The sequence below is a fragment of the Benincasa hispida genome, chromosome 1, assembly GCF_009727055.1.
Source record: "Benincasa hispida cultivar B227 chromosome 1, ASM972705v1, whole genome shotgun sequence".
Taxonomy (NCBI): Eukaryota; Viridiplantae; Streptophyta; class Magnoliopsida; order Cucurbitales; family Cucurbitaceae; genus Benincasa; species Benincasa hispida.
Window position 1 is genome coordinate 23,742,467 of NC_052349.1, and position 140,000 is coordinate 23,882,466.

At 38.2% G+C, this 140,000-nt stretch overlaps 1 protein-coding gene across 13 annotated transcripts; it reads right to left on the minus strand.

The window, feature by feature from the left end:
* Positions 1-37,866: 37,866 nt before the first annotated feature.
* LOC120090216 lies at positions 37,867-97,662 on the minus strand. 13 transcript variants are annotated; one of them, XR_005485455.1, is made up of 20 exons: positions 97,098-97,662; positions 88,862-89,261; positions 88,651-88,725; positions 88,488-88,550; positions 71,458-71,670; positions 58,333-58,992; positions 57,377-58,132; positions 55,687-55,971; positions 55,422-55,577; positions 51,628-52,040; positions 50,295-50,742; positions 49,884-50,162; positions 47,339-48,104; positions 47,145-47,203; positions 45,506-46,015; positions 42,096-42,134; positions 40,687-40,912; positions 38,999-39,172; positions 38,249-38,354; positions 37,867-38,159 (listed from the first exon to the last, which is right to left on the minus strand). XR_005485455.1 is itself a non-coding variant. In XM_039047809.1 (19 exons), exons 1-18 carry the CDS (start codon positions 97,469-97,471, stop codon positions 40,727-40,729), a joined length of 5,604 nt encoding a protein of 1,867 aa, XP_038903737.1. In that variant the 5' UTR covers positions 97,472-97,662; the 3' UTR covers positions 37,867-39,172; positions 40,687-40,726. The 13 variants fall into 13 exon arrangements, 5 of the variants coding, with proteins under 5 accessions (XP_038903737.1, XP_038903732.1, XP_038903717.1 ...); XR_005485456.1 differs by having other exon boundaries at positions 38,249-38,365; XR_005485472.1 differs by lacking the exon at positions 38,999-39,172.
* Positions 97,663-140,000: the final 42,338 nt, after the last annotated feature.

Below are 140,000 nucleotides of genomic sequence, written 5' to 3' on the forward strand. Positions count from 1 at the left end.
TTAACTAGTGTTTAGTAAGAATTTACTAGAGGTATGTGAGAATGTTTCAATGGAAACATATATTACATCATGCAACGCATGAAGATCATAAAAATAAGAAGATAAGAACATTACAAAAATTGACAAGGAAGATATAGAAAACAGGCACGGGCAAAGTGGAGTGAAATCTAATCTGATTGTATTGACTATTAACAAGTATCATAATAAATTATCAAATGACGCATTACAAATTTTCTATGCCTGTACAAGAGTCAAATGAATTTTTGATTACTTTACAAAATATAAAAAATTGAATACAATTAAAGTAATGGTGCATAAAAAATTCGCTATGGAAAGAAGTGTAAATAATTAATGTTGAGGAGCAGAGAGATTTGGCGGATTTTTAGGTGGCCGGAGGCGCGTCATCAAAATTTAAGTGTTTGCCAGGAGATGTTAGAGACATCACTTGGACTATGAAGATATGTAGTACGAAAGTTAAAGGTACTTTTGATTACGCTCCGCAATCATTTCTCTGGTGCATATGGACTTTATAAATGTTGCGTTGGCATGCTGATGTAGCCGCCTCTCTTTGATGTGGCGGCAACTGCCGTTGAAATCTCATCAATTGCGCTCCATTACTACCTCAATCATTGGTTGAAAGGGTGGTGTTGTTTGAGAGAGAAGTTTTTTTGTTTTTGGGAGAAGAAGAATCTCATTCTGCATAACTAGCAGCCATGGCAGTGAATGGTGGTTGTTGTGCCTGCGATGTCTCGCCAGCATTGTTTTGGGGTTGGCAAAGGTTCTTCACCCAAATCGTGTGGGTCATCAACTTGCGTGGTGAATTGGTAGGTTGCGATGATGATGCTAATGGTGAAGATGGCTGCTGGGTAAACTGGAGAGTTGAGGACCAAGAAGAGGTTTTTGTAAATCTCGTGAAGGAGAAGAGGGTTGCGCTTGGTGGGCTCGGTAGCCTTGAGAGGCCGGATGACTAAGGAAGAGGGTCCTCATGGGGCGATTTTGGCGTTGGTAAATCCTCTGAACCTTCTCTCTTTCCTTATCCTCTCTTCGTCTCTTTGTCTGGGTTCCAGCAGGTGGACTTCAATCGATACACTCTTTGCTGGCAGCTCAGGGCACTATAGAACTTGAGGAGCATCCTCAAGATTTTTATGTTTGATGAGGCCGTGGACTTCATAGAATGGGCTCCTCATCAACATCCTACACCATAGACAGACATAGACTTAAAACGATCCACGGAAATTACTGCCCCCGTATTGCCCCACCAATGCTTTTATCTGCCCAGATCAACTGCCCACGTCGATAGGAGCCCCCACGGGCGGTATGTAGTACACGGCTGCCGATCCCTTGATACAGTCTGTCGTGCGTCGTTGGATTCAGCTGCTTCTTCGACCAAATAAACCTAGAGCCTTCCCTCCGGTAGCAAGGACTTGGCATCTAAGGTACGGATTCCTTTGGGCGAGCCAACCACTTCATTGCCCGGTTGCGTCAATAATCTTTTCAACGGCATTCCTCCACTCGGTCTTCTTGTGGATTCATCAATAATTTTGTTCCTGGTGGCATCAGGTTGTCCTTCATTTGATAAATTTCATTGAGTCCCTTGGCTGGCAAGCTTATACTGTCTCTCCCTTTAAAGGAATTACCGCATTCCCTTTTTCATGTAGGCAACCCGCCGGTAAAAGCTTCGTACTACCTGAGCACTATGATGGGATGGGCACCGGGAGAATGTGTTCCCCCATGGCTCCAGCAATTATGCTTTGTGATGGCGTGTAGGTTAAGTGGAGGTCGGTGGCAGGGTAAAAGCCATCTCGATCAACATATCATCGTTTTCTCCTTTTTCTTTTGATGATCGCTTTTCTTGGACGCCGCGAGTTCGCTGCTTTCTGCTTACATCCTTACCTTTTGCAACGTAAGGTAGGCTTGCTTGTCGTTTCTTTCTTTTCCGCTCTCTGTGTTTGCTCTCTTTTCTCGCCTCGACGAGCTCTTCTGCCCTTGCTCTTATATTAAGCGCTTCTTTATTGGTTTCGGCTTCCTCCTTCTTTCTCTTTCAAAAACAATCTGTCCTTTTCTTCCTTCTTCTTTCTCTCTTTTCCTTTTCTTCTCTTTCTTCTCTCGTAAATCTTTCATCCAAATTGCTCAAGGCTCAGTAACAGGCTCTGTTCCTCCTCGTGCTTCCGGATCTCTTCAAGTCTGGGCAAAGCTCATGTTGCGTCGCATTTTCTTTCAAACTCCATCTTCTCTTCTATCCCCTCTGCATGATGAGCTTTGCCCCTCTCCATCTATTCTTTTGCTTCGCCTCCTCTTGTTTCTTTTTCTTTCCTTTTCTTTCCAATTGCCAAAATAATCTTGGGGTCAATTGTGGACCCCTGCGGGCATTCTCCCTGCGACACCGCATTAGGGGGTTCCTTGCTTTCTTTCTCCTTCTTCCGTCGCAACTATTTGCTTTTGCTTCAGGTTGCGTTTCGGTTCCATCAATGCGCCGTTTCCCTCTATTCCTCCCTTACGGAGGTTGATTCTCCACAGGGTTCGCAGCCTTCTGTTTCGTTTTCTTCTTCTTCTCTTCAGCGCCTCTTCTCACGTCGGCCAATCTTCTCTCCTCTTTCTCCTTCTTCTTCCTCTCCTTCTTGGCCTCTTCATCTTTCATCATCATTCCTTTTGATCTTTATTTCTTTCTTTCCTTGTTGATGGTGTGAATATCTTCGCCTCTCCAGCCTTCTTTCCCTTCTTCTTTCTTCTTCTTATCTTTCTTCTTGGCCTCTTTCTGGCCGCGCATCCCCCGCAAACCTCCGCCATCGCAATGTCTGGGGTCACTTAATGCAACCTCCGCTTCCTTTTGGCCTCTCGACTGCGATCTCTTCTCTTTCTCTTCTTGGAGGTTGCTCACAAATTTCTACGATGACATGTGACCTTCTGAGTTTTGTTTTCCCCGTTGGTTTTCCCACTTGTCGGTCTTTTCTTCCCCCCTCCTCTCGCCCGGGACCAGAACATCATTCTCCTTTTTTCTTCTTCAACCACACTTCTTCACCACCACACCATCTTTCAATGGTTTTTTCAGCCACTACCGCTGCCCCTTCCTCTGATGTAGTTGGATTCGTACAACCCTGCCTCGGGCAGTCCACCTCCTTGCTCCAAGGTACTAGGATGTTTCCAAACACCTTCGTTCATCTCGTCTCTTCCTTTCGCTTTCCACTTGGAGGACGGCAGGTTGCGTAGGCATGCTTTCCAGTGCTGCCTCCTTCTCATGAACACAGAAGGGCCTACCGGCAAGGATTTTTCGTCTCTTCCAGCGAGTCTGGGGACAGTTGTGGTCTTGGGCGGCAAGCCTTTGACTAGCAGCAGGAAATGCTGCCATCTTCGCATTGGCTACTTGATTCAAGGGTGGAAGGTGAAGTGGATTGGTTTGGGGTTTGGTCAGCCATGGATACGAGCTTGAAAAGTCTTAACAAACTCGAGCTAATGGGGAGAAAGAAAGGTTTGAGATGCCAAAGACGCTTAGGGTTTCTGGTTTGCCAAAGTTGATTAAAGGGTTCAATGAGGAGGAGTTCGTATTTATAGGTTGGGGCCATGGTGGGGCCCAGAGCAATCTCATGGCGACCTTTTCTCGAGCAGCTCAACAAGCGCGTCGTTTCACTTCCCCTCATTTATGGAAATTTCAGAAGTGTCCTTTCGTCTGGCTAAGTCATTAATTACTTGGGGACGAATCATTGGACTTTTTTCCAGAAGTTTCCAAAGCAAGTTTTTTCTTTAATATTTTATTTGAATGGACGTATGATCAAGAATAATGCATTGTTGCTCTCCAACGCAATGTCTTTGCAGAGGATGGGCAAACAACGCATATGTCCCCACAACACACCCCTTTAACTGATGCATTTCTGGAGGATAACTCTCAACATAGTGTCATTTTAGGCTGAAGGTACGGGAAAGGACAAATCGTGAGCGAACACACCCTTTAATCAATTCAGTTGAGTTAGTGAACGCAAGCATTCCTAATGTTTGGGTTTGGGGATGCTCCTTTGTTGGTTTCTTGCTTTTTCTTGTTGGTAATTGTTTTATTATTTTTATTTTACATTTTCATCAGCGCAAGCGATGTGTTCTTGTGGCCAATAGTTCTCCTTCTATTTACTCAATTCATTCCCATTTAAAGCACAATGCATTGATTACAACAAAAAAAAGTCAGAGAATTAAGACGAGAACAAAATTAAATGCAGAGAAGTTGAATGGAGAAATAATAAATTCATAGAGTTCAAAATGAATTTAAATGAATGAATTTTAAGACAGAATTCAAAATTTAAAACGACAGAAATTTAATAAACATTAAACTCTTATTGAGATATGGGACCGAAAATTGCATTGTTTGGGTGACCACAATCCACATCTTCGCAGGCGGTCAGGATTGCCTGGTACTCATGTTCTTAAGGCATTGCTCCTTTCCCTGAGTCTCGGGCTTCGGAATTGCTAGGCACTTTCTAGTGTTCGACTTCTTAGCTCAGAGGCCAACTTGGCTCCACTTGATCTCCAGATTCCTTATAGAGACGCTTGTGCTTGATCATTGCATCATTTTCATCCACTATACTGCTTTTAGCAGCGTCTTCTAGGACCCTCACAGTTGTTAGACGATGATGGTTGCTAGTTCTGCGATCTTTTGATTGCCCTTGATTGTGGTGAAAAAGGGGATTCCCTCTACTGCTTTCTTGATGGTTCCACTGGGCACCCCAAGGTGGATTGCGCTCCCAACGGAATTAGGATGGTCTCCAGCCCAGAATTATAATTGTTTCTGAAAGGGTTGTTCTTTAAATAACACACACTTGCTGAAGATTCCAATGGACACCCATTAGCTCCATTGAGCCCCTGCACAATTGACGCAGCTGATTGCGGCCACTTGAGCGGTTGTAGTGGGTTGCGCTGATTATGGGGCAATGGCTCATTTGTTTAATTTCCATTCATTGGAGAGTCGAGATCAACCATGGCCATCTGGGGCAACGTGGTCATTTGTCTCCGTAGGACAAATGGCTGTTTCATTTTTCCTTTCTATTGGTGCCTCGGCCTTCATATACATCGTCGATCCAGGTCATCCATATTTACGAGATGCGATCCGCGGTGACTTTTGGCCTCCGTGTATTTCTTATCCATTAAAACTCCTGTCGCGCGAGCATCAGCACAGCCTGCGTTTGCTCTATTTTCAGACCATTTGTAAATGTTTCCATTTCAAGACGCAATCAGGAATCCTGATATGCGGGCAGTTTTTTTCACAGTCTCCTGAATCGCACCCAGGTGGTGCTTCAGGGTTTCATTCTCCTTCTTGTTCAAATTATAACATATCCTTTCGCTGCCTTTGGTGTTGACAACGAGTGGAAGAACTTTCTTCATGAAACCCCTCCATTCAATTGCTCCCATTTGAGTGATCTCATTTGGCTCTTAGGAGTAAGCCCACTCTTAGCCTCATCCCTCAAAGGTGTTAAGGGAACCATATACAATCTTATATTTTTGGGGTATGCCAAGTTAAGGAAAAATTTTCCGCAACTCTTGACAAATTCTGTTAGCATGTAGCATGTGGGTCTTCACCTTGAGACCCCCGAACTGCCCAACATTTTGAATTATCCTGCAACATGATCGGCTTAATCTAAAAGCGCACGTTCTCTTCCACAGATGGCCTCAGATTGCAGGCGAAAAATTCATACAGACAAGTTGCCGGCATAATTACGCTCGGATGTTATGGTCAGCCGCCAGGAAAACAGGTTCCTGAGTCGGTCGAACATCCCCTTGGTTTGCCAACTGACACCGCATATATTTGTTGTGTCCGCCATGTGGCTCCTTTTTTCACGAATTCTCGGTTCTGACGCTACCTTGGTGGAAAGTTTGCTCGATTCTCAGGGTCAGCTACTTTTCTGGTTCAGCCACCAAGACTCATAAACCATCAGGCTGCTCTCCACGTTGAAAGCCAGTACAATGAGATCTGCCTTGCAAAATTACAACAAACACACTCAAGATAAATCGTTAACCAAGGCTCCTCGGCACGCGCGCCATAATACTTGTTAGTTTGGCTTTTTGAGATAGGTAATGGATGTATGATGTTTCTACGCTTATGATTGATGCGATACTACTTCTGAATATGCCGTTAATTTATGGATGTTCATGTTAGTATGCCATGCGCTGTCACAAGTTTCCTTACGATGGAACCAAGTGTAATTCCACTGCAAGTTTCTCGGGTGTTGATCCGAGGTTGAACACGGGGACTGGTTTAGGTTATTATGGTACGTTCATGATATATGCGACCAGGCTTTTTCAATCTTTAAAAGTGTGTGTGTACGGATATAAATTGCAATAAAATAAGTAAAGTAGTTAAGATGCCGTATGAATAAAAAAATTACAGATAAACCTTAAGCTAGATGATACAAGATACAGACTTCATGGTTCAAAGTGCTGGGCTCAGGCTGGGGTTGTGAGAGATGTGCAAAGAGTGGGATGCAAACGGGCAAGTCTATGAATGAATGGAAAAAGAAAGACAAATAATATAAACAAACGCAAGTTCTTAATCCGTATTGCAAGCTACAAATACTTGTTTCCGACTCTTCTCTAGGCGTACACCTTTCGATGATCGAGCTGCGCCTCCCACTGTCTGTGGGTGAAACAGAGACTTAACGTAATGAAATAAGGTTTGCTTCCATGTCTGGAAGTACTACTCGCTTTAGTTAAACGGAATTCTTCTAACCCTCTCTCGATAGATCAAGGAATGGCATCTTCACTTCTGCTTTCAGAGGTGAAGATGCGTTCTAGATGCCTTAGCTAAATGCATTTTATAACTTTAAACGATAAATTAGTACTTGGTTTAATTCATATTGCTTATCAGGAATTAAGAAAAACATACATTGAAGAAAAGTGACTGCCGTAGTGAATGGAAATAGACAGAAATGGTTTAAAGGGGAAGCTGTCGAAATATTAATATTTCTAATTAAGGCGTTTTGATTTATGGTGTGTATGAATGAAGAGATAAAAGAACAGTAAGTACAACATGAAAGGATAGGCAGAAACAAACAAGTGCCAATGTCTTGCGCTGATTCGATGAAGATCCTATTTGCCAGATAGATTGGTGTTGATGGCAGGAAGAGGTTCCCTCTTAGGCTTTGCTCCACCGATGTATGGGATCTTTTGCACAGAGCTTTCAACATCGGGGTTTTTTGGCCAATTTAGCATATTGAGATTTACCTCTCGGGCCTTATCTCGTCTTCTTCCCGGATTTCATCTCTTAAGCACTCAGCTCAACTTTTCTCTCAACAATTTTGTAGCACTTACCTGGATCCTGTAGCTTATTTTTTCCTCTGAAATCAATGGGGTATTCTTATAGGTGCAGATTCTTTGACTTCGGGCTTGTGGTCCCCATCTTGATTTCGCTATATTGGTAATTTCAGATGGAGAGATATTATTCCTTCAGTTATGGCAATAATGACCATCAATTTGCACAACCGTAGTGTAACGTGTTCTACAATGCTTGTACCTGTCGTTCTTAGTGTGTCTATAGACTGCTATCTTTTTTGATGTTTTCGGATATTGGTTAGTGCGCATGCGAATGTTGTTTTTTTAACGCATGCGGTTTGAAAACACACTCTGGATCGGACTTGTCGGCATTGTGCCGGTCATTGCATAATCGTCTCTTCATTGTTGAATGACTGGTTAGCTATAATAGTATAGACAGAGATGCAATAATGATTAGTTTACTACATGGCCTTTAGCGTCATTAGGGCTCAGTTGTATTTGGAGTCTCCTGCAAACAGCGGAGTCAACAATTTACGCGGGCTTGGTCTTTCCATTCTTTATTATTAGGAGACGGTGTCTTGCCCTGTGGTGTAATTGTGCGATAATTTCCCATAATTATGAAAAAATACTAGGCTAATTTTTCATACAATCGACGCATAGTTGTTATTTTTTGGCCCGCAATATACATAGATATAGGTGGCATTAAATAACTTTGTATTTCTACAAGTTAGTCGCTTGCCGGAATATAGAGTCCTCCCAGTGGACGCAGGAATCAGTTGAAGCTCCCAGGATCGCTCATCTTTGGTGGGATATTAGATTTTGGAACTTTGCGTTAATGCCATCGTGGCAATTTTCTAGCGCCTTTCTGGATTTAGCCATGTTCCTTTAGAAGCTTGGCATAAGCAAGCACTTTTCCTCAATCGCTTCGCTGAAGGAATGTTTAACAGTGTAATTGCTTTAACATAGGATAGGGAAGCTGTGTTTGGTACTGACCTCCTTCATTTTATTATCTTCTTGGTATGTCTCTGTAGTGAATATGGTGGATGATGGAACTGTTCCTACGGAGAATTACCTGTTTTCATTCTGGAACTATGAGTTGACGCAAACCTCAAAAGTGTTCTACTTGCTTCATATATATCTTTTATCTTCATTCATTGTGTTGCCCACAATCTCCAAGAGTTCTAAACTGCGATGAAAGGTTTTGAATCTGTTGCCTCAGCTATCGTGATATTGTTGCTTCCCCTCCACCCAAGTCTGTCTATCACTACCTCATAAGCCAAATGTCAACAACCTGATCATTTGCTCTGACCTGACCTCTGAGGTGGTGGAATCTGGACTTAGAACTCCTGGACAGTCCGCGTCGCCTCCCTAACCCCCCCCCCCCGGGCGACTCCCCCAATCTCACGGCCTCATCACAGTCAACCAATTGCCGGTCATACTTTGAAGCTTCAATTCTGACAATTCATATGAGCATTTGTCCAATTCAAGAGTTGTGCAGATTGCGCCGCTATGCAACTGGCTTGAGTAGACTCATCTCATTTTTTCACTAATAATCTATTGCTGTCAATAGGACATTTATGGGAAGAAAAATGCGTGTGGTGTTGGTGAGCTACCAGCTCGCTTTTGGTTGCTGCCGTTGACCGTTGGCATATGGTTACAAAGACCCTTGGTGGACCTTTACTTGCTGCCTACCTGATTGAAGTAATTTGTGTGGAATGGTCTTCCAAGCAAAGTTTTGATGGTGGTTCTTTACTCTCCGAGGTGTCGTGTGTGCCATTGGTTATAGAGAGTATAGTTCTTTTAATTCAAATAATCACCAGAATATGAGAAAAGAAGGTTTGTGGAAATCCTCCTCTCACTACTACACTCGCAATACTATCGCGTATCGCATAGTACCTTCTATGATTTAAGACTTAATTGCTCAGATTAAATTGACGCTAAGCCTCCGTGTTTGGGCTGTGTGGTCTGATACGTCTATCCTTAGAACGAGAATAATTCATCAAATTGATGTGGTCATATTGTGTTTTGCCATTGACCACAATAGCTATCGTTAGTTAGAATCGAGAATCTTGGATCTATTCTCTGGTCTTCCTCTCCATGATACGTGCTCATCTGATTACTTGAGATGATGTCGAGTACACTCCTGTTCATATCATGCTGCTCAATTCATAAAGTGCTGTCTCAAGAAATGCCATATATTGTTGCCGTAATATCTAAGTCGGTCTGCTCTCAGATCTATTTCGTGAAAGTCAGGATTCAAATCGCGATCAGTAGAAAGAATTTTTCATTGTGATAAAGTTTCCAGTGGGTCTCTAGGGGCAGGAGCATTCCTTCTGAAAAAGTAGGCCATTCAATTTGCGAAGCTATATTCTGCTGGATTTACCAACTATTTAATTCCTACTTACTCCGACAGGGCGTCATACGTTAGATTCATTGTATAGTGCGTATTTACGTCCAGGTTATTCTCATTCAGTTGCAAAAAGTCATTGGAGTACAATAAGCTAATTCGGTATACCCTCTGTTTATGCAATTGGCCTTTGTAGGGTGTGGGAGAAAGTTGGCCCTAACTTTTACACAAGTTTCTATATCATTACATTCCGATGGGCTGCACCCTTTTACTCCACCTTGGCTGTCCCAAGGAAATGTATGCTTTATTACATCTCCTTTAGTATGGTATTACGTCCAGATTATATTCATTTAGTGTTGAGATCAGTAGGTTGCGGAATTGAAATAGCAAGCTGTCTCTTCAATCAGTTAAAGTTTCTGGCTCTACAGCTTGAAAATGGAACAATCGTAGCTTTGCCATGCGACGCTCATCCCGAGAAGAGAAGTATTCCTTGTAAAAAATAATTCGACAGAGACTCTCTCATCTACTAAGTATTTTAGCACAGATCTGCGATAATAATATATTTAAGGAACCCATAATAACTTACTGGAGATTATATGGTTCATGATTCTCTATACATTTTGGCGTTACTATGATATACATGTCAGACTGACGCAAGAGCCAATAGATCCGTGAAATGAATTGAACTAATACTCGATCTTGAACCACACATGATGATTTGATTTCACTGGTTCAGATACTACTTGTGGTAGATTTCATTGAAATTAATCATGAAAACTAAAGCCTCAATGTGATATATTATATAACAAAAACCTATAGATCAACAATAAGTCATAAACTAAAAGCTTTTCTTAGAATAATTGATCTAACCTGTTCTATTCACATATCAAAAGGGACTCTCTTGATCTCAGCAGAGAATAACAGAGGGTGCTTTGCGATGCATAGTCCATAAATGGGAGCATTTAGTATATGCGATCTCTATTGCACATATATTTGGTGATTTACCGCCATTAATGATCATTTGTATAGTTGTTCTCTGGGTGTTCTATTCAATTCACTTATGGCTTGGCTCCGCATCTCTTTCTTTAATATGGATATGTGGATTCGACTTGTGGGCACAGATTAACTCCTTGGAGTCTCTTCTAACATGTCGTCTCAATCTAAAGAGTCGATAGTTTGACAGCATAGAATTGAGTTGAGTAAACTGCACTCAACCGCAATTCACAAAAAATTATCTGATTAACAATTATTTGCTCCGATAGTCCTCAGTCGAAATTTGACTGCAAAAATAATTAGATGCGTTTTATTGTGCGAAATCATGGAACTCGCTATTGTGTTGCAGTGGATAGCGTGTAGCATCTATAGTCATTTCCCAGTGACGATAAATTGCCTAGCTGTACTTTCCTCTGGTGAAGATTACCTGTGGGTAAGTCTAAGTAAGGTCGATCACAGGACTTAGTGAAGAATAGTGCATTGATATATTCTTATGTGAATAAACATTAGCAGCGTAATCGGTAATATAAATACATAATATGTGTGGTTTTGGTATTGTGCATCCTATGAAATATAATGAATAAAATGCTCGGGCAGATTGCGCTCTGAATAGTTGGTGCCCAACTGGAGAAAATCGATTGAAAATTAGAGAGATAGAACGGGTTGAGAAGTGGTCTGGTAACCTCGTGAGGTTTGCAGTAGATTCGAATGCGTGATCTGCATATATGCAGTACTCATATGAGTACCATTCCCTCATCGTCATGAGGTGGCCCATAGCTTTTGGGTCGCTGAGAACGCATGTTGATAATATGCGATAAGTCTAGCAGGGTACTACACATAAACCTGCTTATTTATTATGGCAGAATGACACATGACATTCACACATAATATGCGACAAGAAAATAAATATCTTCCTATATCCTTATACGACTGTTTTCTCTCTTCTTGCTTTCCATACCTCCCCTCCGCGTGCTTCCTATGCTTTGTACTCTCGATATTGTTGAGATGAGTGATCTCACTAGGTCCATGTACGCGGAATGATATATCTCTTGATCTTAGATATATGGTTCTCGCATATTTTTGTGTGATATGTGACTTATGTTGGGTTTGTTTAATATGTCATATAGTATGTATCTATGAGAGTGTAATATGTGTAAATATCCAAGTAATCTGTTCGATATGAATCAATATTTATCACAATGGCTCCGATTCAGGCTTAGAGCTGATGTGGTCATCGGATGACGATACGAGGTAGAAGGTTTACTTTGTATTGCTATTTTGCTGATTCGCTAAGGCTATATGAACGGCAACTAGGGATGTGTTAGCCGAAACCCTTCTCAACCCGTCACCGCCATTATTATTCGTATTTTCGTTGCCAATTTTTTCGAACTTCTGCCGCATTTATTACTTATTTTCATTATGCAACACCAACCAACCACCTTATCTTATTTTTACCGATTTACCCAAAGTTTCATAAGAAAATTATCTGCAAACTATTCACAAGTCCCTGTTGATCGACCCTGACTTACCAGTGAAACTCAGAGAAAGTTACACTTGGATTTCGCTGGGGGGAAAACTTGAGTGACAACGCTATCCATCAACACATATCATCATATTTCCACAATAAAATAACGCATCAAGTTTATTTGGCTCGTCATTGCTGAGGACTTCGGCAAAATAATTGGTTAACGGTATTTTTGTTGAATTCTTTTGCAGTACTCTCAATCTCTGTCAAACTTACCGGACTCAGGGATTGAGAGAACATTGAAGGGAGACTAAGACTTCCAAGTAGCAACCACATCCAATTAAAGAAGAGATGGCGGAGACCCTCCCATGGAATGAAGCACAAACCAACAACCAATGTCATGGCGAATCCAATTCTATTGGCCAAAGATCGCCCAATAGGCCATTAGGGGGATTACTGCATCGCCAAACCTCTATGAATTCTCTTCGGGAATATGAGGCCTGCCTTAGAATTGGAAGTAGATTTTGAATATGGAAAAATCTGGTGATGCTACAGTGATCAGGCTTACAGGTTCAATTTCGGAGGAAGGCATGGCGGAGGATCGCATGCTCTATCTCGTAGTTTTTTATGAGATTCTTGCAATCTTTTGTGTTCTAATCTCTGCTGAGGAGGTTCAACTAAACGTTGTTCCATTTTCTCTACGTGATCAGGCAAGTGACAATGGCTTATTCGTCGAAACAGGAGAGATCACTTCTTTGGAGCAACAGTGGTGGAGAGTTTTATGAAAGAAATATTTTCCACCTTACCAAAAAATGCAAAACGGAGAGAAAGCTATTTACTAATTTGAAACAAGATATGGACGAATCGCTCAGCAATGCCTGCGGTTAAGGTTTAAAAGGTTGGTCCGGATTGTTGGATAATGGGCTACCAGGACTGCTTTCAAATGAAATTTCTACTATGGTTTGATCCTGCTTCGCAGACCGGCTGCCAATACGGCAACAGTGATTGGTCTGCTTTGACAAGACTTATGATGAGCGGAAGAATATCCAGGATTCGATCTCCAAGAATCATTGAAGACTAAATGGGAGAGAGGACCCAGAGATTAAGACTCAAAGATTCTGACGCAAATACACGGTTTGCTATTGTTCATGGCAAAACCAAATGACTCAATGATGAATTTGATTCACGGAAGACGATCAGCCAGCGGCCTCCAACACCGGAAGGTGTGGCAATCAACGAATAAGTCAAACATCGAAGGGTATGACGACTTGCGATGATGGTGTATGTGATGGTGTGTCCACAAAACCAACAATCTGTATATATTTGTAAAACAGATCCCTTTCCAAACCTAGAACCTCGGGTACGTAGAAAAACCACCCAAACTTTGCTTGGAAGAATCCACACAAAAATTTTCAATCTTAGTGGGCACAAAAGAAAGGGCCACCAGGGTTCTTTAACGCATAAGCAACGGTCACGGAGCAACCAAGCGAAGTAGCTCACAACAACCACCGCAATTTTCTTCCTACGGAATGCCTATTTGAGCATATATAGAGAAAATTGAGATGGTTGCTCAAGCCAGGCTACGATTCCATCTGCAACTTGATTTGCAAATGGCCAGTTTCGGCAAAGAGGCTCAAAAAGTAGACCGCTAAGGGCACTGCAAGTGTCAACCGAGCTTCCCGGCAACCCAGCTAGGTTCAGGTAAGGAGCAATGTATGTCTGTGACATGCCTAGTGGAAAGACTTGTGGAGGAGAAAAGGGAAGGAGCAGACAGATCAACCTTTTTTTCGCAGTTGAAACCTGAGATTGTTGGCAACACAAGAAGAAGAAAAAGAAAATGAAGCAGTAGAACCTGAAGTTGCGTCAACCTCAAGTCAATGGAAACAGGAATTGTGAAAGTTCACGTTACCACCTTTCCCTCAGAGAGCTAAGAAGAAGAAATGAAGAGGTACAGTACCAACGCTTCCTAATCTATGGTTAAAGCAATTACATGTTAACATTTCCTTTCAGGTGAAAGTCGATTGAGGAAATGCTTGTTATTGCCAAGCTTCTAAAGACAGGTAACCAAGAAAAGGAAGGCGGCTAGAAAATTTGCCACGATTGGATTAACGCAAAGTTCCAAATCTATTATCCCACAAAGATGGAGCGATCCTTGGGGAGGCTTCACTATTCCTTGCTCCATGGGAGGACTTATATTCGGCAAGGCTGATAACTTGTAGGAAATACAAGTTATTTTGGCCACCTTATCTAGATATTGCTGGCAAAAAAGTAACAACTATGCGTATGCGATTGTTATGAAAATTAGCCTAGATTTACAATAATTTATAAATGATCGCAAATTACACCACTAACACCATAAAGATGGAAGACAAGCCGAATTTTTACTCTGTTTTGCAGGAGACCAAGTCACTGCTTGCGCTAAAGGCTCATGAGGAAACTAATCAATGGCATCTGCATTAATGCGCCAGTCAATCACAATGAAGAGACGTTACTGCAATGACGGCACAATGCGACAGGTCGGATTCCGAGTTCCGAGTCTGTGTCTTCAACCGCATGTGTTAATAAAAAAACAAACATCGCATTGCGAAACCATGATCGAAGAGATGCAGCTTGAGCAACGCAAAAGCGGAAGGGCATCGAGACACGTGTAAACTAACGGTTGTGCAGAATTGATTGGTCTTATTTTGCATAACTGAAGGATAATATCTCTCCATTCTTTGAAATTACCATAGCGATCAAATGGGGAGACCACAAGGCCGAAGTCAAAAGATCTGCACCTAATAAATACCCATTGATAGAGGGAAAAATAAGCTACAGTTAGGGTAGTGCTACAAATTGTTGAGAGAAAAGGTTGGAGCTGAAGTGCTTAAGAGCATTTGAAATCGGGAAGAAGACGAGTGATTAAGGCCGAGGACGGTAAATCTTCATATCTAATTTGCCAAAAACCCGATTGAAAGCTTTCTGTGAAAAGAATCCCTATACCGGTGGAGCAAGCCTAAGAGGGAAGCTCTCCTGCCATCAACACCATCCTATCTGGCAATAGATCTTATCGAATCAGCGCCAAGAATTTGGCACTATGTTTGTTTCTGCCTATCTCTTCACTCGTTGTATCTTACTGTTCTTTATTCCTTTCATTCACACACCATAAATCAAACGCTTAATAGCAAATATTAAATATTTCGACAGCTTCCCTTTACCATTTTCTGTCTTTTCCATTCCACACGGCACGTCACTTTCTTCATGATGTTTTCTTAATTCCCTGATAAAGCAATATGGAATTAACAAGTACTTAATTTATGTAAAGTTATAAAATGCATTTTAGCTAGCATGCTGAGAACGGCATCTTCACTTCTGAAAGCAGAAGTGAGATGCCATTTCTGATCTACTCGAGAGAGGGTTAGAAGAAATTTCGTTAACTTAAAGCGAGTAGTACTTTCAGACATGGAAGCAACCTTGTGTTCATTTTACGTTTTAAGTCTCTGTTCACACAGACATGTGGGAGCGCAGCCGATCATCGAAAGGTGTACGCCTAGAGAAGAGCGGAACAGATTTGTAGACTTCAATACGATTAAGACTTGCGTTGGTTTATATATATTTTGTCTTTCTTTTTCCATTCTATCAATTAAGACTTGCCGTCATCCCTACGTCTTTGCACATCTTCTACACAACCAAGCCTGAAGGCCCAGCATCTTTTGAACATGAAGTTGTATTCTTGTATCATCTTAGCTTAGTTTTACTGTTTTATTTCATATCGCATCTTTAACTTACTTTATTATTTGCAATTTAAACCTGTACACACCACACTTTTAAAGATTGAAAAACCTGGTCGCATTATATCATGGAACGTACCATACTTTAACCTAAACCTAGTCCCCGTGTTCAACCTCGGATCACACCGAGAAACTTGCAGTGGAATTACACTTAGGTTCCATCTAAGGAAATCTGTGACAGCGCATGGCATACTTACATTGAACATCCATATTAACGCATATTCAGAAGTAGTATGGCATCATCATAAGCGTAGAACCATCAATACATCCTTACCTTCTACTTAAAAGCCAACTAACAGTTTATAGGCTGCCGTTTGCGAGGAGCTTGGGTTAACGATTTTATCTTTTGGGCCAGGTGGTGTTTTTGGTATTTTGCAAGGCATTATCTCATTTGTACTGGCTGTTCAACGTGGAGAGCAGCCTGAATTGGTTATGAGTTCTTGGTGCTGAACCAGAAATAAAGGTAGCTGACCCTGAGATCGAGCAAACTTTCACGCAAGGGTACGTCAGAACCGAATTACGGTGAAAAAAGGCAGCAGCATGGCGGACAACAACAATAATGCGGTTGTCAGTTGCAAACCAAGGAGGGGATGTTCGACCGACTCAGGACCTGCTTTCCTGTGACGGCTGACCCATTAACAATCCCGATGCGTAATTATGCGGCAACTTGTCTGTTTATTGATTTTTCGCTGCAATCTCGAGGCCATCTGTGGAAGAGAACGTGCGCTTTTGAGATTAATGCCGTATTCATGTTTCAGACTTGATTCAAAATGTTTGGGCAGTTCGGGGGTCTGCAACGGTGAAGAACCATTTATGTCATCTAAACTAGATTTGTCAAGCATGTTGCGGGAATTTTTCCCTTACTTTGGCATTACCCAGAAAATATAAGGTTGTATATTGTTCCCTTACACTTGAGGGATGAGGCTAAGAGGGTGGGCTTACCTCACTAGAGCCAATGAAGATCACCTTCTGGGAGCAATTGGATGGAGGTGGTTCATGAAGAGCTTCTTCCCACTCGTGTCAACAAACAAGTAGGCAAGCGAAAGGATATGTTTAAATTTGAAACAGAAGGCAGAATGAACCCTGGGGAGCCACCACCTGGGGTGCGATTCAGGAGACTTTTGGTTTTGAAAAACTTGCCGCGCATATCAGTGATTCCTGATTGCGTCTGATGGAAAATTTTACAATTGGTCTGAAATAGAGCAACGCAGGCTGGTGCTGATGCCCTTCGCAGAAAAAACAGGGGGAGGGGTTTTTTTTTGCGATAAGAAATACACGGAGTGCCAAAGTCATCTCGATCGCATCTTCGGTGAAATATGGCATGACTGGATCGACGTATGTATATTGAGGCCGAGGCACCGATTAGAAGGAAAGAAACAGCCATTGTCCCTCTGAGACATGACCACGTTTGCCGCACAGATTGGCCATGGTTGATCTCGATCCTCCAATGAATTGGGAAATTAACAATTAGCCATTTGCCCCATAATCAGCGCAACCCACTTACACCGGCTCAATGGCCTGCAATCAGCTGCTGTCCAATTGTGCAGGGGCTCATGGGTGCTAATGAGGTGGTCCATGAATCTCAGCAAGTGTTGTGTTATTTAGGAACAACCCTTCAGAAACAATTATAATCTGGGCTGGAGGAGCCATCCTAACTTCGGTGTGGGGATGGCAATTCCCAACTTGGAGGGGCCAAGTGAAACATCAAGAAGGCAGTAGAGGGAATCCCCTTCACTACAATCAAGGCAATCAAGATCGCAGAACTAGCAACCATCATCGTTCTAACACCTTTTGGAGGGTCGTTTATTAGAGACGCTGCTAAAGCAGTATTAATGGATAAAAATGATGCAATGATTGCAAAGCACAAGCGTCTTCTATAGGAATCTGGGATCCAAGTGGACCATTTGGCCTCTGAGGCTAAGGAGAGTCGAACACTTTAGGATACATTGCCTAGCAATTCCGAAGCCCGAGATCTACAGGGAAGAGCAATGTCTTTAAGACATGAGCAGGCAAGCCTGGACCGCCTGCAAGATGTGGATTGTGTCATCCCAGAACAATGCAATTTTCGGATCCATATCTCACATAAGATGTTTTCATGCTTTATTCAAATTTCTTGTCGTTTTATTTGAATTCTGTCTTAAACTTCTTTTCATTTAATTCAATTTTGACTCTATGTTGATTTATTTTCCTATTCACTTTCGCGAGCGGATAGATTTTCCTGTGTGTTCTCAGTTGCAATATACTAATTTTGTCTCGTTCTTTTGATTTCTGATGACTATGGGTTTGTTTTTGTTCGTAATCAATGCAACTTGTGCTTTAATTGCGCTTGAATGATTGGAGTAATAAAGGAGAATTTTCTATTGCCACTAAAGACACATCGCTTCTTGCGCTTGCATGAAAAATTGTAAAATACAAAAAATAATAAAACAATTACCAACAAGAAAGCAAGACAACAAAGGATGCATCCGCAAAACCAATTAGGAATGCTTTCGTTTCAACTAACTCAAACTGACTTGGAGCTGAAGGGTGTGGTTGCTCACATGTGTCCCTTTGCCCCGTCCTTAGGCTAAATGCACTTTGTTTGATGGTATCCTCAGAAATGCATCAGTTAAGGGGTGTCGTTGTGGGGACATATGCGTTGTGCCCTTCCTTGCAAAGAATACAGTTTGCGTTGCGAGAGCAACAATGCATTATTCTTGATCATACTCTTCAAATAAAATTATTATAAAGAAAAAATTCGTTTGGAAATTTCGGAAAAAGTCCAATTGTATTGTATCCCAAGGTAATTATGACTTCAGCCAGACGAAAGGACACTTTTCTGATAATTCCATAAATGAGGAAGTGAAAGCGACGCGCTTGTTGAGCTGCTCGAGGAACAGAATCGCCATGAAGATTGCTCTGGGCCCCAGCCATGGCCCAACCTATAAATACGACCTTCTCTCCTTCATTGCGAAGCCCTTTATCTCACTTTGGCAAACCAGAAACCCTAAGCGTCGTGCATCTCAAACCTTTTCTTTCTCCCCAGTAGCTCTGAGTTTTTTAACCAGGACTTTTCAAGCTCGTATCCATGGCTGATTCCAAACCCACAAACCAATCCACACTTCACCTTCCACCCTTGATCAAGTGCCATGGCGAGAGGCAGCATTCCTGGCTGCTAGTTCAAAGGCTTGCCGCCCAAGACCACTGTCCCCAGACTCGCTGGAAGGGACCGAAGAAATTACCTCTTGAGTCCGGTAGGCCTTCTGTGTATATGAGAGGATCGGCAGCATGAAAGCATGGCCTGACGCCAACACCTGCCGTCTCAATGAAAAGCGAATAGGAAGGAGACGATATGATACAATCTGGAAGGATAGGTTTGGAAAACATGACCGTAAGTACCTTGACGCAGCAAGGAGGGTGGACTGCCCGTATAATGTCAGGGCAGCCCGGGTTGTAACTCCCATATATTAACGAACCGTTGGACATCAGAATACAGAGGAGGAGGCTAGCGTAGTGGCTGAAAAACCATTGAAAAGGATGGAGATTAGTTGGTGGTTGGAACGAAGTGTTTTGGTTGACACGAAGAAGAAAAATAGGTCGGTGACTCGATTCTTTTTGGGTCCCGTGGACTACAGTATGATCCCGGGCAACTGTCATCGTTAGAAACTTTGTGACAAACTCCCAAGAAGGAGGAAGAAGAAGAGATCGCAGCTCGAGGAGGGCCAAGGAAGCGGAGGTTCATTAGTTGACCCCAACATTGCGATGGCGGAGGTTGCGGGGAATGCGGGCCAGAAGAGGCCAAGAAGAATATAAGAAGAAGCAGTACACAGACACATGAAGGGAAAGAATGTGACTGGGCCCTGTTGTAGAGTAGCTCGCTGGTAGTCCTCCCTCTAGAGCCTCCAATACATCAGTAATTTCTAACACCTCACTAAGGACATATTGAAAATACAGCATAACACGTTTTTACAAGAAGGCGATGCCTCGGATGAAGTGAAGAGGATGTACAAAGAGGAGAAGTGCAAAGAGGATGCTGAGAAAGAGACGTGACTAGAGCCATAATAGATTTGGGGTCTCGCAACGTGTTCGTCCCAACGATAAGCACGAGAGCCTGAGAGAAGAAGAAGAATACGAAAACAGAAGGTTTGCGAACCCTGTGGAGAATCAACCTCCGTAAGGAGGATAGGAGTGGAAACGGCGCAGTTGATGGAACCTCGACGCAACCTGAGAAGAAAGGCAAATTAGTGCGCCGGTGTGATCTACCATGATATAGCACGCGACGACTAGACAGTGGCACGCGAACACCCCTCCCAATAGACGAGGGGGTGACACGTTACTGACTTTATTTTCTCACCATTGCACATATAGAGGCCGGACACGTCTGACATCCAGAGGCAATCCACTTCTAATATTGTTTACGACACTAAGGAGTTGCACTGGTTAGTAATTTATTGATCAGTAATCTTTGTTGTCGCATGAGTGAATGTGATCATGTCTTAGTTTAGCAGTACTTTACCTTTTATCTTTCAAAGTTCTGCTCAAACCTTCTTTTTGAAATTTTCTTCTAAGTGTTTGTCTAGTCTCTCCAAACAACGCAATGAGGACCTTGCTCATCTTTAAATTTGGGGGTGGGGAAGGTCTGAGTAGATGAGATCAAGATTATGTTGTAGTTATGAAAATGTGTCCATTTCCATAAAAAAAAAAAAAAAGAAAAAAAAAACAACACAAAAACTCCAATGTCAACGCAAGGGAAAACCTTTAAAAATATTCCCAACCTGATAAGAGTTTAGTTGTGAAAGAAGTCTGCTCGTAGTTGGATGCTTGTATGACACCCGTAGGAACAAGCCAAAACGAAGGTGGGTTTCCAGGATCAACGCAGTATAAAATATATATATAAATATAAATTCAAGAGAACTCCTCTGATCGTCATGAGTTGAAGTTGAAATTGGCACACAATCATAGTTGGATGTCCGCATTACACCCGTGGGGATAAGCCAAAATGAATAGTGTAACCATGACCAACAGTCTCTAAATAAAGAAATGACGCAAATTTTTGTTCACCGCAGATAGATACATCGAGTTGTTTTGACAAAGAAGAGATAAACATTCTATTTTGAAAACAAGAAAAAAAGCATCTTTGAGCAAAAATTTGTCATATAGAAGAATAAAGTAGGGCCTGCTAAGAATTAGCAAGAATAGAAGGAAATTGTGATGTCAAGTAATGTGCCTATGTGTAGCATTCGGAGCAACCAATCGTTGCAAAAATAGAGGATAGGAATTGAGCATGAGTGCTTTAGTAGAAGATATGCTTAAGGACAAGCATATATCTAAATTTGGGGGTATGATAACTTGTAGAAATACAAGTTATATATGCCACCTTATCTAGATATTGCGGCCAAAAGTTAGCAAATATGTGCCAATTGTATGAAAATTAGCCTAGTATTACAATAATTATAAATGATCACAATTACACCCACTAACACCATAAAGATGGAAGACAAGACGAATTTTACTCTGTTTTGCAGGAGACCAAGTCACCGCTTGCGCTAAAGGCTCATGAGAAACTAATCAACGCATCTCTGTCACAATGCGCCCATCAATCAACAATGAAGAGAAGATTACTACAATGACGGCGCAATGTGACAGTCGATCCAGAGCTGTGTTTCAACCGCATGTGGAAATAAAAACAACACCGCATGTGAACCCATGATCGAAAGATGCAGTTGAGCAACACAAAAGCAGAAGATTGAGACACGTGTACAACTAACGGTTGTGCAGAATTGACGGTCTTATTGCATAACTGAAGGAATAATATCCCTCCATCTTCGGAATTACCATAACGATCAAGTGGGGACCACAAGGCCAGAGTCAAAGATCTGCACCTATAAATACCTCATTGATTTCAGAGGAAAAAATATGCTACGGGATACGGGGTAAGTGCTGCAAAATTGTTGAGAGAAAAGGCTGAGCTGAGTGCTTAAGAGATCAAATCTGGGAAGAAGATGAGATACGGTCGAGAGGTGAATCTCATATCTAATTTTCCAAACACCCGATTGAAAGCTCTGTGCAAAGATCCCTGCTACCGGTGGAGCAAGCCTAAGAGGGAAGCTCTTCCTGCCATCAACACCATCCTATCCGGCAAGCAGATCTTCATCGAATCAGTGCCAAGACATTGGCACTTGTTTGTTTCTGTCTATCTCTTTCATCGTTGTACTTCAATGTTCTTTATCTTTTCATTCACACACCATGTATCAAACGCTTAATAGAGATATTAAATGTTTCGATAGCTTCCATTTACAATTTTTTGTCTATTTCCGTTCACCCGTTAGTCACTTTCTTCATGATGTTTTCTCAATTCTCTGATAAGCAATATGAATTAACCAAGTACTTAATTTATGTTAAAGATACAAAATGCGTTTAGCTAAGGCATGCTAGACGATATCTTCACCTTTGAGAGCAGAAGTGAAGATGCCATTCTGATCTATCGAGAGAGGGTTAGAAGAATGCGTTAACTAAAGCGAGTAGTACTTCCAGACATGGAAGCAACCTTGCATTCATTACATTAGTCTCTATTTCACCACAGACATGTGGGAGCGTAGCCGATCACCGAGAGGTGTACACTAAGAGAAGAACGAAACAGTATTTGTAGCTTCAATGCGATTATGAACTTGTGTTGTTTATATTATTTGTCTATCTCTTTCAATTCTATTCATAAGACTTGTCGCCGCATCCCACATCTTTGCACATCTCTCACAGTCAGCCTTGAGCCCAGCATCTTGTACATGAAGCCTGTATCTTGTATCATCTAGCTTAAGTTTACTGTATTTTTATTTTATTATCGCATCTTTACTGCTTTACTTTATTTTATTGCAATTTATATACCTGTACACACACACTTTTAAAGATTGAAAAATTGGTCACATATATCATGAACGTACCACAATAACCTAAACCAGTCCCCGTGTTCGACCTCAGATCACATCGAGAAACTTGCGGTGGAATTACATGGTTCCATCGTAAGGAAACTTGTGACAGCGCATGGCATACTACATGAACATCCATAATTAACGCATATTCAGAAGTAGTATCACATCATCATGAGCGTAGAACATCATACATCCTTACCTATCTAAAAGCCAACCAATACAAACCCTGTGTGACTTGGGGGCCAGCATAAATTTGACGTCGCTGTCAATCTTTTGACAACTAAATGTTGGGCAACTTATGCTCACATCCGTGACTCTCCAACTGGCCGACAAGTCTCTGGTTCATCCAAAAGGTAAGGTGAAGGACATGCTGATCACAATTGATAAATTTTTTTGCTTGCTGACTTCATTATCCTGGATTATAAGGCCAATAAAGATGTGCCAATCATTTTGGGGTGACCTTTCCTATCAATAGGTCGTGCTCAAATTGATGTGCACAAGGGCAAGATTACTTTGAACATAAACAGACAGAAGCTCAAATTTAATATAATTCGTGCCATGAAATTTCCTGATGATGAAGACCTGCAAGATTCGAAAAATGACTTGAATTTGATTGAAGAAGAAAAGTCTGATGAAGAGTATGAAGAAGAGGATGTCGACGCATCCATAGCTGCCTGCAATGCGATCGTAGCAAAAACCAACAAAGAAGAAGGATCGATCGTAACGCAAGAAGAACAGCCAAAGGAAGAAAGAAAAATAACGCAACCTTCTCTCGTGGAGCCACTAACCTTTGAACTAAAAACCTTACCAACACATCTGAAGTACGCATTTCTTGGGCAGAATGAGAAGCTGCCAATGATAATTTCCTCCACACTTAACGCAGATCAAGAGAATGTGTTGATGAGCATTCTCAAAAAGCATATGCGAGCAATCGGTTGGACGTTCCTTGATATCAGAGGAATTAGCCCCGCGTATTGCATGCACCATATTCGTCTTGAAGACGACCACAAAGCAACCATTGAAAATCAATGCAGACTTAATCCTACGTTGAAAGAGGTCGTCAAAAAGGAGATTATCAAGTGGCTGGATGCAGGCATTATCTATCCCATTGTAGATAGCACATGGGTCAGCCCCGTGCAATATGTGCCAAAGAAGGGCGGAATGACGGTAGTCCCCAATGAGAACAATGAATTAATACTGCAAAGAACCATCATTGGATGGTGCATATGTATGGACTACCGCAAATTGAATGCGGCCACAAAGAAGGATCACTTCCCTCTGCCATTCATCGATCAAATGCTGGACAGATTGGAAGGGAATGATTTTTACTATTTCTTGGATGGATACGCTGGGTACAACCAGATCATGATAGCTCCTGAAAACCAAGACAAGACCAACATTCACTGCCGTTTATTGGAAATTCTCTTTTTCGCCATATGCCTGTTCGGTTCTTTTTTGCAATGCGCCAAAGCTTACGTTCCACAACAATGAATGGCACCTTTCCTGATTATCTCGAGGACTCAGTAGAAATATTTATGGATAGATTTCGTTTATAGTACATTTTGAATCTGCTAAAGGAAAATTTGGAGAAAAATTTCTACCAAAGAATGTGAAAGAAACGAACCTGGTGCGTGTGAAACTAGAAAATGTCACTTCATGGTTGAGAGGGTATAAGTGTTTGGGGCTATCAAGTCTCTCGAGAAATTGAGGTTGGAGGTGGACAACAAGATTAACGTGAATTGAAAGCTTCCAATTTCTCCAACCAATCGTAAAAGGCGTAACGAAGTCTTTTTGGGGCAAATGCGTGATTCTATAAGACACACTATCTCCTTAAAGACTTTCTAAGATTACAAGGTCATTGAGTGCATTACTAGAGGCAGACAGAAAAGTTTGAATTTGACAAACAATTGTCCTCATGCATTTTGAATTTTAAAGGATGCGCTGATTTTACAGCACACACTTAATTAGCAGTGGATTGGGAACCTGACAATTGAAATCATCGTGGCAGACAAGTGGGTAATGCGATAGGAGTCGCGGAGTGAGGTGCAATAAAGAACACAACACACCAATTTTGCATCCCCCCATCGCCTATGCGTTAGTTAAAACCAAACTGCTAGCAACTTAATTATACCAAACCACTAAAGAAAGAGTCCTTTGCTGTGATTTTTTGCAGTTGGAAAAATTTGGGCATACTTGTTTTGGGAACAAGGTACTCATTCATACTAATCAACGTCGGAAATCAACATATTGGTGACAAAAAAGGACGCAAAGCCGAGATTGATCTGATGGGTTCTCCTCCTTCAAGAATTTGATATCGAGATAATTGATCGAAAGGGGACAGAGAATCAAGTTGCGGATCACTTGTCCAGACTGGAAAATCCTGAGGTTGATCGCAATGAATCTGAAATGAGTGTCGTGTTCCCGAACGAGCAGCTATTTCGCATAGAAGAACTGCCATAGTATGCGGACATCGTTAGTTATTTGGTTTGTGAACAATTTTCTGAAGATTACACCTACCATCAACGAAAGAAGCTCAAGAATGAATGCAGACACTACTATTGGGATGAGCCGAATCTATATAAAAGAGGTGCAGACCAAATCATTCGATTATGCGTACCAGATGCTGCTCAACAATGCATATTGTTACAGTGCCACGATTCATCTTATGGAGGGCACTTTGGAGGACAACGTACTGCAGCCAAAGTTTTATAAAGTAGATTCTTCTGGCCTTCATTATTTAAGGATGTTGCTGTCTACACAATGAAATGTGATCGGTGCCAGCGCACTGGCAACATTTTATGGAAGAACGCAATGCCGATGAATACTATCTTGGAGCTGGAACTATTCAACGTATGGGGGAGTGATTTCATGGGACCATTCCCTCCTTCAAACGGTAAGCACTATATTTTATTAGTCGTTGACTATGTCTCCAAGTGGGTAGAGGCAATTGCATGCGCCGCAAGTGATGCGGCAGTAGTCTCCTAGTTCCTGAAGAAAAATATTTTCACGCATTTTGGCACTCCTCGTGCCATCATAAGTGATGAAGGATCACACTTTATCAACCACAGTATAACGGAGCTGCTGCGCAAGTACAACATCCTCCACAAAGTGGCCACTGCATACCATCCGCAAACAAATAGCCAAGCTAAAGTGTCCAATCGGGAAATTAAATCGATACTTGAGAAGGTAGTCAAACCTTCACGGAAAGATTGGGCAATGAAGCTTGATGATGCGTTATGGGCATACCGGACCACATTTAAAACACCTATAGGCATGTCCCCCTATGCGTTGGTATTCAGCAAAGTGTGTCACTTGCCCTTGGAGCTGGAATATAAAGCATTGTGGGTGGTCAAGAAATTGAATTTTGATTTAAAGGAAGCAGGGGAAGCGCAAAAAATGCAATTGGTCGAGCTAGAAGAATGGAGGAACAACGCATATAAAAATGCGAAAATTTATAAGGAGCGCACCAAGCGGTGGCATGATCAACGCATATGCGGCAAGAACCTCCAAGTCAGGCAGAAGGTCTTGCTTTTCAATTCACGTCTGCGACTCTTCCTGAGAAAGCTAAAGTCTCGTTGGTCTGGACCGTTCATAATTCGACACATGGCGCAGTGGAATTATCAAATGACGACGGTACCAACATATTCGAAGTCAATGGGCAACGAGTAAAGGTATACCATGAAGAAGACTGGCATCGCCAAGTCGACTCCATGGAACTAAGAAACTTTGAATAAAAAAGGAAGTAAGTGGTCCTTGCATTGTCACATGATCGCAATTTCTCAGGGACGCAAGTTTTGGAAAACTTCAAGTCTTCAACTCTTTTCTCCACTACTCAGAATCTTCACTATCTTTCAGCTATCTTTTCATTTTTCAGTACTATTTCTATACAAAAGAAAATTTTAATTTGCGTTACTGGTTTTTCTTTTGTTTAAAATAATTTTACCCTCTCTTTGTTTTTCTTACAACGATTGAGGCGCTGGATTGCGGCGATGTTACGCTAAGAAGCATTCATCTTATTCCATCATCGCAACCAAAGAAGAAAGATCTCTGCAAGGATGGATGCGTCAACACAATGCAAGCGACAGCGCAAAATTTGGGTGTTTACTCTTCCTTATCTTTATTTCAAATTTTGCGCTATCACATTGCATTTCGATTTTTGAAGTTCTATCACCGCATCTTTCTTGATTACTGCAATCATTTAACAAGTAGATAAATTTAGTAGTTTACCGCATTCTGTTTCTTTACCAAGTAAGATTTCAATGATGAAAAAATATGCTTCTATTTCTTTCGTATATATTAGACTCAAATTAATCTTAAGATAATCACCTCATAAAATATTTCTGGAAGTTAGGGGTTTGCTAGTTTTCTTTCAAACTCTCTTTACAACGCATTCTAGAACATCACATAACTTATTTTAATCTTTTGGCAATGGGGACATTGCCGCATTTTAAATTTGGGGGTGAGATATTTATTTTCGACCTTGCTATTTTCAGTTCTATAAAAAAAACATTTTTGAGAATAACAACTCCACTGTCAACGCAAAGAGGAAACCCATGTTGATAAGAGTTAAGTTGTGAAAAGCACTTACCCGTAGTTGGCCCGCATGACACACGTGGGGTCAAGCCAAAATGAAAATAAGTTACCAAGATCAACGCATAAATAGATGACCGCAACTCCAATGCCAAATCGGTATGAGTTTAGTCTAAGAAAAGAGTGCATTGCTCGTAGTTAGATGTCCGCATGACACCCGTGGAGGCAAGCCAAAAAGAAGGCAAGGCACTCGGATCAGCGCAAGGTCAGAAAAAAATAGCAATAAAGAAAATTTTTGTGCAAGGATAAATCTTTTGTCATCCCGGTAGAAATTTTCTTTTTGAAATAAATCATGCCACGTTCCAGAATTTAGTAAAGTCATTTTGAAAGTTAAACCTGCAGTCCCTAGGTCTTAGAAATATTTTTAGAGTAGACTTGAATAAGCTTAAGAAAATTCTAGTATATAGGATTTGAATGAAGTATCCTTGAGAAATCTAGGAAAAGAACTTTGCAGTCAACTAGCTAAAGGAATCTTCATCTTATGCTTGAGGACAAGCATTGTTTAAATTTGGGGGTGTGATAACGGGCATAAATGTACGTTATCATAGTGCTAAGTTCTTAAACAATATTGGATTGCATTGATAGAATATGTTAAATTGCGTCCATTAAGCATAAATTCTACAATATTGTGGTCGCATGCGTCCAACGCATTAGGACAGTTGATCCTTATATTTTTGTGCAGAATAATGCGTTAACGCAATGCAAAGAATGCGATCATAGGAATACATTGGTTGAGCGCAACTTCACCACAAGACTTTGCATTGATCGGGCTCCTAAACATCCACCTAAGAAGAATCACCGCAACATAGTGGGCACATCTGGATGAAAGGACAATTAAGATCGATGGGACATAAAGCTGACGGCAGTCGGATCCAAATTAAGTTGACAACCGATAACGGTCACAGAGTACATTCAGCGTTATCGATGACAACTATCCGGCGCATTAGTCAGGAATTAAAGTTGTCCCATCTGTACAACCAGGAGAGAGAAGCCGCCTTTCACCTTTGATGCCCTATAAATACCAAGTGCATTCTTCAGAGAACGGGTTAAGCAGTCGATTACTTCACCACTTTACAAGTTCACACCTTTTTTCATAGTTTTCTTTTCCATTTCATGGTGGAGTTAGAGAAGAGTGGTGACGCCGAAGATCATCCAAGGCGGCTCGAGAGAGAATCTTGGGGCGTAAGAGCAAAGAGCAGGTTGACTCTCGCAAAAGCGAGAATGTCTTTGGAGCACGAGTAGAATTGTGTAACACCTGGTGGCAATTACTATACTTGCATTGTTATTCTGTACTTCATCTTTTATCTATTCAATGGAAATCCTATTTCAACATTTGCTCACTCTCTTAATACGCATGAGTAGCTAAACTAGTTGAATGGGTTGAGAAGAACTAAGCTAACATGATCTAGGAAGTTCATTGCTTGCGATTGTCTTGTTTTATGCTGTACGAAACATCCCTTTAGAGTTGCTCGAGAGAGAATCTAAAGAAAGAACCTAATGTCTCGAGAGAGCTAGGTTAGAATCTGACCTGAAAGAGCAAGATTAGGCCTACATAAACAAGAAATAGGGACTTAGAGATAAGCTCTGTTTGTCAACTTGCATCACATGCATCCTAGAAATAGAAATGATATTATGCAGTTGCATATTTATGTGAAAGTCATGTTGTCATTGCATAAATAGAAATAGAGGTTTATGTGTAAACCCTGTAGACTTATCGCATATTTATCGCATGCGTTCTAGCCTTAAAAGCCATGGCATTCACGCCGAGAGGTGGTTTACTATTGTATACATGTTGCATGATCGCAAGACATGAACGCAACCTAGGGAGTGTTAGCCGAAACCCTTCTCAACCCGTTCACCGCATATTCATCGTATTTTCCGTTGCCAACTCTTTTCAAACTTTGCCGCATTTATTATTATTTTCATTAACGCAACAACAAACAAACCACCTTATTTATTTTACCGGCTACCGCAAAGTTTTCATAAGAAAATTATCAAAGCAAACTATTTTCACAAGTCCCTGTGATCGACCCTGGACTTACCAGGAAACTCAGAGGAATTTACACTTAGATTTCGCTGGGGAAACTTGAGTGCACAACGCTATCCATCAACACATATCATCCATATTCCACACTTAATAAAATAACACATCAGAAAACTGCTTACTTTGCTTAGTGAGTTCCACTACTTGCCCTCTCCGGCAGTTAATCGCCACTGATTAACTCATAGAAAAGCATTGCGACCACTCATAGACAAGCGTTGCTACAGCCTCACACTAAGCAAAGAGGATTTACTCACTATACTCACGCAATGCATACCTCTCGGTGGTTTGCTACATGCTTCATATGTCTATGCCGTATGATCGAGTATGCGATACTCTTGCAATCTTACTTAGTTTATTGCAATGGAAGTAAAGGGTGATAAAGAAGAAGTAAATGAACGTGGAGTCGAAGGAAATAAAGAGATGCATTGATTGCACAATGTATAAATGTCTTAAGTTAAAATGTAATACAATACAGAGATAGAAGAGAGATGGAGGGCTAGATGTTGGCAATCTCTTGCTTTCATCAGATGTGTGTCAAGGCTGCCGGTGGTGCCATGGAAGGGCGGTGGAGTAAACTCTCACAAGATCTATCTTTGGCAAAGCTCCGGTCGTCACTCGGAATGGGTGAAGGAATGAAGAACTCTCAAAGAATTTCTTCTCACGCTCTCATCTGTGATCACAAGGATCTGCATTAAGGCACAAGCTCGGATGCCTTGAATTTGGGCTCTAAGGCTCTATTTATAGAGCTCAATCGCCAACAGCATTAATGGTCCAACTCTGAGTCTCTGTCACTAACGACGCGATGGACTTGCTCTGAATCTCTGCTACTAACGGCGTGGTAAGTGAAATGTCAACATCATCTTTTTTATACTCCCAATGTATGCATTCATGCTTGGTTTCCGAAGTACCATCGCATTCCACCATCCTTGCGTTAATCCTTCTATCATGGTTATTATCCTGTAGCCGCAACCTCTATGTGATGGACGCATGTGGTTAATAGCCGCAACATCCATACGATGAACGTACGCGATCACCCTTGCGATGGTCTGGGATTCACCACATGTGATCGGTTCCTGCGATAGCTACAAAAATAGACGTTTTGTTGCAGAATAACACATAATATTGGGTTAGCCGAGCTTTTCAATGTTAATCGACGCAGGCTCACTTTTCACATGAATTCTTATTATAATCACCGCATATTCTACTTGTTAGCCCTTATAATTCTAAATAAAAGGCTACAATAACTTGTATTTCTACCAATTATCAGGGTGTCCTATACAAAGAGTTTGTATAAGAATCTGATCCTTATCGGATACACGAACTCTGATTTTCCGACCGATAGAGATTCTCACAAATCGACATCGAGGTCAGTGTTTACTCCGAATGGAGGGGCATAGTCTGGGGAAGCATCAAACAAGGATGCATCGCGGACTCCACTATGGAAGCCGAATACGTAGCCGCTTGTGAAGCATCTAAAGATGCTGTTTGGCTGAGGAAATTCCTTTCAGATTTAGAAGTTGTTCCAAATATAGATTCGCCTATCACACTGTATTGTGATAACAGCAGGGCTGTGGCAAATTCGAAGGAGCCTCGAAGTCATCGTCGGGGTAAGCACATAGAACAGAAATATCACCTGATCAGGGAGATTGTATATCGCGGTGATGTGATAATCACGAAGATCGCATCGGAGCACAATGTTGTTGATCCCTTTACAAAGGCCCTCACGGTTAAAGTGTTTGAGGGTCACCTGGAGAGTCTGGGTCTACGGGACATGCGACATCTTGTCTAGGAAATTGGGAGATGATACTGGGGTATGCCCTAGTTTATTGTATATTGTACATTTTTATATTTTATTATACATTAGTCTCCCGAGTCATTAGGATAAGTGGGAGATTGTTGGGTTTGGTGTCCTAATTTTCTTGGAGTCTCGTTGTTTTATAAAGATACACATTGTTTGATAAATAAAATAATTTTTATTTAATTCTGGCATTTACTCATATCCAATAAACAAAGCTTCTTAGTTATCTTATGTAAACTTAAGCATGTATATGTGATATATAAGTAGATCATGCCTTAAATGATAACCTAAATAGGTCTGTAGTATAAGGATTAAGGTGGGATACCTAATCCTGGTGACACTATGGATACGGCCCGCTTTGTAGAGGTTTGCAAGTGTTATAAACTACTACAGATGGTAGATCCTGACCATTCATGTGGAGACGTGTGAGCGGGGGTGTCTGATGCTCGAATTTTATGAATAGAAATATGGATGATATGCATTGATGGATTGTGTTGTGCATTCAAGTTTCCCCAGCGGAATTCAAGTGTAAATTCCTCTGAGTTTCCTGGTAAGTCCAGGGTCGAACACAGAAACTTGTGAAAATAGTTGTGTTGATAATGTTTATGAAAACTTTGTGGTAACCAAGTAAATATATAAAGTGTGGGTGTGTTGTTGCGTTGATAAAAAAAAAAAAAGAGTAAATAAAGGTGGCAGATTTGAGAAAGAGAGTTGTGTTGATAGATGCAATAAGTATGTGATGAACAAGTTAAAAAGATCTTTAGCTAGCGTTACTTGGGAATGCGTCAAACTTTGCGATCATGTTACAACCATGCACAGCAAGTCATTTCCCAATGTAAATGTGATGCTCCTAAGTCTAGGACGCATCTGTTGAATGCAAAATATCCATAGAGCTTATTCCTAAGTCTCTACTCTTGTCCTATGCGTTGATGCAAAATGCATGAAAGCAAGGTGACCGCATACAATCATATCTTATTGCTAAGATGCATGTGATGCCTTAATAACAAATAGTGCTCATTCCTAAGCGCCTATCTCTCGTTTATGTGTTCTAATCTAGTTCTTCCATACCTAGATTCTGACCTGACCTTCCCAAGTCTAGATCCTATCCTTAGACTACCCTCCCGAGTATCTCTAATAGACGAATGAAGCATACATAAACAAGATAATCACAAAGGATGAAGATTCCCTAGTTGTGCTAGCTAAATGTTTCTCAACCCATTCAACTGTTTAGCTACTCATGCGTGAATTGTAGAGAGTGAACAGACATAGAGGAAGACGTTCCATTCTTATAACTGAATTGAGTACAAAATGATAATGGAAATTAAAGGTAGAGAGCCTAGTAGTAATTCCTTGCTAACCGAGACTTTTTACACTGAATCACTATTCTGATCTACAAATATTCCCGCTTCTGCAGGCGACGGCCCTCTCTCTGTCTTGGAGCTTCCGGTGCTTTCCCCAGCTTGTCGGAACGATCTATCGGCACACCTTCTTCCTCGCATCCGCCTTAAAATGAAAGAAGACTATGGATAGAGACGCGAACTTGTAAAATGATGAAATAATCAACTGCTTTACCCCTTCTCTGAAGAATGCACTTGGTATTTATAGGGCATCAAAGGTGAAAGGCATCTTCTCTCTCCTGGTTGTACAGATGGGATAGCTTTAATTCTTGACTGATGCATCGGATAATTATCACCGATAAAGCTGGATGTACTTTGTAACCGTTATCGGTTGTCAACTTAATTTGGATCCGACTGTCATTAGCTTTTTGTCCCATCGATCTTAATTGTCCTTTCGTTCGGATGTGTCCACCATGTTGCGGTGATTCTTCTTGGGTGAATGTTTGCAAGCACAATCAACGCAAAGTCTTGCAGTGAAGTTGCGCTCGACCAATGTATTCCTGTGATTGCATTCTTTGCATTGCGTTAACGCATTATTCTGCACAAAAATATAAAAATCAACTGCTCTAATGCATTGGACGCATGCGACCGCAATATTATAGAATTTATGCTTAATGGACGCAATTTAACATATTTCATCAACACAATCCGACATTGTTTAAGGATTCAGCACTGTGATAACGTGCATTTCTACCCGTTATCGGTGTCCTATATAAAGAGTTTGTATAAGACTTGGACCACGAGATGACTAGACTCTGTACATAATGTCGTTGATACTAGAGACTTGCATTTCTCACCTAAACGACCATAGGTGACACGACCTCAATCCTGAGTGTTTTGGGAACTCCTTCCTTTGAGGGTGGTCCTTTGATTAGTATGGGTGAGAATGGCCAGATTACCAACTCAACATGCCTACCTTTTTAGGGACTTGTCTGATCTGGGAGCTGGGAACTCAATCCACAAGATGAAATTCACTCATTTCCCGAAGCAGGATAAGTAGAGAGATTGCTCCCTTAAGGGTTGATTCTAGGGCTTAACATAGTGGCAACAACTTCTCTTTGGAAGAGAGGACTCAGTCATAGTAGGACTATGACTTATGTTCATTAGAGGGATTAGTGGTACTTAAGGAGTTAGATATAACTACAGCAGCATAACGGTTATTGGCCTAGCTGTACTTACGAGCAATCTGTGAAGGGTTGTCGCATTGCTGATTGGTTAAGATAGACATATAATATATCTGTAGAGAGTTCAGCTGTCGGTATTTAGTGAAATATCTGATAGTTAACGGATAGTGGATCCCGTGACTAAAGAGTTTAGTTAGTTATTCACGTACTGTAGGAGCTTTCGAGCTACAGGTCCATAAGGTCCCCTTGGTAGCGTAATGGATTCTGTTGAGGATCAGTTCTTGGTGTTGATTTGAAATGTTCAAATTGACAAGAGGTATTTTGATTATATATATGAATGATCGGTTTGATGTATGAGATACATTTAGTAGAGGATTAATGTAAATGAGATTTACATTAAGTACCATGGAATAGAAAAAAAACTATGGTTTATGTTTCAATGAGATGAAATATTAAAACTATAGGTTATAAATATAGTATGATAAGTTGGTTATCATTTATATTTATAATAATATTAATTATTGGATAATTAAGTCTTTTTCTCTAATAACCAATTGAGTGGGAGGTTATTGGTGGTTCATGGTAACCATGAGATAAAAGAAAAATTGTTTTCCTAATTTTATTAAGTTTTTTGAAAAGTTTTGGCAAAAATTGTTTTGAGATTTCTCTCGGAAAAAGAATTTCACGGAGCTTGTCAAGTAAATACAGATTTACTAAGCAACAACTTGATCTAGTAAACGGTCGTGTAATGTTTTGTAAACGACAGACACTGAGCTAAACGATCGCTTAGTTTTTGCTAGATGATCGCTTAGCTTTTGCTAAACAATTGGGCATCGACCTATACGATAGGTTTCAACCATCTCTCACTGGCCTAATCGTGTACACGATTATTGTCTCCTTCTTCTTCTGCCTCAATCCAAGTCCACAAGAGCCTACCCTCTGGATTCTCACACCGAGAATACCAAGGTAACTTTCTTGATGGTGTACTCAACTTGACACCATCGAGGTTCTGTAGAGGTCGTTCGTGTTGTTGGGGAGTTTGTGATCGAGGCAATCACAGAGGACGAGTATGCAATGTTCGTGCTGCGGAGCGATCGTATTGTTCGAACGTTCGAGGTTGCTGTGTTCAAGCGTTCGTGAGCAAGGAGCGTGGAGACGATTCGACAAACGTTCGTAGCTTTTCTCCTTGATTTCTTGTTGTATCATGCTGTAATTTCTGTATTAATTGCATAACTGTTTGTCTCTGTTTCGACTGTAATTTGTCATGTTCATACATGATTGTAATTTGGAATGATCTATTCCGCTACTCATGTAAATCTTGGATTCGATTTCCTTCACACTCATGCCTTGAGGCAATATCCCTTGTTTTGAAAAAGCTTGCATATACTTAATACTAATATGTGATAGCCTCTTGTGCCACAAATCAACTTCTGTCAAGGTTGTCTCTATTATTGTGTAGGCTCCATTTAGCATCTCTACTCCTTTTACAACATATAGATCATTGATCTTCTTACCAACTAAAACCACTTTCGAGTCTTTAATGACTTCAAAGACTCCACCTTTTCCCCTGTACTCACAACACATTGTATCCAGCATACCTAGGGAAATTAGATTTCTCTTAAATAAAGGAACATGTTTTACAATTCTCAACAGTTCCACTATCTCATCCTTGAGTTTTAAAGAGACTGTCCAATTCCCTTGATCTTACAAGCTTCATTGTTGCCCATGTAAACTAGCTCTCCAATTTCTTTATAGTTATTAAACCATAGTCTAAAAGTTGTCATATGATAGGTGCTTCCAGAATCTACAACCCAATCATGTTTTCCTTGGGCTTACTTGGTTGGCCTTGTCATTAGTAGAAGCTAGAGCATCAAAACATAAGTAGGAGCCTTCAACTATGGATGCTTCAGGTTGTTTTCCCTTCTGTTCTTTCTCTTTTTCTTGATCTTTCCTCTTCAAACTATAGCAATCTCTCATAAGATGGTCATTCTTCTTGCAATAGTTGCACTTCAACTTAGTTTTAGGCTTATGTTCTTCATTTGTTTGTTGCTTTCCACCCTTGGACTAATTAGACTTGTTCTGCTTCTTTCCTTTCATAAACAAACCTTCTGTACTTAGTTGTTCTTTCTTGGTGACTTGAAACTCTAATTCTTTAGTCTTTAATGCTGAAATAATGGCATCAGTTGTAACTGATACTTTGTAATGTTTTAATGCATTTTTACTTCTTTATAGGCATCAAGAAGTAAATTCAATAGGATATATGCTTCATTTTCATCACGTACTTTCTCACCAAGATTTTTAAATTCAAGCACTATCTTCTTGAATTTATCAAGGTTGTCTATGAGTATCTTTGTTGGGTCCATCTCAAAGGTGAAAAACATTTCCCTCAAGAACATCTTGTTTGGAAGGTCTTTTGTGGCAAAAAGATCTTCCAACGTAGTCCACATTTTGCAGGTTGTGTCTTGATCATCACCTGCCTTAGGACACTGTCATTGGAGTTCAAAACCAAAATTCTATAGGCTGCCAACTCCATATCTTACCTTTCTTATGCTATACTCATGGTTGGAAGAGTTGATAGGTCCAAACGGGCCTTGTGAGCCTTCTTCCGGCCGAGGATGTCTTTGATTACTCTTCCCATCGAATGTCTCTATTTCAAACATTGTTACTGCCATTTCTGCTTGAATTACTGAATCTTGAAGCTCCAAGAAACGCTTTCTCGATGTTCTTTATTACTTTGATACCAATTTATTGGGCTTTAATTGTTGTTTGCAGGCCCAAATCAAGGAGGGAAAATCTGATACAGGAAGAACTAGTGGTTGGTGATAGATGTGGAGAGAACACCACGTGGGAGGTAAGAAAATTTATCAAATTCAATTAGGTTCTTTTGATTTTGGAATCAAATGAAAATATCTCTCTCAACTCTTTCACTAACTCACAACTTCTATCAATGGCGAATTTCTGCAAGGAACTTGAAGAACACAAACATGCACACTTAGTTAATGAAGGAGAAGAAGCGAAATACAAGGAAGTACGTGGTTTGGCCAAAATCAGCCTACATCCATGTTTGAAGATTTGCAGATAAGTTTTCTTAACTTTACAAAAATGACAACCTTGCTCATTTACAAATTTAATCTGGTATTTATAGTTTATACCAATCAGTTACAAGTTTGTAATATTGTTAAGAAAAATAAAAAACTAGTCGTTGGAGTCATTTATTTTCAACTTGTTAGCAATGTATATTTGTAATAGTAACTTCCTCTTTTGGACACTATTTCAGTATTCATCTTTTTAGGCTTAAATTTCATTTTGTTTTTTGAATTTTGTACCATTTTAGCATCGAATCATCAATTTCTATCATTAATAGACTTCTATCAGCCTCTATAAAAAAAGATTAAAATTTTAAATAGTTTCTTTTATTTTCTTATTTTTTAAAATCCCCTTTTTAGAAAAAGAAAAAATTTTTAAAAAAATATCTTTTTGTTCTCTAGGTTTTTGATCTAGTTGCTATTTAGTCTCTAGGTTTCAAAATATTACACATTTAGTTATTTAAGTTTTTTGAGTTTGGTTTCAATTTAGTCCCTAAGTTTCAAAATGTTACAATTTTATCCTTTGATATTTGAGTTTTGCTTGAATTTGGTCCATATGTTTCAAGATTTACATTTTTAACCTAAATTGTTCACTAAATACTCATTTTCCATCTTTAGTATTAATTTATGTTAATAATTTAAAATCATTAAAAGAATTATAATCAGTTATGTTTTACCATTTTTATCGCTTTTATTATTAAATTTGAAATTTCATTTCATAATTATTTTTAATTAATTAATAAAAATTGACATCAATAATTGAAAGTGAGTATTTAATAAAAAAAAATAAGGTTAAAAATGTAAAATCTTGAAACCAATGGACCAAATTGAAACAAAACTCAAATCTCGATAGTAAAATTATAACATTTTGAAACGTATGAACTAAATTGAAACAAAACCCAAAACTTAAAAAACCAAATGTGTAATATTTAATAACCTAGAGACTAAATAGAAACTAGAAACCTTCATAGCTAAATAGAAGAATGGATATGATTGGAGGTTTATGTTATGTATCAACTAGAAATATAAATATCCATTCACTTCCTCAAGAGATTTTGTTATATTCTGTTCTAGTGGGTTATAATTGGAGGTTTATGTTATGTATCAACTAGAAATAGAAAACTAGTTTAAAATTTTCATTTACCTCTTTTTTCTTTCATTTTTTTTTTTTTTTTTTTGAAGATTTGTTGTTGCCTCTTGACTAAATTCTTAAACTTCCTCTTCCAAAGTGTTAATTCAAATAACTTACCAAGTATATAACAAAATATTCAAAATATGATTATGGCAACAGCCTCTTGCAGTGTAGGGGATAGGTGTCCTAATGCTGCTTTGATTCCTTCCAACACCAAGTGATTGAAAGGTTTCCTTCAGTGTGTGGGTTACCAGCATCATCACCTGAAAGCAAAGGGAAACAAAACAGTGATACGAAGTTTATCTTTCTATCTGAGCTATGATGCACCAAGGAAATGAAGTGATAAACTTACCATAAATCCACAAACCCACAAGGTCATAGATGATGACCAACTTGACTGGATTGGATTTGGTTAGAATGTGCTATTAATTGGCACAAACTGTTGGAATGCCTTGAATCTGTAATCAACCTTGAATATGTTTTTAAACCTAGAGTTTAGAGAAGTGCCAAATATAAACCATGATATTCCTCTCTAATAATAAATTGTTATTTTCTTCTTCCGTAGATCCAGCTAACCCATTATTAGTGAACTAAGTAAAACTTTATGTCAGTTTCTTTACTGTTTACACTTGCTTTGCTTTTTTTATTGTCGATTTCAAAACATAAATCAAAGAATCCAACAGATCGACATACCAAAGAGTCAGAATCATAAAGTTCAAGTAAACTGGGCAGATGATGGGGGTTTATTTTTCAGATCAATACAGTTTTTTTTTAATGAATTCTGTTGAAATTTTGAAGGGCAGGCCTATCGAGATCTCAGCATTCCTTTGCATACATATAGTAAACAAAAATAATTTGAGCAAATCAAGAAAGAGAAATAAAGAGAATAAAGAAGATTACTAAATATATACAGGTTGTTACATCTTCTCTATTGCAAACTCTGCAGGTTCTGTTAAACTAAGGGAGAGTACACAACAGACTATCAATCTTAAGACTCTTGAGAATATACTTGGTTTTACCCCCTTCCCTAACCAAAACCTAAACACTTGGCTCATAACTGTACCCCGATAAAATATATCGTAACAAAATCCTTGGCACAAACCTCATCATCCTTCGTCTCAGTGTCATCATAATGGCGTCTCATACCTTCATGAGATTCCATGAACCATATTTTAGCTGAACTTCAAATGAATTTAGATTGAGCCAGCTTGATGACTAGGTTCCACAAACTTGAACATTTGCTGGCTTAGAAAATAAATAACTTCACCACAATTTTCTGTCAAACATATGACATCAGAATCAACATCTGGATGTGTTCATCCAATTTAACAAATTTAGGAAGCCTGAATCCAAGAGGTGAAACTTAAGCCAGAATCAACATAGAATTTTGAGTAAACCATCGGACCTGACACTTGAAAAAATCTATTTGGATTGTTTGGATCATAGATATTATTTCATAAATATGAATATTAAATGTCAGGGTTTTAAATGTCTGAGATAATTAATGTCTGTATTTAGATATACAAGATAATTGACATTTGAAAGTTAAATGAATGTGTTTGATTTACCAATTTTGTATATGGAAATAAAAAATAATTAATTATTTAATCAAATGTAACAGAACAAGTAATGTAGTCATAATTAAATTTAACTATTTAATATATTGTTATATTTATAAATTATAATCAATTAAAATATCTTTAAATGAATATTTTAAGATTGAGTCACAAATAAGAAGTAAACGACTTGATCTCTTCTGGAAAGTGACTTTGACCAAATAGAGTCTCCTTCCGTATAGGATTTGACCCCATAAGCGGGACCGCCACCCCATAGCATGTTGCCACCAGAAGCAGAACCCCAGGCCTCTTTCATTTTAATTATTTATCCTTTCATTAGCAATTCACAAAAACATTATTTTATTTGATTAATAAAAATAATTAAGTAAATATAAATTAATTAAAATATTAATAATTAATAATAAAAATTCATATTAAATAGTTAAGATAACATAAAATATCATGGAAATGTATTAGTTGAAATTTATCAAGTCTAAATAATATATTTATATTTAATAATTAATTAAAATTCATAATAATAATCAATTGATATTAATTATTAATTAATCAGGCTCTATCCATCCTCTAAATATAAGAATCCCAAAAGTATGGAAGGTATTAAAAAATCCATGTCAAATGGGTTTTAAAATTTCTTGGATAATAATATCCTGGGTTTTAAAAAGTAAAATGTTGTGAAACAAACACAGATATTAAATATAGGTCTGAAATCTCATGGCAATAACGGTGAAATAAACAGACCCTAAGAGCAGTATTGTGGGAAGAAAACCCCTTTCCAGTAGTCATATCATTTAATTATTTTTTAAAAACAAACAATTACACTAGATCATTTGAGAAATGAGACAAAGATATAGAGAATCTCACATGGTTAGAGTAACAAAAACGCTCCAATTGATGCATAGCAGAAGAAGAATAGTAACAAAAACTGACTAGTGAAGCGACTGCAAGGTGTTCAAGGAAATTAACACCAAAAAGAAAAAAGTACTGATATAATCAAAGGAAACTACAAGTTTACAATATCATGTCTACCAATGAAAATTTATGTCAACCAGGAATTCAACTGCATAGTTTCTAATACATTTTATGGGAAAAGTTTTTTAAGAAAATTGCTTTCAATTTCAAAAAATAAGCCAAAGATATTGCAGGTGGAGTTTGTCTCAAGAAAACAAGGAAAAAATACAGGTGGAGAGAAAGAAAAGGCAATTGGTATAAGTACCTGAGCAATAAGCATGCAAGCAGAACATGGGAGTGGCGACCTACAGCAATGATGTACTCCTGGGATTTGCAAAGTAGTGATCACGGTAAACAAACTTCGACTCTCTGTAGCTCCTGCTGAGAAGAGTCCCTAGAATACCAGGGGACCCGTTGAACTTACTTTGATACATCTTCCTCACTATGATGTAAGCATCTAAAATCATCAACTCTAGCAGCTTCTTACAACTCTGAGGACAGATGGTGTCAGTAAATACTTCCCACACTTTTATATTTCGAAAAATGATCTAACTTATACAGGCAGGCATGTATATATATATATATGAGAAACAAGAGAATATCAAGAGATATCCATTTTTCCCACGACGAGATTCTCCATTTAGGCGGTGAATGGGAGAGGGAGGGTGAAAAAATTTCCCGTAAGCTTAAAAGGGATGGGGACAAGGAATCCATTCTCCACCCCTACCCCTACCCCGTTATAGCCCTTTTTTAATTTATTATAATAATATAATGTTATGTTATTATTATAATAATAAATATTACATTTAAATTTCAAGTTTTATTGTTTAATGGTCAAGATAATGAATATGTGTAAATTGAATATTTAAATTTAGATTATATATATGAATAATTTGATAGGTAATTATTTCCTTCTAAAAAATTTGAGTAATTTCTTTTTAAATTCAAATTGTCCATGTGGAATTGACCATGTAAAAAAAAATAAGTGAGAAATTTAACTATTTAATTAAAAAAAAAATCATAATAGTGATTTAAGATACTTGATTTTTTTAAAAAAAGAAAAAAGACCAAATAGGAAAAGATTTCCAACAGAGACGCAATCCTCGCAAATTTCCCATGGGAATCCCCGCCCCAATTCCCATGAGGAATTTCGTGGGGATAGGGAATGAAATGGAGAGCAGGGATGGAGATGGGGAAGTCATCCCCGCCTGTGGACATCTCTGCAAGGAGCCCAACCAAAACAACCCGAGGAACAAGGGAATATGGCATTCCCTCTCCCAAAAGAAATATTACAAAATGATCTTTCAATTTAAATTGATGGTGTCTATCATATAATTACAAAAATGACCCTTAGGTTGTTTTGTTTGGTAAGAGAATTCGGATGTGTTTTTATCACAATCATAAGTTCCGATTGTTGTATTTGGCTTTCTCCCATTTCAAGCACCCCCCATTAGATCTCTTTAGCATAGAATCAGCAAAAACAAAATTTTCAGCTTACTTATTCCCATTAGTTTCACTTTTCATCTTTTAAGTGAAAAGTTCTCTCTCGTTCAAAAAATAAATAAATAAATCACATATTCAAGCAAATTTAAGTTGCGGAAACTTATTATGAGACCTTAACCTAGCACAGACAATATGGAACTTTTGTAGGTATATATTCGAAATTTAGGTTACCTGGGGGTTCAAGACATTCATCCGTTGTATAATGTCAACCTAACAAAAAAAACAAAGAGAAAAGATGGAAAAACATTACGACATATTGAACCTATTAAGGAAACGATCGCCATTCTACTAAAATACATAAGCATGGAAGGATGACAAGTAAACAAGAAACACCACATTATTTTCAAAATACTGCAAGGCGTTAGATTAACAGTCTAATAAATAACTAACAGAACACTATTCTCAGGATCATGCATTGTGTGACTGAAATTCCTATCATTTCATAAACTGCATAAAAGAGAAGCGCTCCAGTTGGACCTAAATTACATTCGAATGATGACTAATGACAGCTTTTGAAATAAGCTATCTATGGGAAGAGAGTTCCATAAATCTAAGCATAACCATTGGCAAATAAGGTACACTTGCAGTCGAACAAATCCTATGGACCATTTAGCTCCTTTAGCTAAATTACACCAATCCAGAGGATTCAATTTTAATAACAACACAGCTTGAACCCAAGAAAAAAATCCACCTCTATCGAAAGAGTATCACTCCTAAATAGATTGTTCCCCAACAAAGCACAGACAAAATGTAATAGAAAAAGTGAGCTGAGAACAACCAACGGCAGATAGTCTTGCACATGCTAATTCCTAAGTCTTGGAGTAAGACAATCTGGCAGCACGTGAGACCCATGCATGGCTTCATTTGAAGAGTAGAAGTTCTCTCCTCTATGACAGATGGCACTCCCTTCAGAGAAGTTGTTGACAAAAAGCCACCTCTAAGTGATGACTTAAATTTCACAACTGGAAGTATGCTTTTATCTCAAAAGGTGGGTGACATACTCTTATTCGGGCTACTATGCCTACTTTGCCCGCACATTATTTATCTTTATATCATGCTCCTTGTGAAATTATCAAATGATTGGATAAATTGATTTGTGATTTTTTCTGGGAGGGCTCTAGTGGAGATGTTGGCATGCATAATGTGAATTGGGAGATCACTCAACGTCCCAAATTGATGGGAGGTCTTGGTGTTGGTAATTTCCTTGTAGTCAACCTTAAATCAACTGTTTCAGAGACTAACCGGACCATTTAGAAGCCTGTTGTGTGCATGCTCAACTGCCAACACCCGCCAAGAAGTCAGTTTCTACCTTAGCTTCAACCCATAAATTTAATTACTCTGTTTTTAATCCTAATTCAGAGGTTCAATTTATGAGAGATACCCCTTGCTCCCCCTTAACTTCGAGCCAGAAAATGAGTTCTGATTATGCCAGTGAATTTCCATTTAGTATAAGCAGTGAGGATATAGTTTGCTATGAGGATAAATTTGATCAAGAAACACCAGCAAAATTCAATAACTTTGGAATGATTTGAACACTCTGTTTCACGAGGAAGTGAATTTGAATTTAGAAGTAGCAGATACTTCATGTCTTTTTCCTTTACATCATTCTGAAATTCCATCACATCTGAAGTCTATAGTTGAAGAATGTGGATTAATTTTCGAATGACTGTACTCGCTGACAAACACTTTTGAATCTGTTTCACCTTTGCTTCGTCTTGGTGCACATTAAGTAAGCATTTCGAAGACTACTCCATTCAGGACCTATGCTTAAATTGGCGGGCTTTCACTTTCCAAGATTGCTAGCGGATTGCTTCTTGGATCAGATTTTCTCTAGTTAATTTACTTTTGAGTATTTTCTGTATTTGTTCGTTCTGTTTTGTCTAGTCTTGGTTTATGTTGGAGCCGTTTGTTCTTGTTACTTTGTTGTATGGGCTGAGTTTTAGTCTTGGTTTTGATCCTTTGGCCTTTTTTGCTCTTTGTTTTGTATAATTCTCTTGGTACTTTGAGCATTAATTCCATTTCATTTTATTAAATCTCGTTTCCATTTCAAAAAAAAAAATAAATAAATAAATAAAAGAAAAAAAGCTCTTTTGACTAAATGGATTTAGTGTTTTCTGCATGAGCAAGATGCCTTATGGCGAAGGTTAATTGTGGCAAAGTATTATTCTCCCTCATGCACTTGGCCGACTGTTATTCATGGTTCTTCCAAGTCTCTTTGGCGTTTTATTTGTCAGACTATTGATCTGGTGGCTAGTTGTACTCAGATTAGCCTTGGTACTAGTACTCCATTTCTTTTTGGAAGGATCCTTGGCTTAGCTGTTGTGCTCTCTTTAACATTTTCTCCCGTTTGTTTCAGCTTGCACATTTTTCTGACATTAAAGTGGCTGATTCATGGATTGGGTAATCTAAGGCTTGGGATTTACGCCTTGGTTGTAATCTTAATGATTTAGAGACTCTTGAATGGGCTTCTTTGTCTCAATTGTAGTTTTTTGTCGGTTGTCGCCTTACACTTGACTCTTGGATTTGGACTATTAATCCTTCTTCGTCATTTTGTATTAAATCTCTTATGGATGATTTCATGGGTATCGTTGAGCCTCTTGTCAAAGATCTATATTTTGCAATTTGGTTGGATGAGTTCCCTAAGAAAATCAATTTTTTCTTACGGAAGCTATGCCTTTGGTTTTGTTAATACAGCTGATCGTCTACAACGTCATATGCCCTACATGTCTATCTCTCCATCTTGGTGTCTCATGTGTCGAGACCATTCGAAATCTGGTGCTCATCTTTTTTTGCATTGTCCTTTTTGTTTCTATCATATTGTTCTGGAAGTTTTTGGTTGGCCGTTGGTTTGCTCAAATAATATGTTTGGTGTTCTTGCTTCTCTCTTGGTGGGGCATCCTTTTCATGGTTCTAAGAAGACGGTTTAGTTGACGATTTTGCAAGCTTTCTCCTAGATTTTGGGGGAGAACAAAAGCGTCTGTTTAGATACTCTTTTTCTGTTTTTGATAATTTTATGGATTTGGTTCTATCTACAGTTTTGTATTGGTGCAAAACTAGGCACCCATTTAAGCATTTTAGCTTTCTTATTTAGTTTCCAATAGAAAATCTCTTCTGTAATCACCTTTAGGTACTTTGGCGTATCCCATTTATTTTATTTATTCAATGAAATGTTTCTTATCTAAAGAAAATAAATTTCAAACCCTTGCATCACTTGAAAGAGAAGACTCCAACAACCCTAAGTGATCCTCAACGTATTTTTTCTATGTGAACTAATAGAATGTTATGAGAGAATACCCCATTTTCTGTCCCATTCAATACATCAAATATATATACATACATTGGGGTCCTACTCTAATAGAATGTAATTACAATAAAAATAAAATAAAAAATAAAAAACTAACAAACTTCAATAACTAAGAAATCTATAGCAACATATATACACATACGTGTAGGAAAACTGTTTTGGAGTCCAATCACACAACAAGAACCAATTAAAGAGAATAATGGAAAACAGATCCAATGGCACAATCCAAAAGCCAACAAACAGTCCCGAAAGATATCAGAAGATCAGAAAAACATACCTCCAGTATTCCTGGGTTTTGCATTACAATTCCAAACATCCGCCTTCTAAGCCCCTTGTAGACAATTTTGTTAGTTGTCCCATCTCCATTTATCCACGGGAGTATTGGCATATTTGAACCACCAGAAGAGGCCCAAAACAATCCATCCTCATTCCCTACTGTAGTTAACATGGCTTTATCCTTGGGAGTGCGTTGGTGAATACTGATAGTTTCACTTTCTTTTGTGTTGTCATCAACTTCTGGAGGAAGATTGAGAACCGTTACTTTGTGAACCTCACCAACAATCATGTTCTTCTCCTTCTGAGTATTTGCACCATCAGAAATGTGATTTTCTGGATTTTTTCCTCCAACATTGTAATTTACTGGATGCGAAACCATCTGGCTATCACTTCTCCCAAGCATATCCACTGATGGAGTAACACGATTTCGATTGAAACCAGCTATCGAAGTCAAGAAGTACTTGGAACGATATAAAGCATCAACAACACGAATACTGTCAAAGGAATTAACCTGTACAGAATGCAAAACCAGAATAATTCAACATCGAGCCTAACCGCTAACGTCTCACCACAAATACAAACGCTAGCAAAAAGTTTTAAGCTCAAGGAGATTGATTTGCTTGGTGGTTGTCCAATGATGTACTATGCATAATAATAGGAAAATTCATACTGAGCCACATCAGTGACTGTTTCCTTTCATGCTTTTCTTTTTCCAACTTGAAGTCAATTTTTAAAACAAAGCATATACTTGAGAGTCTAGCCCAGTTTTTGGTTTAATGATTGTCTATTTCTATCCATCCAGAAGGATACCTCTCTTTACCTCTTTCTTATCGAGGAAAAAAGGGAAAAATACTTTTTGGATCTCAACTTGAGTATGATTTCTATTTGGTTCTTAGGTTTCAAAATATTACACTTTTATCCCTAAGTTTTGATTTTTGTTTCCATTTGTTTTTTGGGTTCCAAAATGTTAACACTTTTACTCTTGAGTTTTGAGTTCAGTTTCCATTTGATCCATAGGTATCAAGATTTTTTTACATCTTTGCCCTTGAGTTTTCAATAATATTCACTTTCAGTAAATTATGTTAATTTTCTATTAATTAATTTAAAATAATAAAATTAAGTATTATTAATATAATTTTCACTTCGATCACTATTAAAATTAATTAAAAAATCACAGGATAGTTATTTTAAATTAAATAAATGAAACTTAACTAGGAACTAAAAGTGAGCATTTAGTTATTCATGTTTTTTTTTTAATGGAAACAAAGTTTTTCATTGATACAATGAAAAGGAAGTAAGTTACTCATGGGTAAAAGTGTTAAGTCTAGAAATATAGGATCTAAATGGAAAATAACACAAAACTCAAAGGTAATATAACATTTGAAACCTAAGAACCAAATAGAAACTAAACACAAAACTTGGGGGAAAAAATGTAACTTTTTAACATGTAGGAATCAAATGGAAACTATACTCAAAACTTAGGACTCATAATATTTTTCTAGGAAAAAGAACATGTAATAGATATCGTCAGCCCCAGTACATTAGCAAACGTGAACATACGGATATGATTACATGATAAAAAATAAAAAACTAAAAAACAAAACTTTATGCTGTCAAATTACTATGGAAGTCACACTAACCTTCAGTACTCGTTGGTATGTTTGGAGGACATCAACGATAATTTGTGGCAGCTTTTCTCCTAATTCAGTCGTAAGATATGGCTTTTCAGTTATAATATACAACACAACACTGATCATAAATTTACTCATCCTTATGTTCTAAAATCATATGATAAGAAAATGGCTAAAGAACATGCAAAAGTTGGAATCTATACCTTGTAAATTAGCCACCTGGGACACTTCCTCCATGCTTAAACCTTGATCACCAGCCAACTGAATTGCAGAATAAACCAACCTAAAGACCTCTGGGGAGATGACGCTCACTGGTTGATCACATTCTACTGACATTAAATGATCTGCAAAAGCTGTCATAGCTTGCCAAGTTGACTCGTAACGATTCCCAAGTAGAGATACAACTCCATCAGTATCATATTGTGATTCCATATGATCAAATGAAATACTATTGTCAGTAGGTGGAATGCAGAAGCTGTCGCTCCCACTAATATATTGGTCATCAACACAATTCCAACTGTTCGACAGCTCCATAGCATCTGTTCTTAAAATTGTAGTACGACAGACAGAAACCATGATCCCAGGAAAACCTTTTTCTCGACGAGAAATAATTTCACCATCTGTTGGTGCAAATTTCAGCTTTTTAGCCCAAGCGTCACCCCAGTGTTCGCTATCAACTTTTCGTTTTAAACTTCTCGCATCCTCAGGTTCTCCAACACCATCTTCAGGCAAACAAGAAGAAATGGACAACTCTCCCGAAGAAACTAGAGCAAACAAATGGAAAATGTCTCCACATAGTAAATCAGCAGGAAGATTAATCCCATTCTCCACTAGATCTTTATCTCTTTCATGCAGAAACTTGGAAAATCTGGAAGCTCTCTCTCCAGTGTTGGCTGGAAATGGCGACTTTGAAATCCTATGCAGAAAAGTTTGAGAGAGAACAAAAGGGTCGCCATTGGTGCCTCCAATCTGGCAGATATGAAAACAATTAACAGTTAACAAGACACATACTCACACAAACATCAAGGTAAATGGAGTCGGGGGGGGAATAATTACTAATCAATTATCTTAAGCAAATGTCTTCAATTGAAGTGTCAGATTCAAAATACAATAAAACGAAAAGTAAACACAATAAACTTAACAAAAACAAATTCTAGACAATCCAAACAAAAGACCAAAAACTAAACAAAGGAAATGAAGGCACTCCAATTCAAACATAAATCTTGAACAGAAAAATTAGCAAAAAGTTTGGAAAGAGAACACCAAGATATAACTTCTCTCACAAGACTGAAAAGTAGGAAATTGGTAAACACACACACACACACACACATCTAAAATGTCTAACCCAAAATGCTGTCCTCAAAGCTTGAAGAAGAGGAATTTCTTTCCAAAAAGGAAAGCAACTTAATCTACTTGGAACATCAAAGAAATAAGAACTCCTCTCGGAACTACAAATACTGAAGACCGGAAATGAATAAAAGAAAGCAAGGAAAATATTTTAAATCAAATAAAGAAAAGCATAGGACTGAACTCAACTCACTAATCCCACAGTTCCTTTACTCTAATTAAGAAAATTTATTCCATGCGTTGCCAGAGATCTCTCCTGATTTAATCATTAATCTTTCTCAAACAGCAGCAAAACAACTCAATAGGCAAGAAACTTGTTTTCCAGCAGCTTCTTTTTCGGTTGATCAAGCATCTTTGAAGTTTTTTTTAGGAGCATCTTTGAAGGCAATGTATCATCAGTTGTGGATTTTGGCTGTCAAAGTATTACCTGCCGAATTTTTGGTTTGAAAGGATGCTTAGTGTTATCTTTATAAGCCTTTCTTGTATTTTTCTTTTCAAGACTTTTGCTTGTATTTGAAACTTTTTCTTTCATGGTTGATCTTTGATTTGCATTGGGCTGTGGATGCTTATAGTGCTTTTGTTGTTTTTTTCTTTTCTTCTTTTATTTCCGTTTCCTTGTAACTTTGAGCGTTAATCTCTTTTCATTATATCAATGAAAAGTTTTGTTTCTTTATAATAATAATAATTATAAATAAAAAAAAAAGAAAGAAAAAAAGAAAGAAAGAAATAAATAAAAAGGCAAGAAACTTTATGCTAGAAAAACTTAGAACCAGTCGGCAAATATTAAACACATGAAATCTACGAAGGCTGCACATGAATTTGTATATTTCTTATGGGTCTATGCTAAATATTGAAACTGCTAATTCAATTTTCTCTCTGATCTCAAATTTGATCCAAATCATGCTACTGGTAACTGGGAAATCACAGGTATTATAATAATAAAAATGAATAGCTACCAAACATTAAAAAAGAAACGAATATAAAAGAGTTTATAAGCTAGGCAACATTGTTTTCCTAGAAGAAAACTAGAACATGACTAAATTAAAATAAAAAATCACTAAAGAAAGTGAAAGAGAGAATAATTTGAAGACTTCCTCCCAAAATATTCTATGGAGATGATGAAAATAGAGTCAAAAAGAATACCTGGTGCTTTTTTACTAGAAACAAAACTTCCCCTCAAATGGGTTGTTTTCGGATATAGGAAAATGAACCAAAATATTTACAACTAATAGCAAAATATCATAGCCTATCTGTGATAGACCGCGATAGACAGAAATAAATAGTAAAATTCGGCTGTTTGGCTTTTAGTTGCAAATATTTTTAGCAGTTTTGTCATTGAAAATAATTTCCCGTAATAATATTAATATTACTATTTATTATTATTTTGAGGACAAAACTTACCATGATTTTCTTCTCTCTAAGGTGGCTAAAAGCTGAAAAAAGATCATGTTCTGAGTAACGCCTTAAATTCTCAGCTAGGAGATTAGGTACTTCTCGTGTTGTTGAGGTGCTCAAGAAAACAAGCTTAAATAGCTCCACCGCGTTGGAGACAGCCAATGATTCAAATACTTCTTTGCTGACATGCCTGCCATTCAAAATCTTCATCAGCCTCCGATGAAAGCATCTTGCCTTTGATCTTCCCCTCGAGAATTTATGTTGCACTCCTTCCAGCTCTGCACTCTGGGTGACAGACATGGTAAATTCAGATTCCAGGAAATGGAAATCCAAGGGAAAAACAAACAATTATGTCTAAAATCATTCTAAAATGGAAAAAGGAAAAGCAATTTAACATAAATGCTCTTGAGCACTAACATTTGCATCCACGAAATCACCATAGGCAGATCCAACTCTTCTGAAGTCCCCTAACATCGTCATCTTCTTAAAATGAAGAACCTCATCAAGAGCCATCTTTACATCTTTATCATCAAAATCATCCCACTGTTCCTGAGCATCCTCACTGTGATGTTTACTGCCACAAATATTAAGACCTTTCCCTTTTAAGCTAGTTAAAATCAGTTTGGGGTCATCTTGATGAACTGATGCATTCTTAGATTTTTCCAGATACTTCACATAGCGCTTGCCAAGAATGTTACAAAGCCGCATTACAAGCTTTCTAAATCTTACGCTACCATTCAGCCATGCTATTCGTTTTCTACAAGTACCTGGAGGTGCTGGTAAGTTAGAAATAGAACACCAATTTGTTCGAGAAAATCTTGTACCTCGAGCTGCACGGTATCTGACATATTGGATGATCAATTGTCTGAAAGGAGAACAAAAGTCTCATTAAAGCAAAGATATATGCAAGAAAGGAAGGTATAGAAAAAAGTAATTTAACATTTTTCACATTCTCATTAAGAATTCAAGAGTATCTTCACACGAAACTTTGAAAATCATCATATAACATGCATTTGTTTTAATTTTTGTAGTTGGAATACTTTTATTTTTTCTGCTTAATTTTGTTGTATTGTTCTAGTAGTGTTTGCTTTGTTTTAATTTTTATTTTCATTGTATTTTGAGCATTAAGATCTTTTCACTACTTTGTTTCCTTTTTTAGAAAAAATAATAATAATAATAAATAAATAAAAAATAAAACTCCAAAAACTCATCATATACTTTTAAGGAAACATAATCATAGTTAATCCTGCTATCTTCACTAGAGCTTGGATTTCTTATCGACATATAAATTTACAGCTTGCAGGAATCGTTAACATTTTTTCATATCCCAAAAACGAACCAAAAGCATACATTGGCAGACTAGATAAATGTTTTTTTTTAAAGGAAACAAAACTTCTTATTTAATAAACTTTCATTCACGAAGATCATTTTTATTGAAAGTAAAGGAGAAAAGAGATAACACAAGGTTTATATAGAAAACCCTGATTCAAGGAGAAAAAACCACGATAGAGAAGTTTTTATTATTTTTAATTTCATACATACAAGAGACCACAAACTCAAATTAAATAGAATGAGGGAAGCCCTAATTTTAGTAGGCATAAAAGAAAAGACAAATGTGCTCTTAGGGCTAATGCACCATATTTCAACAATTTTAATACAACCTTAAGATCTAAGGCCTGCAGTTAGAAACATGTAAGCTCATAATTTATGGTTGATTAACATGTATTGGTAGCCATTGTCATCGTATTACCTATCTGTTTCATCAGTCCATTTAAACCTTCTTTGACGAGTTGGCTTCATCATTGATGAGGCAACAGAGCAGCTCGCCTCGCCTTCCTCATTAGACCCAAATTCCTCCACTGTTTCTAGATGATCGTCATCTTCAAAAATTTCTTGCAATGGGATGTTTTGCTCCCCTGAATTCCCAGCCAATTGCTTATCTTCATCAATAGGTGAAATAGAAGTTTCAGGAAATGTGGCAACCCTCGTACCATCCAACAGCTTGCTGACTACATCATGCCGTGCACGCTTCCCTGACCTCTCTTTTGGTATTTTTTTCCTTCGAGGTGAATGCCTTTTATTTTTCTGTCTAGATTCATTACCTGTCCCTTCATCAATGCTTCTGAGACGTTGCTGGCATCTATCATAATACATACGTAAAACCTGCAAGTGACATTTTGGGATAGAAATGCACACCGCATTACTTAGGCATTATGATTTTGTAAAAACTGCTACACTAATTAAAAGAGGAATGCACACTGCATTACTTGCGCATTATGATTTAAGAAACTAATACATACTTAAAGTAAAAGAAAGGATACTCCTTTAAGAACTAGGAAATATAACAAGGATCAAAATAATGCCCAACTCAGAAACACTTCTGGGCTGAATAAAAGATGGCTTTTTTGAAACAACAAACAATTTTTCATAGATAGATGAGAAGATAGAAAAATGTTCAATATACAAACTCCAGGAGTGAAAAATGTAAGATTTCTGATTGACCCAAAAGTTTAAACTAATGGATTATGATAAATTTAATTACAACAACACTATAATACTCCCCCTCACTTGTAAGCTTGAAAAATTCTAGAAAATCCAATAAGTGGTAACCAATATTAACTGGAGAGGAAATGACATTATAGAAATTTGAACATAGGACCTCCTGCTCTGGAACCATTTTAAATCACCGTTGACACGAGCTTAAGCTAGTAGGTTACCGTAAATTTAAGTATATAAAAACTTTAACAAAAAGAAAGCCAACCCACAAAAGAAAGCAAATATTTCCAAATATTATAATAGCTATTGAAAACAAAATGCCTATGAAGATTTCAACAAGCCAACGTGTCAAAGTAACCAAAACTACTCCTACCAAGCTGCACCAAGCAACTGCGCAGAAGAAATAACATCCAGAAGCCTTATTAGTGAATCAAACAAATGGACTGCAAGCACAATACTCATTACCGTGATAAAAAATAAATAAATCCTTTGTTGATGCAACCAAAAGCTTTTCAATCTTGTAGATGGTTGGAACCAAAGAAATTCCACAAATGCCAATTTATGACTTGTGAATTGTGATGAATCATTTTCGAAAGTGCACTAATTCCTTTTTCAAATGACTTTTTGGCAAACCCTCACACTACCAATTTTTTATTCAACGAATTAAACTCCTCATCAATACTATTAACACTGATATTAGAGTTCTCATCAAATCCTTCATCTTCCATGGTGCATCTACTTCTTTCCTGGTTTACTGGTTTGAAAAAAAAAACAAACCATACACACTCAAGCCTGGTGATAGAGAGTCATCAATTTTGGAAAACTTTGTCTCTTTGCCTACTGGTATCATTAATATTGGCAATACTATTAAGGTGGGATATACAAGCACTAAGAAACTTAGAAGGTGCTATTGTCGGTAAGACCATTGGTCATACTCTCGTTAGGAATGAAAAGGTATTTTCTTATATTTTGAAGAGGTAAGGACCGCTCTTCCCTACGACTGAAAATAAGATCAAAGAAGAATTCCGGTGGTTTTTTACAATACCATGTGATATTCCAAAGGGTAAGCAATTCACCTTTGAGCATCTTTAGTGTGCCCCACTTTTTGTGGACTTAAATAGCCGATTTTTGATACACAAGAAACAAATTTTTAATTGACAGATGAAAAGATGAAAAATGTTCCAAGGATATGAGCTCTGAAAAAAGAGCGAAAAAAGACGACATCAAAAGAAATAAAGAACCAAATAATACAAGGAAATAAAAATAAAATTAAGAACACAGCACCAAAACAGCCAAAACAGGCCTTAAAGCTATCTGTTGCCCTTTCAACTAGAGACAATCTTGCTACAATCAAGAATTTTCTAACACTGACCTTCTAATGCAACTGCAAAAAGCTTCGCTACCAATGCCCACAACGAAGCACTAATCTAATAAGGAATCAAAGATCACTCACAAAACACTCGATCTCCCTGAAAACTTTATTGTTCCTCTCATCCTAAAGGCCCCACAAAACAGCACACACAATGGCTAGTAATAAAGATGTCCCTTTCCATGGGGGAGGGGGGCTGGAGAACTCATTTGTAATTCTTACAGCTCTAGATAGGGAATTACTACAGATTGCAACTATTTTAATTCTTATTGTTTTGCTACTTGTTTATTTAGTTTTTAAGCTCATGTTAGTAATGACTTTCCTCTATATTAATTGGCTATAACCCTTGCAAAATAATCATATTCCCAAAAGTCTAGCCTATATATAAAGGAATAAGACTTCTCTGCTTGTGCACACAACTATTGTGAGATTAATAAACTAATTAACTTGGTTTCTGTTAGGCCACCAGTCTTATATCAATACCAGAGGAGAGGTAAAAAGGTAAATGTAGTGGAGACTACGTGGGATGTTACTGAATGAAAGAATAATGCTGCGGAAGGGACCATTGTATGGTCTTGGGGTTGGATGGAGGGGTTTGATGAAGTTACAGGGAGATAGAGGTTTGTTTTACCATTTTCCATGTTTCGAGTAATTTAGGAAGCTGAGTCTTAGAGAGAGAATTCAGCCCTCACGAATAGGCTGAGGAGTCTGTATTGCCTTGTGTAAAAATCCTTTTCATACTATCAATAGACGTAAGGAAGATACACTACATTTTCCTTTTCAGAAAAAATGGGTGGCCTAGTGATAAGTAAAAGATGTGAAGTTCAAGGAATGGATTCTAAATCCTGGCCAACAATCTAGAATATTTAAAAACTTTCTTTCTAGCATGGTAGTCCACTAGGCTTCCATGGCAATCCTGATGTGTCCAGGATTGTTGGCCTACTAAGAAAGCCCCCTGGATGGAAGAAAGGGTACTATATAACCTTTCTTCTCCACTCTAACCAAATCTTAAGAAAGATGGTGTAAAGACTATCGATCAAAACAACTGAGGTTTAGATTTCTTTAGTTTCTGCACGCCAATCACTTTGCATTAGATGCACATAAACGCTTCTTTCAGGGCAGTACGAAATAGGAATGATGCATCTCTCAGAAAATTCACTGAACCTCAAAAAAGATCTACTTTGATGGCATCCCAATGTCCTAGATAAAATGTCATAGGGAATCCGTTTGAATCTGGGAATGTCCCCATCAAAGTTGAAAACGACATTCTTCAGCCGAAATAGAATACAAATAAAAACAATTATTAAAAAGTCTAGGGTCGACTTCTTGATATTGACAGATTGGTGTGCTTTGTCCCAGCCTAGGTCTTTCTGTAACTACTTCTATTAATAATAATAAATTTATCATGTCCGGGTGCACCTCCTGATCCTTAGGATCTCTTGCTCTTTGTATAATTCTCTTGTACTTTGAACATTAGTGTCATTTCATTTTACTAATGAAGAGGCTCGTTTCCATTTCAAAAAAATATATATAATAAATTTGACTCTTATAGCCCCCACCCAAAAAAAGACTAAAGGAAAAAAAATTTCTCTAGCTACAATGAAGAAAATGAAAATTTCAAGTGCAATACGCACCACATGCATATGTACATTCTGTATAATATAAGAATCACTTATTACCTGCTCTAATGTCAGATTCAGATCCTTTGCTATTTTCTCACACTCTCTGTATGAAAGCTTTTCTTTTAGGTCCCTCTTTGCCACAAGCTCCAGAAGTGCAGCACGTTGTTCAGCTGTCATAACTCGAGTCGAAGCCCATGAACGGAAAAGAAATGTCTGTTGGGAAATGTTGAAATAAAGGTAATTCATCAGAGCCTAAAATTACTTTATTTGCATACTATAGATAACTATTGGTACGCATGCTGCTAAAAGTTTAAACAAATACCTCACGAACAGCAGACCCAGGAAATGCAAGCAGAGCAGATCTGGGATCAGCAGTGGCATAACAGTACTCCAAAGTTTGCCAATATTCATTGACAGCTTGCTTACTTGACAGGATAAAGTCATGTCTAATTCTTGGGCGAAGATCTAGACCCCTAGTTATCAAAGATCTAGTCGAATCATTTGAAACCGGTTCTTCGATGTAAGGTTTGAGCTCCAGTGCATGTTTTAAGGTGGCATGCCCATGATCATTTACATTGCCTGGACTTGCCGCTACAAACCTAACTAACTGAAATAAAGAATAAACTTCTAAGAGTACTGATTATCATGCTTGATATGTCAATACAAATTAAATCTTGTATTGTCAGCACAAGTCTCATTATCTAAAACCAACCAGAGTAATATTCTTAGAATTCAAGGACACTGATCCAGTTCAAGTAAGGTCGTCAACCAGAGTAATATTCTACTAATTAAGATGCTATGGAAGATTGAAAATCAATTATTAATTTTAGGGACAGACTACAAGGGAAGAAATAGTAAACAATTCAAGAGATATGGTCAAATTATTTATTAATTAACTTTATAGACAAACTACAGGAAAAATAAATAAACAAACCCAAAACGCAAAGGACATCCTGCATGTATTATTTTCAGGAGCTAAAAGCTTTGAAGAATTGAAGATCAATCAAATTTTTATTTTGGACTATAGTTTTCATTCAACCAGCACAGCGGAGATCAGAATCATATATGCTATTTGCGCCATCCATTTCTGGATAAGGTAAGTAAGGTTACTGGCAAGCTGAATTTCTAGATGGACCATGTAGACTGGTTTTCTATCATTCTATGATAGGTTGGCCTAATACACTGGTTTGAGCTTCCTTTTTCTTTTTCTTTCTTCTTTTTTTTTTTTTTTTTTGTTGAAAAGTAAACGAGTCTCTTCATTGAAATAATGAAACGAGACTAATGCTTGAAATACAAGAGACACATACATAGAAATTAAATAGCCTTTGGATCAGAAGGTGCACCCGGACATCTCAACTTGGTTGACACCCCCTTGGCACCCTCAGCATATCCTACACAGGTTTGAGCTATCAATCCAATAAATTTTGTAACAGAATATTTTCTATTTTTTAATTCTTATGGTTCCTATTGAGCAAGTATAGGAAGTCTGATTTTGTGCTAGAAAATTAGTATTTCCTAATTTTGTGTTAGTCAATTACAATAAACAATTTTGTGTTAGAAAATTAGGATTGGACAGATCTATCTTGGCTATACCCGTCTACTAGATTCTTTGTGGAGCTCCCAATCAAAATATCTTGCTGATTACTCTATTCAAGATATTTGACTTAATTGGAGTACTTTCGTTTTTCCTATGTAATCATGTATTCACTAATTATATCAAGTCAATCTCTTTTATATTGAGATGTGTTGAGGATGCTAAGGATGTGTCAACCTAGTTTAGATATCTAGGTGCATCTGCTTATCATTAGATTCTATGTCTCGATGTATCTTTTGCTCATTTTCTTCTTGTATTTTGAGCATTAATCTCTTTTCATTACATCAATGAATGGATATGTTTCTGTTTTAAAAAAAAGTCAATTACAATAGACTTGAACTTTTAATACATGCACAAATTCATGAATAACTTGTTGAACTCGTGAACTCAAATATTAGGAAGTCAGCATGAAATTTACCTTCAATCGTCGTAAAATATCGATAATCAGTGAGAGCCTTCCAGTAGCGTTAGCATCCATCAGCTGCTTGTACTCCTCAAGAGCAAGGTCAGCAAGGGACAAACCCCTCTTACATTTTTCCAACATATCATCAAATTTTTTAGTCGAACCAACAACTTGTAGGAAAAGCTCAATTGGGATTGACCTAATTGCATCTTCCAATAAAAACGGTTGGTAGCTAGAGTGAGGATTATTCTGATCCTGGACAAACATATCAGATGAGGAAGTGCCATCAGAACCATCTGAACAGTTCAGATAATCCCACAAATAGCTATGCAGCAGCTTCGCACGGATCATTTTTGCCAATACAAATCCATTTGCACGCATGGCTTCTGATCGTATGGATGCAATGTCAGAATCCATATAGTGCTGAATCCTTTGGATGCCTTCTAATACAGGAACCAATCCTCTCTTTTTCACCTTTTTTGAGTTATAACCACGACTTTGGGCTTCAAACAACCTCATTTTATCATGAATTTCACCTAGAAGTTGAGGGGATAAAGTCTCAATAGAAGGATGCAGAATCACCTGGGTGATACGAGTACGGCCACAATTTGTGACAACAGGGACATTGATGTCTATGCATTTACAGTGCCCTTCACTTTGCAATTTGTTTATACTTCGGAAAATAGTTCTTCTATCTGTTGTTGTGCTTTTGTCTGTCTCTTGATCAATAATCCACCTATGAAGCTCGCCCTTCAAAATAAACTTCTCATCCTACAGGGGAAAAATATAGGAATATTATTTTAGACAGAGAGCTTAAGCACAGTAAGCCCGTTTGGTATAAGACATGGAAAAGTTGTCTTAGAAAGAGTTGAACTTGGGAAAGAAGTAAGATTGCAAATTAATTAATTTCTCTGTTTACATTGTTAGAACAGTGAGCAATGCAAATTTAACAAGTAAATTGTTGAGAAAACCTGTAGCCGTTCAAGTATTTTTTGCTCCCTCCAAGCACTACCCACAGTAAGAGGTAAACATGGATACTTCTGATATGGTGCAGAAATGGATGGCCTTAACATAGCAGATGGAGATGTTGTAGATCCAGAGATCGTTTCATTGACTGTGTTCACAGAACTGAGTTCTACCTCAGGAATGGAGCATGTTGGCTGAAAAACTGACTCTCGTGCCAAACGGTTACCTGTGAGGTCACCCTCACCATTGCCATGCAACTTATGACTAACTTCTGTATTCATTTTTCCATCCTCTGTTTTTCTGTGACTAGCACTGTCAACGTTCAAAAGTGTATTTTCAGACTTCGTGCAGCCATATGGAAAAGTTGTTTGAACTAACCTCTTGAAATCAGATGCATTGTGGTCTTGAATCACCATCTGAGGGGAACACTTAGAATCATCTACATTGACAACATGGTTATTACAATTTTCAATTTCATTATTCACATCTGTTGGTTTATGAAAATATTGATTATTATATTCCGGCTTGAAATTCCCACGTGTCCAAACTCGATAAAGATTGCATTTATTGTGAGTTTCAGATTGAAGATGCATTCCAAATCTAGTTAGCATATTGACAAGCCGGCCATAGTTTCTTTTGTGATCAATTCCAAGCCTCTTACAAACCTGCAAGCCACAGAAAATAATGGGATTAATGGCTGAGAGGCAACAAAGTTGTTTATTTCACAAGGACTGAATCAGAAAACTACCACCCGGGAGTGGAACCCAAGGGAAGACTTTGAACAAATTATTTAACAGGTGAATCCAATGATAGAAAGCAAAATAATAATCGCAATTTGGAGTTGTGGCTTGGTTTTGATAAATTGCAAAGATCCTAAGTTTCTGCCTACAAAAATCATGCCTATATATGAGATGATGTATCTCTAAAGCCTCAACCTTATGTAGAAGAATTTGATGCTCATTTATGAAAAAATGAAGTCCTGAAGTGGAGAGTAAAGGAAGAAACAACCATAATCCCTTTCCCATCTCAGCCAGAAGACAAAATAATAATGGCAGAACAAAAAAGAGGGAGGAGAGAAGAGTAAGCAGAGAAGCCACCTTTCAAAAGAAAGATGGTGAAGTCTTTGGATAAATAGAATACGTGCATCAGGCCTATGTCTGCATTGCGCAGCTGTTGGAAAACAATCGAGGGAAATCGCTCAGTGCATTAGTGGGTGAGGATGGGAGTTAGAAGCAGATCTTTGTAGAGGAGAAAAGGACCAAGTAGTTTCTCTATGAGGATGCTCCCGTGGAAGTTGGAACATCAAGGGGCTAGGAGACCCCCCAAAAAGCACTCTTATCAAAAGCTTTCTAAAGAAAATTAATCCAGATTTGGTTTTGTTGCAGGAAACCAAGCTGAGTAGCATGGAGGAAAGACGGGTTAAGTCCATTAGGAGTGCTAAGTGTATTGGTCGGGTGGCTTTAGATGCAATGGGTCGGCAGGAGGTTCTATCATTATGTGGAAAGGTTATGTGATGTCAGTGGAGGATTCAATCTTAGGCATGTTCTCAATTTTCATCCTCTTACAACAGCTGCTTCCAAGGATGGATCACAAAGGTGTCTTGCAGGGACTTTAACAGGGAAAAATGAGGCAAAATCACTAGAATTTGAGAGTTTATAATGCTTTCATAATCTATTCAAATTTAGTGGATATTCATCTCAAAAATGGGATCTTCACTTGGTCTAGGATTTCCCACAATAGGTTTCTGCTTGATCAGAGTTGGGTTGAGGCTTTTAAATAGGGTTCTCTTCAAATTTGTTGAGGCCTACGTCAAACCATTTCCTATTGCCGCTTTCGTTGGAATTTGGATAACCCAAAATGAGGCCCTTTACCCTTTTGGTTCAAAAACTTTCGGCTAAGTCAATAGACAGAGAGTTGTTAGAGGTTGATCTTTAGGGTCCTAAAGGAGCATCGTATGTGAGCCTAAAAATATAAAATTAAATGGCTAAACAGGGGAGATGAGATTCAAAGTTCTTCTTCTTCCTTATATGGGCTACAACAACAAAAATAAAATGTGGACACATGATTACAGTCCTTGAGAACGAAAGTGGCTGACTCATTTCCATGGAAAATGAAATTGAAGAGATCCTTAATTTCTCTTCTAAAGGTTTATGTAGATCCCGATAGGCTGGAGGTGGAGATTTCAAATTGGTCCCCACTGCAAGATGCTTGGAGCAGAGGTTTGGAAATCCCTTTTGAGGAGGAAGAAATTCATAACATGATCCATAGACTGGATAATCTAAAATACCCCGAACTAATGGTTTGACAAACAAATTTTTTAAGACATCAAGACAACATCTTGAAATCCGACCATGTATAAGTGTTCCAATATTTTTCCAAAAAATGGGATCATCAGTAATCAAACCAATGAGATGTATATTAGCTTGGTTCCAAAGAATTGAGCACCAACACAATAGGGTGTTTCGTCCCATAAGCCTACTGACTTCCCAAGAATGTCTAGACCATTTGGGGACTTTGTGACTGTTGGTGGAAAGATCGAAAAAAGTTGCCTCTCACGTGCTTGAAACTCCATATCCACTTAGCCAAAAGAGAATCTTGATATCCACAGGATACTTGAGGATGTTCCAACGAAGGAGGTGTGAAGTGGTGCTATTTCTGCTCCGTCCACAGAAACATTGTAAAGCATCTTTCAATATCATCTTCCAACCTAACATTTTTATTGCTAATATTTTGAAGTCGAGGGTGGGCTCAGGCCCCCTTGGGCCTATACAAAATCTGCCTCTGCCTCCAGTTTTGGGTTTTCAAAACAAATTGTGGATATAGGATCCTTTTTTGAAACAAAACAGGTGGCTTGGAAATTCAGTTTTAGCTTTTGATTCTCCTGATTTATTCAGTCACTATGAAGCCAAATATAATTATTATTACATGCTGGAAGGGAAATGAGAGAGATTGGGACTTGGGCTTTAGAAGAGGGCTCTTCGATTGGGAGATTGCCAACTGGACCAAATAGGTGAGAATGATATCCAATTGGGGGCTAGGGTGGATAAAGTGGAGTGGTCCATCAGTAATTCAAGAGTTTTTTCTTCAAAGGCTATTGTTCTCAAGCTAATTGAGGCAGTCCCCTCCCTCAAGATTCCCCTTTTTGGTGCGATTTGGAGAATTTTGGAAGGAGAACTATCCTAAGAAAATTTAAGTCTTTCTCTGGACCATGGATCGCACTATAGATCTAAACATCCCCACTGTAACCAAGAATGTGGTACGTAGTATTGTACCAATACTCTGCCCAATGTAACCACGAATACACTGATTTGGCCGTTCACTACAGAAGCACCTTAGGTAAGTCTCAACACGTTTATTCACAACCTCAGTCTACCCATCCGTTTGTGGATGATATGCCGAGTGTCACAATCGCTCTTTCGGAAGCTTTTCTTAGCGATTGTGCGGCACTTGTCCCCGCTCACGAACAAGTCAGCCAACCCGAATACAGACGGTCGATGGCACACCGAGTGCCTCTCGCAACCTCCACTCCGTTTTAGGGAAAACAGTTTTAGAAAACGGGTTTGGACAAAAAGGTTTTCACAAGCATTTTTGAGTATATGAGTAGAGAAAGAAAGATTGTAGTAGACTAGAAAGCAATGAGTAACAACAACGGCTTTATAGAGTACTCCTCTGGGTATGGGAAAGTGATGATTAGTCTTATCCCCATATAATGCATTTTGAACAAAAAGCCAACTGACACCCTTGCATATACAAAAGGGCGAATGGTCACTTACAACAAAAAATACAAGGAAAGCAAGCTAACTAAACTAATACAATACATGACATGAAAACATGATAAAAGGGGTTCGATCGGGCATGCGGCCATGGACAACAGGCCTTGGACAAGCATGACCGTGACACCGAGCTTCCATGCACTTGTGTCCCAGCTGCTTGGAACAACTCATGCCCGAAATGACTTATCCCACAAGAAACAATTGATTTAGGGTACCTATGTAATCGTACAATCTCCTTGATAAAAGCCTTTGCCACTATCTTCGCAGTAAATGGATGTTTTACTCCGATGAAGTAATCATATTTGTTCAATATGTCCACCACCACAAAAGTCACATCAAAACCACTGGCTTTAGCCAAACCTTCAACAAAATCCATAGACATATTCCCAAATTGCATTAGAAATTCTCAAAGGCAACAAAAAACAAGTTGGAGACACAGCAAAGACTTATTCTTCTGGCAAACGGTACACTCCTCAACATACTTCTTTGTATCACTCTTCATCCCTTCTCAATACAATTCACCCACCAAACACTTGTACGTATGCAAAAGCCTGAATGGCCTCCAAATACAGAATCGTGGTAAGTATGCATGATTGTAGGCAACAAAGAAATCTTGGAAATCACTAACCTTCCCTTATACTTGAGTATACCTTGCTGCAAAGAAAATCGAGACACACTACTATCATCCTCCTTCAACTGTTTGATAATCTCAACAAGCTTTGGATCATTCTCAACTTCATCTCGAATCATCTGAACATCCAAGAAAGTTGGAGTTGAGATGTGCGCCAAGTGAACCACATATGGCATGCATGATAAAGCACCCGCTGCCTTGTTTTAAGGGCCATACCAATAGCATACGTCAAAATCATACCCAACAGCTTGGATAACCACTTCTGATGTTGAGGTTGTATTACTCTTTGTTCAAGCAAATATTTCAAAGCTTGTTGATCTGTGATTACGTTAAATTTATATCCCAACAAATAGGATCTCGTTGTACTGCCAACACCTGCCATTAGTTCCCTCTAATAAACTGGCTTCACATGGTTCCGAGCAGACAAGGTGTGACTAAAATAGGCAATAGGCCACTTTTGTTGAGACAACACTGTTGCCGAACCAAAACCCAAGCATCTGTCTCGATTTCAAATGGTCTAGTAGAGTAAGCATTGGCAAGATCACCATAGCATTCTTAAGCTTTTCAAACGCTTATTGAGCCTCCCTTAACCATTCACAAGCTCCCCGTTTGAGCAATTGACTCAATGGCACTACCAAACTGCCATAGTTCTAGACAGAGCTCCGATAATACCCAGTCAATCCAAGAAACCCATGCACTTCTCAAATTGAAGTAGGGATTAGCCATTCAATCATAGCCCCGAATCTTCTCAAGATCAACTTCCACACCTTTACACAAGATCGAATGTCCTAAGTATTCCACTCTTTCTTGAGAAAATTGACATTTTTTTCTATTCGCATACAACCCATTTTCACGTAACACCAATTGAACTATTGACAAATGTTGTAAATGCTCTTCAAAATTTGTGCTATACACCAATATATCATCGAAGAACACAAGTACAAATTTACAGAGATAAGGCTTAAATACCTTAGTCATCAAAGCTTGGAACGTAGATGGGGCATTGGTCAACCTAAATGGCATGACAAGGAACTCGTAATGTCCTTCATGCGTGCAAAATGTAGTTTTATCTACATCCCTTAGACCCAGTATGATATGATAATAACCTGATTTCAAATCAATCTTCAAAACAGAGTCACATCATAGAGTTCATCGAATAACTCCTCAATCATGGGTATAGGAAACTTGTTAGGGATAGTAACATTATTGAGAGCTCTATAATCGACACAAAATCACTACCCTCCAGCCTTCGTATTAACTAAGAGAACAAGGCTTGAGTGTGGACTAGAGTTGGTTGAATAACCCCCGAAGCTAGCATCCCATTCACCAATTTCTCCATTTCACTCTTCTGATTGTAAGCATAGTGATATGGCCTCACATTAACCAGTCCTGCTCCTTTAAGATGAACATGGTGGTCTATTCCCCTACACAAAGGTAACTCCTTAGGCCATTGAAAAACATCACCAAACTTTTCCAACACCTCGATTATAGCATCAGTAGGATTCACAGTGTCATCTATCCCATAAAAAGACTCCAATGTTTCGGTCCTTCTAGAGTCCAACACTCCACCAAATACCCATGGTCATCACTCTCCCACATCTTCATCATCTTCCTTAGACTCACTCTTACTTTAGTCAAACTGGGATTGCCTTTCAACAAAATAGTTTGGGTACCCTGTGTAATTTTCATTGTCAACAAATGCCAATCAACCTAAGTCACTCCCAATGTATGTAGCAATTGAATTCCCAACACTACAGCAACTCCTACTAACTCCAATGGAAGAAAACCTCCCATCTTCACATCTACCAAAGCACAAACTCCCTTACCTTTGACAGCAGCTCCAGTACTCATGATTACTCTATAGTTAGTTGTCTCTGTTATAGGCAATTACAATGTCTCCACTAATAATTGAGCAATAAAATTGTGTTGTGCCATAATCAACCAACACCACGACATTTTCCCCTAGAATTAATCCACAAATCTTGATCGTTCCCAGATTCATGAGACCAACCACTAAATTCAACGATAATTATACCACTTTCTCAACCCTCCTGTTGTAATTCAACGTGCTCCAATACCTCCTCACCCTTTTCGAATGCTTCAAACTCGGACTTTACAACGATGTCCTGCTAAATACCTTTCATCACTACGGAAACAAAGGCCTTTCTCTTTGCGCGCCTGAAATTCAACATCAGAAAGCCTCTTCATCGATTATTCCCTTTTCACTCTCGTTGCCGCTACCCCTCTGAATGTGGTCGTCCTTGTTGGAACAGTTTCATTCACCTTGGTAGCATCTTTTTCCCCCATCGACACCATGTTCTTAGTATTCAGAATTGTCAAAAATTGGGCTTCACTCATAGTAGTATTCTCCAAGTCCGATTCAGCCCGAACTAACTCATGATATTCCACTCGTTAGGCTACTTTCATCATATTAGCAAGGTTCCTGCTTCAACCCAAGGTAACAGCCATTCATAAAAGTATTCTAAAGAACATCATCAGTAAGTTGTGGTAATGGTGCTAACAACTTATTAAACAAGTTAATATATTCTTCTACAGTAGCTTCTAGCTTAATGGCTAAAAATTGACCGTAAATGGTACCTTGTTTTGAAGAACGAAAGCATTGCAAAAGGCACATCTTCAACATTTTCCAATCTCCAAACAGCTCACGTTCCTCCTTCGCGCGATACCAGCCGAACATGATAGCTTCAAAACTAATCACAACAACAGTCAATTTCTCAACCTCCGTCAACTTGTTGGATTTGAAAATAACGTTCAGTGCGAAACATCTAAGAATCTAGATCGTTTCCATTAGAAACCGGCATTGCAACCTTTTTAAATTTACTTCGTTCTCCTCCTCCAACTCTAATTCTCATTGGCAAAATTTCACTCAACAAAGTCGGAGTTTTGCCAAATTCATCAACAGACTTTGCAAGTCCACTTGATTCCTCATAAACCATGGAAACCGTAGAACGATTGGGATTAATGGCAATTTCCGACGCCAATGTCGCCAAAACTTTCCTTGTTTCATCAGACATCTTATGTTGTTTTTCTGCTTGAATGCTCAAGCCATTCTACACTCTCAACAAAGTAGCTAAGGTTACTTCAATTACCTATAGTTTTTGAATATCTACAGTGATTCCAACAATCACTTTGATCAGTAGCGTCCAACTTCTCCTCAAATCTCTTCTACGCCATCTTGCCTAGCCTTCCCAAGTTGACGCTCTGATACCAATTTGTAAGATATCAATAGTTGAATTCTTATTGAAATCAAGATAAACTAGCCTAGGGCAAGCGCCAAATACAAGTCCTCAACCTTTGCAAAGATTGATTCTCCTCCCTGCTCTCTCACACTCGAGAAAGATACCAGACTCCAAACGAACTTCCCCTTCCCTCCTCCTCTCATTATAACATTCGTCTCTCTCCTCTAACTGTGGTCCCCACTATCCCCATTGGTTACATTTCCTTTTCCCTTTCTACCTTACGTTGGTATTGAAATATAATAAGAGGCCTACGTTGGTATTGAAATATAATAAGAGGCCTAACACATGCATGATACACTCCAAAGAAAATGTTCCAGCTAGTCCCTTCCCACCAATATGCCCTTTTGTGTCATAGAGAAGTTGAATTTCTTGACCACCTGTTCATTCGTTGTCAGTTCATTCAAAAGAGTGGAGTTGGGTGCAAAAAGAATTCGATTTGTTCCTTTGTCTTCTGCAAAGAGTTGAGGTTTCGCTAATTGAAATGTTGCAAGGTGGGTGGTTTCCTTTTTTTCCCCCTTGAAAATCACAACTTTCATTGAGAAAAAAATGAAAGAATACATTAGCATATAAAAAACCAAGCCCACAAAAATAGGACACTCCCTTTACAAGAAGGAGCTCCAACTATGCAAGATAACACATATAGAATAATTACAAAAATACTTTCGAAATTGAAGCCCAAAAGGAAACATGATAACAAAAAAGGACTATATTTCCCCATTCCCCTAAACACCCTGCTATTCCACTCACCCCACAAAACCCAAAGAACTGCACACACTCCAGCAAGCCAGAGAAACTGGCCTTTCTCCCCAAAAAACTAATTGAGGAGGAACTCCTTGATCATAGCACTGGCATCTCTGGGACGAATGCTAATCATACCAAAGGTTTGGAAAAAAGAATCCCATGCACCACTCACAAAGTCACAATGCCAAAGACGGTGTTGTGGTCAATGGCCATGAGGCCTACCATTTGGGGTCCTTGGCTAGAAAGACCAAAGACTTATTTGAAGACAAAGCAACCTCTTTGAGTCCTTTTAGCAATGTCCCGCTTGCATCACGGTGACGTGTCAAACAAAAGAATTGTATAGCCATAGTTTGTCCATGATTCAAAAAAACTGAAAAGCTCTTTTTTAGTTCTTAGGGAGGGGGTTCTCTCTTTTTATGAAAAGAAAACAAGGTTTTTCATTGATGAAATGAAAAGGGTCTATTGCATAAAGTACAATAAAACAGAATAAGCAAATGCCCAAAACTGGACAAATCCAGAAAAGTAAAGCAGATACAATCAAATACAACCTATAAAGGAAGGGGTCCCTTGCCCCCTTTTTTTTGTTGGGGAAGAAAATGCACATTGTCATATGAGATCTCAGGTCACTTTCAAGTTTCAATATCCTGATTAAAAAAAAGGTAATGAATCTTGTTATAATTCTATAATTAGGATTTTCCATTCTTGTAAATATTTTGTGATATTTTCCTTTTCTATGCTTTGCACACTTGTATATATTCATATCTTTGGTGAATGAATAAAGTATTCTGATTCTTTCTCAAACCTAAGAGTTTTACTTGGTATCAGAGCTCTCTAAATAAACCTAGGGTTTTTGTGAACCTTAGGGTTTGAGAATTTAGAACCCATTTGTGATACGTTTAGGGTTTTGTGGAGAGGTGAGTGTACACTTTTGCTCACAGTCGCCGTCTTTGGTTCGTTCGCCGTCGTTAGCCGCCACCGCCGCAAGAAAAAAAAAAAGGAAGCTGTTTTTTTCGACACCGCCCAGTCCAAAGAGAAGCCCAGCCGCCGATCAACAAAACCTCAAAGTCCGGTTGCCATCTAACCAACGCGTGAGGCTCACGCGCCAATCGTTCTTCTCTGCTGTCCGTCCACGCGCCGGCGCGTGCGCCGTCCTTTTTTGTTCGTTTTCTGTGGGTTTCTTCAGTGTGGTTGACTCTTCTTGGTGGTGTCTGTTTGGGATATATAGATATTCTCACTGCTTGTAAAGACATCTCTTCGGTAAATTAGGGTTTGATTCTCTGCTGTCCGGTGTCTATTGTTTTTGAGGTAATGGCTGATCAGAAACCAGTAGTCATGTCTGAGATTGTTCCTATGGTGTCAAAAGTAACTTAACACAAGTTGAATGGATCCAACTACTTTTCATGGAGATCAAATGTCCGCCACTTTATTAGGAGCATGGAGATGGATGATCACATCACAGAAGAGCCACTGATTGATGCTAATAAGAAGATTTGGTGGCGGGATGATTCAAGGATGCTTCTACAAATCAAGAATTCTATTGACTGTGAAATTGTTGAACTAGTAAATCACTGCAAATCAGTCAAGGAACTATTGGAATGTCTGGATTACCTTTATTCAGGGAAAGAGAATATTAATAGAGTGTTTGATGTTTGTAAGACTCTATATCAACCTGATCAAGGAGAAAAATCTCTTACAAGCTACTTTATGGAGGTTAAAAATACATGCGCAGAATTCAATGCCTTGATGCCAATCAGCACGGATCCAAAAGTTCTAATGGCTCAACGTGAAAAGTTACATATCATGAGTTTTTTAGTAGGACTTGCACCTAAATATGAGATGGCCAAAGATCAAGTGTTGTCAAGCTCAAATATCTCCTCGTTGGAAGAAGTTTACACTCGAATACTTCGTACTGAAAAGACACAAGCAGTTACATCATCTGATTCTAGCAGTGCTTTGATTGGGCGCACAAATGATTACAAAGGTAATAAGGGGGTTGAATCAAATAGCTTCAAAGGTCATCCAAATAACCAAAGATCAAATCCAGGAGATATTGTTTGCTATTATTGTCATAAACCTGGTCATACGAAGTGTGAATGCAGAAAATTGTTGAATAAGGGTCAGAGGATGCCATCACCCTCTGCACATGTCGCCTCTACTCCTGATAATCTTGACAAGTCAATTATCCAGGAGGTATTGTTTGCTATTATTGTCATAAACCTGGCCATACGAAGCGTGAATGCAGAAAATTGTTGAATAAGGGTCAGAGGATGCCATCACCCTCTGCACATGTCGCCTCTACTCTTGATAATCTTGACAAGTCAATTACGATTTCTGCAGAGGAGTTTGCTAAATTTCAGCAGTATCAAGAGTCATTGAGGGCATCAACTTCTACTCCCATTACGGCCATCGCAAAGATAGGTAACATTTCTAAATGCCTTCTTTCCTCCACATCAAAATGGGTCATTGACTCTGGCGCTACAGACCATATGACAGGTAACCCCAATTTATTCTCTAACCTTTGTACATCTACCTGTTCACCTAATGTCACTATAGCTAATGGAACCTCCACTCCTGTTTTAGGATCAGGAACCGTCCATCTTACTGAATCAATTTCTTTGTCATCAGTTTTAAATTTACCACATTTCTCGTTTAATTTGATTTCGGTCAGTAAACTCACTCGTGATCTTCATTGTTGGGTCTCCTTTTTCTCCTGGTTATTGCTTATTTCAGGATCTTATGACGAAACAGACTATTGGTAAAGGGCGTGAATTTGGAGGTCTTTACATCTTTGAACCACAAACACCTACGGCCATCACATGCTTAAGTGTGTCGTCTCCTTTGAAGAGCATTGTCGTTTGGGTCATCCTTCTATCTCTGTGTTGAAGAGTCTTCGTCCACAACTTCAACATCTGTCTTCTTTAGATTGTGAGTTATGTCAGTTTGCTAAATTTCATCGTTTGAGTTTATATCCTCGAGTCAATAAACGAGCTAGTGCTCCTTTTGAATTAGTCCATTCTGATGTTTGGGGTCCTTGTCCTGTTGAGTCCAAAGGAGGGTTTCGGTATTGTGTTACATTTGTCGATGACTATTCTCGTGTTACGTGGTTATATTTAATGAAAAGTCATTCTAAGTTACTTTCTCATTTTCGTAACTTCCATGCTGAAATCCAAACTCAGTTTAGTGGTGCTCTTAAAATCCTACAGAGTGATAATGCTAAGGAATATCTCTCATACACTCGAGTCTTATTTAGATGCCCATGGCATTCTTCATCAATCTTCTTGTGTCGATACTCCATCCCAAAATGGAGTTGCAAAACGAAAGAATCGTCATCTCCTTGAGACAGCCAGAGCTTTTGATGTTTCAGATGCATGTTCCAAAATCCTTTCGGGCTGATGCTGTTTCCACAGCTTGTTTCTTAATAAATCGCATGCCTTCTTCCATTCTAAAGGGTGAGATACCTTTTCCGTACTTTATGCCCCAAGCAAAATTTGTTTCCCATTCTACCCAAAATATTTGGTTGTACCTGCTTTGTTCGAGATGTTAGGCCTCAGCATACCAAGCTGGATCCAAAGTCCTTAAAATGCGTTTTCCTTGATTATCCCATGTTCCAAAAGGGGTATCGGTGTTTATTCGTTCCCTAGTCTGAAATAAATATTTCGTCTCTCCTGATATCACGTTTTTTGAACATACCCCATTTTTTTCATCATCATCATTCTCTCCGAATAAGAGTCAGGGGGAGCATAAGGAAGTAGAGGATGATTTCCTTGTCTACACAGTTACTTCTCCCTCTGATCCTCTTCCTGATTCATCTCTACCTGTGGTTACCTCTACTCCTCCTGGTGTATATGGAGCAACCACCAGGGTTTGTTGCTCAGGGGGAGAATGGAACGGTGTGTCGCCTTCGTAAATCCTTGTATGGATTAAAGCAGAGCCCACGAGCTTGGTTTGGTAAATTTAGCCAGGTGTTTGGAATGCGAAAGAGTAGGTTAGATCATTCAGTTTTTTTTAAGAGATCTGAGGGTGGTGTCATCTTGTTAGTTGTATATGTGGATGATATTGTGATTACCGGTGATGATGCTTCAGGTATCCAGTCTCTAAAAACCTTTCTTCATAGTCAATTCCATATAAAAGATTTGGGCATGTTGAAATACTTCTTAGGAATTGAGGTAATAAGAAGCAAGAAAGGAATTCTATTATCACAAAGAAAATATGTACTTGACTTGTTGACTGAAACAAGAAAGCTAAGGGCTAAGCCATGTAGTATCCCAATGATGCCCAACTTACAGCTCACAAAAGATGGAGAAAGCTAGGTGTACAATGAAACAGAATAAGCAAATGCCCAAAACTGGACTAATCCAGAAAAGTAAAGCAGATACAATCAAATACAACTTATAAAGGAGGGGTCCCCTGCCCCCTATTTTCTTGCTGGGGAAGAAAATGCACATTGTCATATGAGATCTCAGATCACTTTCAAGTTTCAATCTCCTGATTAAAAAAAAGGTAATGAATCTTGTTATAATTCTATAATTAGGATTTTCCATTCTTATAAATATTTTGTGATATTTTCCTTTTCTATGCTTTGTACACTTGTATATATTCATATTTTTGGTGAATGAATAAAGTATTCTGATTCTTTCTCAAACCTAAGAGTTTTACAAATCTAAATAAAAACGGTGCATAATTCATGTTCTAGTCCTTAAAATATTAAAGAAGTAAATTACACACCTCCATCACTTGTATGCCTTCAAATCCAGCAGCATCAATCATATCATAGATTTGATGCTCTATAGCAAGCTCAGTGAGTTGATCAGTTACTTGACATTTCCTCCCAAATTTCATATGATGTTTATAACCAGAAATATCATCTCTCCCAAGAGTGGTGCTCGTATCAAAACACTTTGGAGAAAACTTCTTTAGTAGATGTAGACAACAATCAAACTGTGAAATGGAGGAATATTAGTATTAAAATGAAATGAGCGTAAAGGTCTGACGTCAACGAAGGAAAAGAGAATATATACGAGAAAGAATTAATGAAACATGAGATTCCACTATACATAGTTATAATGTTTGGAAAAACATATGGCAATAACTTTTTCCTAGAGGAAACAATTTCATTCAAGGAGAGGAAACCAAGGCCCATCTTGAAGTTTGTCCAGATCAAAGTTCTTTCTTATCTTGGTTTCTTCTTTCTTTTGGGTATTTGTTTCAATAAAAGGCAAATTTCGAGTTAAGACAATTTTAATTTGAAGTTTAGCCCATCTGACCTATTTTAGATGGATTTTTTTTCTTTTATCAAAACAAGATTTCAAATAATTCTGGATTGTAAATTCTATCTTTTTTATACATCCAAACACCAAAAATGATTTCGAATTCCTTCTAACTTCAAATCCGTGAAAATCCAGGGGTTTCCAACAGGGGGTTAGAAGTAACAGTCACAAAAAATGACATATCCACAAAAAATAAATATATCAAGAAGAAGTACGAGGCTGTTTGTGAGGCTAGAATATAATCAAGATTTGGGTCTACTTCAATAAGGATGAAATTGAGCCAAAGGAGCTTAACATAACTTTTATTCATTTGCTTGACACAAAACGGACGTTGAGAAGAAATGTAGAGGGATTGGTTCTTCCTTAGGATTTTTGTTCTAAGTATTAATGCCTCCCAATCCCAACAGCATCCAAATAAAAATGTTAACTTTCTTTGATTTTCAACCCTTCTTATTAACTTTCTTTAATTATAAACCCTTCCAAGTAGAAAAGACCAAAGAGTTGCAACCAACAATCGCATGACTAAAACACCAATCTATAGGGCTATTTGGATGAAGTCTCGTGGAGGGAGAGCTTCATGTTTACGTGGAGATTTTGGGTGTGGTATTGTCTTCGCTTGGTACATGTGTTTTGGCTAATGGTAAGTTCAGGCCAGGAGACCACTTATCCCCTCTCTTTTCCCAGAGGTTCTCAATGCCCTTGGAATGCCCTTGGAATGTTAGTATGAACGGGAATGAACAAGGATGTTGTCGAGAGATGTACCAAAAGACCAAGGGGATTGATGTTTTTGGGGTTTTCTAGTGAGAGGCTAGAGCCATGATTTTGATCTCCAGGATAGTGATCCAATCCATGTGCTCATTCAGGTGTCACTGCCCCATTTGTAATTTTCTTCCTCACGTTTCACCTATCTTCTACCCTCTCAACTCAAACTTTCAGAATCTCAATTGTTCTAATTTCTCTATTCACGATAGTTTTTTAATGAAAAGAACCTCTCAAATCCGGTAGACAAGGCTAGATTTAATCAAGTTTTGATTGATGAAAGATTAATAAATTCAAATGAGTTTGAAGAATGGTCCTTTCTTAAGACAGCAGTTAATGTTGAATTTCTCTAGAAATCCCCTGTTTTCAAGGGTTTCATTGTCCCAAACGGCGGATAAAACTACCAGTCCACTGGAAATGGAGATTCAGGGAGACTTCTCCATCAGAAGAGGCGGCTCCGGTGGTTTTTCAGATGGATGGAATAGGAGTCAGCCCGCCAGAAGTAAAGTCTTGTGAAGACCAATCAGAAACCGTTCAAGCCCCTAACCGGTTTGGTGGAACAAAAAGAAAGAGAAAGTAGAGGTGTCATTAAGAAGAGAGAAGGAGGTATCTTTAATGAGGAGAGAACCTATAGAAAATCAAACTCACCCTAGAGGAAGTCCAACGGTTTCGCCCTCGGTTATCCCACCAACCGCTCCTTTAATTTCTTCTTTTGAAAACCCAGTTGACAACAATTATTTAGAGGAACTCCTACAGCCCAAAAAATCTTTTTATTCCGAGGAAGTCCAACAGTCCAAAACATTCAATAGTGGAGATTTATTAACAATGGATAGTCAGGAAGTTCAACCGACTATAGCAGCCCCTTCGTGTGATGAATTTTTGGCCCCCAAGGCGTCAGATGCTTCTCCTGCTAATAAAGAAGTCCGAGCGTCACCTTCAGCCCCCCCTCCACATCCTCGAACTATTACTTCCAAAAGACTCGTTAGGTGACAAAATATCACCCTCATCTTTACCCAGTATTATTCCAAAAAATACAAGCAAGGCCTCCATTTTAAAACCTTTTCGAAAGCATTTCATAAGAAAGAAAACCTCTTTCCAAAATGGTTGGACTTCCTTGTTAAATGTAGACATATTGGAGAACTGTTGTATCAAGGTGCAATTACCCTCCGGCCCTATTTTCAGGTCAGTCCCTTCTCCCTCTCATCCTCATCCTTGCTCTTTCTCATTCCAAGACTTTCTCATTCCAAAACTTCAAAGTCCGAGACTCACATGTAGCTTTTATGTGAGGCTTATCTGACCCTCCACCAATAGATATCAAAGCCTATGATTCCAATGAAGACTCTCTGCTCAGCATTAGCAGTGATGAGGGTGGCAGTACAGTCCCTGAATTCCTCCAAGAAGAGGATTACCTTGATTATGAGCAACATCAAGATTTGCACTGCCTGTTTCAACTTGAAGAAAAACTTAAAACGGTTAGTATCATCAGATCTTCCATTAAGCCTATTGACAAAAAAGATATTCCCAGTAATTTGATCTCGTTGGTAGAAGACTGTGGTTTGATCTTGGGATAATTCCAAGAATACATCATGAAAATCATATCATGGAATACAAAAGGCATGGGTGATGCTACCAAAAGACTGGCAGTAAGAAGATGCATCAGAAAAGTCAACCCGGATTTGGTCATGATCCAAGAAACCAAGAAGGATTCTTTTGATATCAGAATTATAAAAGAACTTTGGAGTTCCAAAGACATAGGGTGGGAGTATGTGGAAGCGCAAGGCAGATTAGGGGGCTTATTAACCATGTGGGATGAAAGCAAAATCTCAGTGATAGAAGTTCTTAAGGGTGGTCATTCATTATCAGTTAAGTGCATTACATTATGCAAGAAAACAAGTTAGGTCACAAATGTATAGGGTCCCACGGATTACAAAGAAAGAAATCATATTTGACCGGAATTATATTCACTTTCAGGATATTGTGGCGAGTCTTGGTATATTGGAGGAGATTTCAACATCACAAGAAGGATTCAAGAAAGGATTCCAACACGGAGAACAACAAAAGGGATGAAAAAGTTTAACAAATTCATTGATTCAGCAAAATTAATGGAAATTCCCCTTGGTAATAGCCAATTTACTTGGTCAAGAGAAGGTCTTCCAGATTCTTCTTCACTTCTTGACAGATTTTTGGTCTCGAATATTTGGGATGATACCTTTGCAAATTACTTGGTAAGATTGGCACGGTTATGTTCAGATCATTTCCCAATTCTTCTTGAAGCCGGATCGTTCGAATGGGGGTCATCTCCTTTCAGATTTTGTAACAGTTGGTTATCCATAGTAGAAAGTTGTAAAATTATCAAAGACACTTTATCAATGGGCGTTCAGCAAGGTTGGGCCGGCTTTGTCATCTCTATTAAGCTAAGAAAAGTCAAAACAGCTCTTAAAGCTTGGCATTCAGATTTTGAGACAACAAAAAAATCAAGAGAGGAAGTGTTATTAAGAAAATTAGAGGAGATTGATCAACAAGTAGAAGCTCATGGGTTAACGGAATCAGAAAGAAGTATGAGAAATTCTTTGATAACTGAATTATTTTCCCTCTATAGAATTGATGAAAGAAATCTAAGGCAAAAAAGCAAGCTTAATTGGCTAAGCTTAAGGGATGAAAATATAAAATTTTTCCATAGATTTCTAGATGCAGAAAAAAAAAAGGAATCTTATCTCCGAGCTCATAAATGACCATGGAGTAGCAACCAATTCTTTCAAGGAGATTGAAGACCTAATTTTAGACTTCTACTCCAAGTTGTACACCAAGTTTCCAAGCCAAAGAACAGTTCCTCTCAACTTGAAATGGTCCAAAGTCTCTTCTGCCAAAAACGCAAAGCTGATAGCAAGGTTTTGTTTAGTTGAAATCAAATCTGCCTTAAACTTGTTGGGCAAAAATAAGGCCCCTGGACCGGATGGTTTTACAGCTGAATTCCTCCTCAAATTCTGGGATTTTTTCAAGGACAAATTCCTAGAATTCTTTGAAGACTTTTATAACAATGGGAAGTTGAATTCATGTATAAAGGAAAACTTCATCAGCCTAATTCAAAAGAAAAAGGATGTTGTTTGGGTATGTGATTTCAGACCAATAAGTCTAACTACTTTGACTTACAAAATAATAGCTAAAGTACTAGCGGAGAGGCTGAAAAAGGTAATGCCAAGTATAATAGAGGCTTCACAAAGTGCTTTCATTGAAGGAAGGCAAATATTAGACCCAATCCTCATAGCAAATAAAGTGATTGAAGATTATCGATCCAAGAGAAAAAAAAATGGTGGATTTTAAAACTTGATCTAGAAAAAGCCTTTGATCGTGTTGATTGGGAGTTTCTTGAAAAAATTCTTGTTGAAAATAATTTCGACTCAAGATGGATAATGTGGATGATGGGCTGTATTTCTAACACAAAATTCTCAATTTTCATAAATGGAAGACCTCGCGGTAGAATTCAAGTTTCAAGAGGAATAAGGCAAGGTGACCCTCTTTCTCCTTTCCTTTTTCTATTAGTCAATGAAGTCCTAAAAACATTGCTGTCCCAGCTTCATGAGAAAAGCAAGTTCGAAGGCTTTATAGTTGGCAAAGATAGAATTCATGTTCCTCTCTTGCAATTCGCATATGATACTCTAATTTTCTGCCAAGATGACAAGGAAAAGCTTAGAAATCTAAAGAAAATACTTGAACTCTTTGAGTGGTGTTCTGGGTTGAAAATTAATTAGGAAAAATCCGCTATAAGCGGCATCAATATTGACCATTTTAAGCTACAATCAGAAGCTGCCATTCTAAACTGCAAGGCTGTCTCTCTTCCATTCATCTACTTTGGTCTTCCATTAGGGGGCTACCCTAAACAATTAGCTTTTTGGCAACAATGATCGATAAAATTCAAAGAAAATTGGACAAATAGAAGAGATAAAATCTTTCAAGAAGAGGTCGCTCTACCCTTTGTAAGTCGGTTCTTTCTCATATCCCAACTTACTATATGTCACTTTTCCTAATGCCAGAAAAGGTGGTTCGAATTTTAAAAAGATTTTTGAGAAATTTTTTTTGGGAAGGGCATTTCGGAAGCAAAATAAATCATTTAGTAAAATGGGACCTAGTTTCCCGTTCTCAAGAAGATGGTGGTCTTGGTATTGGTGGCTTGAAACTCAGAAACCAAAGCCTCCTAGCAAAATGGGGGTGGAGGTTCATCATTGAGGAAAATTCACTTTGGAGGAAAATAATTATAAGCATCCATGGAAGAAGTAAGTTTGGTTGGCACACCAATGGTAAAACTTCCAGCAGCCTCAGAAGCCCTTGGATCAACATCTCAAGATCTTGGCTAAAAGTTGAATCCTTGGCAGCCTTCAAAGTTGGTAATGGTGAAAGGGTAGATTTTTGGTGTGACCCTTGGTTGGAAATTGTTCCTTTAAAAGTCTTTTCTCCATCTCCACCAAGCCCGAAGGCTCATTACAAGACTATTGGGATGAGACGTCAACTTCTTGGTCTTTCCATTTTAGAAGACTGCTAAAGGATGAAGAGGCAGAAAACTTCCAGCTCCTAACTGAAAAGCTTTCCCACTCTAAACTTAATTCGCTTCTCAATAAAAGAAGGTGGTCTTTAAAACTAAGTGGGATTTTTTCAGTCAAGTCTCTTGTAAAGCATCTATCCTACTCCTCCCCAATTGGACCGCTACTAGAATCAACCTTATGGAAATCCAAGAGTCCTAGAAGGGTGAATATACTGACATGGATCATGTTGAATGGCTTACTTAATAGTGCAGATATTCTTCAAAGAAAGTTGTCTACTCATTATATTTCCCCACAGGTTTGCTCTCTTTGTTGGTTAAACTCAGAATCTCTCTTACACTTGTTCTTCCAGTGCGTTTTTGCAGAAAATTGTTGGATACGTTTATTTAAGTGTTTCAATGTCAGCTTGACAATGATTTTAAGACAAATGTGCTTCAACTCTTGATCGGTCCAAATTTGAAGAAGCAACCAAGATTACTTTGGGTCAATGCAGTTAAAGCTTCGTTAAGAACTATGGTTCGAAAGGAATCAAAGAGTGTTTCAAGACAAAGCATCTATTAGCTCCTTTAAATTCGATATCGCTCTTATCAATGCCTCCTCTTGGTGCTCTCTCTCCAAAGCTTTTAAAGATTTCTCCATTCAAGACATCAGTCTCAATTGGAACGCCTTCATCTTCCCGCTTTCTTGATCTTGTAACTGCTTAGTTGTGGCATCTTTTAATTTTCAGATTATCTTTTTGTTGTATGCCTTTAAATAGGCAAGGTCTACTCAGTATTGTACTCAACAATTGAATTTCTGTTCTTCTTTCTAGGAGATGATGAGAATGCTATGGAGGTGTCAACCTAGTTGAGATATCCTGGTACATTTGCTAATCCTTTTTGTTTAGTTTTGACTAGTTTTGTTGTTTATGGTTTGTTTCCTTTCATACACTTGTAACATCTTTCATTATCTTAATGAAGTGAGTTGTTTCTTGTTAAAAAAAACAAATGGCAGGAAAGAAAAACAAATATGTTATCTTTTTTTTATAAGAAACAAAATTTTTATCAATTAATGAAATGACAAAATGTTCGAGAAACAAACTCCAAAAGGAGTGGGAAAGGGAAAAAATATATGATCAGTGATCAGTGATCTAAAAGAGAACCCTCCAAATGTGGTGCTCACAGTATGAACCATTAAAAAAATACACGATCAATGCCTTCACTATCTTTCAGGCATGAAAGACGAGCATTTCAATCCAAGGCCCAATTTGGGCAATTCCTCTAAGGAAATGTATAAAGTATCTAACCTTTCCATAAAAAATTCCCAAGTCAAGATGTTCACCTTTTCAGACTATTTTTTTATGCACGAAATTCAGAACAATTTAATTTTTTTAAAAAAAAAAAAAAAAAAGAAAAAAGAAAAAAAAAGAAAGAAACCCCTCCCGAGAGAAGCCCCAAGCCAAATATGCTAAAATAAACTTCTTCAATTAGACAAAAGAGTAGCATGCCTAAAAGAATGAAAAGGTGGTGACAATTTACACTAAGAGTTGCTAGGAAGATAAGATTTTCGAAAAGCCTCTCAGAATATTGTTCTTTTTTTAGCAAAAGGCCTCTGGTTCTGATAGCTCCCCGGTGAAGGTATATACAAGTAAGCACAAGAAAGGAGTGATTACATGAGAGCTCATTATAGATGCAGGCCCGGGATTATTGTTAGTTGGGGGGGGGTGTTAACTTGTATTTGGGTCTCTTAGGAGAATTGGGAGAGATAGGGAAGCTCTTGAATCCTTCCCTCCATTGTTGATAAATAAAATTGAGGCTAAGGCCAACAGATTCTGTCTATCCATATAAACCAAACAAAAGCTCTAATGATGTGCATCGAAAGGAGAATCTTCTCCTTCTTAAAAGGGTGATCCTAGAGAGAGAGAAAGAGAGAGAGCAGGCATTTAAAGGTAGAGCCACTGTCCAGTTAAAATTAGAGAGGATATCAATCCAGAACCACGTGGTAAAAGAGCATGTCGAAGAATGTGACTAAGACTCAGCTTTTTTTTTCTTTTTGCAATGATACGATACTTTTCATTGAAAAATGAAAAGAGACTGATGCTCGAAATACAATGAAACAAAAATAAGGAGCAGAAAAAATACATAGGAAAAAATGAGAGCAACAAGTACAATGTAAAAAAGAGAGCCCAAGCCTTCGAAACTAATTGATTCAAAATCTCATGAGGCAAAAGATTCCTTCAACCGAAAAGACATCATCAAAGGGCAAAACTTGTAACTCAACTGTTTAATAGCTTCGACTGCGGAGAGTTAATTGTTGTTCATATCATAATCAAAAAATTAAGAGAGATTCGCTTAGGTTAAGAAGAAAAAATGCTCTCCTCTCTCCTCCCTTTCCTCCCTGACCAAGCCCTCCGGCACCCCCCTTCCCTCTCCGACCAGCTACACATAGCCCCCGTCCTCCCTTTCCCGGCCGACTCCCCTCCATCCCTCTTCCCCTCTTCTTTCCCTTGTAGCCTTTCTCCTGCCTCCTTAGCTCGCTAGCCTTGCCTCCATCACGATGGAACTAAAAAGTTGTCGCATTTCAGACCATTTCTTTTGTATGTGGCAGGTGAAGAATGGATTCTTGGTGGAAGACATGAAGCGAGGTCAGAAAACATTCCTCTCTTCGGCCTCAGCGCACTGGTTGCACGACAGTCTCTGTCGACTTTTGAGTGATCCAACCTTCGAATTCTTTCTACTAAAGGAAAGAGTAGACCAAGGCTTCATCCGGTTAGCAAAGTTTCGAAGCAAGGATCAGTGGTACGTTGAATGTTCCTTCTAGCCCTCATCAGGAGGAAGGAAAAACATTCATATACCATATGGTGATGGTGAGACAGGCTGGCAGGATTTCAAGGAAATGGTGAGTTCATCTATTTTAGATCCCCTAACAACCGGTAAGCTTTCAATCAATAAGCAAGGACCCATAGCAAGAAATTTCTCAGAAGTGGTGAAGGGCAAAAAGTTCTCCAACGTTTCATTACCAGAGCCTTCGGTACAAAAATCTTTGAGATCAGATTCCCTAACAACCGGTAGGTATTCGATCAGTAAGCAAGGAACCATAGCAAGAAGTTTCTCAGAAGTGGTGAAGGGCAAAAAGTTCTCCAACGTTTCATTNGTTCTCCAACGTTTCATTACCAGAGCCTTCGGTACAAAAATCTTTGAGATCACAACCTCAGCCCTCTGCTCCAAGCAAGAGAAACAGAGTTCTGGGTACAAAAGGATTACGATGTCCTCCAAGAAGACTTCCATAACTTATGGCTAGTGTCAAGGTTATTCGTTCACAATGAATGGAAGGAAATAGCATAAGTCTTGAGAGGGTCTTTCAATTCTAACGTCTCTTTAAATCCCCTTTATGCAGACACAGTACTAATCAGAGTTGAACAAGGGGACTTAGCAAATTTGATCGATTTTCATGGTAAGTGGCAACAATTTGATTCTTTTCACTTATTATTTGAGAAATGGAACTCGAAAAAGCATGGTAGACCAGCAGTCATGAAAGGATTCGGGGGGTGGATATCCATCAAAAATCTCCCCCTCGACTTTTGGAGCAGAAACACTTAATTTTAAGGATAATGTGCTTCAACTCCAGATCAGTCCAAAACTGAAGAAGAAGCCAAGATTACTTTAGGTCAACACAATAAAAGCTTTGTTATCAGAATTATGGTTTGAAAGGAATCAAAGAGTGTTTCATGATAAAGTATCTCTTAGCCCCCTCAAATTTGATATCGCTCATCTCAACGCCTCTTCTTGGTGCTCCCTTGCAAAAGAATTTAAAGATTTCTCCATTCAAGACATCAATCTCAATTGGAATGCCTTCACTTTCCCGCTTTCATGATTTTGTAATAGCTTAGTTTTTGGCTTTAAGTTTATCTTTCAGTTCCGCATCTGAGGTAAGCCTTTGTATCAGGCATGATTTCTTTCAGCTTAGTTGTAAGTTTAAGCCTCGTTGCTTTAAGAGTTAGGAGATGATGAGAGTGCTATGGAGGTGTCAACCTAGTTGAGATGTCCTGGTGCACTTGTTGATCCTTATTATGTTATGTTTTAGTGTTTTGCTTTAGCATTTGTTTCCTTTCTTTCACTTGTATCAGCTTTCATTATCTTAATGAAGTGGTTTGTTTCTTGTTCAAAAAAACAAAAAAAAAATACTTTTGCAGCCATCAGAGCTTACTTTGGCGGTTTGGAAAGTATAGCAGCAGAGACTCTCAATCTCACTAACTGTCAGGAAGCCAAAATCAAAGTTGAAAGGAATTTGTGTGGTTACGTACAGGCGACTATTAAAGTTAAGCACGAAAGTCTTGGCAGTGTTTTTTTGAATTTTGGTGATATTCAATGTTTAGAGCTTCCTGATACCAATTTTAGAGAACTATCCATTGAAGATTTTTCAAATTCTTTAGATTTATTTCGTTTAAATCAAGTTTTGAAGGATGAAGGTGTCGATACATTTGCTATACATCCAAAATGGTCCTTTTTTACTTCCCCTCAGTCAATTCCAATTTACTCGAGGGATCTAAAAGTCCCATTAGAAAATGTTTTTCAACCGGCAGACCAACCGGAGAAGACCCTCCGGTCAAACAAAGTAGAAGAAGGGGAAATGGCATCAAAAGTCTTATGCAAAGTGAGCAGAAACGGCCCAGAGGAAAGCGAGGAGTCGCATATATTGAAGAAAGAGAAGTCCTCAGCCGATCTAGAAATTATTAAAGGCTCCTCCAATATTCTCGAAAAAAAAAAGAAGAAGGGGAAAGGTCACGGTTATGTATCAGCCCTTTAGCCGCCCTTTCGACTTACCAAAAAGAAGTTATTACACAAGGAGCACTCGAAGAGGCATAGGGTAATGAGCGGGGTGGTATTGATTTGCTGCTCTCCAATAACTCAGGAGAAACCGAAGAGTCTCAGGAGATAGGGCAGGACAGCTGTCATCAAAAGGTCCCACAGGAAGCCCTCTGTTTTAATTTAGCAAAAGAAAATCCAAGCTGTCACTCAAGGAAGCCCCCTGCTTGCTCATCTTCTCGCCAAAATCAATTAATTGCTCGAGATCATTTTCCTAAATTCTTTATCAGAAAAAGAACCTCCTTCAACAACAAATGGATAGGATTTAATGATAATACCACAAAGGAAGTAAGTACCCCCACTCCAGTTGAGCAGCCCCTGGCGGTTCCGGGCTTTGCCCTTTCAACATTGACTGACAACAATCCGGACTTGCTAGATGTTAATTGCACGAAAATCCAACTTCCCTCTCCTCCTTCAAGCAAAGCTTTCCCCCTTCCACCACCCAAGCAGTTCAAGTACACCAACTTCACCATCCCGGATTCGAGTAACACCTTTACAAGGGGATTACCTTGCTCCCCACATAATTCAAAAAAGTTAGAAATATTGGAGTTGGAATCACCCTTCAGTGCAAGCAGTGTAGAATTGGAAGTCCTAAGTCCAGCCTCTGTTCAGGTTCAAAGTAAACATGACTCTGCCCTCGGTCTGGACCTGTAGGCTCTCTTCTCCTTCGAAGATAAGGAAACTCCATTGGAGCATTATCCTTCTTGCCTTCTGCCACTGCAGACACCGGAAATCCCAGACCACTTAACATCCATTGTTAAAGATTGTGGTTTCATTTTGGCCTGAATTTCCCCTCTCCTGACAGCCTTCTCCCAACTATCCATCAATGAAGATACTCTCTTGGAATACAAAGGGCCTCAAAGACATAAATAAAAGAATTGTACTCAAAAGACTACTCAAAAGTCTGAATCCGGACTTAGTACTAATACAGGAATCAAAGAAGGAGGATTTCGATGTTGCCTTCATCAAATCTATTTGGAGTTCTAAGGAAATTGGTTAGGAGTCGGTGGAATCTTTTGGCAAGTGGCCTTTTAACAATGTGGGATAGAAGCAAACTAGAAGCAATAGAATCTCTTAAAGGGGGCTACTCCCTGTCGGTCAAATGCTGTACTCTTTGCAAGAAAATCTATTGGGTCACAAATGTTTATGGACCAGTCGATTACAAGGAGAGAAGATATATTTGGCCTGAACTTACTACCCTTTCAGGCTATTGCCCTGAAGCGTGGTGCTTAGGAGGGGACTTTAATATAACTCGATGGAGTCATGAACGATCACCTATTAGAAGACACACCAAAGGAATGAAGCTTTTTAACAAGTTTATTGATTCAACCAGCCTACTAGAAATCCCCTTATCAAATGGAAAGTTTACATGGTCCAGGGGAAAAAACTCTACTTCTAGATCTCTGCTGGACAGATTTTTTATCAATAAAGAATGGGACGAAATTTTCACCAATTCAAGGGTGAGCCGCTAGGTACGTCTACTTTCTGACCGTTTTCCATTGTTCCTAAGTGCAAGCACAATTAGTTGGAGCCCCTCTCCTTTCAGATTTTGTAACAGCTAGCTGTCCAACAAAGAGTGTGTCATCTCCATTGAAAATTCTTGGAAGAACAGCAACATAAAGGGTGGCCAGGTTATGTCATCAATGCAAACTTAAGACTGGTCAAAGAAGCACTAAAAGTCTGGTCAGGAGACTACCAAAAATCTCAAACCCAAAAGGAATTGGCTTTGTTGAAAGAAATAGCCGAAAAAGAAGTCCAGATTGAATCATTAGGTTGGGATTCTGAGGTGGCAGGCCGCATTTCCACTCTAAAAACATAATTGATATGCATTTATAGGCTGAAAGAAAGGGATCTAATTCAGAAATGCAAGTTGAATTGGATTAAATTGGAAGAAGAAAACTCTAGCTTTTTTCATCGGTTCTTGGCAGCAAGGAAAAGGAAGAACCAGATTAATGAGCTTCTCAATGATCAAGGGGTGCCTACAAACTCCTCTAAAGAAGTGGAAGGTATTATTCTAAGTTTCTATGACACCTTCTACACAAAATCCTCAAGAATCAGGTACTTACCAACCTCCCTAAATTGGCCCCGAGTTACACACCATCAGAATGCTTCACTCATTGCAAAGTTTACGGAAGCTGAAATTGTAATGGCTCTTAAATCTCTGGGGAAAAATAAAGCTCCTGGGCTATATGGTTTTACAACGGAGTTTCTTTTGAGGTGACATTGGTTAAGGATATGTTCATCAAGTTATTTGAAGACTTTCATATTAGTAGCAGATTGAATGCTTGTGTGAGAGAAAATTTCATCTGCTTCATCCAAAAGAAAGAAGATGCAGTTTCCATCAAGGATTTTAGGCCAATCAGCCTTACCACTCTAACTTACAAAGTAGTGGCAAAAGTACTTGCTGAAAGAATAAAGAAAGTGATGAATTACATCATTGGTCCATCCCATAATGCTTTTATCGAAGGAAGACAAATTCTTGATGCTTTCTTGATTGCTAACGAAGTGGAGTATCGAGCAAAAAAGCTAAAGGGTTGGATCCTTAAACTCGATTTGGAAAAAGCATTCGACCGGGTGGATTGGTCCTTCTTAGAAAAGATCTTAATTGCAAAAAATTTTGACTCCCGATGGATTTCTTGGATCTTGGGCTGCATTCAAGACCCAAAATATTCTATCATCATCAATGGAAGGCCCCGAGGCCGCATTCTTGCTTCCAGAGGCATTAGACAAGGCGATCCCTTGTCCCCTTTCCTTTTCATCTTAATAAGTGAAGTGTTAGGATCCATCATCGATAAGCTGTATGTTAATGGTCTCTATGAGGGCTTTGTGGTTGGAAAGGAGAAGATTCATGTTCCACTGCTTCAATTTGCTGATGACACCCTCATTTTCTGCAAATATGATAACAAAATGCTTTTAAAACTAAAAGAAGCAATCAGTCTCTTTGAATGGTGCTCGGGTCAGAAGGTAAATTGGGAAAAATCAGCTCTCAGTGGTGTTAACATAGAAGAAAGGGATTTGTCTCATATGGCTGGCCTTCTCAACTGTAAGATTGGATCTCTTCCTCTCACCTACCTTGGTTTGCCACTTGGAGGCTATCCAAAGCAATCCTCCTTCAGGCAGCCTGTGTTAGAAAAGGTTCACCGGAAACTAGACAAATGGAAACGGTTCAACCTCTCAAGAGGTGGCAGGGCAACACTCTGTTCCTCAGTTCTTTCCAACCTCCCAACGTACTACATGTCTATTTTTTCAATGCCGGACTCAGTGGTTTCAGCCTTAGAAAGACTAATCCGCAATTTCTTTTGGGAAGGTCATAAAGGAAGCAAAATCAACCACCTGGTTAAATGGAACATTGCTTCTCGGTCTCCTTTAAATGGAGGCCTCAGTTTGGGAGGGCTCAAAGTTAAAAATTCGGCCTTGCTTGCTAAATGGGGCTGGCGCTACATGAAGGAGGAGAATTCTTTCTGGCGGCAGGTTATTGCCAGCATACACGGCAAAGGTCCTTTTGATTGGCACTCATCCGGAAAATATAGGAATAGTTTGCGAAGTCCATGGATAAATATCTCTAAAAGCTGGTCCAAAGTGGAAGGTTTAGCCCCTTTTATAGTTGGAGACGGAGCTCGAGTCAGTTTTTGGATAGACCCTTGGTTATTTTCTTCTCCGCTGTCCACACTCTTTCCTTTGTTGTTTAGGATTACCTTACTGCCAAGGGGCTCCATAGCTAATCACTGGGACCACTCCTTAAGCTCATGGTCATTATTTTTGTCGTATGCTAAAAAATGAGGAGAGCACACACTTTCAAGCCTTGATGCTTGCCATCTCAGAAAAATCAGTTTCAACAAACCCGGACAGCCGCTTTTGGTCTTTGGAAGCTTCAGGCTCCTTCACTGTTAAGTCCTTCACAGCTCACCTATCCTCGAAGCACCCAATGGACATCTTCCTTTTTAAAGCTCTTTGGAAATCTAAGAGCCCAAGGAGAGTTAACATTCAGATTTGGATTATGCTCTTTGGTCTTCTAAACTGCTCCACGGTATTGCAAAAAGAGCTACACTCGGCTACCTTATTACCTTCCGCTTTCCCTCTATGTAAAAAGGTAGGTGAAGACTTACAGCACCTTTTCTTCAAGTGTCCCTATGCAGAAAAGTGCTGGTGGTCCTTTTTTCACTCGTTCAACTTCGTTGGGGTTTTTGGAGATTGCTTCAGAGGCAATATAATTCATCTTCTTTTGGGTCCCTCCTTCTCGAAGAAGCCACGGTTACTTTGGATCAATATGGTTAAGGCCATTCTAACAGATCTTTGATTTGAAAGGAATCAAAGAATTTTCCATGAGGTCGAAACGTGTTGGGAGGCTCGTTTTGATTCAGCTAAAAGGAATGCTTCAGCTTGGTGCTCCTTGAACAGTGATTTTGAAGGCTTTTCAATACAAGACATATTTTTGAATTGGCAGGCTTTTATTTTTCCTGCTTGTTAAGATTTTTAGTCTTCTTCTCCGGCTTTTTGTTATTTCCTTCTCCCGCTTTTTAATTGAAGTTGTACTTTTGTAAGGACATGATGAAGGCGCTAAGGGGGTGACAACCTAGTTGAGATGCCCGGGTGCGCTTCCTGATCTTTTTCTTATTTAGTAGGCACATGTTGTTCCCCTTTGGTTCCTCTTCATGCTCTTTGTATAACTCTCTTGTACTTTGAGCATTAGTCTCTTTTTATATATTTATAATAAAGATGCTCATATCCATTTTCAAAAATAGCTTCGACTGCGGATGAAGCATTCAAGACAAAGAAATCTTCAAGATTCAAGCAAAAACACCAAAAACGGCCAAAGCCCATAAAAAGCAAACTTTTCAACCACCAACCAGGCCTCAAGGAAAAACGAACCACAATTCTTCATTTGCTAAAATATTTGAATCTCCAGGAAGAATCCCCCACTGAGAACATCCAAGACTGACATCTTACTCACAACTCACTAGGATAACCTACCTCCTGATTTTCCAGTGGATCAACAATGCCTCTTCTTGGTACTCTCTTTCCAAAGAATTTGAAGATTTCTCCATTCAAGACATCAGCCTCAATTGGAACGCCTTCATTTTTCCCCTTACCTAAAACCCTTGATTGTTTCTAGCTCTTTTGTTGATTGTATTTTTCAGATTTTTACACTTGTGTAAGGCCTTTGTACTAGGCACGGTTTTAATTAGGTATTTTGTTCAGATGTTATCTTTACTTCTTTACTTTTTATTCCGGATATGATGAGAGTGCTAAGGAGGTGTCAACCTAGTTGAGATGTCCGAGTGCACTTGTTGATCCGTCTCTTTTGTTTTTGTTTCCTCTCATCTATATTGTAACATCTTCCATTATCTTAATGAAGAAGAGGTTTGTTTCTTTTTCAAAAAAAAAAAAATCAAAGGCTTAGCCAAAATTTTAGGAAATCATAAAGAATTAATAAGACAACAGCCACTTCCTCCTTTTTTTAATGAAATTAATCACTTTCATTGAGGAAAAAATGAAAGAACACAAGGCAACTTCCTCCTTCAACTCTCGAAATAAAACAACATCCAAACGCTGTTGTTGGATTTTTTTTTTTTAAATAATTGCTTCGAAATATCCCACGACCAAGGGTGAACCAGGGGAAGGATTTCATTAATGCAAAGAATGAGACCAGTACAATCGACAACTAGCTTTAGGAGAACTGAGACTCCGCCTTGCATGCAAAGAAATGAAGTAGACAAATAAGGCATCCAACGCTGCATATCTTGGGTGTTGCTCATCCAAGGGAAAGCCCCCAAAGAAATAACTTAACCCTTTCTGGATCTTGATCAACTCAAATGGTCTTCGAAAATAGGGGAGGAGCAATTTCCCCTCACTGGGTACCTTTCTAGGAAAGAATTTTTGTTGGTTTTGTTTGGTTACTTCATGCTTTATTCTTTCTCCATAATTGGGTATACTTCTAATGGAGGTTTAATTGTAATTTTCTATGCAACTTTTTAATTATATATACACACACATGTGAAAAGGTACAAAAGTTGACTGGGAGGATCTTGTTTAGAAGAGAAATAAATTTGATTGATGAATGATATAACATGAGCTTGATGGGCTCCCTAAACCAAAACATGAATTACAAAGGAGAACTTGGTGAATTACAAAAGAAATCTCCAATTAGAAATCAAAGAAGAAAGTCTATAATGTTTAAAAGTTGACTGGGGGAATTAGATAAACATGAATAAAATCCTTGGAAAAGTGACACGTTATTTCATAGATAGTTGAAGAAAAAATGTAAAAAAAATAAATAAAAATTATGTTCAAAGAATAAAATGGAAGATGTTGTAATGTTAGAAAGATGTGTTGAAGAAAACCAAAGTTACCTTATTGTTCACTTTAGCCTCAAACACCTTAATAATGCGAGCCCTTTCCAATCTGTTACAGACCTGGCAGCATATTTTGTGCATACAAAAAACAAAGAAGTTGGAACCTCGGCAAAACTGGTAGATCAAAGCATTAAGGCAGAAAAGTGCAACTAAATTCAACCTCTCTCCAAGCTCGATGCCCTGAAGAAGATCCAGTGTAACCAAGATCCTTCTTAATATCAGAAACAACAAGAACCTTCAAAAAAGTGATGATGCAATTAGGATAATCAGATATGAGTCATATGACTTATGAGTAACTAGGATATCTATCATAAAATGCGTTCACTGTACCAAAGTCATTGAGATATCTGCAAAAGATTAAGAAAATGCACCTTTCCATTGGCTGCTTCAAGTTTATCACAGATATCTTTCATTTTTGGTAAATAATCCTTCACAAGCACGTCTTCTTTGATGTATTTTCCTGGCAAGCCCTCTTCTACAGCAGCACTTTCCTCTGGATCTCCAAGTTGCTCGATATTATTTTCTTCCACCGTAATCTCCAATTTCTGTTGACAGCCCAAATGCTTTGCATATCGATGTAAGTACATCAAATTGGTACTCACAATTGGACTATTTCTCAACTCCCCAGTACTTAAAGCTTCTTTAGTTCGGACCACTGCAGATTGCCTTGCAATTAACCCTTGAGACTCAAGGCTCTTCACTACATAAAAGAAGTTTCTTCCTTCAACTCCAAATTCTTTAGCAAGTTGGTTCTGTGTCACTCCATTTTTTCTGCAAGTTGTTAATTAATATTATTTTGCCTAGCTAATGCAAGTACAAAATAACAGTTATTACTTATTAATTTAAATAACTATTAAATGTCAATCAGATTAGAGTATTAATCATTAGTATCTGGTGTAGCCTAAAAGATTGAGGAGAATTTTCACCAAGTAGTCTGCCAAAGAATCTTTGTTATGATCAAAAGTTGTGGAAGAGAATTAAAAATAAACTAAGTATTTAAAATACATATCAGTTAACGTGTGACACTGGCAGCACCACCTCAAAAAGTTGTAGGTTTTCCTATTATATAATGAATTTGGTTTCCACTATGCTCTAGCTGCCTTGTAGAATACATCAGTTATCTCCAGGTAAGTGTGTTATGAGATTGTTCGTTATGTGGTAAGAGCAAAAAGCATGAAGTATATTTGGAAAGATTTGCTTTACCACGTTTGATATACTAAGGTGATTGGGGTCAATCCGAAACAATCATGAGGATAGGGTCTTCTCCAATGCAACACTTAAGGTTCATCATAAAAAAATGACCATGACTAGTCAACCCTACCGTATTCCATATAAATAACCTAGCCATAACCATTTTTGTACATGATTTCGCACAACATTCAAACATGCATAATAAGAACTCAAAACATACATTATTCATGAAACAAAGGATCTCACCACAACTAACGAAGGTAAAAAAATATGATTGGATAATAGGAAAAGGGAATCAAAACGATTGCGAAATCAAAATAAACATGGTTGTCAGAGAGAACTTGACAGAAGATATTAGGTGAAGAGGACAGGAGAATCCACAATGAAAAGGAAGAAGAACGCATCCTCCATGGCCGTAAATACAAAAAAAAAAAAAAAAGGCATTCGGGTTTCTATTAAATTTAAGTCATAGCTCCCAATGAAAATTTAAACCAACAGTCGCAAGTTCTCTCTCATTGCAAAATTATAACAGAGGGCTCTATGTAAGGATTTTCAGAAATCATGATTCGTCTTAATCGTGATCGGACTCCATTATGATTTTGTGATGGTTGAGCACCTGCAATTGCGAATGGGCACAAGGGAGATTACATACAAATTTGTGGTGGACTTTGAAATTGCATTAGTGATCCCAATAATTCGTGATGGGTGAGTGCCCATGACTCTAAGGTGTAGTTCCACGCTATTCAATGTTATGTGACATAAGCATAAGATTAGTCTTTCTTGTTTTCAAGATCCAGATCATTCTGCATTAGCACATCAGAATTGGGTCATCTGCACAAAAAACTAAAGAATCAACCTCACAACCCACAGGAGCCATCCAGCTCTCCAATTTTCCTAGATCACAATTCTGACCCAAAATTTGGCATTTACCTCCTTTGATCCTAATCTCCAACATGGTTGCAAAGAATGCTAAGATGTGGTTCAGGATGAGAAATGACTCTTCCTTGCCTGAACATAAGAAGATATTATCGTCGATGAATTAGAGATCAGATAGAGGCATCTTGTCCTTGCCCACCTCAAGTCCTCAATGATGTTGCTGTCAACTCCTCTACATATGATCCTACTGAGGGTATCTATTGCAAGCAGGAAGGGAAAGGGGGATAGAGGATCCCTTGTCTGAGACCTCTTATGGCATGGATCCTCTCTTTGGTCTTCCATTAAGAAGAATAGAGTACTTTATTGATCTAGTACAATTCCATATCCACGACCTCAACTTATATCCAAAGCCTTTTCAATCAAAGGACATTGTCAAGGAAGTTCCAATCCACATGGTTATAGGCCTTCTAAAAATCAATCTTCAAGATAAACCCTTCTCGTTAATCCTCAATAGCCTCATTAACAATGAGAACTTGGTCAACTCCTCGTAAAAATTGCCCCTCGGCCTTTGATATGGTCAAGGGGTGAACTTTTTTTTAGTCTATTACTTAAGACCTTAGAAATGCTTTGCACAAACTTGTAATGAGACTAGTGGGCATGAAGTCTTCAACCTTATTCGCCTGGAATGTGATGAGGGCGCTAAGGATGTGTCAACCTAGTTGAGATGTCCGGGTACACCTGTCGATCCCCTTGTCTTGTCTCGTCTTATAGTTTGTTTAAATTATTAAGTATCTTTGTAATTTGAGCATTGGACTCTTTTTATTATATCAATGGAAACTTTTGTTTTCTTGAACAAAACAAAACAAAAACTTATTTAGCCTTTCCCTTTTGGCTATGAGGCGAACATAGGTCTCATTCAGGGTGCTATTCAAGATCCCTCTTTCATACAACTCAATAAAGTCCCGCTCAAGGTCATCTTTTATTCCTTCCCAATTATCTTGAAAGAAGCCCATAGAGAACCCATTAGAACTATAGGCCTTGTTCCTATTTACTCGAAACCACTTTCCTAATCTCCTCTAAGCAGAAGAGGGAATCAAAGGTGTCTTTCTCCCTTTAAAGATATCAAAATCCAATCGGTTCCTTCCACAAAGGCCTTGGGCCCAACAACCAAAACATAGAGGTTTGAGAAAAAGGAAATAATTTCCCCTCAATCTCAATATCTCCTTTGAGGACCTCCTCTTGTTATTTTCCAAAGACCCAATGAAATTTTTACTTTTTCACCCATTTGCCACTCTATGGATAAACATGATGTTGTAATCCCCCCTCTTTGGCACATTTCACTTTAGCTTTTTGTCTCTAACCGGTGGTCTCATTGCCTGCATTCGTATATGTTCACGCTCAAACGTTCAACATCTACCTTTTGTTAATGAAACAACAACTTTCATTGAGATAAAATGAATGAATACAAGAGCATACAAAAAACCAAAGCCACAAAAATGCCACTAAAGGGGACCAACTAAGAAAAATGCAACCTAAAGAATAACTCAAAAAGTCTTCGGAATCGAGGTCCCTCTTGACAACTCTAAAAATTTCCGGTCTCATAACAGAGCACACACCTCAGCAAACCACAAGAAAAAGCCTCTCTCTCCCAAAGGCAAATGGAAGAGGAACTCCCCGATCAAAATACTGACATCCCTTAGGTCATCTTTTATTCGTTCCCAATTATCTTGCAAGAAGGCCATAGAGAACCCATTAGAACTATAGGCCTTGTTCCTATTGACTCAAAACCACCTTCCTAACCTCCTCTAAGCAGAAGGGGGAATCCAAGGTGTCTTTCTCCCTTTAAGATATCGAAATCCAATCAGTGCCTTCCATAGAGGCCTTGGGCCCAACAACCAAAACACTGAGGTTCGAGAAAAAGGAAATAATTTCCCCCTTAATCTCAATGTCTCCCTTGAGCACCTTCTCCTTTTTTCCAAAGCCCCAATGAAATTTTTACTTTTGCACCCATTTGCCACTCTATGGATAAACACAATGTTGTAATCCCTATCTTTGGCACATTTCACTTTAGCTTTTTGTCTCTAACTAGTGGTCTCGTTGCCAGCGTTCGTATAGATTCATGCTCAAACATTCAACATCTACTTTTTTTAATGAAACAACGGCTTTCATTGAGATAAAATGAAAGAATACAAGGGCATACAAAAAACCAAGCCCACAAAAATCCTACTAAAGGGGACCAACTAAGAAAAACACAACCTAAGGAATAACTCAAAAAGTCTTTGAAATCGAAGTGCCTCTTGACAACTCTAAAAATTTTCGCTCTCATAACAGAGTACACACCTCAGCAAACCACAAGAAAAGGCCTTTCTCTCTCTTAAAGGCAAATGGAAGAAGAACTCCTCGATCGAACTACTGACATCCCTCTAGTAAGCCAGCGTAAATCTAAACTCCTGGAAGAAGCGGTTCCACACAAACCTCGCGAACTCACAACTTCAAAGCAAGTGATCCAAGTATTCTTCAACCTTCCAACAAAGAATACAACATAATGGACCTACTAACAAGGCCATCTTTCTTAAAAGTCTATCCATAGTGCTCATACAACAAAGTAAAACTTGCCAGGTGTAAGACTTCACTTTCTTCGAAATCTTAATCCTCCACAAAATATCAAATACAAACTCCCAAACGATAAAGGGATCCAACAAATGTTGAAAAAATAACTTACAACAGAATCCTTCTAAAAGATCAAGACTCCAAACAAGAACATTGCTTCAAGTCTAAATCAAACACTCCTACCAGAGATAGAAGAGAGACAACCTCCATCGTATCCCTATTGGTCAATGAACAACGAAAACCTAACGAAAAAGGAGCGTAGAAACTAAGCTCCTCTACAAAACCAAAAAATCATAAACCAAACAATTTTTAAGGGGAGAATAATGATATAAATGAGGAAACGTAGAGCAAAGAGGTCTATCTCCCACCCATTGATCTTTTAAAAAATATGTTCCCTTACTTTCCCCCAACACACAACAAAAAATGGAAAAAGCAAAGGAGCTCAATAGAAATAACCTTCAAAAAGTTCCAAAAAGTGCCTTTAATCCCACCCAACGACCATTCAAAGGGATGAGGGTGATACTTGCTAACAATAATCTAATGCCATAAGGATTCAAGCTCAAGGAGAAAACACCATAACCATTTTTTTTTAATGAAAATAACAATTTTCATCGAGAAAAAATGAAAAAATACATGAGCATACAAAAAACCAAGCCCACAAAAAATAGGGGACTTCCTTTACAAGAAGGGACTCCAACTATGTGAAATCATACCTACAGAATAATTACAAAATGTCTTCGAAATCGAAGCCCAATGGGAAACATGAAAACAAACAAGGGACTATAGCTCCCTAGAATCCCTCTCCAGTCCCCTAAACACCCTATTGTTCCACTCACCCCACAAAACCCATCAAACCACACATACTCCAGCAAGCCAAAGAAACCACCCTTTTTCCCTAAAAGGCAGATTGAGGAGGAACTCTTCGATCATAGCACTGGCATCTCTATGACGAACACCCATCATATCAAACATCTGGAAAAAGGAATCCCATACACCACTCGCAAAGTCACAACGCCAAAGAATATAGCCCAAGTCTTCCTACGCCTTCTGACAAAGAATACAACAAAAGGCCCAACAAGCAAAGGCAACTTCCAAAGAAGCTTATTCAACGTGTTAGCCATTTAACCATTTAGCCTACAAGGATTTGTTACGAGTCCTTAAATTTCCAGTCTCCAACCCCACCCCTGGCTCATAGGCTTCTCGAGGGACCTCCCATCTAACCAAATGCAAACATTTTGCTTCATCCACCCCTTGGAGAAAATCCCGCATAAACTTCTCGATGCTTACGTAAATTGAGCATGGAGCCCAAAAAATGGGAGAGATAATAAATAGCAATCTTGCTGACCACACTCGAGTAAGCCTACCAACTTTGGAGAAAAAGCTCTTTTTCCAAGAGTTTCTTGACCTTTTCAGCTGTTGTATACCAAAAAAAGAGATAGATTCCAAGTTACCTCCAAAAGAGGAAGACCAAGGTAGGAAGAGGGAAAGGAACCAATATCACAACCAATCAAATCCACCCAATACCTAAGCTTCTCCTGATCACATTTGATCCCAAAAGTCTAACATTTAGATATGTTAATTTTGCTCAAACATAGCTTCAAAGAACCCCACCATATAGTTAAGAGTCAAGAAAGAATCCTCCCTTTCTAAACAAAAATATATATGTATTATATAGTATTGTCAGCAAACTAAAGGTGAGACAAAGCCATTCCTCCCCTCCCAACCACAAAGGGTTCAATAATATTACCTTCAACACCCCTACAGACGAGCCTTCTTAACACATCTACAACAAGCAAAAACGGGGAGGGAGAATAGAGCGTCCCCCTGTCTAAGACCCTTGAAGCCTTAATTTTACCCTTCAAACTCTCATTAAGCAAAATAGAGTAAATCATATTTCTAACTCAACTCCATATCCACAACCTCCATTATACTCAAACCTTTCTTCTCCAAAACCTTATCCAGGAAGTCCCAATCCACATGATCATAAGTCTTCTCAAAAATGAAATTTGAAAATCACTCATTACTTCTTATTGGCTCTCAATGGCCTCATTGGCTATAAAGGCCTGATTGAAAATTGGAACCGTGACATCCCACCAAGAAGAAAAGTTTCCCTTCAAGGAAGGATGCTCAAGCCACATGTTCTCAAACCCCACTATTGAGTACCCAAGGTCAAGACAATGGTTCGTAATCTGATGTGACACTCAGACTCAATGTCTGTGTAGGACTACCAAGACTTTCAACCCAATTTACTAGGAGTAATAATCTACCGATCCTACTATAATATTTGACATCTCGTTTGTGGTCCATCTCTTTCAACAAAAGCAAATATTTTATGTATTAATCCTTCCAAAGTAATTCTTTCAGAAATTTGCTTTGAATGAAACCAAAGAATCTTCAAAGATGAGTTTCTTGATTGAGAAGATTGTTTTGTACTCATAAAGATCAAATTTTCTTGTTGGTATTTCAATCTCTAAGTTCTTCATGGCTATTCACTCGATGATAATTGCTCTAATTAAAGCGCTTTTCTATATTCTTATTCTTTTGTTTTCCTTTTCATTTTTGTTTCCTTATTTCTTTGACTATTTTCCATAGTCTTGTACTTCTATACTCATTTTAAATTTATGATTATTAATGAAAAGTCTTATTTCTAGTTCAAAATGGGTAGAAATCCCTACAAGGATGACATAACCACACGGAGATTAGAAGTCCAAAAGGTGAGTGATTACAAAAGAATTAGTCTCCTCCCATGTTCATAAAAAATTATTGTTGAGGTTTTCTTTGAAAGGCTCAAAAGGTTTCTATAGGCATTATTTTGCATAGTTGGAGTCCCTTCTTGTAAAGGGAGCTCCCTTTTTTGTGGGCTTGTTATTTTGTTTGCCCGTGTGTTCTTTCATTTTTTTCTCAATGAAAGTGGTTTTCATTAAAAAAAAAATTCTACCCAAAACCATCTTTGACTTTTTTTATGAGAATGAACGGCTTTCATTGAGAAAAATGAAAGAATACACAAGCATACAAAAACCAAGCCCACAAAAATGAGGACTCCCTTTGACTTTGACTTTATGGCCCATAGATAAATCTTAGATGATTGACAAATAGCATTCAAGCTCATTGATGAATAAAAAGAAAAAGAACAGCATGTTATTCTCAAGGCTAAAGGATTTGGGTTTATGTGTGTGGACTGGAGGCATCAGAGCTATGACGTGCATTCATCAAAGTGATCTATTTTCTCCATGGGATCACCTTCGTCCTCTTTGTCATTATTGCCAAATGCTTAAGCAGACTTCTCTCCAAATGAGCATCGATGGACTTAATTAAATGGTTCTCCATTGGAAATGAAGCCATTAGCCTTAACCACCTTTAATTGGTGGATAACACAATAGTTTTCTCCTCCATCAATAAGGATAAAGGATCGCTTTGATTTCATGCTCAGAAACTTCAGCTCTACATCATCAAAGTCTTTAAACAAGCTTCGGGTCTTAACATCAAATCATGGCAATCTACGCTAAATTGCAACTCTTTAATGCATTGTTTTTGCCTTTATTAGCGGTTGTATAAAGGTCTCTTGGCCTAGTTCATGTCTTGGACTGCCCCTCAATGGCAAACTCTCCTTTTGGGAATCTATTATATTCATACCCAACAATGTTCTCATCTCCCATTGGGCAAAATAACTGATATAGAGATCATTCCAATACATATCTTGGAAAAATTACACAACTTGGCCTATCATGCTAAAATTTCTAATGGGTGACAAAAACTACGCATTGCACCATATGTGGATGATGATGAACGTTTAAACATAGGTATCCATAAAAAAGCTCCATAAACGTAAATAGAAAAGCATCTCATTACATAAATCACTAACATACAAAAGCATATATATCCATGCACATCAAATGCAGAAGACAGAATGAAGCCAACATGGTAGCGTACCTAGCAATTGCGAGTCGCTCAAGGACGCGTCTCTGATGGGCGGACATGTTAGAACCAGCTGATCGCACATTGTAAAGCCCTACAAAGCTATCCCTCAGATGCTCTTTGGCCACAACCTTCAAATTCAGCCTTTCAGCGTCTTCGAAGGACTGAATAGATGGGTCCTTGGCATCATGGAACCCCTTGCTAGCTTCGAATTGCAGAGATGGGACGCGAAGGAGTTGGGTCCAGACGGCGGCCTTGACGCCATTGGAGAGGTCGAGGCCGGAAGCTGAGAGAGACGGTTCGAGTCTGGACCATAGATTGCGGAGAGCGAGTCCGTTTTGGCCCTGTGAACAAATTTCTTCGACGGCGGAGGAGACGACGGCGTCCATGGTTAGTAGTCAGCAGGCGGAGAGTATGATTGTGAATGTAGGGTGAAGAAGCATTGTTTTCCGACCGCCGCGAATGACGGAGATAAACGGAGAATTGGGTCGAGTGCCGTTTGGACCGTAAAATCTTAAATTTGTCGAAATCGCCTCGGATTAAGGAAAAACCCAAGTTTTCTTTTTCTTTTTTTTTTCATTTTTTTGGCTATAACTAATGAACAAAAATTGAAACCGGAGTTGCTTTTCAGCTAGACAAGGGTAATCGGGAAATTTTATAAAATGACACCAAAAACCAAAAACTTTTCTCCCATTGACTTTTTGTTCATGCAAAATTTTAAAATAATCTCTAATTTAAAAAAGTCTTCAAATATCTTCTTCTTTCAACCATTTCTCAAGCATTCATTCGATATGTATTCAATATAAACCAATATTCCACCAAGCATTTATTTTCCAACTAATATTCTCACAATAATATTGAATAACATTTTATAATATTTTGCGCCTTTTGGATGGATGCTTGTCAATGAGGCGGGGAAGGTAGTTTTTTCCGTATTCAGAGGTTAGATTTGGTCAGTGGGAGATTTTTTATCATAGCCTCTTCTGGTTTCTACAAGGGAGACGAGGAGCAGATCGCCCACTACGTTTCGTTATTTTCTCATTGGGCGGAGGCAGAGGGTTTTCTTGATACTATCAGGTCCGTGTAGAGAAGGTCTGAGGATGTGTCTTCTATGGTTAGTTTTGTGCGAAATTTGAAGGTAGTGAAGCGGGTTTTTCGTGCTTCGTTTGGTAGGCGTATCTCTGTGTTAACTGATGAGGTACGAGCGGCTAGGCAGGTTATGGAGGCTGCTCAGGTTGCAGTAGAAAGGAATCTTGATGTCAGAGTCGGTGTGTGCGAAGGCGGCTCAGGCCACTGAGGTGTTTTAGTCAATGGCGGAGATTGGAGGAGGAGTCGCTCCACAGAAGGCTAGAGTCAGGTGGCTGGAGTTAGTGATATGAACACAGCTTTTTTCCATTGCTGTATCCGTTCTCGTCGCAGCTGCAGTGGCATGTTTACGGTCGTGATACTGGGGAACTCGTCAGATGGTGTATGACAGGGTGGCAGGGGTGGCGATAGATTTCTTTCGGGGTTGCTTAGGAGCTCAGTGTCACAATCGCTCTTTCGGAAGCTTCTCTTAGCGATTGTGCGGCACTTGTTCCGCTCACCGAACAAGCCAGCCAACTCGATTACGGACTGCCGATGGCACACCGAGTGCCTTTTGCAACTCCACCCCCGTTTTAGGGAAAACGGTTTTAGAAAACGGGTTTGGGAAAAAGGTTTTCGTAAGAAGATTTGTGAGTGTGAATAAATAAAGAAAGATTGTAGTAGACAGAAAGCAATAAGCAACAACAACGGCTTTATAGAGTTACTAACTCATCTCTAGGGGTGCCTTTAATAAAGGGAATGTAGAATGAACAAGACTGTGGTTAGTATTATCCCGACTCGCGATCTCATCACTTGAGCCATCCTGACACACAATCATATAGCTGAACAACACGACGCCATCTCTCGTTGATCAGCGTGAATATATTTCTTCAAAATCACTGGGAGTGTGCGTATACGTGTAGACGATTGATCACATTATCCTGAGGAAATGCTTCACATATCAGAGATCTATATGGCACATGACCACTAAACTCAAATACAATGACCTGTAGAGTAACCAATGAACCAAATAGTAGATTAGGACACTAAAGATCAGCGAGTGAGTTTTGTAAGGTACACTTCGGGCGAATCTGCTAAAGTGAACTTCTCAGCCAAACAGCCTCTTTAAAGCTGCTTCACAAGCCGCGGTACGCGTATTCAGATCTGTCGGGGCAATGCATGGGCCTGTCCCGGGAGCATAGGCACATGACCGCGTTACATTCTCCCCCGACTCTACATTATTGTGGTCCCTAAACCGCTCCCCCGCTCAACTCGACCAGCGCTGGGATACACCACCTAACGAACCCGGTGCAAGGCGGTGTGGAAGAAACTTGGCAGTAGCGAACGAGCAGCACAAGCGAATTTCTTACAATGACTACTCTTGGGACGCGATCCTCCTCGAGAATCTTGGAATATACATTCTTCATACTCCAGCTGAGGTACTGGAGAACTTGTGCGTTATGACGCCAAGTTCAGGGGCAAAGAAGGGTGCATGTCGAGAATATCATCCCCTGGGGAGATATCAACAACTTTAAAAGAGACGTATACAAAATTTGTAAGTCTCAGCCTAGATGTGGTGCTATCATCTTTCATATTAGAGACAAAACCTCATCGAGGGATCTGGAGGAAACTATAGATAGGGTAAATCTAATTGAGCGCAGCGTATAAAGGTCTTAGGTCCGAGCTCAAAACGGCTCTCAAGGCAACTCGGGTATGTGTCGGTGTGACCTTATAGGATAGTGGATCATAGCCAATAATGAAAAGAGTTAGGATACCGGAGATCACAGAATGAATCTCTTTCGAGAGTATCCAATATTGAGGTAAACTCAGAATGCCTAGTATGAGGTTTCGGAAAACCTGCGTAATAACCGGACCTTCAAAATTAGTAATAGCGCGGGGGGTCCCGGGGATCGTGGGGTGATGTCCGTATGAGGTTAAGCACGTGAAAATGGGTGCTGCAATCACTGGCACATCAGTACTGGACAATAAGGGAAACTTGATATCTTAGTCAGGGTCGTAAAAAACTTGATCAGATAAGAACGTTAGTATCAACGCTATATGAAACTCAAGAAAGAGGGCCCTACATGCTATTTGGGTCACTTGAAACGCAATAGGAACAATGACTCAGCATATTTTCTTACATATACTCCTTGGAAATGATAATAGCTTCAAGGCTAGGGCGCGAGCTCATGACCATCACACAAGTGGGTTCTTTTGAGCTCTGTCACGAACTTCTTTAGTGAAGTGAGTGTCTGAGGACTTTGCTGCATAAGGGTGGTCCACCAAGTGTGGCCTGAGTGGCTGTCTGTCGCACCTTCGAGAGGCCGCCTTTCCGATCGGGAACTCTGCTGGATATTGAAGCTAAGCTGAGCCATACCTACAACTCGTCTGACTGTTTTCGACGCCAGCCAATTCGGGCGGGGCATCTGATATGCCTTCCTGGCAGGCGGCTTTGCCCTGGCAACAACTCGACCTCATGGTCAATTCCCCTTCGTGGGGTAGGGACTTGGGCAAGCTTCTCGGCCTGACGTCCCGATACTCTTCCAAGACAATAGATCGTCTTGGGGGATCTCCTCCTCAGTGGACTCAACCGATTCTTACTGGGATGGTCAGAACGTGGGTTCGTCGTGGGCCGGGCCCCTCTTCAATTGGAGGGCTGAGATCATTCTCACTCCATTTGGCCGCTTGATACTTGCTTGGACTACGGTCGGTGTAGATCCGGTAATGACTAAGCATTTGGCGAGGGGCACTGGTATGACTTTATGTTCAAGTAGGATTCCATCCCCAGTACCACATCAAAATCATCCATCTTGACAATCACGAAGTCGACGAGCCCTTCCAGTCTCCTAACTTTACCGGAGTTCTCTTCGCTATCCCGAAATCGGTAGGGCTGCGGAATTCACAGCTTTCATCTTTCCTACATCTCTTTCCCAATTCAAGTTCAGGCGGCGAGCTTCCGTTTCCGCCATGAAGTTATGGGTAGCCCCAGAGTCAACCATAGTGGTTTTGGCCGATCTTTGGTTGACCCAAGCGTCCACATACGAAGACCTTTCTCTAGTGGCTCCGTCGCCTTTCCCATATTCTTCTGGAGTGCAGACAGAAATTTTCAATGCCCCCATCCTGGGATTCTCAATTTCTGCCGCTGGCTCGGTTACCGTCTCCTCTAGTTCGGCCTCGTCTCCGGAGGTAGAGGCTAATGTGGCTTGAAAAGCACTGAACACGCGTTTGATTTGGACATTCACGCGCCCTGTGTGGCCCTCTACATATGAAACAAGACAGGGGCGATTGTAATTGTTATGCTGTTGTGGCGGCCCCGCCAGTTGTTTCCTGATCTCGGTTGGATGATTTACGGTCCCCCCTGTGTTCTTGTCTCTCCCCCCAGGCCTGGGAGGGCTGGAACGGCTGTTTCTGTTTTCCTCATTTGAGGAAGTTGATTGCTTCCTCACATCTTGTGAGTCAGTGCTAAGGTCGTATAGTCGTTCAGCTGCCGCATAGGCAGAGGGGAGATTCTGTACTCTCTGTTCATATAGTTTTGCTTTTGCCCACGGTTTCAGCCCCTCCACAAAGCAAAAGACCTTGTTTTTTTCGGACATATCTCGTATGTCCAACATGAGTCCTGCAAACTGTTTTACGTAGTCCCTGATGTTACTTGTTTTGCTTTAGCTCTCTGAGTTTTCGTCGAGCCAAGATCTCAACATTTTCAGGGAAGAACTGCGAACGAAGTTCTTGTTTCAATCTATTCCAAGTCATCAATAGTGCAACGTCCTTCCTGTATGTCTGTAAATCGTGATCTCCACCACAGTTTTGCATCTTCAATTAGATGCATCGTTGCTATTGTGACTTTCGACTCTTCAGTCACTGTGTTCGTCGCCTTGAAGTATTGCTCAAGGTCGAAGATAAATTTTCCAGGGCTTTCGCTTCTCGCCACCCACAGAAAGGGTTTTTGGTTCTGGGATTTTTATTCGCTTACTCACTTCGCCCACTGCCCCCAGGTGGGGCTTGGTTCCCTACCGCTCGGATGGTGAGATTCACCCTCGCACTCACATCCGCTATCTCGGCTCTGACGACATCCAGGGCCGATCGAAAGTCTTCAGATAGGTCGGTTACCATCTGAAGTATTGCTTTTTGGGAGCTGTCCAGCTATTCGACACGCTTCTCTATGTGGGCAACAGAACCCGAGGAGCTATCGCCCTGTTCAAAGTTGCCGGACGTACTGTTTTGGTCTCGAGGGTCTCTACCCTCATCATCAATTCTCTGACGGGTAATCCGTCTAGGCGGCCTACCACCGCATCAATTCCATCGCTTTCTCGGCAACTTCTTTGTAGCCGAGTCTCAAGGAAACGAACATTATCTGGGACCTCTCTCAGGTAGAGCATTTGTTCTTCTATCTCTACCAATCTGTCCACATGGGACTTGTTCAAGTTCTTCGTCGCCGACATGATCACTGATCTTCCTTCTATAAGCCAACTTGGCTCTGATACCAACTGTCACAATCGCTCTTTGAAGCTCTCTTAGCGATTGTGCGGCACTTGTTCCCGCTCACGAACAAGCCAGCCAACTCGATTACGGACTGCCGATGGCACACCCTAGTGCCTCTTGCAACCTCCACCCCCGTTTTAGGGAAAACGGTTTTAGAAAACGGGTTTAGAGAAAAGGTTTTCGTAAGAAGATTTGTGAGTGTGAATAAAGAAAGAAAGATTGTAGTAGACTAGAAAGCAATAAGCAACAACAACGGCTTTATAGAGTACTACTCCGGGTATGAGGAAATGATGGTTAGTCTTTATCCCCATATAGTGCATTCTGAACAAAAAGCCAACTGGCGCCCTTGCATATGCAAAAGGGCGAGTGGTCACTTACAATGAAAATGTAAAGAAAGCAGCTAACTAAACTAATACATACAGGACATGAAAATATGCTAGAAGGGGGTTGGATTGGGCATGCGGCCATGGGCAACAGGCCCTGGACAAGCATGACCGTTACCATCAGCATGCGGGGTATAGGGATCTTACTGCCAAATTGGGGATATTGTGCAGTTTAGCTGGCCCGAGGAGGGGATGGAGCCCTTGGTCGGCCAGTGAGTCGGAGGAGATTCAGAAGGCTTTATTTCTCGATGAAGTCTGGGAAGGCTCCTAGGCCTAATGGGTTTCGGTGGATTTTTATAGAGCTGCTTGAAGTGTGGTTGGAGATGATTTCTGTGATGCTGTGCTGAATTTTTTTTTAGACATGTTACCTGCCTGGTGGCAGTCTAATTCTACTGCTATTACTCTCATCCCTAAGAGGCGGGGAGCTGAACGTATGGAGAAGTTTCGTCCTATTTCATGTTGCAATGTTATGTATAAGTGTATCTCAAGGATTTTAGCTGAGAGATTGCGGTTGTGGTTATCTGATTTCATCGGTGGTAATCTGTCTGCATTTGTTCAGGGTAGGTCGATTTTCGATAACATATTATTGTGCCAGGAGCTCGTGGGGAACTACAAGGAAGACAGAGGGAAGTCGCGTTGTGTGCTAAAGGTAGACCTTCAGAAGGCTTATGATTCGGTGAATTGGGATTTTCTGTTTGGTGTGTTGTTGGCTATAAGTACGCCTTTTCAATTTGTTAATTGGGTGAGGGATTGTGTTACTTCACCTAAGTTCTTTGTGATGATTAATGGTTCCCTTAAAGGTTTTTTCCTAGTAGGAAGGGGTTGAGGCAGGGGGATCTGTTGTCTTCATTTTTGTTTGTGATAGTGATGGAGGTCTTGTCTAGGTTGTTGAATAAACCTCTTATGTGGTTTAGGTTCCATGATCGGTGTGAGCGTTTGGGCCTCACTCATTTGGTTTTTGCAGACGATTTGATGATTTTATGTGTAGCTGAGAGAGATTCTTTGGAGTTTATGAGGCAGGTATTAACGGAGTTTGCAGAGCTGTCTGGGTTAGTTACAAATATTGGGAAGAGTTCCATGTTTGTTGTGGGTGTGGAGTCGGGGGAGGCGGAGGAACTAGCTGCATATATGGGTATCTCTCATGGTTCATTGCCTGTTACGTAGTTATTTATGGAAGGGTAGTGTGGTGAGTCGGGGTGGTGCACGGGTGGCGTGAGATGAGGTGTGCTTGCCGTTGGGGGGGGTTGGGTGTGAAGCATGTGGCCTCTTGGAACCAAGCTGCTATTATGAAACTACTCTGGCTTATCTTAATTAAGTCGGGGTCACTTTGGGTGGCGTGAGTGGAGGCGTATGTTTTACGTAGGCAGTCGTTGTAAGCTGTTCGGAGTGAGGTTGGGAGGTCTTGGTGCTTGAGGGCTATTTTGCGAAGTAGAGATAGATTCAAACATCTGGTTCGCTTGATGATTGGCGATGGACAGTCTTGTTTTGTTTGGTGGGATCCTTGGCTGCCGGGGGCGTGATTTTGGATTCATATGGGTCTACGGTCTGTCTCTTATACACATCTAGATGTGTATAAGAGACAGGTGTGGGGGAGGTGTGGAGTCGCGGGATCATTTACTTTTTTAGTGTGGATTTGGGAGAGAGGTGTGGTCTAGTGTGTTGCGTCAGTTGGGTTCGACGCATCGAGTGGCTGGTTGGGATGTAGAGTTGAGTTGGTTGTGCCGAGTGGGGTCGGGTAAGGGGGTGCGTAGTAAGTTGTTCCGTGTTTTCTGGTGTGCGTCCATATACTACATCTGGCAGGAGCGTAATCGGCGACTGCATGGAGGTCAATCGAGGTTGGTATCTGTCTCTTATACACATCTAGATGTGTATAAGAGACAGGGCCTAGAGTGAGGGGAGAGGATTATTGGGTTTGGGTGCCGGATGTTAGTGGTCGGTTTTCTATCGCTAGTGCTTGGGAGAGTATGCGTCCTCATCGTCCTAGGGCTGTCTCTTATACACATCTAGATGTGTATAAGAGACAGGGGTTTAGGAGAGAGGTGTGGTCTGGTGTGTTGCGTCAGTTGGGTTCGTCGCATCGGGTGGCTGGTTGGGATGTAGAGTTGAGTTGGTTGTGCCGAGTGGGGTCGGGTAAGGGGTGCGTAGTTAGTTGTTCCGTGTTTTCTGGTGTGCTTCCATATACTACATCTGGCAGGAGCGTAATTGGCGACAGCATGGAGGTCGACGGAGGTTGGTGTCTGCTCTAGTTCACCTTATGGTCTCTACGGTTCGTGCTTGTCCTTCTTCCTGGTAGGTTGACCTTCTTGGTGTTATCTAGTGTGTGTACGGATATTTTTTCTTTTTGAACTTCACGTTGTTCTCTGTTTTGTTGTAGCCCCTAGTTTGTGGGGTTTTGGGTTCTTTTCTCTGTCTTTCACCTTGATGGTTTGCGAGTTTGCGTTTATGTGTTGGTTCTGTTCTGGTCTTGTCCTATTGGCTTTGTTTTGGTTTTGTTGCCCTGTCTTTGCTTGTGCTTTGTTGCTTTGATGCCTTGATCCCGGGTTGTGGATCCCTTTTGTTGTTGTATAATAATATCACCTATTTTTTAAAAAAATATTGAATAACATTGGTATGAACAAAGTGGAAGGTCATTCTCAGTATTCACTTTTTGTCGAACTACCCACGAAATTCTCTCATTGTTCTCTCAGGGTTTCAGTCCAACATTCTCGTCAATCACTTTCATCGTCAGGTTCAAAAACAGAGAGAATGTAAGTGATATTTTACAATATTCCTTATCCCATATCGCTTTCATAATAATTGTCGTTTAACATTAAATGAACGATCCTATAGTAATATATATACAATCGTTCATTACAATATAGACGATCATTCATAAATTACTAAATGATCGCATAGTAAGTTATAAACGATCATGTAGTAAGTTATAAAAGATCATGTAGTACTTTATAAACGATCGTGTAGTAATTTATAAACGGTCGTGTAGTATTGTATAAATGGTCGTTTAGAAATTTATATACAATTGCATATACAGAAATTTATATACGATTGCATATACAATACTAAGCAAACACTTACAAATAGTTAGGTGATCACTTATCGATTACTGAGCGATTTCTTAAACTTTTATGGGACATTACTTAAGATTTGCTTATCCCATTGCAGATCAATGACACTACTTCGCATCTTTGTACGATTTGGTGGGGATTGGGATGAGTTTGAAAGAAATTTGTTGGAGGTCATATGAAAGGTCTGAAAATCAGAAATGATATAATAGGAATTACTGAGTATTATGCACCAATGACTGAATATCGATTCGGATATGTTTGATATACACATCAAATGTTGTTACAATTTATTGGTCCCAACTTCCCGATTGACATAATCAATGATGAAAACTTTAACTTTTTTCTACTCCAATCTTCTGAAGTTTAGCTTAGCATCGGGAAATAATAAGGCATCTTTTAAAGAAAATATCGAGGAATAACGTTGATTGTGTTGGGTCCTGAGGAAGTCAGAACATCGACTTACCAATCGCCTACCATGTCTCCTCTGTTTTTGGATTAGTCACTAAGACAAGAGCTAGGTAAGCAAGAAGGAAAGGCTAGAAAAGGCGAGGCAAGTGATGCATCCCAAATGTCGTTATTTGTATCAGTTATTGTTGGAGTATATCAGCAAGCAACGGAAGCAACAAGGAACAATAAGCACTCTAATTCATTAGTTTTGGCAGTAAATAAAGCATGCTTACACAGTAACAAGTGGGTTTCAAGTCATACCTTTGTAGAACTTCTTCAAATCTCGATTCACAGCTGCAAACTTCTCTAAATCTTATTGTAGACCATCTCAAGAGCTTCCCCGCTATTCTCTTGGAACTTTAGATTGAGTTGTGGGACTCAAAATAAGCTTGAATTAAGGGAACTTGGAGAATAACTCACAGGAGCAACCCACTTGAAGAACACCTTCTTTAACCCGAATTTTTCAGCAAAAATTCTATATATTGCATGCCTCAATTCCACTTCAATCTTCTCAATATATTGCAGACTATCATGCAAAGAAGATGGTTGCATGAGATGCAGCTCATGCATGGAGTTATTGAAGCCAAAAAAGGTAGGTTTTGTGTGAGCAACTTGAAGGTGATAATGGAAAAATCCACTATTCCATTTTTGTGTTTTTCAATTTTTCAATTGATTTCAAAAATCAATTCGATTTCTATAATTGAAAATATTATTAATTTTACAAAATTAATTTTCTTAATAAAATTAATAAATAATTATTTAAACAATTTTAATAATTCTAATTAATTTAATATCAAATATTAAATTAATTTTATACAAATTCACCTTCATATATTTAAATCATATTTAAATATTAATTCTTCTATTCCATTTAATTTTTAAAATTAAACATGTAATTATATCTCATATAATTACTAATTCCTTTAATTCTATTTTGTTCGTTTTAAATCAACTTATCATGCTACTCTAAAGCTAATCTATTTACGAGCTAGTAGGGGCACCTCGCAGACCTACAGATCACGGGCTCCAATGATCCGAGATTAATTGGCTAAACTCATTACACCGAACTAACCCCCATTCGTTAACTAATGGGTCACTCCACTAAAGCCCAGTTGAACTCCCCTCACTATAGATATATTATGTCCACTCGATATAACCATGATTAGTAAGTTAACCCTTCACAGGTTGTTCGTAATAACGGCTGGGTCAAATGCTTGTTTTACCCTCGAGATTACCTTTTATTCCTTAAGTCTCACTGATCCTCTAATGAATAATTGATTTGTGATCCAATCAATAAACCGAGTTCCTCTCGAGCCAATGAGAGAGTGGGGCCCCTTGTTCAAGATCTAGAGTCAGCACTTAAGGGAACAACCTCTCTACTATCCCTAAAAGCGGGTAGGAGTGAATTCCTTCTTGCATATTATGTCTTCAGCTATCTACTTGGTCTTACCCCTAAAATGGAGGTTTATTAAGTCGGCGTATTTTTAGCCAACCCTGACCTATGAAAATCTAAGGATAATCCCGAATAATCAGGAATTCATAGTTAGCTCAGAATTAAGGTCAAGTTACCTAGGTCATCGCTTTAAAATAATCAGTCTTAAACAGTAAATAATGTTATAAAGTAAGAGTGACTGATTTCGTGGTCTGATCTTGTACAAAACCATTTGCACAAGACGCCCCCACTCCTCATGTCATAACATGTACGAATTAGGTTCACTTCGTTTGTAGCACTTTACAACTCTTTGTAACAACTACAGAGTGGACTGCATCCAATAGTGTTACCAGAATAAGGCACTCAATCTATATACTATAGATCATTTTGACTATTTACTCAAACCTGATCCACTTTTATGTCTCCATATAAAGTTTAAGTACTCATGTAATAGTCATAAGTCTTTTAGGTTTATTGGATTTCTAATAAGCAATGCATATATCCAATAACAACATATTGAATTTTCAGAATAAGTTTTATTTGTTTACAAACCACGAGTTTTAGGACATAAAATCCAACAAACTCCCACTTGGACTAAAACTCCAGTGGTAACCTATATATATGAATATATAAGACTGAGTTTCTGAGTTTTATAGAGAAATACAATAAACTAGGGCATCTCATACCCATGGTTTACATTCGATATCCCATACCCAATATTTCTCCCACTTGCCCTAGGTTATTTACCTAGTATTCCTAGTCTTACTAGGTGATTCTCAAACACTTTAGCCAAGAGAATCACGGTAAACATGTTAATGTAAAATATACTTCTTATTAAATTGCATAGGGAATGCATCTTATTCTCAATGATGACCAGGAAGTCATACTTTTCTCCCACGATATTTAGGTACTCTCAACTCTTTGAGTAAAATGCATCTGATCTATCTTAAGAACTCTTGTTAACAATGTTAATTCAATAACTCTTTATTAAATAGATTTAGAAATCTTTAAACTTTCTATACTTTGATCTAATTGATTTCTAATAGTTTTAAATATCTGAATATTTACAAATGGCTTTTACTAGTTTAATTCTTAATAGAAGTTGCTATGAGATAGAACAAACATAATTTTCGAAAATGAACATTTAATTTACAACAAATATATATATATTGTTATTTACAAGATAACAAAAGCTAGTAAGATTATCATCAGACAACAGCATCTCCCATTGATTAAGCTGAGCAAGCGGTCCTTAGGACCTAGTGTTCCTGTTTTGCTTTCTCTGCTCTCTTCTCAGTAAGATATTGAGGTCGGTTTCTCTTCCAGTGTCCTTCTTCATTGTAGCGAAACACTTTCCTTTGTCTGCAACGTTGTTCTTGCCTTTCTTTCCAGCGGGTTTCTTCTTCCTTTTCCCTTTGTTCTTCTTAACAGGAATACTCTTACTCTGTGAAGAAGAAGCAACATCAGGCTTTTTTAGAGGACATTTCGCACTTCTCAGCGGTAGTAACGTTTACTTCTGATTCCAGACCTTTAGTTCTCAACATAGTCTGGAAAGCATGTAGCTCATTCAGCAAAGCAGTCAAGTTGTATTCAATTTTATTCATGAATGCATTCGTGCAAAACTACAGAAAACTCTTCGGAAGAGATTCTAGAATAAAACCAACTTTCTCTCATCAACAACAACGTTGTTTACTTCTGCCACATTAAAGTGGACCATCATGTCCAGGACATGTTCCCGAACAGAGGCCCCCTCTTTCATGCGGCAATTTTAAACGTACTTTATAGCATCATGCCTTAGGGAGAAGGATGCTTGCCCGAACATCCCTCGTAGAGATTCCATAATCTCTTTGGCAGTGCCTATATCCTCATGTTTCTTCGCCAAAACATCAGATGTTGGTAAAGATATAAGAACGAGCTTTATCATTTGCCTTGATCCATCTATTATATGCATCCCAAACAGTTCGATTTGCCTTTAAACCAACAAATTTTTCATTTCATAATCCTCCAAAACTCAAAAGTTTCATTGTTGCTCTCTCTAAGTTCCCAATTTTTTTTTCTTTTCATCTTATTCTTGAGAGAGTGTTATTGTATTGTGAGGATAAACTTGTTGAGTGCTTAAACTTGTAAATCAACTCTAGTGAGAGTTGTATTGTGTTCTTCAAAAATTACAACATTTGCAACAGTTTGATCCTAAACCGTAGAAAGAATCGGGTTTGCTCTTGAACCCATAAAAGGAACGGTGGTGTAACGGATGGGCTCTAATCCGTGAAAAGAGTCGGAAAGATTTTATTCAAATTTCCAAGAGGCGCTTGGGGAGTGGAGTAGGTCGAGTTTGACCGAACCACTATAAAAGTGTCTTCTTCTCTAACTCTTTCCTTTTTATTTTTGCAATTAATTTAAACAATTTATTGTATGTTTTAGTTTGTTCTTATTTATTTGCTAAAATTTGATAGAATTAAATTATCACATTTTTGTATCTTATTTGTTGCATAAATTGAATCTTTCTTATTATTTATAAAAAGTGTATTAATTAGTTTAATTGGGTTAATTTAGAAAAAAAAAGTTTAATTAAACTCTATTCACCCCCCCTAGGGTTGCCATATCGATCCAACAATTGGTATCAGAGCGGGTTGCTCTCCTTGAAATATTTATTTCTTGATAAATTTAATTGTTTTTGAGCTATGGCAACTTCAGGTTTTATCCCTTTTACCGATAGTCAATCTATTACAAAGCCTCCTTTCTTTAATGGTACTAATTATAGTTATTGAAAAAATATAATGAGATTTTTCTTGTTTTCCATTGATTATGATTTATGGGATATTGTTTAGGAAGGTTTTAAAATTCCAATAAAAGATGTTGATGGTGTTAGCACTATAAAACCTAAGGAAGAATGGTCAATAAATGAAAAGAAAGCATGCTCTTTAAATGCCAAAGCTATTAATTGCTTATTTTGTACCTTGAATGAAGTTGAATATAATAAAGTGTCTATTTGCAAAACTGCTAAAGAGATATGGGATAAATAAGAAATTACTCATGAAGGAACTAGTCAAGTAAAAGAAACAAAGATTGACATGTTAGTTCATCAATATGAAATGTTTAAAATTGATGAAAATGAAGCTATTTCCGATATGTTTATTAGATTCACTAACATTGTCAAATACTTTAGAAGGACTTGGGAAAAAAGTACTCAAATCTTGAGAAGATAAATAAGCTATTATGGTCTTTGCCTAAACAATGGGAGCCTAAAATCTCCGCCATTCAAGAGGCAAAGGATCTCAATCTCTCTCCTTGATGAAACTCATCGGGCTCCGTTGTTGACGCATGAGATATAAAGATCAGAAAAAACATGGAGGATAAGAAGAAAAGAAAGAAAAGAGTATAGCTTTAAAGACCATCTCTTTAGAAGTTGACTCCCAAGATGAAAATGACCTGATGAAGATGATGTTGCCTATCTTTCACGTAAATATAGAACTTCATCAAGAGAAAGAAGCAATTCAAAAACATCTCTCAACCAAAAAGAGTCAAAAGGTGAAAAGAGCAAAAAGGATGAGGTAATATGCTATGAATGCAAGAAGCCGGGTCATAATTAGCAACCGATTGTCCTTTCTCAAATCATCCAAGAAATCAAAGAAGAAAGTAATGAAAGCTACTTAGGATGATAGCGATGAAAGCGAAAGTGGAGTGATAATGAAGAAGTGGCTAATTTTTTGCTTCAGGCTCATAGTACAAAGAGGATTAACAAAATGATGAGGTAACTCTAGAACCTCTTTCTTATAATGAATTGTTCGAAGCTTTTGAAATATGCAAAATGATTTAGAAAAACTAGTTCTAAGTATGTTGTGCTTAAAAAAGAAATACAATGTTTTATCTAGTAAAAAATAAGTCTTACTTGAAGAAATTGCTTGCTTAAAAGAGAATGAACATGATGCTATACATATTGATGAAATGAATATCTCTTGTGACAAGCATGCTTTTGATTGTGATGAGAAAAATGCCTTGCTTGACAAAGTTAAATTTTTTGAGCATGATAGTTGTGAAAAAGATAACTTGATTAAATTACTCAAATGAAAAGGAATTTAGTTGTTTTGCAAGAATTGTAAAAGCCTAAAGAATGCTATTAAAAAACTGACAATCAGGTGGCTCAAAGATTAGACAAGATAATTGAAGTAGGCAAGTCTTTGGTGATAAAAGAGTTTTAGGCTATATTTGATGATATGTTCTACTCCTTCAAGTTCTAAAACTATCTTTGTTAAAGCATCTCCATAATATCCCTAAGCTGAATATGCCTAAGTTGATACTAAGCATCGTTTAAATCTAACTTGTGCCTATATGTCCGATTATTGTGGTGTTGAAGGCCATATTAGACTAAGGTTTTAAATTGAAATATGCTCGATACTACTTCTCCAAGAAGAAATTTTTCTTCAAAGGGAAAAGTTTCACAATGCTCAAGGAATAATTTCCTCCAAGAAAAGTAGATGCATAATTTGTTGTAAGAAGATAAATCTTTGCATAATGTTGTTTTTCTCATGTTGGCAAGTTGGCATACAACTTATTTTAGTTACTTGTGCTAAATCAATGCCTTAAATGTCTATGCAAAAATGAAATGGATTCCCAAGTTTGTCAATGCCTAACATCTAGACCAAAACAAGTTTGGGTACCAACAGAATCAAACTTGAATATTTGTTTTGTACGGTTTGTTTGAAAGCTTCTAAGAAAAATAAGTGGTACTTGGATAGTGGTGCTCGAGGCACATGACGGAAGTCCCGTCCAAGTTTGTCTCTCCCTCCAAAAAGGATGGAGGTCTTGTAACCTTTGTGACAACAAGAAAGGTAAATGAAATTGTAAATGTAGTATAAAGTAATGGAATGGTTCCTATTTTAATTGAAAATGACTTTTGGGTGATGTTTTGAAACATATGTTTACTTAGTATAGTCAATGTGTGATAAAGGCTTTTAAAGTTGTATTTTGATAAAAAGAATTACATCATTGAAAATGCTTAGTGATAGAAAAGTTATATTTGTTAGAATAGAGATGAAAATGTTTAATACTATTGATTTGAATGAATTATCGGCTTTGCATATGATTTTAGTTATGGCATTAGAAGACTGGGAACTGCTAGCATGCCACTTAATATTCAAATATTTCCAAAAATTCTTTGATAGAGGTCTTCCAAATTTAAACTTTGAATATAAGACAAAGTTTGTGATGCTTGTCAAATGGGTTAGCAACTAGTCCTCTTCAAATCTAAAAATGTAATCTCCTACAATAGACCCCTTCAACTATTACACATGAGACTTATTGGGCCTTCTAGAATTGCTGTTTGGAGGAATTGTTATCCTTGTGATAGTTAATGATTTTTCAAGTTTTACTTGGGTTCTTGAATGTTAAAACATCAAAGGATGATGCTACATTTGAAAAGCTTTTTCTCGTTTATCTTGCACAAAGAGTTGACAAAATGAAAAAGGTTTTTCCTTATCTATAAAATTAGGACGTAGATCATGGAGGAGATTTTGCGATAGAACAATGTTTTCCTTCGAAACTTTTTTGGAGGAAAATGGGTTTTCTCCATCCAATTTCTCCACTCCAAGCAAACTCCTCAATAAAACGGTTAGTTGAAAGGCAAAAATATACTACTTATGCAGAATTTGCCTAGATCACATGTCTATGCACAATCGACAGCTATTAAGTTTATACTATATACCTTTTGGGCGAACCCTCCATGAACCCGCTTGTTATGTTTTAAATAGAGTTTTAATTAGAAATTCTTTGGATAAAAACCCTTATGAATCTTTGGCATAACAAAATTCAAATATGTGAGTATTTCAAAGTTTTTGGTTGCAAATGTTTTATTTTGAATAACAAATAAAAACTTGGAAAATTTGATTCTAAGACGGATGTTGGTATTTTCCTTTGCTATTATCTACTATAGTAAAGTTTACTAGATGTTTTAATAAAAGAATTTGTATTGAGGAATATATGATGTAGATATTTGTATGTAATCTTGCAAATGTTATTTACTAAATGAAGGCTATTTATAGTTGATGTTTTATATAAGAGGAATTTTGGAGATTTACTTGTTAGTGAACAAAGGAAAGGAAATTATTTCAAGTAAGCAAGAGGTGAGCTTAATCAAAAAGAACAAAGTTGGTTCTTTCCATCCATAGCCTAAAGAGTGGAGGTATGCTCCTTCCCATCCCAAAGAATTAATTCTTGGTGATCCTGAACAAGGTGTCCTCTCTTAATATGTTTAGTAATTTTGTTTTTGTTCTCAAATTGACAAAAAATTTTGAAGATGTTGAAAATGATGAATTTTGGATTTAGCTATGACAAGAAGAATTAAATCATTGAAAGGAATAAAGTTTGGGAGTTAGTCCTAGGCCCTCTCATGCTTCTATTAGTTGGAACTAAATGGTCTTTAGAAATTAAAATGGATGAAAATGGAAAAATCATTAGAAATAAACTAGACTTGTAGCTCAAGGTTATTGTCAAGAGGAAGGAATAGATTATGAAGAAACTTTTGCACCCGTTGCTGATTAGAAGCTATTAGAATGTTGCTTCCTTTGCTTTTTATAAGAATTTTCATTTTGTATCAAATGAATGTGAAAAGTGCTTTTTAAATGGTTTATATCATGGAGGAAGTTTTAATGTAGAACAACCTCCAGGGTTTGAAAGTTTTGATTTTCCTAATATGTCTATAAGTTGAAAAGAGCTCTTTATGGCTTAAAAAAGTTCCAAGAGCTTGGTATGATAGACTTAGTAATTTTTACTTGAGAATGGATTTAAAATGGGTAAAATATTGATACTACTCTTTTTATTAAGACTAAAGAAAATGATATGCTTTTGTAACAAATATATGAGGATGTTATTAATTTTTTTTCTACTAATCCATCTTTGTGTAAGAATTTTTTAAGTACATAGTGAATTTGAGATGAGTATATGATGGGAGAGAACTTAGCTTCTCCTAACTCAAGGAAGGTATTTCATAAGTCAAGAAAATAACACAAGGAATTTGCTCAAAAGGTTCAAATTCAATGAAGGTAAAATGGCAAAACTCCTATGAGCACATCCACTAAGCTTGACAAGGATGAAAAAGCTAAGTGTGGATAATAAAAACTTATAGAGTTATGATTGGATCTTTACTTTATTTAACCGCTAGTAGACCCGATATTATGTTAGTGTATGTCTTTGTGCTAGATTTAATCTGTCCTAAGGAATCACATTTATATGCTGTTAAAAGAATTTTTAAATATTTGCTTGTTACTATTGATTTAGGCTTATGGTATCCTAGAAATGTTGAATTTAATTTTGGTAGGATATTCCGATGCGGATTTTGTGGGTAGTTTACTTGACAGTAAGGTACTAGTGGGACTTGTCAATTTCTTGGTAGTTCCTTAGTTTCTTGATTTAGTAAAAAGCAAAATTCGGTTGCCTTATCCACTACCAGAAGCGGAATATAGTTGCAGTTGCTAGTTGTTGTGCTCAAAATTCTTTGGATGAAACAAAACTCTTTCTGATTTTGGATTAAAGTTTGATAATGTGCCTATATTTTGTGATAATACTAGTTCTATAATTTGACTAAAATCCTATACATCATTCTAGGACTAAGCATATTGATATTAGGCATCACTTTATTAGAGAGCATGTGCAAAATGATAATATTACTCTTGAATTTGTAGGCTCTAATAATCAATTAGCGGATATTTTTACCAAGCCTTTAAATGAAGAAAACTTTCGCAAAAATAGGCTTGATCTCGGTATTATTCGTTGTGATGCCTCTTGATTTTATAATTCTACTTGTTAAATCTTTTAGAAGGCATTTTGATAGGGGGAGATATGGAAAACATGTGTTAATATTCTTAGGAGGAGTTGTGCTAAATTTATGTTCATGTTTTTAAGGGGAACATTTATGTAATTCTAAATTTTTCTTAATTATTCTTTTTGATGATTCCAAAGTGGGAGAAGTTTAAGAAAAATATGCTATAAATTTGTTTTGATTATATTAATTAGGAGGAGAATTTATTTTTTTTGAGTGAATTTCAAAAATGATCTTTATGGTGATATGTTGAATTTTATTATGTGCTACATATGGTTTACATGTATTTCAAGCTATTTTTCTTGAATGGTTTGTCATCATAAAAAAGGGGAGATTGTTGGCTTTTTGGCCCTTAATCTCAAATTAATTAATTTTAATTAATTAATTAATTAATGTTTTGATGATAACAAACTCAATTTTTAATTACTGAAAATCTTAGTGTTTTAAAATGTCCATAGCGTAGAGCTCGGAACAACGAATCCAATACCTTTTGAATCACTCAAATCGAAGCTAAAACGAAGACGATATAACCGAAACAAGTCTATTGAGAGAATACCGTGGTGGATGACGTGACATAACCAGACCATTTGCATGTAGACATGTGGCAACATATTGGTTAAATGGTGGATCATTAAGAGATTAACATATGATGAACTTTTGATTTTTGGATTGATTTAAAATTAAAAAAAATTGAAATTTAAAAGGAAAATAAATTTAATATTATTTTATGTTTGTGTCTAACAGCTAGTTTTTTACACATGGTATGTTTTTTATTTTTGGATTGACTTTAAAAAGAATGAATTTAAAAAGAAAATGAATTAAAAGAAAAATGAATTTAATATTATTTTATGTTTGTGTCTAACGGCTAGTTTTTGACACATGATATGTTTTTTATTTTTTGGATTAATTTTAAAAAGAAAATGAATTTCAAAAGAAAAGAAATTTAATATTATATTTTGTTTGTATCTAATGACTGTTTAGTTTAAAATCTCAACCATTGATTTTTCTTTTCCAAAATCCAATGGTCCAAAGTAATTGTGGTTTCTAAAAATTTTTTCATCTTTATATAAACCATCTTCTCTCCAAATTTTAAACCAACAAATTTTACATTTCATCATCCTCCAAAACTCAAAAGTTCCATTGTTGCTCTCTCTAAGTTCCCAATCTTTTTTTTCTTTTCATCTTATTCTTGAGAGAGTGTTATTGTATTGTGAGGATAAACTTGTTGAGTGCTTAAACTTGTAAATCCACTCTAGTGAGAGTTGTATTGTGTTCTTAAAAAATTCCAACATTTGGAACGGTTTGATCCTAAACCGTGGAAAGGATCGGGTTTACTCTTGAACCCGTAAAAGGGTCGGTGGTGTAACGGTTGGGCTCTAATCCGTGGAAAAAGTCGGAAAGATTTTATTCAAATTCCCAAAAGGCACTTGAGGAGTGGAGTAGGTCGAGTTTGACCGATCCACTATAAAAATTATGGTGTCTTCTTCTCTCACTCTTTCCTTTTTATTTTTTCAATTAATTCAAGCAATTTATTGTATGTTTTAGTTTGTTCTTATTTATTTGCTAAAATTTGATAGAATTAAATTATCACATTTTTGTTATCTTATTTGTTGCATAAATTGAATTTTTTTTATTATTTATAAAAAGTGTATTAATTAGTTTAATTTGGTTAATTTAGAAAAAAAAAGTTTAATTAAACCCTATTCACTCCCTCTAGGGTTGCCATATCGATCCAACACAATCTTCTATTAAGACGAACCGTAAATTGTCTATAACCAGTATAGTGTTCAAATTTGATTTCCAGGTTGCATAATTATCCCCTATCAGTTTATCAGATGCCAACAATTGTACTAGCGAACTCGTCATTTTGAAATTATAAACAAATTATATAAGTAAATTGCTTTTAAATCTAATCAAGTTTTAGCAATATAATAATTTACCTAAAATTATTTTTGTAATGATACTATAGCAAGACATTATTAACTAAATACTATCTCCAGAATAATTCATATTCCAATAGTCATTTAGCTACCGCTTTTAGTAAGAAATTACTAACACTTTAATAATTCTATAAGTGTAATCCTCCATTTTCAGACGTCAGAAGTCGGCCCCAACTATGCTACTGAAATGGAGATCAAGGTTGGGAATCGACCTATGAAATCCTATCCATTCCTGGAGTTTGAATTGTTCCGAATCTTATGTTACAACCCTCCGTGGGGATAGTCATCGTTAAACGACTAGCAAATGGCCGCTTAAAGCTAACCAACAGGCGTAACATAGGAATCTCACGGTCCAAATTAATGGAAGAGACCACAAGATATGTTCACACGTATCCTTCACCCACTTGCTATAAATAACTTCCCCCATTTACCTTGTTATTAACTCATACAAACACTTTCCGTATGGAGGTCACTCCCAGGGTGACACGAAGCATCATATGAATCTCACAGTGTAACTATGTGGAGATGTGAAAGTTGAAATCTATCATCACATAATTGATTTATATTTGAACCACTTCCCCTTATTCACCGAAATCTAGATTTACGCTAAAAAATACTTTCCGTATGGAGGTCACTCCTAGGGTAACACGAGGTACCGCTTAAATCTGGATTGTGAACTCTTAGGGATGTGAGAGCTAAAAATAACATATCATATATGTTATTAATCTCCCACTGAAGTGTTCTAATAACTTTATCATATAGAAGTTATTGAACTCCCATTGAAGTGTTAATTGGGTAAATTTATACTTAGGTTCTTTTCGGCTAATAAAAACAACCCTAAGTCTAAGTGGTTTATCCAAGTATAACACTTATAAATAGATTTAAACCTACGATGTCTAGGTGATAAACCCTTTTATTACCTCACATCGCTCACATATGCTCATAAAACCGGTTAACAACACTCAATAATTCGGCCATAATCCCCAGATATAAGGTATTTCGTAGACCGTCAACTTAAATACCTTCAGCCTTGGACATGATTATATACCGGTTGAGTTTGTAACCCGAGTTTTACAAGTTTAACAATCTATTTTAACTACTAAAACAAGTGGTTAACGTACATGAGCATGCAGTTGTTCTTTGTTATGGATTTTAAACGTCTAACCCAATTTTATAACAGCTTACAAAATTTTAGACATGCTAAACATCTACAACATACATCAAAGGCATTCAATATTTAATATAACAATTATATTAAATACAAGAAACCCTAACATGTATACTATATATTATAACATACTTTAATGCATGTAATATGCTTCCTATGGTGGGATTTTAAATCTACATGGCAAATTGTATGCACATACAAGATTTATTTAATTATAACATACATCAAATGCATAAATAATTAAATAAAAAATGATATGGTTTTAGTTTTGGCATAAACAAGTAAACAAAATCCTAATTATTACAAAAACAACTTTAAAACCGCGCGAACAACTCCAAACCGAACCCAAACAGCTTAGACCGAACCAAAATAGCCTGAACCGGACCAACCAAAAACCTTTTGAGGCTGAACCAGACAGGACCTTAAGAAAACCAGTTGAATCGGCTGCTCTCGCTTCTTGCTCGAAATCTCGTTGTGGCTCGTCGTGTAGCGCTGACGACTATCATCTAGTGTCTGCCTGATCGTGTAGCACCATCGCATTGCATCTTCCAACTATCATGTATCGCTATCATATAGTGCCGGACAAAGCTACATGATCATGTAGTGCTATCGTATAACACTTCAATGCATCATTCAGTGCCTGCACAAAGCTACACGATCGTGGAGTGCCATCATATAACACTTCAACACATCACTCAACGCCTACACAAAGCTACATGATCGTGTAGTGCTATCGTATAACACTTCTACACATCGTTTAGTTCCCGTAGCTCCACGATCGTCTAGTATCTATACACATCGTTCAGTGCCCGAAGGTATATGATCGTGCAGCACACAACACTTCAACGCCCAAATCTGAGTAGAGGCTAAAGAACTGGAATCTGCAATTCGGCCTTCTTCACTTGTTTCTTCAATTACATCTTAATTTCAACTCTAATGACTCCAAATAAATTACAGACTCTTGAGAACACATATAAGCTCATCAATCAAGAGCCAATTATCAAGAAATCAAAGAGAAATAAAAGGCCAATACTCAGAAAACCATATCAATGCACCATTTTCATATAACTCATAAAAAACACCCACCGCACCAAAATCAAACCAAATTGAATGCTTAAATGATGCTCTGATATCAATTGTTGGAGTATATCAGCAAGCAACGAAAGTAAAAAGGATCAATAAGTACTCTAATTCATTAATTTTGGCAGTAATTAAAGCATGCTTACACAATAACAAGTGGGTTTCAAGTCATACCTTTGTAGAACTTCTTCAAATCTCGATTCACAACTGCAAACTTCTCCAAATCTTGTTGCAGACCACCTCAAGATCTTCCTTGCTATTCTCTTAGAGCTTTAGATTGAGTTGTGGGACTCAAAATAAGCTTGAATTAAGGGAACTTAAAAAATAACTCATAGCAGCAACCCACTTGAAGAACACCTTCTTCAACCCAAATTTTTCAGCAAAAATACTATATATTACATGCCTCAATTCTACTTCAATCTTCTCAATATATTGCAGAATATCATGCAAAGAAGATGGTTGCATGAGATGCAACTCATGCTTGGAGTTATTGAAGCCAAAAGAGGTGGGTTTTGTGTGAGCAACTTGAAGGTGGTAATGAAAAAATCCACTATTCCATTTTTGTATTTTTCAAATTTTCAAAATTTCAATTGATTTCTAAAATTGAAAATATTATTAATTTTATAAAATTAATTTCATAAATTAATTTTCTTAATAAAATTAATAATTAATTATTTAAATAATTTAAATAATTTTAATTAATTTAATATCAAATATTAAATTAATTTTACACAAATCCACTTTCATATATTTAAATCATATTTAAATATTAATTCTCCTATTCTGCTTAATTCTTAAAATTAAATGTGTAATTATATCTCATATAATTACTAATTCCTTTAATTCTAACTTGATTGTTTCAAATTAACTTATCACGCTACTCTAAAGCTAATCCATTTACAAGCTAGTAGGGGGATCGCGGACCTACAGATCATGGGCTCCAACGATCCGAGATTAATTGGTAAACTCATTACACCGAATTAACCCCCATTCGTTAACTAATGGGTCACTCCAGTAAATCCCATAGTTGAACTCCCCTCACTGTAGATATACTATATCTACTCGATATAACCATGATTAGTAAGCTAACCCTTCACAAGTTGTACGTAATAATGGCTGGGTCAAATGTCTGTTTTACCCCCGAGATTACCTCTTGTTCTTTAAGTCCCATTGATTCTCTAATGAACAATTGATTTGTGATCCAATCAACAAATTGAGTCCCTCCCAGGCCAATGAAAGGGAGAGGCCCCTTGTTCAAGACCCGGATTTAGCACTTAAGGGAACAACCTCTCTACTATCCCTAAAAACGGGTAGGAGTAAATTCCTTCTTGTATCCTATGTCCCCAACTATCTACCCAATCTTACCCCTGAAATGGAGGTTTATTGAGCCAACATTGTTGAGTCAACCCTCACCTATGCAAATCTAAGAATAATCCCGAATAAATAGGAGTTTATAGTTGGCTTAAGATTAAGGTAAAGTTACCTAGGTCCTCACTTTAAAATAGTCAGTCTTAAATAGTAAACAACGTTATAAAGTAAGAGTGACTGATTTAGTGGTATGATCTTATACAAACCCATTTGCACATGACGCCCCCACTTCTCATTTCATAACATGTACGAATTAGAATCACTTTGTTTGTAGCACTTTACAATTCTTTGTAACAACTACAGAGTGGGCTGCCGTCCGATAGTGTTACCAAAATAAGGCACCTAACCTTATTTATATACTATAGATCATTTTGACTATTTACTTGAACTTGATCCACTTTTATGTCTCCACATAAAGTTCAAGTACTATGTAATAGTCATGGGTCTTTTAGGTTTATTGGATTTCTAGTAAGCAATACATATATCCAATAACAACATATTGAATTTTCAGAATAAGTTTTATTTGTTTACAAACCACGAGTTTTAGGACATAAAACCCAACAGTTACACTTCGTGAAAGTCATGGAGTCAACACGTAAGGGAACAACCTCTCTACTATCCCTAAGAACGAGTAGGAGTGAATTCCATCTTGCACCCTATGACCTCAGCTACTTACCCGGTCTTACCCCTGAAATGGGAGGCTTATTGAGCTGGCGCTGTTGAGCCAACTCTCACCTATGCAAATCTAAAGATAATCCCGAATAAACAAGAGTTCATAGTTAGCTCAGGATTAAGGTTAGGTTACCTAGTTCATTGCTTTGAAATAGTCAGTTTTAAACAGTAAATAACATTATAAAGTAAGAGTGACTTATTTCTTCATTCGATCTTATGCAAACTTATTGCAGAGGACGCCCCCACTTCTCATGTCACCACATCAATGAATCATGATCACTTCATTTGTAGCACTTTACAACAAATTATAACAACTACAGAGTGGGCTGCATTCGATAGTGTTACCAGAATAAGGCACCCAATCTTATTCGTATACTATAGATCATTTTGACTATTTACTCGAACCTGATCCACTTTTACGTCTCCACATAAAATTCAAGTACTCATGTAATAGTCATGGATCTTTTAGTTTATTGATTTGTTTCTAAAACAAAATAAGCAATTCATATATTCAATAATAACTTTATTAAATCAAAATTCAATAACTACTTTATTGATTTATTGAATAAGTTTATCGTTTACAAACTATGAGTTTTAGGACATAAAACCCAACAATTCCACCGTTCCAACACAACCACTTAAGATATATCCAGACCATAAGAGGGCTCATCGTACGACGACCTCATCATAATACCTCATGACTGTCTAAATGAAGAGGATATAAAGGTTAGTCAAATTTTCTTTTCGAAATATGATTTTTCAGTTAAAGTATTGATGCTTGCAATACGAAAGAACTTTGACTACCATGTAAAAAAAGTCAACAAAGAGCTTGCTAACTATTTGATGTTTGGTGGAGGAATGCAAATGGAGGATCTGTGAAAAAAAATGAAAGAAAGTGATTCCTTCGAAATGATGAAATATCCAAGCGAACATACATGTTTTCTTGAAATGAGAATGTGTAATCATCGACAAGCAAAAAGTTGAATTATTGGACACCTAATCAAGTCCAAATACAAACAAGTTGGTCGAACATACCACCCGAGGGATATAATTGAAGACGTCTGATGAGATTATGGGCTTATCGTGCTAGAGAATATAGATTGTTTTTCGCACGAGGGTCGCCGGAAGGATCATAAGCTATTGTTATGGCATAAGTGCCTTGCTATTGTTATGGCATATGGTGAGGCACTTAAACTTGCAAATATAGGTACAATCTTTGAGGTTGAAGTAGAGGATGGGCAATACTTTAAATACGTCTTCATTGCACTTGGTCCATGTATCAAGGTTTTTTTTTTTTTTTTGACCGCATTTGCTCAATAATCGTTGTTGATGGCACTTATTTGCACGAGAAATACAAAGGTGTGTTGTTAATAGCAACATGTATTGATGACAATAATAATATATATTCTATCGCCTTCGGTGTTGTAGATGATGAGAACGATGCATCATGGACTTGGTTCATGACTCATTTGAAGGCTTCGATAGGAGACATTCCGAATTTTGTAATTATATCAGATCATCACATCTCATTTGCAAAGGTTGTCTCAAGTATATTCCCTGATGCATTTAATGCCCTATGTATATACCATATTCGGAACAATTTGATTCACAAATTAAAGAATAAGAACATAACCCCACACTTCTACCTAGCAGTGAAAGCTTATAAAATGTGAGTTTCAAATGTCTTAGGCCAAGCTCCATCAATATCCTAGTGTGACGACCTATATTGAGAAGGTTGGATTACAACATTGGGCAAGGGTTTATCACGTCCATTGAAGGTATGACAAGATGACAACAAATATAGTAGAATGGCTCAATAGAGTGTTGAAAGATGCACGAGAACTACCAAGCTATTAGAGCATTTCCACGAGTGGCTACAAGATTGGTTCTATATTCGACGTACATATGCAATGGCATGCACAAACATTGTAATTGATTACGCAATGAGTATTCTCAAGAAATCGAAATTGATGTCTAGAACATATCGTGTTTCTCCGATGGACATGCATTTAATTAATATGGACAATGGATATTTGAGGGGGTTGGTTGATTGATAACGGGTAGAAATGCACGTTATCGTAGTGCTAAGTTCTTAAACAATGTTGGATTGCTTTGATGAAATATGTTGATTTGCGTTCATTAAGCATCAATTTCATAATATTATGGTCGCATGCATTCATCGCATTAGAACAGTTGATTTTTGTATTTTTGTGCAGAATATGTGTTGACCCAATGCAGGAATTTTGATCATAGGAAATCATCGGTCAAGCACAACTTCACCGCAAGACTTTGCGATGATTGTGCTCGCAAACATTCGCCTGAGAAGGATCACCGCAATCTGGTCAGCGCAACTTGGTGGGCGCATCTGGGTGAAAGGCTAATTAATCGCGATGGGACAGAAAGCTGATGACAGTCGAATCCAAATTAAGTTGACAGCCGATAACGATCACAAGTACATTCAGCTTTTCGGTGACAAATATTCGGCACATCAGTCAGGAATTAAAGCCGTCCCATCTGTACAATCATGAGAGAGAAGTCATCGTTCACCTTAAATGTTCTATAAATACCAGAGGCATCCTTTGGAAAAAGGGTTCACCATTTCTTTAAGTTCGAAGTTCATACACACGTTCGTGTTCATACTTTTCTTTTATTTTAAGGCGGACGCGAGGAAGGATGTTGTGCTGGTAGATTGTTCCGGTAAGCTTGGGAGAGCACCGGAAGCTTCAAGGGCAAAGAGAGGGCTGACGCCGCTGGGGCAGGAACATCTTTAGAACCGAATAGAGATTTTAGTGTAAAAGCCCGGGTCAACAAGGAATTGCTACCAGGCTCTCTACCTTTAACTTCTATGTTATTTTGTACTCAAACTTATTTATAAAATGAAAATTTCCTTCTCCTATATTTGTTCTCTCTCTATTTATTATACACATGAGTAGCATAAACCAGTTGAATGGGTTTGAGAAGCATTTAGCTAGCACAACTAGGGAATCTTCATGCTTATGCGATTATCTTGTAGTTATGTATGCTTCATTCGTCCATTAAACATACTCGCGTGAGAGTAGTCTAAGGACAGGATCTAGACTTGTGAAGGTCATGGATTAGAATTAGGCTCAGGAAAGAAGCCAGAGTTAGAATGCATAATCAAGAGATAGAAGCTTAGAAATGAGAACTATTTGTTATCAACGCATCGCATGCATCCTAGAGATAGGATATGATTGTATGCGGTTGTCACACCCCCTCTCTAGCCTTAACCCCCAAGACCGGAAAGGGAGCATGAGGGTAAACCAGTAGTATTCCAAGACAACATTTAAATTTAACATTCCCCTCATATCTATTAAGGATTTCAACATGTTTACAACACTCTATCTATCTTGCATACACATAGTTTAATTTCCTATATTCTTTATTACATGATTCGAGCCATGCCTTGAGAATTTACCAAGTCTTGGTGTGATGGTGGTTAGCAGACTCCTCCTTGAACGCTCCGCTTTGCTACCTGGGGGGGATATAAGAAAACATTTGGAAGAGTGTGAGCTACTAAGCCTAGTGAGTGATTCTTTTAGAATAACAATCACTTTGCAAATCATATTTTTGGGAAATCAATCACATAATCATAATTCCAGTATAATTTATGCATGATTATGTATATGTTCATCCAATCAACATCCTCCAGTCCCATGCTATACATGGCATGCTCATATCATGGACAGATTATCAATCATCATAACTTTTTATGGAAACTTTCCTATAACCCATTTTTCCACCAATATGCACACCGACAATTCTTTATCCCGCTAGTCATTCTTAGGTACTTGACTATATTTTCCGCCGACCGAGGCTGACTATACTTTCCCTTCAAACACCTTTTGTTAAGTATGCTAACTATGTAATTTGGGTATAATCTCAGTTTCTATAGCAATTTCACAAACAATATCATGGCAATCATTATAACATCATAAGCATGTATTTTGCACTTACATATGCATTTATTCACATATCAAAGCATAAAGCTAAGTAAACACTCACTGTCAGCAAGTTTTTCCATTAAAATCACCTTCAGACTACCTTCCTGAGAATTCCTTCATATCAATGGAAATTCTTCAATTAATACTTATTATATCAATAAATAGTGTCAAACTTAGCCAAAATATAATTATCTATTGAAAACACCAGCTTACCCTACTCAAAATTAGCTAAAATACCAAAGTTAGCCTTTTTAGAGGTTATTTGGACCGAGATAGGTAGCTGGGCGTTGGGCAGTAGGCAGAGTGGGCATGCTGTGCCACAAAGGGGCTGGCGCGTTTGGGCGTGCGTTGCGCTGGGCATGCATTGCGCTGGGCGTGATGTGCCGCACGAGGAAGGCAGCTATGTTGGGTTGGCGCACGGGATGCGTCAATCGATGCGCGCGGGGACGAATGGATGGACGCAGTGCTGTGTGCATGCAGGGCATGGGCTAGCTGTGCGTCCGGCTGCCTCAATGCCTCACCAACGCAACCTTGTTTCTTTTGATCTCCAATCAACTTGGCAACCTAATAACTCAAAAGTCACTCTCTAAATATGCTCTCAACACATGATTTAGGTGCTGGTATGAATGACTCCCCCTTGCCCAACTCCCCTATTTATAGCCATTTCAAACTCACCTCATGTTGAGAACACAACTCTCATTTGTCTCACTTTGGAGCTGCCAACATTCAATCTACCCAGCCTATCCTTACCCTAGCCTTGAGTTGTTCTTCTTCCAGCTTGCCAACCAAAATCCCTTTTGTTGCATGAAATCTCCTTCACCCACCTCATGTTTGGGTGATAAGACTTCAATTTGCATGAAATCTCCTTTAGCCACCTCCTACTTGAATTTTATGTGATCTTACTTTTGCCAACTAAATCCCTTAAATGCCTCACATATTTCTCTACTTAAGTTGATTAAGTCTTATATTTGTATAGCCTTGGCATTTTCCCTTGAAGTTTTCCATCAATTAGCATCACCTTTTATCCTTAACTCATAGCAACTCACCTTTCCTTCATCAAAGTTCAACTTAGCCAACGCATGAGTTGATAATCACCAACGCATAGGGTGGCCGCTCACCCTCGACGCATGGCTTGCTAAGTGTGCTTGCTTGCCTACTAGGCATGAACGCATGGTGCTGGCATGGTGTGCTGCCTAGGCGCTTGCCCGTTTGCTCGGACGCATGGGCACGCTCGGCCGCATAGGCATGCTCGGCTGCATGGGCATGTGCTTGGTCTGGCGTATCGACACATGGTTGCTCAGTAGCGCATAGGATGGAACGCCCGCTTGCCCATTCGACGTATAGGCAGAGCGCTCATCGACGCATGGGCTATGCGCTTACCATTGACGCATGAGCTGCGCGCTCGGTGCATGGCCTGTAGCTTGGCCTTGACGCATGGCCTGTGCATTTGGCCTCGACGCATGGCCGACGCGCCTAGCATGCTCACTTCGACGCATGCTTGCTGCCCGTGTCCTCATGTATGCCTTTGCGTTGGTTGTGTGCGACCCTTAGCCATTTCTCAAGTCTTCTAGCTTCCATCCTCCATGCCTTCTTGCATCCAACATGCTTTAAGCCCTTCATAGGCGTTTGGATTTTAGTCACCTTTTTGGATAATTTTAATGTTTTCCTCCCTTTATTCCAATATCCTTACTTAGAATTTTTCTTCTCTATTAAACTTCCCACTTTAGATTTAATGTTAGGGTCTTACAGCGGTCACCTTACTTTTATGCATTTTGCATCATCGCATAGGACAAGAGTAGAGACTTAGGGATAAGCTCTATGGACACTTTTTCATTCAACACATGCGTCATAGACTTATGAGCATCGCATTTGCATTGGAAAATGACTTGCTATGCATGGTTATAACATGATCGCATAGTCTGACACATTCCCAAGTAACGCTAGCTAAAGATCTTCTCAACCCGTTCATCGCATACTCATTGCATCTATCAAACAACTGTCTTTTCTCAAATCCACCGCATTTGTTTATTTTCTCATTAACGCAATCCACAACAAACCAACAAATTATTTACTTGGTTACCACAAGGTTTTCATAAAAATTACCAATGCAATCTGTTTTCGCAAGTCCCTGTGTTTGACCTTGGACTTACCAGGAAACTCAGAGGAATGTACACTTGAATTCCACTGGGGAAACTTGAGTGCACAACACAATTTCATCAATGCATATCATTCACATTTCCACTTCATAAAATTAAGCATCATTGATCTTTGTTCACGGACATGTACTTATATGGAGTTTAATTGCATTGAGATCTTGTGCTCCTATGCAATATTTGTAGCAACCCTTAGAAACATTAATGTTCATTATGTGCAAAATAGTTTACAGTTGAGTGTGTGCTTGCTGCTTACGCCAAACCAATCTTCCCAGTTGGATATAGACAAAAATGGAGTCGAAGACCAGATTTTGAAGACTTTGAAATTCTACCACCAAGAAAGGTAGCAAGTGTCAGTAAACATCAAACTGTTAGGATACCTTCTACTGGAGACTAGCCACATAAAATACATACGTGTACATGATATAGCCAAAGAGGACATAACAAGAAAACATGCAGACAAACATTAATAACACCTGACACTGGCCCATCTAGGCTCAACGATATGTAATTTGTATGTGATAAATTTGTTATAAATGAAGGGCGATCGCTTAGTTATTTATGGGCGATCGCTTAGTTATTATGTGCGATCATTTACTTTGATCTATGCAATAACTTAGTTATTTCTATGCGAACACTTTATTATTTGTATTCGATCGCTTTGTTATTTGTATGTGATATTGTAGTTGTTATGTGTGATCGTTTACTCAAATTTATGTGATCGTTTAGTTAGTTTTGGACGATTGCTTAGTTAAATGTACAGTGCAATTTGAATTATATTACCATAAATATTTATTTGCCCACAACTGGATAATATACTATTTCCTATACAATGCCATATTAGCTTGTGTTAAGTTAGCTCTATCGACACTAGTTACACAGTATTCTATAAATTTAGCACAAAAAATGTCACAATTTAGAGACTTGCCCTCTTGGAGGGTCACCTTCAATCTCTTCACTTTCCATTTCCCGTGCTTAAACTCCTATGTTGAATGTCAAATCTGACAGAAATCAACATCAAAGGTATTACTTTGGCCATGAGCTAAAGATGACCATCAACTATGTCGGTACCAATGTAGTTCGGTATGAAGTCAAATACAAAGATTGTGCACCTCTCCATGTCGATGGTAAGCATAAGCCAGTGTTGTTTGATGTTGATTGGCCCAAATACAAAGTCAACATCCTTCCACGTTGGCTTATATTCTTTATATTTTCCAAGCACGTAGTTAGTAAAGAAGTGAGAGTCCGCCCAAAACATCATGTGTGCTTCATGATCAACCAGCCTGCCACTTTTCCTTCCTCCATTTCAAGACATTCTGATCAGATCTTAAAAGCAATTGCTTCTAGCTCCATTAAAGCATCCTGAGAAAGACAAGATATAATTACATGGTTGAGTGAAGATTAGTTTCAACAAATATGTGAAATTTCCATACCTTGAAGTTCTAATCAATCATTGTGAATCGAGACTTTCACAGGTCAAGTTTTGAGTGCAACTTTTGATGCACGTGCATCAATTAAGAGATCCATAGTCTTGTCCAACAAAGAAAAATATAAGTATAAATACTATAAATTCTACGTGTAGAATTATCTTAGAGATCGTGTATAATTTTCTAAACGATTGTGTAGAATTATCTTAGTAATCGTTGGGAGCTTTCTACGCGATCTCTAAGACTTTTCTATGCGATTGTTTGGTAATGTCTACACAATCGTTTAGACTTTTCTATGCGATAGTTTATAAATATTTAAACGATTGTTTAGAAACTTCTAAACGATCAATTAGAAATTTCTAAACGATCGATTATGGTTAATGAACATCTTCAAGCACCCATGTATTCTGCTCAAGTGTTTTGAAGAAATCCTTGGTTCTAAAGGTATATAGTACCATCCGCTCCTCATTTTTGGTTTTAGGATTACTTTTCCATTTTTTGTATGCATTCCACTTAACATTTGAGATTAGGAAACATGGGGCATAGGAACTAATTGTAACACCCCGCCCCAGATTGTCCTTTTAATCTAGATGGAGTGGTGACTGTAGTAGTTACTACCCTTTTGCTGGCACTTACTGCCTATCTAACCTGTTAAATATTCTCAAACCCTTGAAATGTACATATCATCAATACACTAAACAAATTAACTCCGAACTTAACATATTTACATTACAGGGTTTCGCAGCATTGTTCATACATGAATATTACAGTTTAGTGAGCCTCGACTAGTATACTAATCACTTTTAATAACTAATTTTTCATTCCTTTTCTCAAGAAATTTCCTTCTACAAACATTCCCTAAATTGTCTTAGCAAGCTTAACTTAAAATTTCAGCTCAGAATTCCTCATGGTTATGCCGGAATCCTCAAATTATCAAGACTGGCCCAACTTACCCGATAATTCGACCTCCAGCCAGATTCTTCATACTTCAGATCGATTCTACTAGAATCTCCCTCCAGCATATCAACCTCAAGAACTAGACATACTCAGGGTTTGAATGTCTCTGGAATTACTTCATTTTCCTGAGCGAATTTCTCTAAACTTCTGCTTGAATTCGGGCGTCTTTTTTTAAACTAACAGCTGTATGCTCTCCTTTTAACATCAGGCTGCCACCTCATCCTTAGAGGATAATGTCAAACCTGATTATGACAGTTGTCTTAGTTAATCAATCTTCAAGATGATCTTTCCCTCTTAGCTATCAATGCAAGGGTCAGCTCCCAAGCCAATGTTTACGACAACATGATCGCATACCTCCTTCTTAACTCATTGCTCAATTTGGCTAACGCATAACTCACTTAGAAGCTTTTGCGTCCCTCATTTGGTCGCATACTTCTAAGCCAACGCATGTCCTAGCCCACGCATAGCTCTTATCATATCAACCATGCATTAAGCCTTCTTGTTTCGTAGCATAACTTCAACATGCATCACATACTCCATCGTCTAGCCCATCGTTTAGTACTACTGCCGCATAGCACCAATGCATAGGCCGCATAGCACCTACGCATAGGCCACATAGCATCAATGCATAGGCCGTATAGCATCAACGCATAGTGTAGCACAGTCGCGTCCATCTCATCCATCGCGGCATACCATCGCATAGCATTGCCTCGTCCAACGTCGCATGCCTCCCTCGCCGCATTCCATCCATCGACGCATGCCTCACACCGCGTCATCGCAAACTGCCAATGCATTTCCTTCGGCCGCATGCCTTCGGCTGCTACCCATCGCATCAAAGCTTCCACTCATGCATTCACCCTTGGTACCAACGCATAACTTATCCTTGCCTTCCATACTTAGCCAAATTTCTACTTGTTATCTTATCTAAAACTTACCCATCTAAGTATTTCTAATACTTAGAATTTTCTTCCTCCATCTTTCTACTTTCTTTACCTCCTTTCATAATTTTACTTAACACGCTTATTACTCACTTTTGTAGGAAAAATAGAGTAACGGGGTTGACACTAATGGTCCGTATGGGGAAGTCAAGCACAGGGACTAAGGGGTTGAGATTGAAAATATCAGTGGTCGATTTCAATCCCATTACAAGTGGTTGAGCTTCTTGAGATTAGGGCCGAGAAGATTTTGAAGGTGAATGAGGTTGAATCATTTTTTAAGGAGGTGGTTGAGGATCACTTGAATGAGGGGGTTGAGGATCACTAGAAAGAGAATCTCCCATTTTCCCCCCTTTTCACATCCTCAAGTGTGAACTTAGTTGGTTTTTTCCTCTTCCGACACTCGCGGTCATTTTTATCCTACATTTAAATTATAAATCAGTGATAGCACAATATTAAGATAACTAATTCATGCAATAACCTTGACTTTAGTGACATCATTTTAAGTTGAAGTCCCCACAACCTTGGCTGAATCCGAATCGAAATGTCCTCTAAGATTGAACGCTTGACACGACAATAGTCTATACATAGTCTGTATAATTGTTTAGAAAATAGTCTATACAAGTCTCGACATAATAATAGTCTGTACATAAACAAATGAGCAAGTCAGAAGCGATCAATTACTTACTTTTTTTGGCTGAAAAACTTTATTGCTCAATGATTTATAAGATGGAGCACGAGAACAAGTGCATCTAAGAATTCTAGGAATTGCAACCTTGCTGACTTTGGTGGCTATGAACTTACTTGATGTGGATAAAATTTCGTAAGCCCAAATCTATGATATGGGAACTTTGTTACACGTACATAACACATTGGTTCAATGTATATTAAAGTGAATAAAAAAACAAAAGTACATACCTGGAATGCAAGTGCGAATTCATTTATACAGTAATATGAGGCATGGTGATCATTTGCAAGTCATATACCTCCTTCTTCCCACGCATGATAGTCTTCATGCTATTCAATGTACGTTTATAAAAGAGAGAAGACCAGTAGTAATGTACAAAGACTTCATGGTCATCGACAATCCCAAATATATTTATATCGAATTGGCTTTTCTTGTCTTTTTCAATCATCACCGCTTCAATGAATAGTGTCAACGCAACCTTGACAGCATCTTTGTCATTAGTAAAATTGAATTTCTCGAATGCAGTCTCCGCATCCTTGTAAGAACTGTCCTTTTCATTTGGGTCCTTTGTGAAGGGAAACTGATGAAAGTTTCTATGCAGAAGTGGGGATCGTTCCCAATTTTTTTTTTTTTATTTTCACAGAACTCTAATTACAGAATAAAACAAATAAGAAAATTATGTATTAATTAAATCTAATTAAAACATGCTTTTACATAGGAATTAAGGAAGAAGAAGGCACTTACCCTTGAAGCCAATTTTCTTCATGTGATCCCTCTAGATTCGGATCACGAACGATCTAAAAAACAAAATCTTAATTGGGCACCACCACTTGAGAACCCTTTATATTCTCTTGGGATTAAGAATTCAAGCAAGAGTTGTGGGTTTTGCTTGAATTCTTGGAAGAGGGAAGATGAGAGATGGAGAGGGAGAAGAAGGTTTTTCCCAGAGAGAAATTTTCTTCTCTGTGAAACTTACAGGAGAATGATTGTTCCCATTCACCTGTTCTCACGTATAGGTTGAGAAAGATCGAAGGAGAGAGTTGTAACTCCCTCTCATTCATTAAGTTAAAAATTAAAATAAAAATTAATTTAATTAATAATATATATATAACTACCTTATAATATATGTATACTATATGTTATATCAAATATAACACATAACCTATAGTTTTATATTGTATCAAATACAACATAACCTATAGTTTTATTTTCTCTCAACAATGTGTGACATTTAATATAAATCATATTTGTATTAAATTCAATTATATGAATCTCATTCATATAATTAATATTCAAATCATATTCAAATATTTAATTCCTCTCGACTATTTATGGTATTTAACATAAATCATATTTACATTAAATTTAATTATATGAATCTCATTCATATAATTAGTATTTGAATCATATTCAAAATCCTCTCAAAATACTTTATATTATAATTTATCTAATATATTATATTAATTATATCACATATAATTAATTTGAATAATATATCATATATAATTAATTTCCCTCAATTAATTTAAACCATTCAAATTAATCCAAAATTAATTCTCAATTAAACCTCTATTGAGCTACAGATGAGACCTTATGAACCTATAGATTGAAGCTCCAATGGTACTTGGATAATTAATTAAACTCTTTAATTAAATTACCCAACATCCATTAACTATCGACCACTCCTAAAGATCGACAACTACACTCTTCACACTATAGATATATTTATGTGTCCATTGGATATAACCAATCAACAGTGCGATGACCCTCCACAAATTGGTCGTAAGTACAACTGGACCAAAATTACCGTTTTCCCCTGTAGTTACATCTAACTCCTTAAGTACCACTGATTCCTCTAATGAACAATATGTCATAGTCCAACTATGACCAAGTCCCTCTTGGGCCAAGAGAGGGTGTGGCCACATTATTCAAGCCTCAGAATCAATCCTTAAGGGAATAATTAATCTACTTACCCCGACATAAGGGAAGGAGTGAATTCCGTCTTGTATAGCTATGTTCCTAGCTTCCCAATCAGACGAATCCAAAAAATGGTAGGCTTATTGAGTAGACAATCTAACAACTCTCACCCATACAAATCAACGGACAACCTTCATGAGCAGGAGTTCACAGCTCATCAGGATTCAGGTCATGCCACCTATGGTCATCCTGGTGAAATGTAAGTCTTCACTATTAACGGTGTTATATAATAAGACTAAACATTTCATGGTCTGATCTTATACAAACTCTTTGTATAGGATATCCCCACTCACATGTCTCTGAAGGAAATTGATCACGAGGATTTCCATGAGCAGCGAAAAGATCATTCCAAATTACAATCATCTATAAACTTTACAAATTACAGTTGTAAATAGAAACATACGATTATGCAATCAATATAGAAATTACAGCATGATAATTACTAATGATCAAGAAGAAACTCTACACACATTTGTAGACTCGTTTCCACACTCTTTGATCATGAATGCTCAAACAACATGACCGCTACATAGCACGAACACCGCACATTTGAACTCAGTGATCACCTCGATCACGAACACCCCAACAACACGAACAACCTCCAAAGAACCTTGACAGTGTCGAGTTAAATATGACACCATCAAGAAGGCTATCTTGGTATTCTCGGTGTGAGAATCCAGAGGGTAGGCTATGTGTGGACTTGGTTTGAAGCAGAAGATGGAGGAATCAACAATCGTGTAAATGATTGAGCAAGTGGGAGAAGACTGAACCTTTCGTATAGGTCGATGCCCAATCGTTCAGCAAAAGCTAAGCGATCGTTTAACTCATCGCTTAGTTGTGTGTCTGTCGCCTATAAATTACTACATGATCTTTTAGCTCACTCAAGCTGTCGCTTAGTAAATCCCATTTACTTGACAACTTCCGTGAGATTCTTTTCCGAGAGAGAAAATCTCAAAATCAATTTTTTTAACATTACTAAAATTGGGAAAACAATTTTCCTTTTATTTCACAGTTACCATGAAAACCACCAATAATCTCCCACAAAATTGTTTATTAGAGAAAAAGATTTAATTATCAAATAATTAATATTATTATAAATATAAATGATAACCAACTTATCATACTATATTTATAAACCTATAGTTTTAATATTTCTCTCATGAAACATATAAACCATAGTTCTTTTTCTTTTCCATGTACTTAATGTAAATATCATTTACATTAATCCTCCACTAGATGTATCTCATACACCATACTAATTATATCATATATAATCAAAATACCTCTTGTCAATTTGAACATTTCAAATCAACACCAAGAACTGATCCTCAACTGAATCCATTGAGCTACCAAGGGGACCTTATGGACCCGTAGCTCGAAGCTCCAACGGTACTTGAATAACTGAGTAAACTCTTTAGTCACGGGATCCACCATTCGTTAACTGCCAGAAACTCCACAAAAAACCGATAGCTGAACTCTTCTTACCATAGATATATTATGTGTCCATTGATGCATGAAAAATGGAGAGTAAATATGCATGCATCTTATGATATGTGTTGATCTCCATGCGTCGATGGTCATGCATTGGACTAAAAAATATGCAATATGCGTTTAAGAATATATGCGATGACCATGCGTTCCTGCCATAAGTTTTCTTGCCTTCTCGCCAAGTATAATGAGAACGCAAGTTTCTTGGGATGATCCGAGGTCGAACTCAGGGACTTGTAACTAAATGTTGCGAAGTAATGCGTTTGCAGCGATGAATAAAAGAATAAGGGAGTTAAAAGACTATCCACTACTCCTACTCCTAACTAAACAGATTGAGAATTGGAAGTATGACTATGAGAGTTGGTAGAGACGCGGCAATTGTTAACGCGTAATAAGATGCATGGAAAAATAGATAAAATGGTGGAGGGGATAAATTCACTGCATCATTAAGCTTGATCGCAAGGGTAATCCTAGCTCGCCATACTAACATGTCGCACACCTTTCGGTGGTCAGCCGCATGCTTATATCTCTATAACGCATGGTTGTGTTGAACATAAGATTATTCCTATCTCTAGAAACACTGCTTACTTTGCTTAGTGAGTTCCACTACTTACCCTCTCGGGCAGTTAGTCGCCGTTGATCAGGTCATAGACAAGCATTGCGATCGTTCATAGACAAGCGTTGCTATAACCTCACACTAAGCAGAGAGGATTAACTCACTATACTCGCGCAACGCACACCTCTCGGTGGTTTGCTACATGCTTCATATCTCTATGCCGCATGAGTGAGTATGCGATAGTGCTTGTAATCTTACTTAGTTCATTACAATGAAAGTAAGGGATGATAAAGAAGAAGATAATGAAGATGGTGTCGAAGGAAAATAAAGAGATGCATTGATTACAAAGTGTATTAATGTCTTAAACCAAAATGTAATACAATACAGATAGAAGAGAGATAGAAGGCTAGATGTAGGAAATCTCTTGCTTCCATCAGATGTATGTCAAGGCTGCCGGTGGTGCCATGGATGGGCGGTGGAGTAGTTTCTCTTGAGATCTATCTCCGACAAAGCTTCGGTTGTCACTCGGAATGGGTTGAAGGAATGAAGAACTCTCAAAGAATGTCTTCTCACGCTCTCATCTGTGATCACAAGGATCTGCCTTAAGGCAGAATCTCGGATGCCTTGAATTTGAGCTTTACGGCTCTATTTATAGCGCTCAAATGGCAACAACATTGATGGTTCTGCTCTGAATCGTTGCCACTTTTGGCGCGGTAGGTGAAATGTCAACATCACCTTTTTTATACTCCCAAGGTATGCATTCATGCTTGTTTTTTCTGAAGTACTAACGCATTCCACCTACCTTGCGATCACCCTTCTATCATGGTTATTACTATGTAGCCATAACATCCATGTGATGAACACATGCGATTAATAGCCACAACATCCATGCGATGAACGCGTTCGATCAATGGATGTAACATCCATGCGATGAACGCATGCGATCAATTCCTGCAATAGCTACAAAAATAGACATGTTGACGCCGAATAATGCATAATATTGTGTTAGCCGAGATTTTCAGTGTTGGATCGATGCAAGCTCACTTTTCACATGAATTCGTAGTATTATCAACGCATATTCTACTTGTTACCCTTCATAATTCTAAATAAAAGGCTATAATAGATTATATTTCTACCCGTTATCATCAATCTTAACTAATCAGTAGTGCGATAACCCTTCACAGATCGCTCTAAGTACAGCTGGCCTAATAACCGTTATGCCTCTGTAGTTACATCTAACTTCTTAAGTACCACTGATCCATTTAATGAACATATATCATAGTCCTACTATGACTGAGTCCTCTCTTTCAAAGAGAAGTTGTGGCCACTATGTTCAAGCCCCGGAATCAGCCCTTAAGGGAGCAATCTCTCTACTTATCCCTGCTTCGGGAAAGAAGTGAATTCCATCTTGTGGATTGAGTTCCCAGCTTCTAGATCAGACAAGTCCCCAAAAAGGTAGACATGTTGAGTTGGCAATCTGGCCACTCTCACCCATACTAATCAAAGGACCAACTCAAAGGCAGAAGTTCCCAAAATACTCAAGATTGAGGTCGTGTCACCTATGATCGTTTAGGTGAGATGTAAGTCTCTAGTACCAACAACATTATATACAGAGTCTAGTAATCTTGTGGTCCGATCTTATACAGACTCTTTGTATAGGACACCCCCACTTGTACGTCTCCACATGAATGGTCAAAATCTACCATCTGTAGAGTTTATAACACTTGCAAACCTCTACAAAGCGGACCATATCTGTAGTGTCACCAGGATCAGGTATCCTACCTTAATCCTTATACTACAGACCTATTTAGTTTATCACTTAAGGCATGATCCACTTGTATATCACATATACATGCTTAAGTTTACATAAGATAACCATGGAGCTTTGTTTATTGGATATGAGTAAATGCCAAAATGAAATAACAATTATTTTATTCATCAAACAATGTGTATCATTACAAATAATGAGACTCCGGGAGAATTAGGACACCAATCCCAGCAGTCTCTGCATGAATAATTAGGATCAGATCATTTGTAGCACTTTACAACACTTGTAACATTTACAAAGCGAGCCATATTTGTAGTGTCATCAGGATAAGGTACCCAACCTTATCCATCTACTACAGACCATTTAGGTTATTATTTAAAGAAGATCCATCCGTATGTCTCTATATACTTGTTTAAATTACATAAAATAGTCTAGGATCTTAGTTTATTGGATTGAGTGTATGCTCGTAAAATAATTATTATTTTCTTAATAACAATTTGTTTATACAATGTTTACAAACTACGAGAATACAAGAGATTTAGGATACAAATCCCAACACTGCGGTCCAAGAATGAGTTCTGGCAGTCTTTCATCGCTCGTTCCTCTTTCTACTGTTTCCCTGGTCGGCGACAACCCAGTTATAAAGTTAAAATCGTCTTGGAAGAATGTTACCTTCTTCCTTAGAATGTGAATGATATAACATCTGGGTTCGCATCCGCTACCTCCCTTAACAGAAAGTGGTGCAAAAGTTGTTCATTAAAAACAAGATCTATATCTAACAATGACCAAAGGCCCTTTTTCTATACAGTCTCATCTACTCTTCTGTCAACTTATTCTTAATCACAGAGGCAGTTTTGTGGACTTGGCAAGAGACTATAATAGGGAAATATCTCTCTGTAGGGACGACCATCTTACCAATCTAACAAGCGTGTACATTATAACAATTAGTAAACAATTGCATAACAAAAAATAAATGATCGCATAACACAAACTAACTAATAACAGATATCTCAACGATCGCATAATAGTTGGCTAAACGGTCGCATAACAGATAACTAAAGTATTGTATGATATAAACCTAAACGATCACACAATAAGTATCTAAATAATTGCTTAGTATTCTCTATTTGATTGCTTAGTAATATTTAAGCGCTCGCTTAGTATTCTCTATTTGATCGCTTAATATTCTTTTAATGATCGATTACGAACGAATACGCGATTAAACCCTAAAAGATAGTCAAACCTCGAATATTAACATGTATTCTTTAAGGAGAAGAGTCCCATACCTTTCAGATCACGACGACGGTGGCAAGTATGTAGAGACGACCGACGAGAAACCTGTGAGGAGTGTTCGATTGAAGTTTGGAGAGAAAACAGGTGCAAATTTGAGAGAAAATTCTTCGAAGAGAAATGCTTTGACAAGGAAATGATAGAAATGAAGGGACTTATCGTTATAAAGTATTCGTAGAGGTAAGGATACCAAACAATCTGAAGGCTTTTTAAAATTGGGGGTAATTTTGGAATTTCACATGGGCAAAAAGTTAGTGGTAGAAAAGTTTTTAGGAAGAGGTCATTGGTAGAAAAGTTTTTGGTTTTTGGGTCATTTTGTGAAATTTTCTATGATAATCCTGCAAAATATCTTAGTTTAAATTAGTATAGAGGCACCTAATCATTTCGGCATATCTATCTGTACTATATTTATATTGAAAGGGGCAATAAGGTTAGAATTTTCATCTTCTCTTTTTGCCCTTCAAAATTTTAAAATTCCTAATTTGTCCTCATTCAATATAATCAATTTTGCCACCACAATGTACAATATCACACCTTTTGAATTCTTTTGACACATCACTTCATATAGACACGTTCCTCTACAAAATTGCATCACTTCATACAGATACATTCCTTCACATTATAACTGCCAAATTTTCAAATAATAAATACAAACTTTTCTACTTTTCTTTGACCCCATCTCTTCATTTTCAGAGTATTGTGGAAAAAATTTTAGAATGAAGTTTTTGTTTGGTCTCGATCCTCCTTCGTATATCTGTTGTATTGGTTGCTTTTTTCAGCGGGTTTTTATCTTCACTGATACCCA

Bases quoted from the DNA above. Each gene is read 5' to 3' on its own strand.
- LOC120090216 (XM_039047804.1), bottom strand. From the start codon at position 97,471: ATGGACGCCGTCGTCTCCTCCGCCGTCGAAGAAATTTGTTCACAGGGC. The intron at 50,163-50,294 runs GTTAGTGCTCAA...TCTGTCACCCAG, and splicing joins GTGATTTCGTGGATGCAAAT to AGTGCAGAGCTGGAAGGAGT. The intron at 40,913-42,095 runs GTAACCTAAATT...ATCTGTCCTCAG, and splicing joins TGAATGTCTTGAACCCCCAG to AGTTGTAAGAAGCTGCTAGA.